The 138,873-nt window shown below is 52.0% G+C and overlaps 7 protein-coding genes, 1 long non-coding RNA gene, 1 other non-coding gene and 1 pseudogene across 15 annotated transcripts; 6 read left to right on the top strand and 4 right to left on the bottom strand.

The window, feature by feature from the left end:
* Window positions 1-2,244: 2,244 nt before the first annotated feature.
* LOC102998235 (ribose-5-phosphate isomerase-like) lies at window positions 2,245-3,872 on the bottom strand (annotated as a pseudogene).
* Window positions 3,873-4,346: 474 nt separating this feature from the next.
* Window positions 4,347-7,454, top strand: LRRC3C (leucine rich repeat containing 3C). Its single transcript, XM_007177633.2, has 2 exons — window positions 4,347-4,369; window positions 6,653-7,454. The coding sequence occupies exons 1-2, from the start codon at window positions 4,347-4,349 to the stop codon at window positions 7,452-7,454; spliced, it is 825 nt and encodes a 274-aa protein (XP_007177695.2).
* Window positions 7,455-25,361: 17,907 nt separating this feature from the next.
* Window positions 25,362-38,767, top strand: GSDMA (gasdermin A). The gene is given in 13 exon segments (XM_057535183.1): window positions 25,362-25,387; window positions 33,179-33,277; window positions 33,279-33,342; window positions 34,172-34,184; window positions 34,187-34,267; window positions 34,783-34,830; window positions 35,222-35,248; window positions 35,764-35,784; window positions 36,456-36,545; window positions 36,548-36,609; window positions 37,094-37,208; window positions 37,929-38,002; window positions 38,525-38,767. Coding segments are annotated over 13 exon segments (963 nt in total).
* A 2,860-nt stretch (window positions 38,768-41,627) lies between these two features.
* On the top strand, window positions 41,628-55,254 carry PSMD3 (proteasome 26S subunit, non-ATPase 3). The gene is made up of 12 exons (XM_057536657.1): window positions 41,628-42,020; window positions 44,403-44,593; window positions 46,249-46,386; window positions 47,617-47,753; window positions 48,658-48,848; window positions 49,022-49,125; window positions 52,513-52,627; window positions 52,732-52,851; window positions 52,994-53,097; window positions 53,377-53,532; window positions 54,550-54,600; window positions 54,797-55,254. The coding sequence occupies exons 1-12, from the start codon at window positions 41,801-41,803 to the stop codon at window positions 54,872-54,874; spliced, it is 1,605 nt and encodes a 534-aa protein (XP_057392640.1). The 5' UTR covers window positions 41,628-41,800; the 3' UTR covers window positions 54,875-55,254.
* A 6,796-nt stretch (window positions 55,255-62,050) lies between these two features.
* Window positions 62,051-64,412, top strand: CSF3 (colony stimulating factor 3). The gene is made up of 5 exons (XM_007177578.2): window positions 62,051-62,101; window positions 62,215-62,369; window positions 62,794-62,901; window positions 63,047-63,193; window positions 63,533-64,412. Exons 1-5 carry the CDS (start codon window positions 62,089-62,091, stop codon window positions 63,695-63,697), a joined length of 588 nt encoding a protein of 195 aa, XP_007177640.1. The 5' UTR covers window positions 62,051-62,088; the 3' UTR covers window positions 63,698-64,412.
* A 1,456-nt stretch (window positions 64,413-65,868) lies between these two features.
* MED24 (mediator complex subunit 24) lies at window positions 65,869-98,179 on the bottom strand. 6 transcript variants are annotated; one of them, XM_057537070.1, is made up of 26 exons: window positions 98,076-98,179; window positions 89,491-89,701; window positions 89,320-89,402; window positions 79,826-79,864; window positions 79,403-79,476; window positions 78,806-79,038; window positions 77,048-77,159; window positions 76,746-76,896; window positions 76,340-76,453; window positions 75,781-75,828; window positions 75,289-75,371; window positions 74,917-75,003; window positions 74,366-74,477; window positions 73,766-73,908; window positions 72,958-72,995; window positions 72,433-72,545; window positions 71,915-72,093; window positions 71,696-71,795; window positions 71,206-71,381; window positions 69,070-69,334; window positions 68,588-68,769; window positions 68,320-68,410; window positions 67,898-67,997; window positions 66,972-67,052; window positions 66,570-66,718; window positions 65,869-66,407 (listed from the first exon to the last, which is right to left on the bottom strand). In XM_057537070.1, exons 2-26 carry the CDS (start codon window positions 89,618-89,620, stop codon window positions 66,291-66,293), a joined length of 3,000 nt encoding a protein of 999 aa, XP_057393053.1. In that variant the 5' UTR covers window positions 89,621-89,701; window positions 98,076-98,179; the 3' UTR covers window positions 65,869-66,290. The 6 variants fall into 6 exon arrangements, with proteins under 6 accessions (XP_057393053.1, XP_057393050.1, XP_057393055.1 ...); XM_057537067.1 differs by lacking the exon at window positions 98,076-98,179 and adding an exon at window positions 90,108-90,176; XM_057537072.1 differs by lacking the exon at window positions 98,076-98,179 and adding an exon at window positions 90,108-90,176 and having other exon boundaries at window positions 72,433-72,515.
* LOC114237102 (small nucleolar RNA SNORD124) lies at window positions 72,594-72,697 on the bottom strand. Its single transcript, XR_003622878.1, has one exon. It is a non-coding gene; the product is annotated as a small nucleolar RNA SNORD124 (small nucleolar RNA).
* THRA (thyroid hormone receptor alpha) lies at window positions 97,681-121,116 on the top strand. Its single transcript, XM_057537073.1, has 9 exons — window positions 97,681-97,894; window positions 108,379-108,726; window positions 111,568-111,635; window positions 112,186-112,286; window positions 114,198-114,345; window positions 114,959-115,164; window positions 116,175-116,321; window positions 116,852-117,110; window positions 117,732-121,116. Exons 2-9 carry the CDS (start codon window positions 108,674-108,676, stop codon window positions 117,980-117,982), a joined length of 1,233 nt encoding a protein of 410 aa, XP_057393056.1. The 5' UTR covers window positions 97,681-97,894; window positions 108,379-108,673; the 3' UTR covers window positions 117,983-121,116.
* A 223-nt stretch (window positions 121,117-121,339) lies between these two features.
* NR1D1 (nuclear receptor subfamily 1 group D member 1) lies at window positions 121,340-128,951 on the bottom strand. The gene is made up of 8 exons (XM_007177580.3): window positions 128,341-128,951; window positions 125,293-125,631; window positions 124,905-124,993; window positions 124,663-124,807; window positions 123,673-124,316; window positions 123,196-123,381; window positions 122,472-122,682; window positions 121,340-121,833 (listed from the first exon to the last, which is right to left on the bottom strand). Exons 1-8 carry the CDS (start codon window positions 128,369-128,371, stop codon window positions 121,634-121,636), a joined length of 1,845 nt encoding a protein of 614 aa, XP_007177642.2. The 5' UTR covers window positions 128,372-128,951; the 3' UTR covers window positions 121,340-121,633.
* LOC114237098 (uncharacterized) lies at window positions 128,413-132,702 on the top strand. Of its 2 annotated transcripts, none has more exons than XR_009006455.1 (3): window positions 128,413-128,552; window positions 130,284-130,358; window positions 131,242-132,702. It is a non-coding gene; the product is annotated as an uncharacterized LOC114237098 (long non-coding RNA). The 2 variants fall into 2 exon arrangements; XR_003622873.2 differs by having other exon boundaries at window positions 128,421-128,552; window positions 130,309-130,358.
* The last annotated feature ends 6,171 nt before the right edge of the window (window positions 132,703-138,873 follow it).

The raw sequence follows: 138,873 nt of genomic DNA, 5'->3' as shown, positions 1-138,873 counted from the left end.
TAAGGATTATTTTGAGCAGATGCAAGAAGAGCATTCTAATCTCCCCTTTTCTTCCAGAAAACAGGAGACCAAACCCCCATGTGAAAGATGCCCTCCCTGTATGGGGAGAAAAGAAACATTCTTCAATGGAGAATCAAAGCCAAGAGAATTCTGTACAAACAGGCCTTGTTAAAATAGTTTTTCCCTTCCTTTAAGCTCCTCGTATATTTTAGTCACTTCACTACAATCACTGCTCTTTATTCAACCTAGTATAAAAGTATTAATGTTTTACCACTTCCCTAGGTCTTCATTTCCTTATGAGGGCTCCCGTGTCATTTATATAAATTTTAAAAAACAATTTTTTTTCATTGAAGTATAGTTGATTTTTTTTTTTTTTTTTTTTGGGCCGCACCACACACCTTGCAGGATCTTAGTTCCCCCACCAGGGATGGAACCCGGGCCCCCTGCAGTGGAAACGCGGAGTCCTAACTACTGGACCGCCAGGGAAGTCCCATTGAAGTCAAGCTGATTTACAATGTTTCAGGTGCACAGCAAAGTGAATCAGTTACACACACACACGTATTCTTTACAGTAGGACCTTGTTGCTTATCTTTTTTGTATATAGTAGTGTGTATCCGTTAATCCCAAATTCCCAATTTATCCCTCCCCCTCGAAGACATATAAATGTGTACACTTTTCTACTGTTAATCTGTTTTATGGTTCTTTAATTCCCAGGCCCACCTGAAAAGCCCTAATTGAGTAGAGGTAAAAATGTCACCCCCCCACCCCCACCCCGACAACACCAGCAGATTCTGCCACAGTGACTTAACCTCTCTCTGGGCTTCACAGCTCTGGGCTTCACACATTGGTTCTGGCAGACATCACATTAAAGGCACTGTGCAGACGTGTGTCCACATGTCCATGTCTCCCTCTAGACTGGCAGTTCTTTTTTTTTCTTTCTTTCAAAAGGGCACCATACTGTTTTATTTCAGCCCTCAAACAACATAAAGAGGTAACAACTTCTGATGCCATGCAACTAACAATAAAGGAACGAAAAAAATATTTTATTTTTTTATTGGAGTGTAATTGCTTTACAATGTTGTGTTAGTTTCTGCTGTAGAACAAAATGAATCAGCTATATATATATATATATATATATATATATATCCCCTCCCTCTTGGACCTCCCTCCTCCCATCCCACCCATCTAGGTCATCACAGAACATCGACCTGAGCTCCCTGTGCTATACAGCAGCTTCCCACTAGCTATCTATTTTACACATGGTAGTGTATATATATCAATGCTACTCTCTCAGTTAGTCTCAGTTCGTCTCATCTGCATCTCTTTTCCTGCCCTGCAAATAGGTTCATCGGTACCATTTTTCTAGAATCCATATATATGCATTAATATATGATATTTGTTTTTCTCTTTCTGACTTAGCGCACTCTGTATGACAGACTCTAGATTCATCCACATCACTACAAATGACCCAACTTCGTTCCTTTTTATGGTTGAGTAATAAGGGAACGAAAAAAATATTAACAACAAAAACACAGTCTTTGAAAGGTTGCTCACAGCAGTAGGTTGGCAACACTGGCAAGTATTTCTGGCCAATGGCTTCCAACAAGAGGGGTCTGAACGAACCCCCTCAACTCAGCAAAAGACCTCCCACATTTTCCCTTGATAGTTTACACACTCTGCGTCACGCGTGCCACACCACTACACTCACCAGACTTTTGTAATTCACATCTTAAAACATGTAACTACATGTTGTGCGTAATCGCAACAAAAACTGAAAACAAAACAGTGTGGCAGAAAAGTAAACGAACCCCAATGTTTCCAGTAAGGCATCAGGGAATCACTGCTGGCTGCACCCTTCATTTCACCAGTTTAAAGAAAAGTTTGATTTACATCTCTCAGCAAACCCAACATTCAGAAGCTTAACCAGCAGCCTCAAGTTAAAAGTTTAAAAGACAGTCCTCCTTTCTTTTGGTAAATGGTGTATATACAACATGAAATCAAGTTCTACTTTATTTAAAAAACTGAGTATTTTTAACAGCAAAAATATATATGTTTGTATTTCTCTTTTTAAAAAGACATTTAATAACAATAATTCAGAGGACAGGATTTAACCCTCAACCCCCCACCCTGCCAGGTATCCACCTGGCACAGATACATTAAGGCAAAGGCTCCTGGAGAGGCATGTCCGCCTGGGCGGTGGGCTGGGGACGTGAGAGGAACACATTCCTCTCCTGCAGGGCCAGTTTAGAAAGCCTTCTCCCTCATGTTCACCAAGCTGTCCTGCATCCCGAAGTAGACTCTCTCCGCCATGCTGATGAACAGGCCCGTGTCCACCACACCTGGGATCATTTTGATAGCTGTGTTCACTTCACTCCATTTGTGGACCCCGTCAAAATTCCAGTCCAGGATAAAATTCCCATTACAGTAAGTCCCCTATGTACGAACCTTCAAGTTACGAACTTTCAAAGATGCGAACTTGTGTTCACATGTCCAATCACGCAAGTTAGTTCATGTGTCCGGTGTACATTGTCACATGCGTGCATCCTCTGCAAGTTGTTGTGCTTTTGTGTACTTTACTGTACAGTACTGTTGCTGTGCAACATGAGGAGCTTACTAATGAAGACCTGGTGGAAATGGAGGCCCAGAGAAAGGCCAAAGAGAGACAAGAGGAAGAAGTAACTAAAGAACCGAAGAGATTCAGGATGCAAGAAATGGCAAGGGGATTTTCTTTATTTGAAGAGGCACTGTTAGTTTTTGAAGCACAGGACCCAAACCTAGAAAGGTTCACGAAGGTTGCAGCTGCCGTTCAGGATGCAATCCAGTGCTACCATGTCATCTATGATGAGAAAAAAAGAGCTAGTACCCAGACATCACTGGATAATTTTTTCAAGAGGGTAGATAGAATTGAATCCAGCAAGGAACCAGAACCTGTGCCATCGACATCAGGAATGAGTGAAATTTCACCTTGCCCTCCATCTCCTACTGCTGACGATCCTTCAGCTCTACCATCTCCCACCTCCTCTCCCTCCTCCAGTCAGTAACTATTCTTGCCTGTTCACTCGATGCAGCCCCTATATGCCAGCTGTTGTACTGTACTACTGTACTTTTCAAGGTACTGTACTGTAAGATTAAAAATGTTTTCTTTATTCTTTGTGTTTGTTTTTTATGTATTATTTGTATGAAAGTATTATAAACCTATTACAGCACAGTACTATATAGCCGATTGTGTTAATTGGTACCTAGGCTAACTTTGTTGGACTTATGAACAAATTGGACATATGAATGCGTTCTCAGAACGGAACTCATTTGTATGTAGGGGACTCACTGCTATCCATCACCAAGGGATCTGCCTTGTTGATGGCCATTCGAAGTTCAATCACGCCCCCAAACTTCTGGGTCACAGCTCAGCTCACTGGGACATAGGCCATCGGGATGACCTTGATGGGGGTTCCCCTTGTGCCACTGATTCCCCGAGGTTCTTTGAATCTTTCCTGAAATCGCTGATCACGATGAAGCAACTGGCATTGCCAGTCACAATTTTCTCCTGGGTCTCTACTGCCCTCGATGAGATTGAGATCAACATCTACCTCATCAGCACCATTGATGGTAAGGTCAGTCTCTGGGTGTCGGTCCAGGTCACCAAGAGTTCAGCCATACTGCAGGATGAGCTGACGGGCCTGGAAGGAAGTGGGAATACAGACGGGGTTCAGATTCTCTTGTTTCACTCTTTCAGCTATTCGCTGCACAGCGTGAACAACTGTAGAACCACTCCCAGTTCCCAGCACTTGGTTATTCCTCACGTGGTTCTCCACCGCTGCGCGGTCCACCAGCTTCTTGGCCTCCTCAGCCTTAGACATGATGGGGGGGGGGCCAGGCAGATGCTGTTAGCATCTCCGCCACCAGTACTTGTCTAGACCGGCAGTTCTTAACTCAGGCTGCACATTAGAAATACCTGGGGAGCTTTTAAAAATACACCAGCGCCAAGACCCCATCCACAGAGATTTTAACTAAATTGGTCCAGGTAAACCCAAGCATAACTAATTCTAGAAACTCCCCCAAGTGATTCTAATGTGCAAGCTGGGTGAACTACTGGGTTAACCACAGCCATCTGAGACCCTCAGAACAGGGGCTGAATCTTGAGCACAGTACTACTTATAACATGGGGCTCACAGGAAACCCTCACTGAATGAATGAATGAATGAATGAATGGCAGGGAAGAACTTCTGCTCCAACCTTGTCAACCCCCAGTCTGCACTGTGCACCGTCCTGAGTGTGGTTCCTCCCTCCTCTCTGTTCTCCCTTCTCTACTGAGCACTGCACTTAACCACCCTCAGTGGACCACGTCCATGAGCCAGCTGGACCCTCCTAGGTGAGCAGACTTCCCACTTCTCCAGCAGCTGCTGTGCTGGACACCCCAGTCCCACTCTTTCCTGGTAGCTGGCCTAGTCGGAGAAGGAGATAACTCACCTCTTGTGCCTTAGTTAAAGCCCCTGCCCAGTGTGACGGGAGAGCAGTGGGAGGGGTAGGCTTCCATGTGCTTCCTCTTCCGCATTCAGGCCCAATCCCGAAATGGACTCCCAAGTATTCAGTGGCAGAGCGCCTGGCCTAACTAACAAGCAACAACAGACAAAATGTTCACTTCTGCCCAGGTGTAAAAACTGTGTCTTATCTGATTCCTTGGACAAATGGGAGTCTGAGAAATGACCCTGTTGATGTCACCAGAATGAGTCAGTGGTAAATACATGCCCAGAGATAACATCATCCAGTATCCTACTCTCTGATTCTGGCTTCCATCACGCATCTGAAACTGCTCGTTCAAAGGTCACCTACAGGGCCAGCTTCAGGGGCCTGCGACCTGTGCCTCACGCCCTGCATTCAGGAGGGCCCTGCACCTGGTTTTATGATGTGCTGTTGTTGCCGTCTTGAAATTCTTAACAGTTTTGAACAAAGGAGCCCCACATTTTCATTTTGCACTGGGCCCTCACTTCTGTTGTCCGATCCTGGTCACCCATAGTCTCTTACAAAATCCAGCAAGGTTTTCCTTCTCAGAAAAGTCTCCACAGCGTATGACTCAGTCTCCTTTGTGCAAACCTCTGTGACACCCAGTCTTCTGTTCCCTTCCCTTACATTAAGAAAGGGTGGTGTGATAGGTTGGCATGGCTGCAAATGATGGTAGGGATCAAGAGGCCCTGGGGAATAAGTCGTACAAGCCCTCCTTGGCTCCCAGGCATGAAGGAGAGTTAACAGTACCAACTGGGGAGCTCAAGGCCCCAGCAAACTAAGAGAATCTGAGTCAGCTCCAATCCAGAACAGAAAATCAGTGTGAAAACTTGTAGATGACCGTATTGGACTTCAGAAACCTTGAAGAACCCCTTCCAACTCCTTGAGGGGCCATCTACCAACAGTGCAGAGAACTAACGCAGTGCCCCCTGCCAGGCAAGGAGGTCGGGCACCCTGCGAGGAACCAGGAGATGAGGTCCTCTGGAGAGAGAGAGACAAGTTTTCCAAGGAAAAGGCTGAGGAAAGTTTGTTCACCATGGAAGACGGTGCACGGTAGGAGGGCAGAAGGGAGGTATGGAGCTGAAGGGAGATGAGTTCAGGAGACAGTGGATGTGAGAGGGGGCCCACCCCAGTTCTGCCCCCCAGGCCTGCCAAGCAGGGACCTTTCTGCTCAGCCAGGCTCTGGGTAGAGGGCAGAGGTTCTAAGAGGCAGAGTCTCAGCCCCGGCTGGGAGAGGAAGGATGGAGGATAGCATGTCAAGGCCTTGGAAGGGGGAGCCTGAGGCAGGGAATGGAATTGGGGCCCAGTCTTCCCAAGGCAGAGTTCATCAGGGTCTGGGATCTGCCCTCTCTTGGCATCGCCTGGCCAGGCCATGGCTCAGGTATCTGACACCTGGGGCCTGGAGTCACATGCCAGGAAACCCAACACTCTTGGGCCCCAGCCCCCAACTTCCAGCAGCTACAAGCGAGCGAGCAAGGCTTTGGAGGAGGAAGCGGGCCTCCAGAGCCGAGCAGCAGGGAGGCTACTTCCGGGGAGAGGGCAACACAGGAGAAGGCTCTCCCACCAACAGGGGTGAGAGGCTGGGAGGAGGAGGGAGAGGACAGGGAGGAAGAGTGGGGCGGAGAGGACAAAGCCGGGATGGGCAGAGGGGCAGACGTTGCAGGAGAAAGGGTGAACGGGTACAGAAGCTGGGGCCTGAATCACCTAGCCTAGCTGGATGCTGCAAAGCCCTGTTGCTGATGGGGCCCTCTGGTGCCTACCTGGCCCACCTGGCAGCCATCCAGGTAGGCTGGCTGGAAAAGCCTGTATTCCTATGAAGGAAATCAATACATGAGCAGAAGCAGACACTGAGAAGCCCCCAGACCCAGAATGACCAGTAGGGCTTTGGACCAAGAGACTTCATAGATTAGCCTTCCAGAATCAAAGAGACCCTAGAAGAGTCTCAGGCCCAGGGGACCCTCTACCCAAAGGGCCTAATAAGGAGTCTTGGACCCCAAAGAAGCAAAAAAAGCCACCCAGGCCTGAGAGAGCCCCCAAAGGAGAGGCCCCGGCCCAAAAGGAATCCACAGGGGGACTTCAGGAAGAGAATGCTAGCCGTGGGAATGGAATTCTCTTGACTCATTCTTCATTTATGTGGCTTTTTCTTCCCCAGATCCTGCTCCACTCCAGGACTATGCCAATCTGTGGCCATGCTCCCACCAGCTGGTCACCTCCTGTCCCTGCTGCTGGTGATAGGCGCAGGGGGTACAGTGCCCAGCCCCCGGCTGGCTCCCCAGGGCTGCTACGTGGCAGAAGAAGCTGGGGAGCGGACGTTCCGCTGCAGCCGGGCAGGCCTGAGGGCTGTGCCCACCGGCATCCCTAACGACACCCGCAAGCTCTACCTGGATGCCAACCGGCTGGCGTCCGTGCCGGCTGGGGCCTTCCAGCACCTGCCTGTCCTGGAGGAGCTAGATCTATCCCATAATGTCCTTGCCCACCTCTCAGAGGCCGCCTTCCAGGGCCTGGCGGGCACGCTGCGCCACCTCGACCTCTCTGCCAACCGGCTGGCCTCGGTGCCCGTGGAGGCCTTTGTGGGGCTGCAGATCCAAGTGAACCTGTCTGCCAACCCGTGGCGCTGCGACTGTGCCCTCCAGGAGGTGCTCCGGCGGGTGAGGCTGGCACCGGGCACTGGGACGGGCATCGTCTGTGGCCCGGGAGCCCGATCAGACCTCGTGGGGCAGGAGTTCCTGCCGCGGGTCGGGGAGGAAGAGCTGTGCGGCACGGGGCGGGACGGGGCCCAGCACAGCACCGACGTGGCCCTGCTGGTCACCATGGGGGGCTGGCTGGTGCTGGTGGTGGCTTATCTGGCCCAGTACGTGTGGCAGAACCGGGATGAGACCCGACGTCCCCTCAAGTGGGCCCCCGCGCTGCCTGTGCACTCTGAGGACTCCTCTACCCTCAGCACGGTAGTCTGATGACCAGGGCTCCTCTTCCGGCCCTGCACCCCACACCCCTGCTCCTATGCCCTCTCCTCTCCTCCGACCCCCTCTGCCTCCTCTGCAGCCTCTTCCCATCCCCCAATTCCACCTCCTTCCTCCTCTGTCTCACCGAAACACCTGATCTCTCTCACTCCACCAACACCATCTTTGGTGCCTGGGAGTTTTGATGCCGACTCTGGGCCTGGATTGTTCTAGACTCAGAGACCCAGAGCTTCTGAGTCCACAGTGATGGGGGGACCACAGAACAGAGAATGATGGTAGATGGCCACGTATGCTAACTTGGAGGTAGGAGCAGGCAACTTGAGAGCATGGCAGAGGTGATCTCAAAGCCTGCGCTGTATGGATGTTTGAACTGACTCTGCAAGAATGAGGGGGGCTTTGGGCAGAAGAGGGAGGCCCCCAGCTGAAAGATGGTGGACCAAGACGAAGAAGATGTAAAACAACTTGGAATGTCTGGGCAGCGGGAAGACATATCTGGGGGTTGGAGAAGAGGGCGCATAGAGGGGCGAGGGGATGGTGGGACCAAGCTGGCAGTGAGGTCAGAAAGGACCCCGTGGGCTCCTCCTCTCTTCTCCCGCCGCCTCTGCCGAAAAGCTCCCCTCCCCGCCCCTTGCCCCGTGCTTCTTGCCTCTCTCATGGCCCCAGGCTCCTCTCCCTGTACCTTCTATTGTGAGCCCCTGGCTTAGGGTTCCCTGCTTCCTTTTCTGGAGATTCCCTATCTCTTTGTTCCCTCATTTTTACCCAGAAGGGCTTCCTGAACCCTTTCCCTTGGGGGAGAAGAAGTTTCTGCTCTGCCTGAGCTGGGGATGGGTCACTAGAGAGCTGCAAGGGAGGTGGGGAGGTTTCCCATCCCCAGAACATCACTGGACAATTCAATAAAGCCCCTTTATTGATGCCCCGATCTCTTTCTTATCATTCAGTTTGCTGAACACGTGTGGCCCCGCAGTGAGGCGTGGGAGGGTGTTGAGATCTTCTCCGCCACCTCCACCACCCCTTTGGTGCGGGTGCTCCCGCTGGGCTGGGTGCCAGCTCCTCTCTCCCATCCTACCTCCCAGCTCCTGACACCAGAGTCTGTCTGCCAGGCCTGCCAGGGCCTATGCATTAATGATGATGGAATGGAAGGATGGGGCATGGGAGGGGACACGGAGGGAGGACAACAAGGGAGGAGGGAAGGAGGCCAAAGCCCAGGCGTCAGTCTCCAGCCTGCTCGGGGTGCGCAGGAAGTAAAGGAAGAGGGAGCCGGTACTCTCTTAGCAGTCTGTCCCTTCTCTCAGCGGGAGTCTGGGCAGGGGGTAGGGAGAAACTGGATGTGCCCAAAGTTAGTAAAAGAATTCCTGGGCAGAGGGGGAGGGCAGAGACCAGGTTGGCTGAAGGAGGGGGACATATGAGACATCGCTATCACCAAATAGGCTTTTCAAGGTCCCTTGCCCCTGTGAGGGTGATTCATCATGTGGCTTCCATGGAGGAAACAGCCACTTTGGGAAAGCCCTCGGGAACCCTAGTAGAAACTGAAGATAAGAACCACTGAACCAGGGTTCCACCCAACTTATGGCAGAGCCTGGGGCAGACTAGGAGGCCACTCAAGGAGTGGCAAAGAGGAATCCGTCACCTCCCCTGGTCCCTCTGACCCATCCTGACTTCCCTGTCTCCTTTCCTGCCCTGCCCCCTCCTCTCACGATCCCGAGGCTCTTCCCACCACCCCAACGCTGAGCTTCCTCACCTCATCCAGGAAACCTCAACTTGACTCATCTCAGAAGAACATGGGACAGCCCCCCATCTTCTTTTCTCAGGAGACATGGGCCTCCCTCTTCATTTCCAGAGGTGCTCAGGGATGGAGGAAAAAACTTGGATGTGGGAAGTTTCAGGCTGTACCTTTGACCGTCCACCCAGCCACATCCTGGGCTGGGCCTTAGAATCCTGGCCCCATCCCTATCAAACCCTCCATCAGTCCCTCCCCTGCCACTCTCAGAATCTGTCCCACTCTGCTCACCCACCCCCTTCTGGAATCAGGCTGGGACTCATCTCCCTAGGTTCTGGGAAATAGATTGTGGAGACCCATGGGGGTGGGAGGGTGGGGGTCGGGTGGGGCCCCGTGTCCCTATCGTTGATGCCCATTCCTGGAGGCTCATTCAACTCCCTGTCATCCTGAGCAGCGGAGATAGCATCTTTAAGGTCTGCAGAGAGTGGGTTCCCCTACCGTCACCCCTAACCCCAATGATCAGAGGTAAGTTCAGGATGGGAAAGGATCCAGGGAGGGAAGCTTTGCTTGGAGCCCAGATCAGGAGGGGTCCTGGAGCCCTGGATAATAAACGTCCCACCAGTTATCATTATGGCTCCCCTCTGGCTCCAATTTCTTTCCCTCTCTGGAGCTAGGACAGGAGGGAAAGGAGAGGGAGGCCAAGTGGGGCAGAAGATGGGGGGGCAGGGTGGGGAGGTGGCAGGCAGGTGCTTCACTGGCTCTCCTCCCCAGGGAGAGACCCTTTCACCCGAGCCAGTTGGGGTCTCTGAGTCAGAACTTGGTGCGAGGCGGGTGTCCAACGCAGTAACTTCGGCTCAGCCGATCACAGGAGACTGGACAAAGTGGGGCCGCCACAGTCTCAGAGAAGCTGCTGCTAGGACAACAGTTACTGAACCCCTAAGCCCTACCATCAGCACCCTGGCCTCTGGGTTGTGCTTGTCCTCTGGGCAGGCAGGAAGGGGTGGCATAAGTGGTTTCAGCCCCATCCTTATCTCTGCCGGAGACCAGTGATCATAGGACCAGTGTTCCGAGACGCCACATGGGCCCTGGCAAGGCAGCTGGATGGCCTCGTTTTTGTTGCCTGCTTCTGGCTCTTCTGCCTGGTACAGAGGAAAGGGAGACATGCTATGTCAAGACCAACCTCTCCCACCGGGATGTGCTGGAGCCAGGAACAAAGCTGCTTCCCTGGTGGTGCAGTGGTTAAGAATCCGCCTGCCAATGCAGGAGACACAGGTTCGAGCCCTGGTCCGGGAAGATCCCACATGCCACAGAGCAACTAAGCCCGTGCGCCACAACTACTGAGCCTGTGCTCTAGATCCTGTGAGCCACAACTACTGAGCCAGTGTGCTACAACTACTGAAGCCTGTGCGCCTAGAGCCCGTGCTCCGCCACGAGAGAAGCCACTGCAATGAGAAGCCTGCGCACCACAAAGAGTAGCCCCTGCTCGCTGCAACTAGAGAAAGCCCACGCACAGCAAAGAAGACCCAACACAGCCAAAAAAAACGGCTGCCAGCTACCAAGAGAGCCCAGCCACATGCCTGGTCCGGCTCTGATGCAAGAACTCAGGAAGGCAGATCCCGGCTTGTCATCCATGGGCAGCACCCGGGAGACGGTGGTCTGTGGGTGGGGGTGGGAGGAGAGGAGAGTCCCTCACTCAGCCCTTCCACCACCAGCTTCTGGAGCAGCAGAGAAAGCAGATGCTGCCCTCAGGGAGCCCCAGTCTGAGGAGGAGAGCTATGACCCTATCTCTCAGGGAACCCCCAGACTAATGGAAGAAATAGGGTTCTTTCTCTTTGGGGAGCTCTGATGCTGGTGAGACCAAGACATCCCCCAGACACAGAGACTGAATCACCTAAAAGTCTAGTTATCTACTAAAGGAAGTGGAGAGAGAACAAACCGAGTACCAGGGAGCTGAGGGAGGCCGTTAAGAAGTAGTGCCCCACCTTTCCTGTCCTGGGCTCCTGTGCAGACATTCCAAGTGCAACCCTGAATGAGGGGTGTCAGTATCAAAACCAAGAGAACCCAGGCAGCTTCTTCCAAGTACCTCCCCCATTAGACTATGGGGAGTTCCAACCAGAAACAGTTTCCCCTCATTTCTCTGAGGCCCTGTTATCAGCAACCTCGGTTGCCTGTAAGGCATGATTTCCCAAACCAGGAAGGCAGAAAAGCAAGCAGACAGAGCAAGGCGTCTGAGCTGCCAAAGCGGATGCCACCACAAGTCCACTGGCTCGTTCAACAAACATTTATTGAGTTACTACTATATACCAGGCGCTGCAGATTCAAAGATGAGGAAATTGTGGTGCCCATCCTTGGAAGACCTGACAGTTAGTGATGACAGCCCGGGCGACAGAGGTGTGCGCAGGGGCCACGTGAGCCCAGAAGGGGCATCTAAAGCAAAGGTTCAGGTACTTTGTCCACAGGAGCACTCACTCAGAACCCATTTATTTTGCCTATTTTTTAAAATCTTATTTTACATAGAGTTCTAATAATTTTGGAACTATGGTTTCCTTGATACAACAGGTTAGAAGCAGTATATTTGAAGTAGGAAAAAAGTTCACTACAGATAGAATAACAGCAGGGAGTATCAACAGCCTGACAGCAGGGAGAGACATTACTAAAAGTATTTTTAAGAACTCAAAAAGTGGGCTTCCCTGGTGGCGCAGTGGTTGAGAGTCTGCCTGCCGGTGCAGGGGACACGGGTTCGAGCCCTGGTCTGGGAGGATCCCACATGCCGCGGAGCAACTGGGCCCGTGAGCCACAACTACTGAGCCTGCGCGTCTGGAGCCTGTGCTCCGCAACAAGAGAGGCCGCGACAGTGAGAGGCCCGCGCACCGCAATGAGGAGTGGCCCCCGCTTGCCGCAACTAGAGAAAGCCCTCACACAGAAATGAAGACCCAACACAGCCATAAATAAATAAATAAAGGAGTTCCTTTAAAAAAAAAATAAAAAAAGAAACTTGTAATACCATCTAGGTAGAGTATCTGCCTCTCTGCCTCCTTTGGGTTAAAGGATCCTGATTGATAATAAGGAGGTTCCAAAAAAAAAAAAAAAAAAGCAACGCAGTAGGGCCCTGTAATGTCTTCTTTTTTTAAATTTATTTTATTGAAGTATAGTTGACTTACAATGTTTTGATAGTTTCTGGTGTACAGCAAAGTGATTCAGTTATACATGTATATACATTCTTTTTTGTTTTTTAATATTTATTTATTTATTTTATTTATTTATTTGGCTGTGCCGGGTCTTAGTTGCGGCACACGGGATCTTTTTAGTTGCAGCATGCAGGATCTTTAGTTGTGGCATGCAAACTCCTAGTGCGGCATGTAGGATCTAGTTCTCTGACCAGGGATCAAAGCCGGGCCCCCTGCATTGGGAGCACGGAGTCCTAGCCACTGGACCACCAAGGAAGTACCTACATTGTTTTCCATATTCTTTGCCATTATGGTTTATCACAGGATATTGAATATAGTTTCCTGTGCTATACAGTAGGACCTTGTTGTTTATCTATTTTATATATAATAGTTTGTATCTGCTAATCCCAAACTCCCGATCCATCTCTCCCCCACCCCTCCTCCTCCTTGGCAACCACAAGTCTGTTCTCTATGTCTGTGAGTCTGTTTTTGTTTTGGAGATAAGTTAATTTGTGTCATATTTTAGATTCCACATATAAGTGATATCATATGATATTTGTCTTTCTCTTTCGGATTTAGTACGATAATCTCTAAGTCCATCCATGTTGCTGCAAATGGCATTATTTCATTTCATTCTTTTTTATGCCTGAGTAGTATTCCACTGTATATATGTACCACATCTTCTTTATCCATTCATCTATTGATGGACATTGAGGTTGTTTCCATGTCTTGGCTATTGTAAATAGTGCTGCAATAAACCCTGGGGTTCATATATCTCTTCAGATTACAGTTTTCTTCAGGTATATGCCCAGGAGTGGGATTGCTGGATCATATGGCAACTCTATTTTTAGTTTTTTTGAGGAACTCTGTACTGTTTTCCATAGTGGCTGCACCAATTTACATGTAGTGTCTTCTAAATGATCCTGTGTGGACAAATTATTCTCCCTGCCTCTAAAGGGCCTATGGATGTTGGCAAAATGCATAATATTAATCTCACTGACTTTGAGTTACCTGCAAAAAAGGTCAAATCTTGGAGTGTCCACTTTCAGGGACAGGGAGCCGGTGATGCATTTGAGAAAGTTTCCCTCCTATCAGGGCAGAAGTAAATAATGCAGAACGACTATTGGAAAAATGCTTGTTCTACCAGGGCTGCCTCCTTGTTCCTGCCTCCACGGGACCAAGATCTGCCCTGACGCTGTGCAGAGTAGCCCAGTCTCCCTGGAAACGACAGCCCTTTGGATGGGTGAAGATGGCTCTCCAGCACCTGATTCAGCACATCATGGTCCTTCTCTGTTCTTGTCTCTCTGTCCCTGATTAATGTCCCACAGTCACCACCACACCCACACACCTGCCTCAGGTCCCTGGAAAATCCAGTTTATCTCCTCCCAGTCACAATACTCATTTCTGCACTTATGACAATTACTCTCTTCCTCTTTTAGAATGTTTAAAAAAAAACAAAAAACCTCAAGTCCCCACACTAAAACTAATGTCTGAAGTCAGCACTCAATTTTCATTCATTTTAGGGGTCGGGGCAATTTATCATGCAGAGTCAAGCCATCAGGGAAGGTTCTCTCAAAGGATGTATGGGAACAAGCACAAGGGCATGGTGTCTGTCCTGGAGAACCAAGAAAAGACTCCAAGATCACCAAGACTGCAGTCGTAGGGCTCCTGGTGAATATCTCTGTCACAGTCAGCAGCAAATGTCAAAATTCCACGGACATCCAAAACCTCAGCATTGTGAATGATCTGGAAAACCTAAGAAGGGGTGAGCTGCCGAGTGAGGTGGGGAGGCAGGTTGAGGATTCAACCTCACCTTCATGCACCAAGGGGCATGCCCCCGCCCAGAGTGGTTCAGGCTAACAGAGCTGGCAAAGATCTTCACTTTACAAAAGGGCCCAGAGAGGGATGGTGAGTTGTCCAAGGTCACACAGGGAGTCAGGGAAGAAGCAAGACTAGAACCCACAGGTCCCCTGTCCCTCTGAGACACACACACACACACGCTTCCTTCCAAGGGAATGGGCTGAGGGAAGGGTAGACCTAGGGGTGCCACTGAGGGAGCTGGACATGGATCGGAAGAGAGCCCCACCCACTCCGAGCCAGCTCCACCCCCGCAGCACAAGAAGCTAGGAAGCTTCAGGAGCATGGGGAAAACCTGTCTGTACCTGGTGAGCGAGGCTGTGAGATGCTGAGGGAAGCCACCCTGGAGGAGGGGAGCAGGACTGGAGCGGCCATTCCATCCCCCTCCTCACTGCTGCTGGGTTCAGAGTTGGGAACCTCCAAGATGCTTTCCATGCCCCACCCCATCCATACACACGCTTGCCCCAACTCCTTCCCTCCCACAGCCCTTGAATCTCCCCTGCATCCTTGCCTATCATTAGGGCATCCTAATGTACCTCTCTCCCGTCCATACCTGCCTCTCATCCAGTTCCCCCTAATAATGGCATCTTCATCTTTTATAATACCGCTCTTCTCTTTTCTAAGGACTTTTCCATCTATTATTTCACATGAGATAGGTAGGCTACTTGTTATTGCAATCCCCGTCTCACATGTTTAGGAAACTACCTCGGAAAAGTCCAGTGGCTCACCAGCTACTCAGTGGGGAATCCGTGAGCAAAACCCAGGCTTTGAGACTCCAGCCGGTGCTTTCCCCTCACAGCTCCAGCCCCTTCTGGACTTCTCACCTCCCTCTGCCAAGTTCCCCTCTCTTCATTTCTCTTCCATCTTCCCCCACCACCACCTGCCCCTTGACAACCTGTCTTTCCCCAGGGCTCTCTCAGTCCCAACACCACCATCAGCCTATCCCAAGCAGTAGTCACTGGGTAGAGCAGGGGGTGCCCTGGGTGGAAGCCGGCTAAATGTGAAGGAGAGGAGGGGAGGCAGACAGCCCAGGGTTGGTGCCCCAGTCTCAGGGCTGAAATCTGGGAGGTGGGGGTCTTCCATTCCTCTTTAGGCTCTCCCCCCAAACCAACTGATGACCCCAGCTGCCACCTCAGGCCCTTCCCACCCTTTCTGTGCAGCTCCCTAAAGCATACACCTCTCACCACTCCTCCCCTCTCGGAGACCACACTATGTGGGTATGTGTGGTGAGGTGAGCCGGCCAGGAAAGGCAAGGAGTAGGGAGTCAGTGACAGCCAGTGCCCCATTTCTGAGCCCTCACAGACATCCTCCCATTCAAGGACCAGAACCTGAAGCTGTTCCCCTCTGAAGGTGAGAGAAGCTGAAGGACTCTTCTTCCCTCCACATCCCATAATGTGATGGGGGCTGGGGAAGGGTGGACAAAGTCTCAGAAGGTGAGACTGACACAAAGATCCCCCTTCTCCAGCGAAGGAAAGAAACCGGTCAAGTGAGGAGTTCAAGCCCAGAACCCTTTCTCAAAACCCTGGGGTGCTGGTGGGTGGGATGCAGAGGGGTCTCTCAGGATGCAGTGATGATGGGCATCCCAGCCATGGGTTTCCTGGGCCTTTAAGTGCATCCTGCCCCTGCCCCAGGCTCCACCAGGCTCTTCTAGGCAGGATGAGGCTGAACCCACCCAGGGCTGTACCACCGGTCAGGAGGACGCCTCTTCCTTGAGGGCTCTCAGTCCTCCTTCTTCGGTCACAGTCACCCGTGGTGTCCCTTTCCCCTCTGCAGGATCCTCAACGTCCATCAAAAAATACTGTAAGGAGCTGAGCTCCCCCGTCACCCCACACCAGACCCTGCCCTGATCCTCTTTTCCTGGGGAAGGGTACTTGAGGGAGACACAGGACACCAAGCCTCAGAAGGGGGCCTCTGTGCCCGGGGGTGGGGGGACCCTCTGGGTGAAGTTATGTGAAGGCAGACGGGGCGAGGTAGGGTCCTAGTCACCACTGTCCTGTACTCATAGCTCTGTCTGGGCATGAGCCGGTCCCCCGGGAGCCCACGAGGTTTCGGGAACTACAGGCTTAGGTGGAGGAGGAGCTGCTGGCGCTGAAGGGCCTGACCCGGAACAGCAGACGGCCGGGCTGAGGGAAGGACTGGCGCTGCTGGGCCAGGGGCGGAGGCTGCAGGAGCTGTGGGACACGGCGGGGGCGGGGCTGGGGCGCCTGGGGGCGGGGCCGGGACGGAGTGGGCGGGGCCGGGACGGAGTGGGCGGGATTGCGGGAGGCTGGGGGCGGGATGATGAGGGAGTTCCGGAGCACGCTGGAGTGGTAACTGCAGGACTGAGGGGACGAGAGGCGGGGCTTAAACGGCTGGCGGGGGTCTCTGGGGGGAGATGGGGGCGGGGCCAAACTGGTGATGGCTAGACTGTCTGCTGCGGGGGCGGGGCCGGATGGTGAAGGCGGGACTACGGGAGCGAGGGGAGGGGCTTAATATGGCTGGGGGCGGGAGTGGGCAGCCTGGGGCGGGGCTACGGGTTGCAGGGGCCAGATGCAGGTTGGATGGGGCGTGACTGGCCTACTCCAGGGAGATCTCAGCCAGCACGTCCACTCGAGGGAGGATTCTTTATGCTAAGGGAGAGCCTGGGCTCCTGCCCTGAGGGAATCCTCATTCTGAGTGGGTAGACCTGCTCCCCCTCCCTCGGCGAGCTCTCTGTCTCACTAACTGCAGGAATATCTAGCTGATCACTTCCCATCTCTCTGCCAGGTGGATGGGGCCCTGGATCTTAACAAGCCAGAGGTTCTGGGAGTCCGAGGGGCGGGCCCAGTTACTCAGTCCTCGAATGACTACAGGAGACTTCTAGCAAACTCAGTTCCATACTGGCTGGATACATCCTCTACGTGCTGGAGGTTCTGAGTGGTGAGGGTCAGTCTCTGATGTGACTGATGGGCCCACTGGGCTGGGCCCGATTGTACCAAGAAGGACCTGCAACATAATTTACAAGTCCCGCTGCAAAATGAAAAATACAGGGCTCCTTGTTAAAAATTTGTTAAGAAATATTCAAGGTGACAACAGCAGAGCGTTAAACCAAGCATGGGACCCAGTGCAACTACACAGGTTGCATGCCCATCAAGCCAGCTGTGGTACCAAGCTACAAAGCAGCGTGACTCAGCGTCCAAACCTAGGTGTCACCTCCGAGGAAAAGGCAAGAAGTGCAAGCCCTCCTACCCCACCCACCCACCCATTTTTCCTAAAAGAAAGGGGAATGTATCCTCTTAGGAATCTTCTCTTATCCTCTCCTGGAGGGGATTGAATTTGCTGCCCCCCAACACACACACACACACACACACACACACACACACACACACACACACCCCAACTACCAGAGCTGCCTTACAATCTGCTGCCCACCAGAGGGAGAGAGTGTGCCCCTGTCCCTCACGTGGTCTCCACTCCTTTACCCTCTGCAGAGCTGAGCAAGGAGAAACAGCAACTACTAGCCATGTCCATGGAGAAAGGGTTCCTTCCCCAACAGACAGAGCTGATGAGGATCTGAGGGTCGCAAGATGGGGGTCAGGGATGACAACTAGGGTAAAACTGAACACTAGAAACGATGTGGGAGCGCATCCAGCTCCACCCCCTCTCTCACTGATGAGCACTCTGGACCAGAGAGCAGAAGGTACTTCTCCAGGGCCACACGGCAGGCTCTTGGCAGAGCTCTCTACAGAACTCAGGTTTCCAAATTCTTAACCCATGCCTATTTTTCCTCTGCTCTAGCACTAATGGGCAGAAGGGGTCAAGGATGGGGGCAAGGGCTGAAATTTAAAATTTTACTGCAGGGACTTCCCTGGTGGTCCCGTGGGTAAGACTCCATGCTCCCAATGCAGGGCGCCTGTGTTCCATCCCTGGTTGGGGAACTAGATCCCACATGCACGCCACAACTAAGAAGCCCGCATGCAGCAACAAAGATCCCACATGCCGCAACTAAGACCTGGCACAGCCTAAATAAATAAATAAATAAATAATTTTAAAATAAAATAAAACTTTACTGCAGACCACCTCTGAAGTTGGTAGCTCCCCAAATGCAAAGCATCTTGTGATGTTTATTCTCTACTGTGCAGGTGGTGACCATCTTGGACCAAATTTTTCCAGGGGGATGCAGTGCTCTTCTGTCTTCACTTCAAGCTGCTCAGGGGCTTTTAGGGTGAGGAGCTGAAGGTCACCCAGCCCTGGTCGGACTCTGTAGCCTTGACATACAAGGGGATGGACACCTTTATACCCAGGACCCCAATGCCTTGTCACCATTCTGCGTTCTCCATGCCATTCTCGCCATATTTCAGGTGTGGCCAACAACACCTGGCTTTCCCCAACCAGAACTGGGGAAAACAGAGTGGGGCTTGGCGCAGGCCTGGGGGAGCTGGTGAAATGGAGAGGAGCTTCGACTCCAAGTTCTCCTGGAAGCAGAGCTTCAAAGGCTCCATCTGGGACCTAGTCTCTTCAACAAGGATCTGGGACCTCTGTCCCATCACGAGGGCCTAGCAGTCACAGCTGAGGAGGAAAGCTTCCCTTTCATCAGCTGTGAGTGGACAGGAGCTGCAGCACCTGGCGCAGCTGCATCTTCAGCCTGACTACGGGTAGGGGGCCTGGCAGCAGAGGGCTGGGGGCAGCGAGGGCTGGCACCTTGTAGTTTGACCTTGAGTTTGACGTACTTCTTCAGTGATTCAGCACAACTTTGAGAAGTGTCACAAGCCACTGACCAGTGTCTGCTCAGCCAGGATTTTGGAGATGTCTTAGGCTCCAAAGCGGATTTGAGAATTTGGGAAGAACATTTTTTTAGGGGATAAGAAAAGAGTCTGGGACTTCCCTGGTGGTACAGTGGTTAAGAATCCGCCTCCCAATGCAAGGGACACAGGTTCGAGCCCTGGTCCGGGAAGATCCCACATGCCGCGGAGCAACTAAGCCCGTGCGCCACAACTACTGAGCCTGCGCTCTAGAGCCCGCGAGCCACAACTACTGAGCCCGTGCCTACAGCCCGTGCTCCGCAACAAGAGGAGCCACCGCAGTGAGAAGCCCACGCCCAGCAACGAATACCCAACATAGCCAGAAACAAACAAATAAATAAATTTTTAAAAAGAAAAGAAGAGAAAAGAGAAGAGTCCAGGGGTTTTACTCCATTCAGAAAAGAAGTATAGTTAATTTATGGAAGTATAGCTCACAATCGGCAAACTGCACCCAAAAACTTCCTACCTCCCGTGAGAGATATAATTTTTTTTTTTTTTTTGGCCTCTCATGGGGGATCTTAGTTCCCCGACCAGGGATCAAACCCGCTCCCCCTGCTGTGGAAGCGCAGAATCTTAACCACTGGACCGCCAGGGAAGTCCCCCATGAGAAATATAAAACGCAACGCCCTCACGGCACATTCTTCCTGCTTCTCCACCACTCCAGCCTGTCTTCATCCCTAGCTAGTCCACCTCCTTTTACTCAGCAAAGGTCTGGGAGTATGTCTGTGCAGGGGGTCCCTTCCCCCAAGTGCTCCAGGCTTCCCACACCCTACAAATTGGCTCTGTCTGCTACAGGCACGTTCCTTAAGCTCCTTCCTGCCCTCATAACTCCCAGCATGTCAGCTTCTTCCCATTCTTGCCAGGATCAGTGCCTTCCACCCTCCTGAACTTCAGTAGCCTACCCCTCTCTCCTTCCTCTTTGGCCCCTTCCTGAGGAGAAAATTAAGAATAATAAAGAAGGGGGCTTCCCTGGTGGCGCAGTGGTTGAGAATCTGCCTGCTAATGCAGGGGGCACGGGTTCGAGCCCTGGTCTGGGAAGATCCCACATGCCGCGGAGCAACTGGGCCCGTGAGCCACAACTACTGAGCCTGCGCATCTGGAGCCTGTGCTCCGCAACAAGAGAGGCCGCGATAGTGAGAGGCCTGCGCACCGCGATGAAGAGTGGCCCCCGCTTGCCACAACTAGAGAAAGCCCTCGCACAGAAACGAAGACCCAACACAGCCAAAAATAAATTAATTAATTAATTAATAATAAAAAAAAAAGAATAATAAAGAAGGACTTCCCTGGCGGTCCATTGGTTAAGAGTCCACACTTCAAATGCAGGGGGCACAGGTTCGATCCCTGTTCGGGGAACTAGGATAACACATGCCACGCAGTGTGGCCAAAAAATAAAATAAAATAAAATCTACAACAGAAGGAAACCCCACCCCACCCCCAAAAGAAGAAAAAAACTGTAAAAAAAAAAAAAAAAAGAATAAAGAAGAAAATGGGGCGGTGGGGGGGAAACAGAAGAAGAAAATGGGTAAGTAAATAATGTCCCGTCCCAATGTCTGTGTCTGTCTTCAGAGTCTGCAGTGTACTCTGTGGGTCAGGGTCTTAGAGAACAGGTGGCTGGGGCTTCCTCCCCTAAGTCGATTCCCTTGCCTTATCCCCATCTCCTAGCAACCACACACAAATCACAAGATTGGAGCAAACCTCAGGGATGATTATCGCCCATTACCTCCCTTAACTGACCACCAGAGGGAGATACAGAGCAAAGCCTGTTGCCTGCATCAGCACCATGCCCTACCCAGGCTCCTGTTTCAATAAATCACTATTAATTGACCTAAAGAGTACTTACACATTAACCCAACTTAAATTTCCTCCAGCACAATTTGAATTGTGTCCCAGATTCCCCTGAACATAAACAAGGACTCTGGGCTTCCCTGGTGGCACAGCGGTTGAGAGTCTGCCTGCCAATGCAGGGCACACGGGTTCGAGCCCTGGTCCGGGAAGATCTCACATGCCGTGGAGCAACTAAGCCCGTGCACCACAGCTACTGAGCCTGTGCTCTAGAGCCCGCGAGCCACAACTAGTGAGCCCGCGTGCCACAACTCCTGAAGCCCGCGCACCTAGAGACCGTGCTCCACAATAAGAGAAGCCACTGCAATGAGAAGCCCGTGCACCATGATGAAGAGTAGCCCCCACTCACAGCAACTAGAGAAAGCCCGCGCACGCAGGAACAAAGACCCAACGCAACCCAAAATAAATAAATAAATTAATTTAAAAAAAAAAAGTTCTTTAAAAAAAAAAAAACACAAGGACTCTGAGAAAAAGAAGTCTCTTGGAGGTTTTCTTGAGGAGCTGGTGCTGAATGGGGTAGAGGGTGACAAAAAGACAGGATATTCTGGGTGGGAGGAACAGCACCGGCACAAGCCTGGCATGGATGTTTTTATTCCAAAAGCACAAGACCTTCCAACCTGAATGACCTCACAAGCCCTTATTTCTTCTCTGTGCCTTGAACCCTCAAAGGCTCCTGCTTGGAACACCATCAGGCAGTTGGGGGGACGGTGCGATGGGGTGAAGGTGGGGTGGGAGCAGGACAAGGAGAATAAGGACAGGCCTGGTAGAGTTCAGAGGGAATGAAGGAGGGCAAGAGAAATAAAGGAGCAAGGTTTCTAGGTCGGAGGAGAGAAAGCTGGCTTGATGGACTTTCTGGGTCCTCAGGAAGAGCAGAAACAGGTGTGACTTATTTTTTTTAATATTTATTTATTTATCCTTGGCTGTGTTGGGTCTTTTTTTAAAATAAATAAATTATTTATTTATTTATTTATTTTATTTTTTGGCTGCATTGGGTCTTTGTTGTTGCACGCGGGCTTTCTCTAATTTCAGCAAGCGGGGGCTACTCTTCGTTGCGGTGTACGGGCTTATCATGTTGTGGAGCACGGGTTCTGGGCACGTGGGCTCTAGAGCTCAGTCTCAGTAGTTGTGGCGCACGGGCTTAGTTGCTCCGCGGCATGTGGCATCTTCCCGGACCAGGGCTCGAACCCATGTCCGGGCAGACTCTTAACCACTGCGTCATCAGGGAAGCCCCTGTGTCGGGTCTTAGTTGCAGAACGCAGGATCTTTTTGTTGCGGCACTCGGGCTCTCTCGTTGAGGCGCGTGAACTCAGTAGTTGTGGCGCTCAGGCTTAGTTGCCCCGCGGCATGTGGGATCTTATGTCCCTGACCAGGGATGAAGCCCTCATCCCCTGTGATGGAAGGCGGATTCTTAACCAGTGGGCCACCAGGGAAGTCCCAGGTGTGACTTCTTGAAATCACTATTCTCCAAATCTTTGGAGGATGAGCTGAACTGGAAACCTTGGCTTGCAGTCAGTGGGAGGAAGATAGACACTAGGAAGAAACTCCCAAAAGTCTGGCTGAGGCAATGGTGGGCTGGGAAGAGGGTGGGGAGTGGAGCTGCCTTCTCTGGAGCTGATTAAAGAATGGGAGACTGCACAGCCCAGGACCACATGCTGGATTGCTGTTGTATCACATCAATGTGCTGAATAAGAGATACAGAGAGGAAGAGATGGAAATCCAGGAAGAACCAGGAAAAGAGAGATGGAAAGGATATTACACAGACACACATTTCTGCATACATGTGCAATTTTGACAGGAACCGCATGACTAATGGCAGCCTTCCCACACTCCCAAGCTCCCATCCCACCGCCTAAGGAGAAGGGATGTTTGTTTAAGGTAATGGTTAGAGCTGTCGAAGGAGGAGGTATTAGATAGCTGCACAAGACGAGCCTAGGGTGGATGGGAAGGGAAGTGAACCAAAAGATGGGGGCAGGCTTCCCTGGTGGCGCAGTGGTTGAGAATCTGCCTGCTAATGCAGGGCACACGGGTTCGAGCCCTGGTCTGGGAAGATCCCACATGCCGCGGAGCGGCTGGGCCCGTGAGCCACAATTACTGAGCCTGCGCGTCTGGAGCCTGTGCTCCGCAACAAGAGAGGCCGCGATAGTGAGAGGCCCGCGCACCGCGATGAAGAGTGGCCGCCACTTGCCGCAACTGGAGAGAGCCCTCGCACAGAAACGAGGACCCAACACAGCCATAAATAAATAAATAAAAATAATTTAAAAAAAAAAAAAAAAAAAAGATGGGGGCAGGGACCAGAGGCCCAGCAGGGGCAAAGTCTTCTTTTGTTTCAAGACAGGGGAGAGAGATTTGGGAGCAGCTGTCATATTGAATGAGACTTTGGGGACAGAGGAGGAACAGTCAAGTTTTTAGGACTTTTGCTGAGTGTTATGTGGTCTAATCTCCCCCCATTCACCACCAGCCCCTCAAGAAAACCTCCAGTAAAGACCTTGGGACTTCCCTGGCGGTCCAGTGGTTGAGTCCGCGCTTCCAATGCAGGGGGCGCAGTTTTGATCCCTGGTCGGGAACTAAGATCCCGCATGTTGCGCAGTGCAGCCAAAAAAAAAAAAAAAAGACCTAACTTGCTGTTCATAGCCTTCAAGGTCACATTTCATTGTTGATGGGTGATACTGAGGAGACCCTAAAGGTGAGTGTATGAAGGCTCAGTGGTATTCAGGTTATACATGTGGATGCGCAGACACATATCCCAACACCACAGGAGCCTTGCTTGTAAATGTCTTGGTTTGTCATCTAGAGATCTGCCATGTGTGTAAAGTCCCCTTTAAAATTCCTTCCAGGCAGGGATTTAAGATAAGAGCAAGACTTTGGTGGGGAGGGATAAATTATGAGTCATGGATTAGCAGATACAAACTACTATATATAAAATACATAAACAACAAGGTCTTACTGTATAGCACGGGGAACTATATTCAATATCCTGTAATAAACCATAATGGAAAAGAGTATGAAAAAGAATATGTACATATATGTATAACTGAATCACTTTGCTGTACACCTGAAACCAACACAACATTGTATTGGGTTGGCCAAAAAGATCATTTGGTTTTTTCCTGTAAGATGGCTCTAGTACTGCTTAGTTGTCTTTAACTTCATTCAAAACAACTTTGTTAGATTGTATTGTGACAGCTGTCATATCAGCGTGCATTTTTAAAAAAACATCAAAATTGGTGAATTTTTTTATTATGTATTTATTTATGGCTGCGTTGGGTCTTCATTGCTGCGCGCGGGCTTTCTCTAGTTGTGGCGAGTGGGGGCTTCTCTTGTTGTGGAGCACGGGCTCTAGGCACCCGGGCTTCAGTAGTTGTGGCACTCGGGCTCAGTAGTTGTGGCTCGCGGGCTCTAGAGCGCAGGTTCAGTAGTTGTGGTGCACGGGCTTAGTTGCTCCGCGGCATGTGGGATCTTCCCGGCACGGCTCGAACCTGTGTCCCCTGCATTGGCAGGCGGATTCTTAATCACTGCGCCATCAGGGAAGTCCAAAATTGGTGAATTTTTGTGTAGCCATTTTAATATTGAAGATGGAAGAAAAAAAGCAACATTTTCTGCATATTATGCTTTATTATTTCAAGAAAGGTAAAAAAGCAACTGAAATGCAAAAAAAGGTTTGTGCAGTGTATGGAGAAGGTGCTGTGACTGATCGAACGTGTCAAAAGTGGTTTGCGAAGTTTCGTGCTGGAAATTTCTTCTGGACAATGCTCCAAGGTCAGGCAGACCAGTTGAAGTTGATAACAATCAAATCGAAACATTAACTGAGAAAAGTCAACGTTATACCACGTGGGAGGTGGCCGACATACTCAAAATACCCAAATCAAGTGTTGAAAGTCATTTGCACCAGCCTGGTTATGTTAATCGCTTTGATGTTTGGGTTCCACATAAGTTAAGCGAAAAAACCTTCATGACTGTATTTCCTCATGTGATTCTCTACTTAAACGTAACGAAAACATTCAGTTTTTAAAACAAATTGTGACGGGAGATGAAAAGTGGATACTGTACAATAATATGGAATGGAAGAGATTGTGGGGCAGGCGATTTGAACCACCACCAACCACACCAAAGACCAGTCTTCATCCAAAGAAGGTGAATGTTGTGTATATATATGGTGGGATTGGAAGGTAGTCCTCTATTATGAGCTCCTTCCAGAAAACCAAACGATTAATTCCAACAAGTACTGCTCCCAATTAGACCAAATGAAAGCAGCACTCGACGAAAAGCGTCTGGAATTAGTCAACAAAAAATGCATAATCTTCCATCAGGATAACGCAAGACCTCATGTTTCTTTGATGACCAGGCAAAAACTGTTACAGCTTGCCTGGAAGTTCTGATTCATCCACGGTATGCACCAAACATTGCACCTTTGTATTTCCATTTCTTTCAGTCTTTACAAAATTCTCTTAAAGAGAAAAAATTTCAATTCCCTGGAAGACTGTAAAAGGCACCTGGAACAGTTCTTTACTCAAAAAGATAAAAAGTTTTGAAAAGATGGAATTATGAAGTTGCCTGAAAAATGGCAGAAGACAGTGGAACAAACCAGTGAGTACGTTGTTCAATAAAGTTCTTGGTGAAAATGAAAAATGTGTCTTTTATTTTTACTTTAAAAACGAAGGAACTTTTTGGTCAACCCAATAAATCAACTATACTTCAATAAAATTTTTTAAAAACTATACTTCAATTAAAAAAAAAAAATAAGAGAGCCCTGAACCAAGATGGTGGAGTAGAAGGACGTGCTCTCACTCTCTCTTGCGAGAACACCAGCATCACAACTAGCTGCTGGACAATCATCGACAGGAGGACACTGGAACTCACCAAAAAAGATACCCCACATCCAAAGACAAAGGAGAAGCCACAATGAGATGGTAGGAGGGGCACAATCACAGTAAAATCAAATCCCATAACTGCTGGGTGGGTGACTCACAGACTGGAGAACACTTATACCACAGAAGTCCACCCACTGGAGTGAAGGTTCTGAGCCCCACGTCAAGCTTCCCAACCTGGGGGGTCCAGCAACGGGAGGAGGAATGCCTAGAGAATCAGACTTTGAAGCCTAGTGGGATTTGATTGCAGGAATTCAACAGGACTGGGGGAAACAGAGACGCCACTCTTGGAGGGCACACACAAAGTAGTGTGCGCATTGGGACCTAGGGGAAGGAGCAGTGACCCCAGGGGAGACTGAACCAGACCTACCTGCTAGTGTTGGAGGGTCTCCTGCAGAGGCAGGAGGTGGCTGTGGCTCACCGTGGGGACAAGGACACTGGCAGCAGAAGTTCTGGGAAGTACTCCTTGGCGTGAGCCCTCCCAGAGTCCACCATTAGCCCCACCAAAGAGCCCAGGTAGGCTCCAGTGTTGGGTTGCCTTGGGCCAAACAACCAACAGGGAGGGAACCCAGCCCCACCCATGAGCAGTCAAGCAGATTAAAATTTTACTGAGCTCTGCCCACCAGAGCAAAAGCCAGCTCTACCCACCACCAGTCCCTTCCATCAGGAAGCTTGCACAAGCCTCTTAGATAGCCACATCCACCAGAGGGCAGACAGCAGAAGCAAGAAGAACTACAATCCTGCAGCCTGTGGAACAAAAACCACACTCACAGAAAGATAGACAAGATGAAAAGGCAGAGGGCTATGTACCAGATGAAGGAACAAGATAAAACCCCAGAAAAACAACTAAATGAAGTGGAGATAGGCAACCTTCCAGAAAAAGAATTCAGAATAATGATAGTGAAGATGATCCAGGACCTCGGAAAAACAATGGAGGCAAAGATCGAGAAGATGCAAGAAATGTTTAACAAAGACCTAGAAGAATTAAAGAACAAACAAACAGAAATGAACAATACAAAACCTGAAATGAAAACTACACTAGAAGGAATCAATAGCAGAATAATTGAGGCAGAAGAACGGATAAGTGACCTGGAAGTCAGAATGTGGGAATTCACTGCTGCAGAACAGAATAAAGAAAAAAGAATGAAAAGAAATGAAGACAGCCTAAGAGACCTCTGGGACAACATTAAACGCAACAACATTCACATTATAGGCGTCCCAGAAGGAGAAGAGAGAGAGAAAAGACCAGAGAAAATATCTGAAGAGATTATAGTCAAAAACTTCCCTAACATGGGAAAGGAAATAGCCACCCAAGTCCAGGAAGCGCAGCGAGTCCCATACAGGATAAACCTAAGGGGAAACACGCTGAGAAACATAGTAATCAAATTGGCAAAAATTAAAGACAAAGAAAAATTATTGAAAGCAACAAGGGAAAAACGACAAATAACATACAAGGGAACTCCCATAAGGTTAACAGCTGATTTCTCAGCAGAAACTCTACGAGCCAGAAGGGAGTGGCATGATATACTTAAAGTGATGAAAGGGAGGAACCTACAACCAAGATTACTCTACCTGGCAAGTATCTCATTCAGATTCGATGGAGAAATCCAAAGCTTTACAGACAAGTAAAAGCTAAGAGAATTCAGCACTACCAAACCCACTCTACAACAAATGCTAAAGGAACTTCTCTAAGTGGGAAACACAAGAGAAGAAAAGGACCTACAGAAACAAACCCAAAACAATTAAGAAAACGGTCATAGGAACATACATATCGATAATTACCTTAAACGTGAATGGATTAAATGCTCCAACCAAAAAGGCACAGCCTCACTGAATGGATACAAAAACAAGACCCATATATATGCTGTCTACAAGAGACCCACTTCAGACCTAGGGTCACATACAGACTGAAAGTGAGGGGATGGAAAAAGATATCCATGCAAACGGAAATCAAAAGAAAGCTGGAGTAGCAATACTCATATCAGATAAAATAGATTTTAAAATAAAGAATGTTACAAGAGACAAGGCAGGACACTACATAATGATCAAGGGATCAATCCAAGAAGAAGTTATAACAATTGTAAATATTTATGCACCCAACATAGGAGCACCTCAATATATAAGGCAACTTCTAACAGCTGTAAAAGAGGAAATCAACAGTAACACAATAATAGTGGGGGACTTTAACACCTCACTTATACCAATGGATAGATCATCCAAAATGAAAATAAATAAGGAAACAGAAGCTTTAAATGACACAATAGACCAGATAGATTTAATTGATATTTATAGGACATTCCATCCAAAAAGAGCAGATTACACTTTCTTCTCAAGTGCACACGGAACATTCTCCAGGATAGATCACATCTTGGGTCACAAATCAAGTCTCAGTAAATCTAAGAAAATTGAAATCACATCAAGCATCTCTTCTGACCACAATGCTATGAGATTAGAAATGAATTACAGGGAAAAAACCATAAAAAACACAAAACACATGGAGGCTAAACAATAAGTTACTAAATAACGAAGAGATCACTGAAGAAATCAAAACGGAAATCAAAAAATACCTAGAGACAAATGACAATGAAAACACGACGATCCAAAACCTACGGGATGCAGCAAAAGCAGTTCTAAGAGGGAAGTTTATAGCTATACAAGCCTACCTCAAGAAACAAGAAAAATCTCAAATAAACAATCTAACCTTACACCTAAAGGAACTAGAGAAAGAAGAACAAACAAAACCCAAAGTTAGCAGAAGGAAAGAAATCATAAAGATCAGAGCAGAAATAAATGAAATAGAAACAAAGAAAACAATAGCAAAGATCAATAAAACTAAAAGCTGGTTCTTTGAGAAGATAAACAAAATTGATAAACCATTAGCCAGACTCATCAAGAAAAAAAGGGAGAGGACTCAAATCAATAAGATTAGAAATGAAAAAGGAGAAGTTACAACAGACACCACAGAAATACAAAGCATCCTAAGAGACTACTACAAGCAACTCTATGCCAATAAAATTGACAACCTGGAAGAAATGGACAAATTCTTAGAAAGATATAACCTTCCAAGACTGAACCAGGAAGAAATAGAAAATATGAACAGACCAATCACAAGTAATGAAATTGAAACTGTGATTAAAAATCTTCCAACAAACAAAAGTCCAGAACCAGATGGCTTTACAGGTGGATTCTATCAAACATTTAGAGAAGAGCTAACACCCATCCTTCTCAAACTCTTCCCAAAAATTGCAGAGGAAGGAACACTCCCAAACTCATTCTATGAGGCCCCCATCACCCTGATACCAAAACCAGACAAAGATACACAAAAAAAGAAAATTACAGACCAATATCACTGATGAATATAGATGCAAAAATCCTCAACTAAATACTAGCCAACAGAATCCAACAACACATTAAAAGGATCATGAACCATAATCAGTGGGATTTATCCCAGGGATGCAAGGATTCTTCAATATATGCAAATCAATCAATGTGATACACCATTTTAACAAATTGAAGAATAAAAACCATATGATCATCTCAATAAATGCAGAAAAAGCTTTTGACAAAATTCAACACCCATTTATGATAAAAAAAAAACTCTTCAGAAAGTGGGCATAGAGGGAAGCTACATCACCATAATAAAGGCCATATACGACAAACCCACATCAAACATCATTCTCAATGGTGAAAAACTGAAAGCATTTCCTCTAAGATCAGGAACAAGACAAGGATGTCCACTCTCACCACTATTGTTCAACATAGTTTTGTAAGTCCTAGCCACGGCAATCAAAGAAGAAAAAGAAATAAAAGGAATACAAATTGGAAAAGAAGAAGTAAAACTGTCACTGTTTGCAGATGACATGATACTATACATAGAGAATCCTAAAGATGCCACCAGAAAACTACTAGAGCTAATCAAGGAATTCGGTAAAGTTGCAGGATACCAAATTAATACACAGAAATCTCTTGCATTCCTATACACTAATGATGAAAAATCTGAAAGAGAAATTAAGGAAACACTCCCATTTACCATTGCAACAAAAAGAATAAAATACCTAGGAATAAATCTACCTAGGGAGACAGAAGACCTGTACGCAGAAAACTATAAGACACTGATGAAAGAAATTAAAGATGATACCAACAGATGGAGAGAAATACCATGTTCTTGGATTGGAAGAATCAATATTGTGAAAATGACTATACTACCCAAAGCAATCTACAGATTCAGGGCAATCCCTATCAAATTACCAATGGCATTTTTTACAGAACTAGAACAAAAAATCTTAAACTTTGTATGGAGAGGCAAAAGACCCCGAATAGCCAAAGCAGTCTTGAGGGGAAAAAAAACGGAGCTGGAGGAATCAGACTCCCTGACTTCAGACTATACTACAAAGCTACAGTAATCAAGACAATATGGTACTGGCACAAAAACAGAAACATAGATCAATGGAACAAGATAGAAAGCCCAAAGGTAAACCCACACACCTATGGTCAACTAATCTATGACAAAGGAGGCAAGGATATACAATGGAGAAAAGACAGTCTCTTCAATAAGTGGTGCTGGGAAACCTGGACAGCTACATGTAAAAGAATGAAATTAGAACACTCTCTAACACCATACACAAAAATAAACTCAAAATGGATTAGAACCCTACATGTAAGACCGGACACTATAAAACTCTTAGAGGAAAATATAGGAAGAACACTCTTTGACATAAATCACAGCAAGATCTTTTTTGATCCACCTCCTAGAGTAATGGAAATAAAAACAAAAATAAACAAATGGGACCTAATGAAACTTAAAAGCTTTTGCACAGCAAAGGAAACCATAAACAAGACGAAAAGACAACCCTCGGAATGGGAGAAAATATTTGCAAACGAATCAATGGACAAAGGATTAATCTCCAAAATATATAAGCAGCTCATGCAGCTCAATATTAAAGAAACAAACAACCCAATCCAAAAATGGGCAGAAGACTTAAATAGACATTTCTCCAAAGAAGACATACAGATGGCCAAGAAGCACATGAAAAGCTGCTCAACATCACTAATTACTAGAGAAATGCAAATCAAAACTACAATGAGGTATCACCTCACACCAGTTAGAATGGGCGTCATCAGAAAATCTACAAACAACAAATGCTGGAGAGGGTGTGGAGAAAAGGGAACCCTCTTGCACTGTTGGTGGGAATGTAAATTGATACAGTCACTATGGAGAACAGTACGGAGGTTCCTTAAAAAACTAAAAATAGAATTACCATATGGTCCAGCAATCCCACTACTGGGCATATACCCTGAGAAAACCATCATTCAAAAAGACACATGCACCCCAATGTTCATTGCAGCACTATTAACAATAGCCAGGTTGTGGAAGCAACCTAAATGCCCATCGACAGACGAATGGATAAAGAAGATGTGGCACATATATACAATGGAATATTACTCAGCCATAAAAAGGAACGAAATTGGGTCATTTGTTGAGACGTGGATGGATCTAGAGACTGTCATACAGAGTGAAGTACGTCAGAAAGAGAAAAACAAATATCGTATATTAACGCATGTATGTGGAACCTAGAAAAATGGTGCAGATGAACCAGTTTGCAGGGCAGAAGTTGAGTCACAGATGTAGAGAGCAAACGTATGGACACCAAGGGGAGAAAGCCGTGGGGGGGTGGGGTTGGTGGTGTGATGAATTGGGCGATTGGGATTGACATGTATACACTGATGTGTATAAAATTGATGACTAATAAGAATCTGCTGTATAAAAAAAAAAAAGAAAAAAAAAAGCACCAAGTCCTAACCACTGGACCACCAGGGAATTCCCAATCATTTTTCCATATATACATATATCAAATCATTACAGTGTAGCTTTGGCGGTCCAGTGGTTAAGACTTTGTGCTTCCAATGCAGGGTGCACAGGTTCAATACGTGGCCAAAAAAAAAAAAAAAAGAAAGAAAGAAAAATCATTATGCTGTATACCTAAAAGTAGTGCACTATTATATGTCAATTATATCTCAATTTTTAACAATGTTAAAAGTAGTTGGAAATGAGGACCTGGCGCTCAGGAGAGGAGTCAAGGTGAAGATACGTATGTGGTGGTCAGCAATTTAAAGATTAAAACTATAGGAATGGGGCAGGGGGAGCTGTTGGAGGGAGTTCAGAGAGCTGAGAAGAGAATCTTAGAGACCACAAAATTATAGGGAACCAAAGAAAATGAGAAACCTAGAAAATGAGTCACAGACAGAATGGATAGGATTTGGAGCCAGAAAGACAGGAGCGGAACCCCAGACAGCAAAGTGTGATCAGGAGAAGGCAGCATCGTACAGAGGGCTTGGACATCAGGGTCCAGTGTCAAGTCAGGGAAGGTCATTGAGTTTGGTGGGCAGGCAGTCATTGTGATTTCAGTTGAGGAGTGGAAATAGAAGCCAACTTGTAAAGAATTTTGGAGTGGTCAGTGAGGAAGTAGAGACAGTGGGTATGGGCCTATCTTGTGAGATATTTGCCACTGAAGTGAAGGAAAGAAACAGAATGATAAGTTGAGGAAGCAGCAAGGTCAAAGAACGTGTTTATATATGTAAGCAAGTGGAAAGAAGGAACTGGTGTAAATAACAAGAGAGAGGATAAGAGATGGAGAGAGGGAGTTCCCTGGCGGTCCTGTGATTAGGACCTGGCGCTTTCACTGCCGAGGGCACAGGTTCCATCACTGGTTGGGGAACTAAGATCCTGCAAGCCACACAGCACAGGCAGGTGGGGAGGTGGTGGGGGGAAATGGAGAGCAAGGACCCCGGGAGATATACACAGGGCTAAGAACAGGGAGGAAAAGGAGGGGAATCCAAGGGAAAAAGAAGCAGCCATGAGGCCCCATTCTGGACCAGATGCTGTGCCTGAGGGTTACCCAGTCTCTCTCTCAACAACCCTGGAGGTAGATATCATTATCCTCATTTTATAGATGAGGCAACCCAGACTCAGAGAAGCTGCCCTGCCAGGAAGTGAAGAGCTGGGTTTCAACCTACCCACTGCAGAGTCCTCACACTTCCCCTGATACCACCAGGCCTCACTCCTGGGAATGACAGAAGAAAAGAGGGACTTCCCTGGTGGTGCAGTGGTTAAGAATCCGCCTGCCAATGAAAGGGACACGGGTTCGATCCCTGGTCCGGAAAGATCCCACATGCCGCGGAGCAACTAAGCCCGTGCGCCACAACTACTGAGCCTGCGCTCCAGAGCCCGCAAGCCACAACTGCTGAAGCCCGCAAGCCACAACTGCTGAAGCCCACGTGCCACAACTACTGAAGCCCACACGCCTAGAGCCCGCATTCCGCAACAAGAGAAGCCACCACAATGAGAAGCCCACTCGCCTCAACTAGAGAAAGCCTGCACGCAGCAATGAAGATCCAACGCAGCCAAAAATATAAATAAATAAATAAATAAATTTATTTTAAAAAAAGAAGAAGGGGAGGACCCAGATGAGTAAAAGCTCCGGACGGTTCCCTGATGTTTCTCCTGCCACAGGAAGCTGGCAGCAGAGCACCCATTCCTGGAGGAGATGCGAGGGCGAGGAGAGAACCTGTACGTGGTGATGGAGGTGGTAGAGACTGCACAGGAGGTGACTGGCAAGAGTTGGCAAGGCTGACGGCTGCTTCTCCCTCCCATTCTTCGCCCCGCTGCGGCTACAGGTTAGGTACACACACACACACACACACACACACACACACACACACACTCAGTTTACCCTCAGAGGCTGCATTACTTAACCCGATCAGTGCCCCCTCAGGATACTGAAAAGGACCCACTTCCTCCCCCTGCTCTTCAACATCCAGACCCCAGTTGGCCAGAAACAAATCATCCCCATCGTCAATGGTGCCCAGCTGGGTAGAGTCCTGTGCCAGATGCCACAGGGAGCTACCAGGGAAGGGGACACTCTTAGTTGCGGATTTTCCCTCACGATGCTCCCAATCTACAGGAAAGGCATCCTTGCTGTCAGAAAGTTCTCCGTCTCATGCAGGAGACACAGAGGTTAAAGGCCAGAAAATTCAATGTAAACAAGTAGTGCTCTACATACCTATATCTACATCTATATCTATAGGGACATACCTATCCCTATATGAGTGGGAACCGGGAGTAGGGAGTAGTCATGGAAGGCTTCCCAAAGGAGGTGAGCATGGGACAGATGGCGAAGAGGAAGAAGGAACCAGGGCCTGGATGGAAGCTCTAAAGTGGGACAGGGATGCACAGGCAGGTGATGGAGCCCAGTTCCTTCATGTGTCTGAACCAGGAAGAGAGAAAGAGATCATTAAAGGGATGATCGGCGGAAATGAGCAGAATAGCTCTGAAGCTCACTCCACCAGGTGGAAAGGCGATCAGGGACACCGCTGAAGGGTTCCCAACTTCTGATCTCCCCAAAGGCTCTCGGGCCTGGCCCTCCACTTGTCCCCCACCCCTCACTCCCAATGTCTCATACTTAGGATCTCTGCAGATTCACAAATCCTCATTGTCTACGCCTAGGGATCCATAAACCACAGGAGGCTGTCACCATCCCCAAGGGCTGCATCCTGGCATTTCGAGTGAGACAGCTGATGGTCAAAGGCAAAGATGAGTGGGGTGAGCACGTTCTCCCCTCAAGACAAGAATTACCCGCACCACTCCTAAGGCATCCTGGTCCCCTCCTGTGGCAACGCCAGGGGAGGAGTAAAGGAGTGTATTGTATTGTGGTCCAACCGACAGAGACAGAACTGCAGAGGCTGCTATGGAGAGGGAGTGAGGAACACCTGGGTTCTGAGCATCTCCTGAGTGCTAGGCACTGTGTTAGATGGGGGAAGGGAGTACAGAGATGAATGAGCACAGTCTCTGCTCTCAAGAAGTCTGGGGCCCCTGGAGGAAACAGACACACAGACACCAGCACTAGAATGCAAGGTAGGAAAGAGTGGTATCATAGGAAAGGATTTACAGAGGAAGCAATGATTACTTCCAGCCATAGAGGTGGAGCAGGGGATTAGGTGAGGCATTCGAGGGCAGGGTCCTAGCCCTTAGCAGAGCCCATGGGCTTGAGACCAGAGAAGAAAATTTGGGACGGCTGTTAAGCGTCCTTCCGCCCTCCCCTCTCTTGCTCCTTACAGATATTCCACACATCTGCAATGATAACATGCAAACCTTCCCTCCCGGCGGTGAGTGAAATTGCTTCCTAGCTCCCCACATCTTCCTCCCTACCCCTGACATTATCTGCTGAAATCCTGCACCCTCTAATAGGATATACCATAATCCCCCAAGGAGCCCCCTGGTTTTGTTTCCCAAGGCCCGAAATATATCTATCCTCAACTTTAGGAAAGGCAGATAGAGGCACAGAAATTTGCCCAAGAGAGACAGAGAAGCAGAAAGAGACCGGAAGGCACCATCAGAAGCAGAAATACTGGAGACAGTTTGTGTGCTCAAATTGCGGGGGCGGGTGAGCTCTGTGTTTTTATAATAATCACTGATAAAGCTGCCTTGACAACTGCTCTAGATAAAAAGGCACAAAGAGGTTTTATGCTGACATATGTGTATTGTTTCTGTCTTCAGAAGAGCCAGAAGAGGAGAAGCTCACCTGTAAGCGTTTCCTGTCATTTCACTGCAACTTTCTTGACAGAATTTTAAAACTCCAATCTTTTTCTTCCCTTCTCTCTGGGACTGACAAGGAACATGGCAGAGCAGATCTCAGCAAACTATTGTCTCTGAAATGTGGCAGGAATTCCAACAGCTTAGGAAAAAGCAGTGGAAGGGGAAAGTCTTTGGACAAGATGCCCAGGTGGTCTGATGCCTCCGACTTCTGTCCTCAAGGCCTTAGTAACTATAACCTGTCATACGCCACCCAGCGCCCGGGGTGGGAGCTGCTGAGTCACAGTGATGCCAACTCAATCCAGGTGCCCCTTTTCACAATGCATTAGCTTCTGTGCTGCCCCAGTCCTGCCTTCCACGAATGGATCAAGAGCATCCTTAAGGTGGCTGGGATGTCCCAGGAGACAGGATATATTTCCTCATTCATGTCTCATCCCCTGGGTACGGCTACTGGTTTGGAGGATTGCATTCTAAATGGTTTTGTTTTGTTTTGTTTTTCCCCTCAGTTATCCAGGCATCTGATGTTGGTAAGGAAGTTTGTGTTTCTCCCTAGACTTTGGCAGGAAGGCAGTGGAAGTAACCTTGGGGTGAAGGGAGGGGAAGACAAGTGCTGAGTCCCAGTTGCTGGGGGTTGCAGGCACTTCCAGGAAGCCACCCTTTCCAAAGCAGGCCAGACATATTCCTAGGATGCCAGGCCGCTAGAGGGGCAGGCCAAGGTTCAAGCTATCTTTAATCCACCCACATCCCTGGGTTTAGACCCATTGCTCTTTGGAGCAGTCCCCTCCTGGTCTTTACTCAGTCACCAGAATTATTCTTCTTTGTCAACTAACTCTTGAGAAGGGAAAATAGACCTTCCTTATCAACTCTTAGCTGGGGTCTTAGAGAAAGGGTGGTCAATTGTCTACTGATCCGGGATGGGGCCTGGGATCTCAAGGAGAATGAACGCCTGTCTTGGATGATAATGTGGGTCCTGGCCCACCCCCTCCCACCACCCCACCCCCAACACCTCAAGTCAAGGCTGGGGGATGACTTCATAACTGTGTTCCTTGGTCAAGCAAAAAGAGAGGACAAGCTCCAGCAGAGAGCAAAGCCCGGGGGCATCAGAGCCTGGGGCCTGAGCAGGGCTGAGTGAAGGAAGCCTACAGGGAGAGCACTGATTGAACTGATGGGGAGTGTACCACATCTACTGTCCCCACAGGGGAGGTACACAAGGACTTCAGGACCCTAAAAGAAGAGTTTCAAAGGGAGACCCGGGAAGTGGAGAAGCTGAGCCCAGAAAGGAAGAGCTCCCGCTCAGCTCCCTCAGCAAACTCTTAGGGAAGGAAAAGGAGCTAGAAGACCTGGAGCTCACGGTGAGGACCCAAGGGAAGTGTAGGAGATGCAGAAGAAGGAAGGCTTTTGGTGGAGGTGTGTGTGGGCAGTGCAGCTGGTGGGGGATCTGACGGATCTGGCAGAAGGTGGGCAGTGGCTAGAGGAATAGACAGTGGATGCCTTCCCCAAGGCTGGTCAAGTGTTCCCCGGGCTGCCAGGGTCGCCACTGCTCCCTGTGTCCCTCTGGAGAAGGGCAAACAGTGCAGATTCCCCCAAAGCACATGCTCCCTCCTCATGGACAGAGGGTAGGCCCCCCCTCCATTGGAAGGGGGCTGGACCTTTCCTTTCCAGAGTCCAGGGCTCAGACACCAAGGAACCCAGGAGTCCAATACTTTTCAGGACTTGATACCTTGAAAAAGAAACGAGGAAATGGAGATAGTTAACACATCTCAAGGGAATGTTATGTGCCAGGCACTATGCCCTTTAACTGTGTTATTTTAAATAGTCACCCAACTTTCCCCACAGCTTGAAGGAGCTCTAGACAAAGGACATGAAGAAACCCTGGAGGCACTCCCAAAAGATATCCTACTCTCAAAGGAGGCTATGGGTGCCGTCCTCTAATTCCTTGGAGCTCTAACAGGTAAGTGGGGAGTGAGGTCTTCATTTATATACCTATTCAGTGGTAGGAATGAGTCACTAAATGAATGCCCAGATGAAAAAATGAATGAATGAGTAAATAAGTAAATGTCAGGCAAATTATACTACAGTTAAGTAGTTTATATCTACATTTTTAAAAATTGGTTTCATTCCCAAGGAGTCACTTGGTCATCATAGCCTAGTCTTGCTAACAGAGGTTGGGAAATAACCCCAGTTTTATCAGCCATGTACTTAAAACTTCTACATATAGCTAAGCTCATCACTTTTATATCGATATCTGTTAGCTTTAATTTGAGGATAACATCTTCTGATCTTGACCCTGAATTCTCTTCTTCCCTCTGCAAGAAACATTCCCCCACCTTGAAAAACTCTCTGGACCTTCACGTGTAAGCTGAGGTGTTTGTTCCTTCAAGAAGCCTGCCTTCAAACACCAAGACCAAAGTAGACCCTCAGCTATGGCTCCTGTCACAGCCTGATTATAATTGCATGTTACTTTGTCTTCTCCACTAGACTGCAAGTTCCTTGAGTGAAAAGAAGATGATTTTTACCTAACACATCCAGCAAAGATGCCTGGCCTAGAGCAGGCATTCAACCATGGATGAATGTAGGAATCAATGGATGCCGACATTCTGGAAATACACCCAGTGGGAGCCTGTAGTCCCCTTTGCACCCACACATCTCTTTCTCTGCTTTTCTTCTCCAGAGCTAAGTGAAGCCCAACAGAAGCTGCTGGTACAATCCATGGAGAAAAAGATCTTACCTTTGCAGCTAAAGCTGGTGAGAAAAAATGGCAGATGTCGGGGAGAGTTTGGGAAGGAGTCAGCTAGAACCAGTGGAAAGATACAATTTCGCCTAATGACAGAACCATCCTCCAGGGCCTCTGTCTTATCTCAGGAGCTCATGCCCACTTCTCATTTCTCTCCATGTTTCTTCCTGTTTGCTATTTCACAACTAGAGGGAGAAGAGCACACTTCTGGGCAACTATCTGGGTTTTTCAACCTGATCCTAGGAGAAGAGACAGAAAACTCTGACTTGGTTTATTCCTAGCCAAGGGATGTGAGCAAATCTTAATGTCTCTGAGTCTGCCTCAATTCACTCCTCTGTTAAATGGGGCTAAAAACAAATGTGCCACTCATCATTCAGGGTTATTTATTAAAAGGCCCAGACAGAGTTGTCATGCAATGTAACAAAAGGGGTTATAGTAAAAGAACGGTAGCCCTCTTCATGGTTTTTTTGAGTTAGGAAAAAGGAAGAGAGGTTTCTAGTTCTTTCTTTTCATACTACTTTGGTTCCTTCCAGATGGAGAGCACAATGGAACAGAATTTCCTCCAGGATAAAGAGGATGTTTTCCCCCTGCAACAGGAGCTGCTTTCCTCCCTTGGGGAAGAGGAACTGACCCTCACAGAGGCCCTAGTGGAGCTGAGTGGCCTGGAAGTGCAGAGATCGGGCCCCCAGTATACATGGGATGCAGTCACCCTTCCCTGCCTCTGTGCCCTTTACGCTGGCCTCTCCCTCCTGCAGCTACTGACCAAGGCTTCCTAACTTGCCTTTTCCATTGGCTTCCTGCTTCCCTAAGGCCTTCCCTACTTGATTGTGCCCTGTCCTGACACGCAAGGGCATTTCGGAGCCAGCAGGCTGAGGATGATGGAAACCTTAGCTGATTACCCAAGATAATCAATTTCCACTTGTCCAGCTCTGTATATCCCCCTGCCCCATGGCTCCACAACCCACCTGCTGATGCTTAAAGTGGAAACACTCGAACTTTTAAAACTATGAACCATTTCAGCAAAACCAAAATTAAATAGTTTCCTAGCCCAACCCCTACCCCTTTAGAACCCCCTATCTAATCAAATACCTGAAGTCCTCTTTTTCTTTATACATTTTAGGTGTTCATCCGTTTGTTTCACTGTTCCACTGTGCTAAATATTTAGCGATGATTATAATCTATGGAGTGTGGCTGTGGACGTTTTCCCCCCATATGATCCAAATCATAAGACTGAAAATGTTCTCTCAGCTCAGGAAATGGTTTATCCAGTTGTAGATCTTCCAGTACATCATCTGGGTAAAACCCCTACCGCTTATGATTCCAAAAATCAAGCTTTACTGGAATTGATGAAAAAAATATTATTTCACCTTGGGTGAAATGTCTTTTGGTGTTTTTCTTTGAAGAATCTATCCTAAGGAAATTCTTAATTTGTGCCAGAAAAAAAAAAAACATTATCATACTACGTATAGATTATATGTACATGAATACTATCATGTGGTCCTCAGATCACCTGGAAAATGCTCAGAGAAGAACTGTGAGGGTGTGGAATATGGAGTCTAGATTCTAAAGTCAGAAGATGGGACTTCCCTGGTGGTCCAGTGGGTAAGACTCCACGCTCCCAATGCAGGGGGCCCGGGTTCAATCTGAGACCCCGCAGGCTGTGCGGCACGGCCAAAAAAATAATAATAAAATTTCTTTTAAAATGCAGATAAGTAAAAATAAATAAATAAACGATACCCAAGAATTAGACTGATGCAAAACTTTAAAAAAGAAAGTGTGATATTATCTTCTCATTTCACCTTTCCTTCTTCTGCCCTCAATTAGGGTCGTTGTCATGTGGGTAGGCTTGGCACGTGGAAGAGCTAATGTAGACATTCAGTCTCGTAAAACTGCTGGGTTCATACCAGCCTCCTCTGCCTAAAGCTGGGTTTTAACATCTTTCACCAATCTCTTTTAAAATAATTTTATGGGTGGAATAATTTCTGCAAGGTTTTTGGCCCCAGGAGTCAGACTCTCCCCCTTCTTAGACACCCCCTACCCAGGCTGCTTCCCTCGCTCACCAAGAATTCATGACCCACTGACAAAAGCTTTGCGTTAATCCATCCTCCCCCATTCTGAGGCATCTTCCAAGGCCTCGCTATATTGCTCAAGGACATACTGGGTAGTTATCTGCTGACTTGATTGTTTTTCCCTTGTGATGTAAACTTAACAATGAAGTGAGCTAACACCCTAACTATCCAGAAGGGTAACCTCATAAAGATGAACAACAAAACCTGTCTGTTTTCTTCCTTTACCATTCTCACACGCACCTTCAGTTACAGATATGGTGTTACAAAGAAGAGGTTTTCATGCGTTTATTCCAGTGATGATTCAAAAGTCCGGTTATCCGTCTCCCAGTCCTAGGGGGCAGGGGGACAGTTAGGGAGGAATTGGTCAAGGCATTTTTCCCTAAAACTGGAGCACACACTTTTCCATTTAGCAAGTGGCTGTTTAGTGCAAGGAGCTATTCGCTGCAATAGTGTAAAAGGAGGAATACAAAGTATAACCTCTCTCTGTATAAATATACAGGAGAATATAGTCGAAACATGTTATCTGCCCTCTAGGACCTTACAACAGGGCTAGATTGTCTTGCAGGGTCTGACCTGGTCTAAAACTCAAAACTTCCATTTATGGAAGAGATAAAAAAGTTCCAAGATAGGAAGGGAGTTTTTGTTTTGTGTCTTAAGAAATTGGAACCTGTATCCTCCTCCTGCAGAATCGCTGGAGGATTCCTTTGAAAAATAAGTGGACAGGGTTTCAGGCCCAATTTCTTTCCCTTGGAGGATTCTTAGGTGCTCCTTAGGTGTACTATTATTCTGTCCCCCCATTTCACTACAGTGTCTGTCTGGATGCATAGAGGCGCCCCCAACGTACCCCCTGAAGCCTCTCTCTTTCCTCCGGCCTCACAATACACAGCAGCCCAGAGCAAAGCTTCCAGCAGACTACATCCTGGAGCTGTTTTTTACCACCCCTCCCCCTGAATGTGCTAGCCCTGGGCCTCACAGAGTGGACCCCTAAATTTTATTAAACTTAAGTAATCGAACACAAATGCACTCTGCCCCCATCCGCACTCCCAGGCTGCAGAGATTTTATGCCTTATTTTCAGCACGAGCTAAACTCGGACAAGGAAGTCTGAATCCCATAGGGTTCTTCCTTGTCTCCAGTTTGGTTTTATTTTAAGCGCAAAAACCTAGCTCCACATCCCTTCGGGCGGCGGTTGAGGACCAGCCTCGTGGATATCAAAAGTGACCCCTTGCCGGGCACAAACTGAGCGAGTTTAGGCACGAAACCCACCCAGCAACTCGTGGCGTCATCACGCCCTGCGTTCCGATAGGCCCTAACCACTCCACGCGGGGTGGGGTGCTCTTTGAGTCCGCGGTAACACAGTTGGAGCCTGAGGTGACCTCTTGTGGACATATACGGAAATGCACTCGAGAGGAGCAAGAAAAAAAATCAACACACTGGAGCACTCCAAAGCAAGCCCCGCACTCATGAAGGCTCCTCCCCGCTCCTTCTGCGAAAATCCGCCTCCATCCTGCATCTCGGCGGTTGACTTTTTTCCCCTTTGATGACTCGGCCGTCGGCCAGCCCGGCCTGGCGTTTCCCAGAAGGCCCAGCGCCGGGAAGGGGTTTGCAGCTGCTCCGTCATCGTGCGGCCCGACGCGAGTCCACGCTCGTGGGCAGGCCCGGCTCTGTTCCTGGTCTCCGGTGCGAGGGTTCACGCGAGGCCCCGGCCTCGGTCCCCGGACTAGGCCGTGACCCCGGGCGCCATGAAGCAGGAGGGCTCGGCGCGGCGCCGCGGCGCGGACAAGGCGAAGCCGCCGCCCGGCGGAGGGGAACAAGAACCACCGCCGCCCCCGGCGCCCCAGGATGTGGAGATGAAAGAGGAGGCGGCGGCGGGTGGCGGATCAACCGGCGAGACCGATGGCAAGGCGGCGGCTGCGGCGGCTGAGCACTCCCAGCGAGAGCTGGACACCGTCACCTTGGAGGGTATGAGAGCTCGGGCCGGGGACGTGCCATGATCACGGGTGACAGCGCCGCGGTGATCCACCCTCTCCTTGGGATCCCAGCGCAGCCTCCACCACCTTGACTTGGGGGTTCCTTGGGATCACCCCCAAGTGCCTGCCCCCACTACCCTGACACTCCCGACCCCAGCCGGATAACTGAACACTCTCTCTAGGCTCAGGACTCCTCCGTTCGCACACACCACCCCCACCGGGGATTGCATCTAGAAGTAGGTCTCACTGGGCCCATAGACTCTGTCTTCTAAGTTCTCTCCTCTGACCTTATTACTCCATTTACATCCCACCGGACTGATTCTAGTGACCCCAGTGCACGATTGATCTCTCCAAAAACCAGTGTCTGTATTTATGTTTGAAGGGGGTCAGAATGACGCAGAATACTGGCCCCTGCATTTTAAGAATGGTTTCTGTTGTCTTAACTACCTTTAGCAAACTCCTCTAAAAGAGCTCTTTCTACGTAGTATCTTGCTTCCTTGTTGCTGTAATTGAGGTGCCCAGACGATCCCATTGCTTTTTCTTTCCCTGCAAGCCCTTACTCCTACTCTGTTTCTAAAGAGTTTAAACACATTACACACTTCAACTTTTTAGGTGTCGGATGTTTGAGTTCCTAATGTTCACCTTCCACGTAAACTATATACCAGTCCCCCCATTTCTTTTCTCCTAGGTGCCTGTTCCCTGTTTCCTATCATCCTCTTGTTCCTCCAAGTTCATATTTCACTTTTCCTACTTAGAGCGTCCTGTCCACATTTGGAGTGGGTAGAGTGAGAGCTTCCCATTGTGACCCTGGTGCTCTTTTCTGGTTCTGGATCAAGTAGGACCAAACTATTTATTGGGTTTTCTCTCTACTTAACTGCACGAGAAACTAGCTCAAAAACATTGAAATAAGCAAAGTTAGGCTCCTGGGTGGTGTTTTGAGGATGTGATAGTGTGGACTGCATCAGCTTCTACTCTGAAGTTGGATAGCAGGCTCAGTATCTAATAAAGATCCTTTTACATAAAATAACGATAGTCAACCAGTGGCAAAGGTGCCATTCAGCATTACCTACTGGGTATATACATCTGTTTCTTATAAACATTTTAATATGAGAGGTCTAAAGTAGCAGGGGGGGAAGAAAAACAACAACTGTGGTTAACATTATTTCCTATGAATTTTTGAGCTGTTCTCCCATAATTGAGATCAAGTTTATACATACAGTTAGGAACAAGGCATAACTAAATACAGATTATTTTGTGTGCTTTCATGTAACATATCCATAAACAAAGCATTCAGTGTGTTCCAGAAACGTTTATTGAATAACTGATATGATGGCTAAGAATATACGCTCTGGACTTAGTTTCCTCATCTCTGTAAATGAAAGTAATAGTACCTACTTAATTGGGTTGTTGTGAAGTTTAAAATGTTTACCACTGTGCCTAATACGTGACGAAAACATAGTAAAACCCTCCATAAATACTAGCTGTTATGACTATTATATCATTAATGTGACCCCGGCAACCTATGCTAAAAATACAAAGGTAACTAAAACTACCAATTGATTGCATTCCCTTATTTCTGGATATTTAAGTTGTTTCTATTTTTCCTTGTTACAAATAGCTTTGCAACCATCATCTCTGTGCCCAAGTTTTTGATCTACCTCTATAATTATTTCTTCAATAGAGATCCCTGAATTGAAAGGGTTTGTTTTTAAGGTTTTTGGTAGATATTGTCCAGAAAAACTGTACTGATATACATTATATGAGCAGAAATGTCTTGCTCACCCTTGTACTCTATATGTTACCATTTTTTAAATACCACTAGAATGGTAATTGAAAAATGTTTTCGCTTGGGATTATTTGAATACTAGTGAAATATACTTTTCATGTCTGTTATTTGTCGTTCCTCTTTTTGTATTGTCCATTCATGTTCATTTTTATCTATTTTAATCCTTAATACAAGCTCCTTGTAGAAAAAGAATATGAATCTCTGGTCACATGTGTTGCAGATATTTTTCTTTTGTTTACAGTTCTCAGAAGAATTTTAGAAGTCTTTTCCTATTTGAAGATATGCTAAATCTCCACGTGTTTTTGTTTTTCATTGTTTTAATCACCATGTGTTTTTGTTTTTCATTGTTTTTTTCTTTTTTCTGTCACCCTCTATTCCTTCCCCCACCCCAGCTTTATTTTTCTTCATCTCTTGGTTATGTCTTAAAATCAATGTATGGCATCCATAACTATTGCTCTTAGGGCAAAAGCGGTGATTGGCCACATCCTGCCATTTGTAAGAGGCTCCCTAGGACTGCTTGGCTGGAGTGGCGGGGGGTGGGGGGAGTAGGAGTTGGAATTAACATTTTTCTCCCCTTGTCCTCCACAGACATCAAGGAGCACGTGAAACAGCTGGAGAAGGCAGTCTCGGGCAAGGAGCCTCGGTTCGTGCTGCGGGCCCTGCGGATGCTGCCTTCCACATCACGCCGCCTCAACCACTACGTTCTGTACAAGGCTGTGCATGGCTTTTTCACCTCCAACAATGCCACTCGAGACTTCTTGCTACCCTTCCTGGAAGAGGTAAGTGAGTCAGGCCAGCGTGAAGTGTGCAGGCTTGGCTTGACACACACATTCCACCCTGTGTAACTGTTTCCTATCCTGGAGACCTGTCTTGTTACCTGCCATAGCAGAGTCATCAAGCAAGACAGCCCCTCTTAATACTCATTTGCCCTCTAACAAGGCGACCGTCCTTCTGCCCTGTGGAGTCGTTCTTCTGAGTCAGGAAGAGGAGCCAGGAGTCAGGACCCTTCCAGCCACACTCATTTCCCACCACCCCCAACAGGGGGCCTAGGAGAATGTTCCACCGCATTTTTGCCTCCGAAGCTTCACCATGAAGGATGTATAGAACAGTGGTTAAGGGACTTCCTTGGCAGTCCAGTGGTTAAGATTCCTCGCTTCCATCCCTGGTTGGGGAACTAAGATCCCACAGATCCCGCATGCCGCGTGGTGCGGCCAAAAAAAAAAAAAAGCAACAAAAAAAGGAACAAAAGAACAGTGGTTAAGAGCACAGGTTTTGGAGGGGGTGTTGAATTTGAATCCAAACTCTATCATTTGGTATCTGTGGGACTTGGGCAAATGACCTAACCTCCTTGTGCCTCATTTTCTTCATTTGGTAAATGTGATGAACAGATTTGGGGGGGCGAGGAGGAAGGGGAAAGCTCTTAGCACAGTGGGTGGCACAGAGTGCACGTTGATGAAGTTAGTTGGCTGGTGGTAGTGGTCTCTATGCCAGGAGAAACCTCTCCTTTTCCTTTCTGGCTGTAAAACTCCCCTTATCATCCGGGATACAGTTCGGGTCCTGCCCCTTCTCAAACCTCACTGGCCCTTCAGCCACCTTCATCTCCCTAAAATCCTGTATGCTTACAGTCTGTCGCATAGATGTAAAAACTCAGAAAATCCTTGAGGTATACAGTGAAAGCTTTACTGTCTGGGAAGAAGGAAAACACCCTCTCCCAACCCCACCTGGAATGTTTTTTAACCTTTACATCTCTAAAGTAACCCACCATGATCGTCTGTTGATCTGTTACACATTATTCCAGTTTTGGTGACTAGATCTGAAGATAAGTCGTATGTATATGTCAATTTCCCCCAAAATTCCTTTGTTCCCACCAAAAAAAAAAATGTATTTTGTTTCATTATCCTTTTTTTTTTTTTTTTTTTTTTTTTTTAATTTTGGCCACGCCACACGACTTGCAGGACTCAGTTCCCCAACCAGGGACTGAACCCAGGCCACGGCAGTGAAAGCCCAGAATCCCAACCACTAGACCACCAGGGAACTCCCTGTCTCATTATTCTTGATCTCATCTCTAGAATTATATCCCTTTATTAACCCTGCCTGATAGAATTCACAGTGGTTCCAGGTATGGTGGTTTAATCTCTACTTAGATTGTAGGCTCTCTGAGGGGTCCTTACATCATCCTTTCTGTCCACATTATATTCTGTGAGGATGTTATACTCCTGTAACCCTTTTCTGTATTTATTGTATTGCCAGCCTCCTTGACTCCCTTCAGAAAGAGACTGTGTCATCTTTATTTCTGTATCCCCAGCACCTAGAAAAATCTTGGCATGTAGTAGGCACTTATTAAATATTTGTTGAAATACATAGTGAGTGCTTAATAAATTCTTGGTTGATTGATCTGACTGAGCTCTTCCACGGTAACTCATGTCCTCTCCAGCCCATGGACACAGAAGCCGATTTGCAGTTCCGTCCCCGAACAGGAAAAGCTGCGTCGGCTCCGCTCCTGCCCGAAGTGGAAGCCTACCTCCAGCTCCTCGTGGTCATCTTCCTGATGAACAGCAAGCGCTACAAAGAGGTAGCCAGGGCCGGTGCAAGTGACTGACGTGCCCCAGGCGGGGTGCAGGCTTAGTGGGGGAGAGTGCCTCTAGTGAAGAAATAGACAATCACTGGGTTATTAACTGTCCCCCAGACTCTTTCCCCCGTGTGGGAATGCGCCCAGCCCCACATCCGGGGAAGACCCCTCAACTCCTGCTCAGGCTCTGGGAAGGGGCTGGCAGTGGTCACTCTGTACCCATCTGTGGCGCGATCCCAGTACAGTGGATGCTTTTGAGAAGAGTAGATTTGGAGACAGAAATACCTGGGTTCAAATCCCGTTTGTACCTTAGGCAAATTAATTTCTCCCAGCTGTGTGTAAAATGAGACAAACTGCCCACCTTACAAGATTATTGTTAGTATTAAATAAAGTAATATACTTTAAAAATACTTAGCACAGTGATCTGCACGTAGTAAGCATTCACAACGTTTTAATAAATAGTAGCTATTATTATGAAATTGAAAGGCTCCATTTTGGATACCACTCTTCCACCACGCCTTCCAACCGGGGCCAGCTCCTTTGTCAGGCTTAGCTACTGTCCCAAGAGCACGCCCAAGAAATGACAGGTCTCCTCAGTCCTCTGTTTTGTTTTTTCCTTGCTCTGCCACTGGTTGGCTTTTGTTTGGTTGGTTTTTAGAAATAATTCACTCCCTTGAAACCAACTCAGTGGTTTTTGGTATATTCACAAGGTTGTGCAACCACCCTCACTATCTAATTCCAGACCAGTTTAATCACTGCCCCCACCAAAAAACCGCCATATCTATCTGTAGTCTCTCCTTGTTCTCCCCTCACCCCAGCCCAGTAATCTATTAATATTTTGTGTCCCATGGATTTTCCTATTCTGGGCATTTTATCTAAATGGAATTATATAACATGTGCCTTTTGTGTCTGGCTTTTTTCTGTAGCATGAAGTTTTCTAAGTTTATCCATGTTGTGGCATATATCTGTACTCTGTTCCTTTTTATGGATGAGTAAAATTCCATCATATGGATATGCCACATTTTGTTTATCCATTCATTGGGTGATAGGCACTTGGGTTGTTTCCACGTTTTGGTTATTGGGAATAATGCTGATATGAATGTTCGTGTGCAAGTTTTTATGTGAACGTATGTTTCCAGTTCTCTTGGACGTATGCCTAGGAGGGGAATTGCTGGCTCCGTGTTTAACTTTTTGAAGCACTGACGCTTGATTCTCTTTTGGCTGCCTCCCCAGGCACAGAAGATCTCTGATGACCTGATGCAGAAGATCAGCACTCAGAACCGCCGGGCCCTGGACCTTGTGGCTGCAAAGTGTTACTATTACCATGCTCGGGTCTATGAGTTCCTGGACAAGCTGGATGTGGTGCGCAGGTACTGTGGCCAGGGGTCTGGCTCGTGGCCCGTGGGGTCAGAGACATGGTCAGGCACTACCACAGAGCTGTGGCCTGGCAGGGGGCCATGGGCTGGGAGATGTAACGGGCCCAGCAGGAAGTGGGGGTAATGGTTAACACACCCTGAGCTGTGCGAGGGCTTGAGAGCGAGGCTGAGACTAGATGACGAAACGGAGACCACCACTGGCCTGTTAAGTCCTGTCTCCCAGGCTCTTCCCTTCACCACACGTCAGGGGAGGACTCATTAGTGGGTCAGAGGTGCAAGCAAGTTCAGGCTGGAAAACCTTTCACTCCTCTACTTGAAACCTGCAGTGGCTCCCCGTTTCCCTCAGGGAAAAGCCAGAGCCCTCATGACGTAAAAGCTTATAAGGCCCCACGGGGTCTGGCCCCCGTTACTGCCTCCTTGACTTTATTTCCACTGCTCCCCCGATGCTGGCCACCCCGCTCTCTCGCGGGCACTCTTCCCTCGGCCAAGAATGCTCTCCTCCCTGCCTCCTTCAAGCCTCTGCTTAACTGTTACCTTCTCAGTGAGCCCTGCGCTGACTGGGCTATTTAAAGCCGCAGCCCCATCCTCCTCTCCTTCTGCGGTTCCCGTCGCACTTAGCCTGATTTCGACGTCACCCCACCACCTTTTGTGGAGCTGCATGGTACGCTTGTTCATCATGATGGCTGTCTGTCTCCCCCACTAGAATGCAGGTTCCCTGAGCAGAGTTCTGGCCTTCTGTGCACCTGGACTAGTGCTTCATTTGTTGAGTATTCGGTGAATAACCAGAAAAGCAGTTTGCATCACTTTTTTAGGAATTGAGAGAGAATGGAGAGGTCAGAGGCAGCTTGAAGAGTTGTTATGTGAAGGCTTTAACCTCCCGTTTCTTTCCTTCTTGAAGCTTCTTGCACGCTCGGCTCCGGACCGCCACCCTGCGGCACGACGCGGACGGGCAGGCCACACTGCTGAACCTCCTGCTGCGGAACTACCTACACTACAGCTTGTACGACCAGGCCGAGAAGCTGGTGTCCAAGTCTGTGTTCCCCGAGCAGGCCAACAACAATGAGTGGGCAAGGTACCTCTACTATACAGGTGAGCAGGGCCCGCCCCCCAGCCGGAAGGTGTCTCGGGCTCCCTCGGTGCAAATTTGCTAAGAAAGTGGTGCCCTTGGTGCATAAGAGTGCCCATTCGGCACTCTGGTTTGCGGGGGGCGGGCTTTGGGTCACACCATCCTCTTGACCAGCTCTCTTCTTCTCCACACCCAGGGCGCATCAAAGCCATCCAGCTGGAGTACTCAGAGGCCCGGAGGACAATGACCAACGCCCTCCGCAAGGCCCCTCAGCACACAGCTGTCGGCTTCAAACAGACGGTGAGCAGCAGTTCTCACTCCTTTGACCCCCTTACTTGTCTGATACCATGTTAGTACCGTTTCCTTATCTGAGGAGCCCAGAAGGTCCTTAATCTTCTTACCCTAAAAGTGGCATCACATGTCTATTTGCACGTGACATTGTTCAGGGCACATTAGGCAGACACCGCCTGCACCTCTGGCAGTTTATGTTCCCAGTATTCTCCCTGTTATGTAGGTTTAGAATATTCCTGATTCCCCAGAACCCCCTATAGTCATTCCAGGTGAGGGCCTGGATTGTGTTGATAAACCCCAGGCTCTTACCTGGTCCCTCACATGCCCCTTCGGGAGCAGTGTTGTCTGTGGCCAGGGAACCCAGAGCTCTCCCTAAGGCTGGCTGACTCAGGTGGAGGTAAACCTTGGCCGTGGCAAAGCTGTCAGTCACCAGGTAGTTTTTTGAGTGCTGACCTTGACATTGGGCACTGTGAGGGGTAGAAAAGAAGGATAAGAAATGGTATTTGCCCTCGAAGAGATAGATAAAGAACATTGACTCAGAAAGGCTTGAGGGCCTGTGTAAAGGCACAGAGCCTGGTAGCCAGAATTAGGACCCAGCTTTCCCAGCTACAAACCTCTGCTCTCACATTAACACATCCACCTCCTAGTGCCCTTGAAAGAGAGCAGGATGAGAACGTACAGTGATTAGCTCAGTGTGGTAGGAGCTTTGCTTTGTTTCAGTTCAGAAGTTCAGAGAACGGCAGATTGAGTTGTGGTCAAACAATTAAAGTAGTCTTAAATAGTTAAATTTGATCTGGGTTTTGAAAGATGGGTAGAGTTTTCATAGAAAGGAATGGCTTTTCAGACACATGGGGTGCATTGCACAATGTGAGATTGCTTTTACAACATAGGACGCACACTAAGCCTTCTTCGAAAATTCACTAAAAATACAGGTACTTAACATATAGGCTGTGTTGTGCACCAGGGAGAGGTCTCGTGGGGTAAAGCAGTGTTTTCAAACCCGATTTTGCTATGGATGGATAAGGTTTCACAGTTTTCTGTGGTGGAGCCAGGTTGCCGGAAGAAGGAGCAGAGGGGGCTGGAGTGAGGTCTTTGGCCTGTGGACTGTTGGCCAGGGAGCCAGGAAAGAGGTGGGAGGGTTGCCTGAGAGGGGAAGGGGCAGAGTTGGGGGAACTTTCCACCCAGAGAGACTTAAGTAAATAGGCGATGGGCCAAGGTCTTGAACAAGGTAGGAGGAATGGGATAGAGAGCCCACATGGAGAAGCCAGCTTTAAGTAAAAACAGGGAGAGTGAGAATGGGTAAAGAGAGACATCGAATTTAACATGGAGTCCAAAACAGAGCACGTTGAAAGTGTATCCATCCGTAGAAAATCCACATTCTCGCCTTGGATGATCTCATTTGCCTCCGTGGCTCAGCTGTGACCTCCATGATGCTTCACCAAAGTCCATTGTGAACTGTCTTAGTCTACTCGGGTTGCTATTACGAGACTGGGTGGCTTAAACAATAGGAATTTATTTCATCACAGTTTTGGAGGCAAGAAGTCCAAGATCAGGATGTCAGCGTGGCCGGGTTCTTTCGAGGGCTTCTCTTTTGCTTATAGTTGGCCATCTTCTGACGTCTTCAAATGGTCTCCCCTCTGTGCACGTCTGTATCCTAATCCTTCTTATAAGAACCCCAGTCATAGTGAATTAGGGCCCACTCATATGACCTCATTTTACCTTAATTACCTCTTTAATAGCTCTATCTCCAAATCCAGTCACATTCTGAGGTACTAGGGGGTTAGGGCTTCAGCATATGAATTTGGGGGTTCACAGTTCAGCCCATGATACAAGTTCTGACCCCTTTCATGAAGCCAGACCTGCAAATCCGACTTCCCACCACACATCTCTGTAGAGGTACTGCCCGGCTCCTCACACTCAGCTTGTCCAGACAGACCCTTCTGGGCACCCTTGCCAGTCCTTCCTCCTGCTCTCCTGATCCAGATGGGCGCCTCCGGGTCATCTTGGACTCCTCCTCCCCCCCTTCACCATCACTGAGTCGTCTGTTGATTTGCCTCCATGGCTTTGGTATTCGTCTCCTCTCTGATGTTACCAGTGCCCTTGTTCAAGCCACTGACCCTGCCGGTCGCCATCCTCCTCTCCACCAGCCCAGCTTCCGCACAGCCGCCTAACTGAGCGGAGCTCCAGGCCCGTCTGCCTGGCCCGGGAAGCTCGCATTTCTCCCCATTGCCTGCCCGGTAGAGTATTGTAAGTCTTGTAGGCGAGCCAGGTATTATTGTTGTTGTTATGCCCATTTTAGGGAGGTGGAAACCAAAGACTCAGTTGTTCGGCGTTTCCTAGCTAGCAAGTACAGGCTAGCTAGTTCTGTCTCCAAACTCAGAACTCAGCCTGGCATTCAAAACCGCATGTCCCCAGATGGGCCCCGATCACCTCTCCAGGTGGCCCCACACACAGCCCCTCCAGTATGCCGGCCTCTTCTCCAGCCTGTTCCCTTGGCTGAAACGTCCTCCCTCCTTTTCTGCTTCATCAGAATCCTTAAGGCATATGTTAACTTCTGCCATTGGCACGGCTTTCCCCTCACTCATGGGGTACGCCGAGGGCCGAGGGCCAGGGCAGCCTTGTGGGTGTGTGTGGAGGAGCGAAGGGTCCTTGCCCAGGGGTGGGCACCATCAGCCACCACCCATTTTAACCCCTTACCTCCCTCGTGACACTTGCTGTCACGTGGCTTAGCTGTCTGTGCTGCTGTCCCTCCTGCTTGGTGGGAGGCTCCTTAACTGCTGGGCATCGTCCCCTCCACCGTCCCCTCCACCGTAGTCGTCCTTGCACGGTGCTGAATCCACGGGAGGCGCCGTTCAGAATTAGCACACAGTGGTATTTGGAGGAGGTCTTGTGGAGGAGGAGGGGCCTGATTTTCCAGCCAACCGGCTCACTCAGTGAGGTTCTGCAGGCCCTTTCCTGAGCTTCTACCTCTACCCAGATAACTAATTTTACACATAGTTCACCTCCCTACCAGCATCTTTGGCTGACTCGCATTCCATTGCCTAGGCCTCTTGGCCCTGCTTCCTCACCATTTCTGAGCCATAGAACCTACCCATCTGCCTGTACTTTAGAGCTTTGCCATTTCAGGGCGCTGTGCACCGATTGGCCAGATGAAATGAAGCTGAGGGCCTGGTGTGGTCAAAGGGTCAGAAGCCTACAAGGCCTGTCTCCCAAGGCAGAGCTTCAATTCCACGCCCAGCACAGCTTGAGGATTTGTTTCCTCTCTCTGTGGGCCTGGTCCCAGTGCCACCTTCCCTCTTTCCCCGTGTGTCTGACTGCATCGAAGCCCCATTTCGTTCTCTTCTCCCACCCGGTGGGGCTCCCTGCCCACTGTGTTCCTGTGTCACACTCTGCCAGGTGCACAAGCTTCTGATTGTGGTGGAGCTGTTGCTGGGGGAGATCCCGGACCGGCTGCAGTTCCGTCAACCGTCCCTCAAGCGCTCGCTCATGCCTTACTTCCTTCTGACCCAGGGTAAGGGCTGGTCCCCTCCCAGAGCTTGCCGGACCCCTGGCACTGTGGCCCCTTTTTTGTGTGCACCCTGTGCAGCATTTGATCCACTCCTCTCCCCACTGCAGCTGTCAGGACGGGAAACCTGGCCAAGTTCAACCAGGTCCTGGATCAGTTTGGGGAGAAGTTTCAAGCAGATGGGACCTACACCCTCATCATCCGACTACGACACAACGTCATCAAGACAGGTGTGGAGCAGGGTCTGAGGGGCCCCTGGCAGAGCAGGACCCGGACTAGGCTTCTCCAGGGGCAGGGACAACCCTGTGTGCGCCTGGGCGGGTGAAGGGTCTGTGCCCGCCCCAGCCTCCCCACCGCTCCTTCCTCGCCCAGGGGTGCGCATGATCAGCCTCTCCTATTCCCGAATCTCCCTGGCGGACATCGCCCAGAAGCTGCAGCTTGATAGCCCGGAGGATGCAGAGTTCATTGTTGCCAAGGTGGGCCTGGCTCAGGGACCGCGGTTGTCACCTTCCTACCTTATTTCAGGGATGGGGGTGGGAGGAGGTTGACCAAGGAGGGGAATGGCTAAAGCAGTGGCATAGTCTTCAGGGAGTGCCCGTCTTGCAGTGAAGCCAGGAAGTTGCCACAGAGAGAGAGAGAGTGTGTGTACGCAGTGAGTGTGTGAGAGATCAAGGAGGACAAAGAGATGGGACAAGATGTTCTAGGACTTAGAAGATGGACTTTCTGGTGACTCTTCCTCCCTTTGCGGCCTGCAGGCCATCCGGGATGGCGTCATTGAGGCCAGCATCAACCACGAGAAGGGCTACGTCCAGTCCAAGGAGATGATTGACATCTATTCCACCCGTGAGCCCCAGCTAGCCTTCCACCAGCGCATCTCCTTCTGCCTGGATATTCACAACATGTCCGTCAAGGTGCGGAGCCCTGGGCTGCAGAGGCGATGCTTGGCAGCAACATGCCCCGCTCCACACCCACGGGTTCCTCAGGGACGACTGGCTTGGTTTGGGGCGCAGTTCCCAGACCATCTCTGTAAAATCACTGGGGGTCCAGAAGGGGCAAAGGACTTTGCTTGTGGGACCACAACACCTTCCCTTCGCTCTTCAGGGGTCTGGTTGCCAGGGAGGATCAGGCAGGGATTCAGAGTGCAGTGTTCTGGATTTGGTTCCAAGTTTGAGTCATTTACCTTCTCTGAGCCTGTTTCTCCTTCTGTGAAGCTGATAACGAGGTATTACCTGCCCTGCCTGGCAGGCTTGACGGGATTAAATGAAATCACGTCTTGGGGCACTTAGCGAAGTCTGAATTGTGTAAAAGGTAGGGCTGCCATCTCGTTCCACAAAAGGCTCTTAAGCTCTTACCCTGTGTCAGGCGCTGGGTTAGGTGCTGGTACTGTTGGGCTGCCGATTTTTTTCCTGCTCTCTTCCCCCAGGAAACCAGGGATATAGCTTCACTTAAAACCAGGCAAATGCTGTGCTCTGCTAGACAGGAAAGGCCCTTCGTGATCTGGCCCCCTGCGTCACTGGCCTCCCTCCCCAGGACCGCTCCGCCGACCCCTCCCCTCCACCCCAGTTGGCCCCACTGAACTCAGGCCGGCCTTGTCACAGCCTGAACCCTCTACCTGGAACGCCCTTCCTCTACTCCCACAGCCCGTCCGTTCTTCCTCCTCTTCCATCTCAGTGCCAGTCCCTCTCCCAGCCCGATCAGGAGGGTTAATCATTTATACCTCCGGCTTCTTCTAATTCTCCGTCTTTAGCACTTATCCCGCGGCGTCGTAGTAATGAATTAGTCTCCATGCCTGGCTCCCCCACGGCACTGGACTAGGGAGTGATCACCGGTCGCGCGCACATCCTGGCGCCTGGCACGCGGGAGCACCATGAGTGTGTGTTACGTTGATGCCTCCTCTTCACCTTGTTCCTCTCTCCGTTGTGCTTCAGGCCATGAGGTTTCCTCCCAAATCGTACAACAAGGACTTGGAGTCTGCAGAGGTAAGCTGCCTTCTGCTTTGGGTAAGACTGAAAGATCAAACTTCCCTACAGAAAGGGGAGAGGGGAGGTTTCTGGAAGGGCTGGGGCACCTCTGAAGCCTGGGCCGTCTCTGGCCCTGGGTGGGTCGGGCTGGGTGTAGACGAGTGAGAGAGCCCGACCTGTCCTCAGCAGCCCGGCCCCGCCCCTCTTTCCGCAGGAGCGGCGCGAGCGGGAGCAGCAGGACTTGGAGTTTGCCAAGGAGATGGCAGAGGACGATGACGACAGCTTTCCTTGAGCTGGGGGGCTGGGGAGGGGTGGGTCGAGTGGGGCTGGCTCTTTATCTTCCCCCCTTGGGGCCCCTGCCCAGGGAACCGGCCCCTTTTCCCACGCTGCACACAGACTGCGCATGTGCAGGGGGGAGGAGTGCAGGGAGCCAGGCACCCGCACCTCATCCCAGGGCCCCTCCCCAGCCGGTGACTTAGCACGCGTGGGCAGGAGGGCGAGCAGGCAGCCTCCCCAGGGCAGGGTCCTGGCTAGCCGTGTGGGCAGCAAGATGGGAGGGACTAGCCCTGTGCTCTCCTCCAGGGCGTAGGGCACTGAATTGGGACATGTGTTAGGTTGTATGTTTTTTGAAGCTTCAGTTGTGATTTTTAAACAATAAAAAGTTCTCCGGGACTCTTTGTGCATCAGTTAACTACTCTTATTTCACTCTCACATGTGCAATGTTAACAGGCCCAGATTTTTTTCTGGCCTGGGAATGCTGGCCCCAGGCATGACCCGAGGACCCGAAGCAGCTGTAGAGGAGGAGGAGGCCGAGGGCTGGGTGGAGAGACTCTGATCTGGGATCAGAGGGCCTGGGTTTACTCTTTCACATCCAACTGGCTCTCAAATAACTGGCAGCTCTCCGAACTTCTCAGGCCCCTTTCCCGTATCTGCCAAATAAATGATTAGACTCGGTGACCTCCTGGCTCTAAAACTGGGAATCTAGGCTTCCAGTGGACGAAACACAAGGTGCGAGTCTGACCCTCAGGTGAGGTTCGCAGAGGAGAGAAGGGTCTCCAGCAAGGCTGCGGCGGGCTGAGAGCAGGGTTCTGCCCAGTGGCCCTTATGGAGTGGGGGATAGGCTCCTCCCTGAGAGCAGGGCGGGGGTTGGGCGAGAGGGGGCTCCCTGTGGACCCCCAGCCCACCTCCTCCAGCTGCATGTGGTGGGAAAATGCACCTGCCAGGGTCTCTCTAAGTCTCCCAGCCGCTGCCAGCGGTGCTCCCCACGTTGGGTCCTTCGCATCATTGACGTTCTCTGGTTGGCACCTGGGGCATTGCCATACATGTGCCCTTCGTTCCTGCTGAGCCAGCTCTGCTATCAGAACGATGCCTCGTGGGTTTCTGCCTCTCCTCAACTGCATTCCCTCTCCTGTGCAGCTCTCGCTCTGCACCTTGCTGATTGCTACACATCTTCCAGGCATCCTGCCTCACAGTGACTCAACTCCCTGGCTTCTGAACCACTCACTTGATAATCAGATTCTCTTAGGAGGTTGTCACTGTGAAAGCCTTATCCTCCCAACTAGATTGTAACTTCTTAAAGAGCATGAGGCACTTCTGTCCCCCCAGGGCCTTGCTCAGTACCTGGCACACCGAGCTGGATAATGTCTTGTTTGTTAGGAAAGGTACACCATGTGTTCATCACCAGCTGCAGGTTTTCATACCCTGATAGCCCTAACTTGCATCAAAGGCATGTTTTAGACAGGCCTTGCTTTGGTTCCTGATCCCACCCCAGTCTCGGTCACAGTGATTTGGTATTGCCCACTTCCTTTAAGTTTCTGCCACCTCCCCAGGTAGTGAAACTTTTTTTTTTTGGCTGCATTGGGTCTTTGTTGCGGCACAGGCTTTCTCTAGTAGCGGTGAGCGGCGGCTACTCTTCGTTGTGGTGCACGGGCTTCTCATTGCAGTGGCTTCTCTTGTTGCGGAGCACGGGCTCTAGGTGCGCGGGCTTCAGTAGCTGTGGCACAGGGGCTCAGTAGTTGTGGCTCGTGGGCTCTAGAGCGCAGGCTCAGTAGTTGTGGCGCACGGGCTTAGTTGCTCCGCGGCATGTGGGATCTTCCCGGACCAGGGCTCGAACCCGTGTCCCCTGCATTGGCAGGTGGATTCTAAACCATTGCACCACCAGGGAAGTACCTAGTGAAACTTTTTAAAGTTTGCTTTGTGAAACGGCACTTTTTTTCCCAAACTTCCCCCTTGATCTTTGTGGAAGATGTTATTATTCCAGCATCCAAACTTTCCATTATTTTTTTTTTAAAGGATTCAATCTTTTCCCCATTTTACAGGCCAATTCAAAAATCTAATAGGAGATCTTTAATTCCCTTCCAGGAAGGATGGGGACTAACGGTGAGCACCCCTCCGTGCCCTTCCAGGGTGTGAGGACAGGCTTAGGTGGGACGTGAACACTGGCCTACATGCTACCAAGTTCAGGTCGCGTTTTGTAGGCTGTGCAACCTTCTCCCAGCCTCAAGTCTGTGGCTCTGTTATTTGGTTGGTTAGTTTGTTGGTTGGTTTTTGTCCCTACATGGCTGTCCTTCTGACCCATGACCACTTTACCTGACCTCTAAAATGACTTTCTTTTTGAGTGTGTGATCATTAGTTGTAATTATTATTATTCCCAATGACAAATCTTAAAGTCAGCACCCAGCCCAAAGTGCCCCATACCCTTTCCTGGTTGGTAATGGATTGGAGAGTCTATCATCCTGTTACACAGAGTTGGGGTCATTGGTCATGATTTCCTGGTTCTTACCCACCTTGAGTCTATAGACCATTTTTCTGTCTGCTCACGGTCTGGAAGTTTCTTGTAATTCATCGCCACTGGCTTAGCTTTCTTTTCCTGGAGAAGTTCAGTGTTATTTTTATGCTTGGAGAGTTCACTGCGTTCTCTACCTTCCAGTTTTGTTTTTTAATTAGAAAACTACAGAGAAGTACAAAGAATAACATAAGAAATACCCATGTACTTTCCACCCAATTTTAATAAATATCAACCTTTTGTTATCGTGTCAAGTTTTTTCATGCAAGATAAAACGTGACAGATAAGTTAAAAGCCCATCTTCCTTTCCCAGGCCTCCTCCCTCCTTCCCTAAAGGCAGCCACTCTGATGAATTCAGTGGGTATCCTTCCAGTTTATGTTTTTATACTTTTACTACAAAATATAGTATTGTCTTGAGTTTTTTTTTTTTTTAAGTATTTATTTATTTATTTATGGCTGTGCTGGGTCTTCGTTTCTGTGCGAGGGCTTTCTCTAGTTGCGGCAAGCGGGGGCCACTCTTCATCGCGGTGCGCGGGCCTCTCACTATCACGGCCTCTCTTGTTGCAGAGCACAGGCTCCAGACGCGCAGGCTCAGTAATTGTGGCTCACGGGCCCAGCTGCTCTGCGGCATGTGGGATCCTCCCAGACCAGGGCTCGAACCTCGTGTCCCCTGCATTGGCAGGCAGACTCCCAACCACTGCGCCACCAGGGAAGCCCTGTCTTGAGTTTTTAAATCTTTGTAAATGATGTGTCACATGAAAGTAAGTTCCTTTCACTCAGTATGGGTTTTGAGATCTAATCATGTTTAAACCCGTGCCCAGCACTGTTCTAGGGACTAAGAATACAACTGAATAAAACAAACTGCTTTCCTCATGGATTTTCTATTGTGGAAGGGTGGAGAGGCACCTGTGGTATGAATGGGCCACAATTTATTTGTTTATTAATTTATTGGTGGCCATTGGTTTACTGTTACAAACAACATTGCAGAGGACATTTCTGTATGTCCCCTTGTACATATGTCCTGTGTACTAGTTTGCGAACTTTTCTTAAAGGGCCAGATGGTATGTTTTTTAGGCTTGCGAGCCATATGCTCTTGTCACAACTACTCACTTCTGCCCTTCTTGAAAGGGGCCTTACATAAACAATATGTAAATAAATTATTTATGAACACTGGCTTTTCATGATTTTTACCTGTGATAAAATATTCTTTTGGGACTTCCCTGGCAGTCCAGTGGTTAAGACTCCGTGCTTGGGGCTTCCCTGGTGGCGCAGTGGTTGAGAATCTGCCTGCCAATGCAGGGGACACGGGTTCGAGCCCTGGTCTGGGAAGATCCCACATGCTGCGGAGCAACTCGGCCCGTGAGCCACAACTACTGAGCCTGTGCGTCTGGAGCCTGTGCTCCGCAACAAGAGAGGCCGCGATAGTGAGAGGCCCGCGCACCGCGATGAAGAGTGGTCCCCACTTGCCACAACTAGAGAAAGCCCTCGCACAGAAACGAAGACCCAACACAGCCAAAAATAAATAAATTAATTAATTAATTAATTTTAAAAAATAGATTGTTAAAAAAAAAAAAAAGACTCCGTGCTTCCACCGCAGGGGGCGAGGTCCCTGGTCAGGGAACTGAGATCTCGCATGCTGCGCAATGCAGCCAAAGAAAAAAAATCTGATTTTTTTCCAACCACTTAAAACATGTAAAACCGATTCTTAACTCAGGGTTTACGTATCTTGGCCCACAGGCCAAGCCTGCAACAAAGGCATTACGCCGGAGCCTTTAAAAGGACACTCCAAGCCCAGTTCCAGATGAAAACAGGAAGTGTGAGTGGAAGCTGCTCACCCCCTCTGGCCATTGAGAAATAAGTGGGAAAGACTTTAGGAAGCTGGAAGGATGAATAACAGCTAGGTGGGGTCTCTGGAGCCAGGGCCTTTGCCAGATCATTTCAGTCTGGCTCAGCCCGCATGTGTCAGGACTGGTAACCGGGCTTTCTCTCTGCCTGGTCTTTATTTTCTCATGGGTGGGGATGAAGTCTGGATTGAGCCATCATCCAAGAAGTACATACAGCTCTCTGAACAGGAAGATAGTGTAATAGGAATGATGGGGGCTTGGGAAGGCTGATCACAAATCCTGCCTTGCTCTGCCCCCGACTTGTTCTGTGATCTTGGGCCTTTCGGTTCTCTGAGGCTGTCCCTTGTCTATAATGGGAATAATCCACACTTGGTTGATAGGAGGAAAGACACAAGTGTAATGGAATGTGCCTGGCATATAAGAGGTGTCCGGTAGCTGCCAGCCAACATTCGGATTTTCTCTCTATGGAATAGAGGCCAGAACACCTCCCTGGTCAGGCAGTTCACTTCCTCTGGAAGTAGCCCACCCCATCCTCCAGCACCTCTGGCGGTTAGAAAGCTCTTTCCTTGAGCTGAAAGCTGGGTAGCTGGGCTTCCACTCCCTGTCCCACTTCTAGCCCTTGAGACCACGCAACAACCCTCTCCTCTTGACCAGACAAAATGGCCTGTTTTCTTCAAATCATGATCTCAAGTCCTTTCACCATTCTGGCCACCCCTGTTAGAAGTAGCATTTTCTGAGCCAAACCTCTGACACACTTGGACTGTAAGTGAAAATTAAAGTTTGGGTCTAGAGCTGGCCTGGTTATGGGTAAGGAAGGCCAAACATTGGTCAAGAGATTCAATGGTGGGCACTTCCCTGGTGGTCCAGTGGTTAAGAATCCGCCTTCCAATGCAGGGGATGGGGGTTTGATCCCTGGTCAGGGAACTAAGATCCTACATGCTGTGGGGCAACTAAGCCCTCGCCCTCTAGAGCCTGCACACTGCACCGAAATACCCTGTGTGCCACAAGGAAGATCCCGCGTGCCACAACTAAGACCTGACGCAGCCAAATAAATAAATACATTTTAAATAAATAAATAATGAATGAATGAAAGAGATTCAATGGTTAAGAGTTTAAGACTCTGGCACAGGGCAGACCTTGGCTCTGCTATTTTTGGGCAAGTCAAACTCTTCAAGGTCAGATTCATCTTCCGTAAAAGGGGAAATGGTTCTGGTACCTTCCTCATAGGCTTATTGAAAGCAATGCATTTGCCAATGTACAGGGCATGCTCTGCACAACATCTGGGGCAGGCTGGGTCCTCTGGAGGTTCTTAGGGGGAAGGAGAGGAGGCATGTTTGTGAGAACCTCTGCCATCCCCCCACAGTTCTGCTAAACCCACCCCTCTCCTCCCAAAGAGGTGGGCACAGAACTGGGCTTAATAGGGGCATGGTGGCCAGTTGCCTGGCCTAAGGTGGAGTTGGGGGCCAGGGCTGCCCCGCAGGACCAGGGACCAGAGGCAGGACGTGAATTGATTAGCAGGTGAAGGCCCTGCCAGCTGTGGCCACCAGGGGGCACCCCCGCCCCAGAGATGGCCTGACCCAGTCAGACACACCCACTCCTCATCCGAAGAGACTCTGTTCTGGTCCGTCGTGGGGTAGAACAACGTTCTGTTGGGACAGAACATGACAGTCTTGGATGCGGTTGGTCAGACTTCCCCAGGCAGGCCCCATGGCCTGTGGAAAACTCTCAGGCCCAAGGCAGAGGTCTGGATTATAACTCTGACTCTGCTACCCATGACCTTGGGCAAGCCTCTTCCCTCACTGGCCCGGTTCACAGGGTTGGAACGGACTCCAAAGTCCCTTCCAGCGCTAACAGTACGTGGTTCTCGGGTTTGAAGCCGGGTGGTTTCTTCTTTCTCACCCTAGCCCTTCTCCACTCAGGGCAGCACACACATGCCCGCTGGCAGTGAACCTGGCCAGGGAAGCCACCTGTCCCAGACCCTCAACTCCAAAGCACTGCGACACTAGGGGGGAGGGGCAGTGTGGGCGGGAGGAGGAGGAAGGGCAAGGTCAGGTGAACCTGAACCGAGAGCCTCAAAGGGTCTTGCTTCATTCGGGACAGACATCCGGTTTCCTCTGGTCTCTGCCAGGATTCCGGGGGCTTAAAGGAATGAGTCATGGGGGGGATTGGGGAGTTCCCAGCTAACCAGTTCGGCACAGGAACCAGGATGATGCCGCTCAACATGTGGGGTGGGGACAGGAGGCAAGACCCCAATGTTCCTATCTCAGGCCCCTGGCCCCTCAAGAGGGCACTCAGAGAGGCAGCCTCTGGGAATTGGGGGGATAGAAATAGGGCAACTAGTTTCTTCCTTCTCAGAATTGGGGGCCTAGGGAGCAGGTGGCTTGAGAATCCCAAGGGAGAGTGGCAAATGGGGCTGACCCAGGAGATGTACCAGGGGAGGGCGGGAGGGAGGGCCCCGAGGCCTAGGCCTGCCTCTTCCCTGGGGTCGACCAGACTCCAGCCTCCCTGGCTTTTATCATTGGCTCAGCTTTTGTTCAGCGGTTCAGTTCAAACACTCTGGGGCAATTCAGACCTGGGTGGGGCTGAGGGGAGGAAGGGAGTTTAAGGGGGGCAAGACGTCAAAGAAGAATCAGAGATTCCACAATTTCACAAAACTTTCGCAAACACTTTTTGCGTCCCAACCCCCCTGCATTGTCCTGGACACCAAATTTGCATAAATCTTGGGAAGTTATTACTAAGCCTTAGTCGCAGCACCAGGTAATTTCCTCCCAGGCCTCCATGGGCTTGTGTATAAAGGCCCCTGGACCTGGCCCCTGACAGAACCCAGAACCTACAGACCCATCCAGACCCCCGGCTGAACCTGCTGCCCAGAGCCCCATGAAGCTGATGGGTGAGTGTCCGGGCCCCAGGAGGGGAGAGCTGCGGGGGCCGTAGCGGCCGAGGGCAGGGTCCCTGGGCTCCCAGAAAGGTCTGCACGTCTCCTGAGCCCCTGTCTGCTCCCAGCCCTGCAGCTGCTGCTCTGGCACAGTGCACTCTGGATGGTGCAAGAAGCCACCCACCTCGGCCCTGCCAGCTCCCTGCCCCAGAGCTTCCTGCTTAAGTGCTTAGAGCAAGTGAGGAAAATCCAGGCTGATGGCACTGAGCTGCAGGAGAGGCTGGTGAGTGAGGGCAACCTGCGGAGGGGCGGGGAGGGGATAGAGATGCTGCAGCAGGGGGCAGGGAGGAAAGAAGTTGCGCAGGGCAGAGCTGAGGGGAGAGAGAGAAGCAGAGGGAAGCAAAGGGAACCGTGGGGAAGACGGCAACAGGAAGGGACATGGGATGGGAGAGGAGAGACTCAGGGGAAATGGGAGAAAATTAAGAGAGGCAGAGCCCTGGGCGGCTGGTGGGGAAGTGGGGGAAGAACCCCTACGGGACAGTGCTGGGAGGGGCTGGCTGGGGGCTTGGACGGAGGAACGGGGCTGAGAAGCCTGTCAGGACGTGGAGGGAAGGAAAGATGTGGATGTGGAGAGATGGGGGCACTCGGGAAGGAGGAGCCGCCCGGCTCTGCCAGTGCCCCTCACTCAGCATCCTTCCCATCCCCAGTGCACCACCCACAAGCTGTGCCACCCTGAGGAGCTGGTGCTGCTTGGGCACTCTCTGGGCATCCCCCAGGCTTCCCTGAGTAGCTGCTCCAGCCAGGCCCTGCAGCTGGTGAGTGTCCGGAGGGGAGAAGGGAGATGAGGGGACGGGCGGGAAAGGATGACCTGGAAGGCTCCCCAGTCCTCCAGGCTCCACGCTGGGGCCCTGAGGGGAGCAGCCCAGGAGCGTCCCCTGACTCTCCTATCCCATCTCCCAGACAGGCTGCCTGAGCCAGCTGCACGGTGGCCTCTTCCTCTACCAGGGCCTCCTGCAGGCCTTGGCGGGGATCTCCCCAGAGTTGGCCCCCACCTTGGACATACTGCAGCTGGACGTCACCGACTTTGCCACCAACATCTGGCTGCAGGTGAGTCTCTTCGGGAGCAGCAAGCGTTAGGGGCCCGGACCGAGCCGGTCCTCAAACGTGGTGCTGCCAGCCTGGGGACCCCGGAGTTCTCTAGGGCTGGGGCAGGAACATTCTCGGTGGGCTGGATGTAGGGAGCTACCACCTCATCCCAGGACCCTCCCCCATCCCCCCTAGTTGAGGGCATGAGGCGGGGTCACTGGACCTTAAAGAGACCTGGGTTCGGTCCTGGCTTCACCATGAACCCTGGATCGTCTACAGCCCATCAGCCCTTCGCCTTTCCTCCCTGTGCTAACTACCCACTCAGCAGGGCCTGATTGCTGACCTCATCTTCCCCCACAGATGGAAGACCTGGGGGTGGCCCCTGCCGTGCAGCCCACCCAGGGCCCCATGCCGACCTTCACCTCGGCCTTCCAGCGCCGGGCAGGAGGGGTCCTGGTTGCTTCCAAGCTGCAGAGCTTCCTGGAGCTCGCATACCGTGTCCTGCGCTACCTGGCCGAGCCCTGAGCAAAGCCCTCCCCCTCCAGTGTATTTATCTCTATTTAATATTTATGCTTATTTAAACCTAGTATTTAAAGACGGGGAAGACAGAAAGGAGCCCCAGACTCCTGGGTCCTTCCCTGCACCTCCAAGTTTCATTCTCCCGCCTGTAGCAGGGAGAAAAACTCCCGTCTTCCCGTCCCCTGGACTGGGAGGGAGTTGGTAAATACCAAGTATTACTTCCTGTGACTGCTCCCTGCCTGGCTCTGTGGTGGGCTCTGGGGAGAGCCACAGCGAACCCCTACCCTGAGGGTGCCTACCTCGGGGCCCTTGGAATCATCGGGAAGTCTCCCACGTGGGAGATGAGACAGCCCTGTTTAATATTTAAACAGCAGTGTTCCCCAACTGGGTCCTTGCACCCCTGGCTCTGGCCTGACTTGGCTGCTTCCCTTGAGTCCCCTTTGCCTCGGGCACGAAGCCCATCAGAGGCAGCCGGAGCCGGGACGCTTGACCCTGGGGTCCCGCAAATTTGCTGGGGAATCGTTTTAAGATTTTTGGGGGGCACGTTTTGACTCCTTGTGTGGGGAGCCCAGGCATCAGCGACGCCTCTTGTTTTTCTGGATGCGCTACAGACACCATCAGGCTAGTGGCGCCTGCCCCACCCCGCCGGGGTCAGGGTCGGGATTCTGACTCCTTTTCAGGCTGGGCAGTCGTGTCTCTGCCTTGCTGGGTGGGACTGGGAATGTGGGAGGGAAAAGATGAGGGGGCTCGTGTGACGGGGTGTGAGAGGGACGCTCGACTGTTCACCTTCCCCCTCAGCCCCCACTTTCTCATTGTAGCCAAACTTCACGATAATAAAGTGTTTGTCTCCAGTAAATGTCCTTCCTCCTTCTTGAGTCCAGCTGGTGCCTGGCCAGGGGTCGCGGGTGGGGAGTTGAATGGAGGGCGAGGCCCGAAGGAGGGGAAGAGGAGGTGCACCCACTGGGTGCAGACACTGGGCCGGGTGCTAGGACACGGCAGTGAACAAGGCAGGCGTGGTCCCTGCCCTCGTGAAGCCACTGCCTAGCAGGGAGGACGGAAGGTAGATGGGTCACCCGTACCGGGAGAGGAGAGGGTAGGGGTGGGAGAGGGGGACGGGGGGGCTCAACAGTCCAGACACAGATGGACACGGGCCTGAAGTGAGGGAGGATTTAACATGGGCACAGGGCTTCAGTTTACCATCTTCCATAAACCTTCACCCATCCATGCTCACAGCTGCCCACAAAGATAGAATTATGAAGGGCCTTTTACAGATTAGGAAGCTGAGGTCAAGGTGACAGCTTGGGTTGGACCCCAAATTCCAGGCTCTGCACTTGTCCATCAAGCACTGCCTCTGATCTGGCAGGGAGCCCGCAGCCTTCCTACCTGTCTCGGGCCTCATGGGCTGAAGAGGCCTGAGCTCACACCTGGTGAGACCGGAGGGGCCGCTTCACAGCACAGGTTCAAGACAAACCTCTCTTTGCTCTCAGCTGAAGACGCACACGTATGCTTCCAGGCTGCCACCACCAGACCAAGGACGTCCAGATGGCCAACCAGTCCCCAGGTCCCCTCCCAAGACTTCCCCATCCTCAGCTCCTAAGTCACTTCCCACTTCCCTTCCCCATCTGGTTCCTTAGAAGCAGGGTCGGGCTGAGTGGGGCTAGAACCCCCAGCTGCACGGCTCAGGGTCACCCCCTCTCTAGTTGGTCCTGAAGAAACGGGGCTTGGAGACGAGCAGGCAAAGAAGGGTTAAACAGAGTTCCTGCCTTCATCCCCCCTCATCCCTCAGCCCCTCACCCCTCATACCCCCAGTCCTCTTCTGGAGAGGAAAGATCCAGCTCCGGGCCAGTCAGACGCTGGGTGGGGCTTGGCCGGGCTGGGGAACATCAGAACAGGACACCCTACCCCAGCACCAGCGGGGCCTTTAGCCAAAACCTCTCCCTTTTCAGAGTAAGTCTGACTTTGCGAGGTGGGGGGAAGTGGCAGGCAGGTATGAGGAAGGGAAGCTGCTCCCGAGGCCCTGCCCCGCCCCTACTGAGTGCACAAACAAGGGAGCCTGAGCCCAGCCCTCCTCTGGGCACCCTCCTGCTCCCTCCACCACGGACTGCGCGGGTCCAAGGCGCGGAGACAGCGTTCCCCACCCCCATTGCACACAGGCACCCACAGCACCAACAGGCACAGAGGGATCCACGAGGTCTTTATTTACAAGCCAGCCGAGGTGAACACACCACGTGTAAAAAGAGATAATACATATATACACATATACCCTGCACCTATCAAGTTCCCCGGAGGTAAACCCACCCTTGGAAGCGGGAGGCGCGCACAGGGCTCGGGCGGGAGGGCTGCAGTGAGACCGCCCTGAGTCAAGGAACCAGGCTGCTCACACGCATCAGGTACTGGCAGTGGGGAAGGAAATTATGAAAGAAACTGGGAGCCGTCTTAGAGGTCAGAAGTCAGGAGCAAGGGAAAGATCTGGAAACCGACCGAGGGCGGTTACATCATGTGGATATGAGCAATGATGTCTCATCTTTCCACACGTCCTTTTCTGAGGCGCCCGGGGCTGGGACCCTCCCTGCCAGCCCCTGCGGTCGCTCCAAGCCCCTCAGAGGGCGGCAATGGCTTTGGCAGCCACCTGGCGGCCCAGGGGCAGGCTGAGGTCCGTGATGGCCAGAACCACCTTGGGGCTGGACATGGCTGACACCTTCACCAGTTCCGATACCTGTCAGACAGACAGACAGCTGCTCAGCAAGGTAATGGTGGGTGCGATGCCCAGGAGGAAGGAGCCCTCCCTACTGGCCGCCAGACCCCAAGCTCTCCTGAGACTTGCTGACCCGCTCTGAGCTGGAGGGTGGGCCGGCGGGCCCGGGGGCGCGGCACTCACGGTGGTAAAGGGCATGAACTGCAGGATGCTGCCTCGGCCGCCCTGCTCCAGGCAGCCCACGCAGTCCTCCATGAACCACTGCACGAACTGCGTGTGGGGACCGGCGGTCCGAGACCCCAGGATGGAGGAAATGAGCAGGAACAGGTTGGCTGTGAGGCAAGGGTGGCGGGGGAAGAAGAATTCCATGAGAAGGGTTTGCGAAGAGGTCAGATTCTGGGAGAAGAAAGAAGTGCTAAGGGTGTCCCCCCAAATGCTGACGTCAAAGAGAGAAAGTACAAAGGAAAGCTGGGGGCGAGCCAGAGAGGGACGAGGTGGGGGCCCGGGGGAGACAGGAGAGCTGGCAATCAGGGGAGATGGAGGGCCGAGGGGAGGAGGGTCAGGAGCAGGGGTGGGAGGACTCACCCAGGACTCGGTTCAGCGGGTCCCTCATGTTAACCGTGTGGAGCTGGGAGGCCGACAGGGAGCTGCTCATGGACCGGTCCGCTGTGGGGCAAGTGAGGGAGCACTGAGGAAACGGCCTCCTGCGTTCCAAACCGCCGCCCACGGGAGCCCTCACCTGTCGGGGGTGGAGGGCCCGGCCGGAGAAGATGCTTGGGTCCAGTCACACGGGCCCCAAATACAGACTTCCCCACAAGCAGGTAAGAGAGAAGAACTACCATCTGGTCAGCACCGCCAGGTGCCAATCTGCGGGCTGCATATGGCTGAAACCGCCAATCCTCACGTCTCCATTTTATAGACAAAGAAGCTGAGACTAAGATTTGCTAAGTAACTAGCCAAAGGTCATAGCATCTTTCCTCTGTTCAAGTGCACAATTGGTCCCCTAGTCCCTAAAAGACCTCAGAGAAACTTCTAGGCTCAGGAGAAATCTCTGGAAACAGGAAAACTTAAATGCCACGGAAGAGCCCTTAGCAGGGAGAGGCGATGACACCTAGGGAAGCAGGTGGGGTCAGGGTGCTCTCCAGGCAGGAGGAGTGGGAAGCAGTCCCAAGTACCAGCCCAGGCCTGCTCCAGGTCTCGGGGCCTGTTTCAGGGGAAGGAAGGCCAGAGCTGTGAGTCAGTGGCACAGACTGTGCCCAAGGCACTGAACTCATCGCCGTGAGGAGTGGGGAAGGGTCAACTATGCGCCCCGGGCTGGGATGGGATCTGGGCAGAAGAGCTTCAGCCCTTTGGTCGCTCGAGGATAGGAGACAGAGCAGCTGTAGGGGACAGAATGGGGCAGACTCCTACCACAGCCTCTCTGACCAGCCAGCGAGATGCAGAGCAGCTCTCAGAAGGAGTGAGTTCCCGGGAAAGGAAACAGCCCGCCCGGCCCCTGTCCACACACTCACTGGGACTCGAAAGGATATTTGCATCTTCCTCATTGGAGCTCAGCAGTCGCATCAGCTTCGAGGGCTGCATGTCATCCAAGGGGAAGAGGCTGATGTAATCCTGGGGGGCAGGAGAGCCACTGTTACCCACAGCTGCATCCCTAAATCTTCCAGGACTGGGAAGAGGGCTGGAGCTCAGGTCGGAGTCAAGCCCCCATAGGCCGCAGGCAGCATCTCCAGGGGGTCAGCTTCCCTCTCCTCGCCCCTCCCACTACCTTAGGGAGAGACCCTCCCACACAGTCACCCCTGACACAGTGGCCCAGAGGCAGGGACCATGCCTGGCTGCCTGTGGCCGGGAAGGCGCCTCTTACCAGAAGAGGCTCAGTGAACATCTGCTGAACAAGCACAAGGGCAATGAACGGGGGAAGGGGCCCCTATCCTACCTCGATGTCTTCACGCTGTCTCTTCTTTTGGCGGGAGGACGCCTGCCCCTTGTGGGAAGAGTAGGAACTCAGGGCACACCAGACGGCCAGCCTGGCAAAGGGGTCCAGGAAAAGGGGGTAAAATCAAAGAGGCCCCAACGCGGTTTCTGTGCCCATGCTGATCAGGCCCCACCCGACAGGGCTTCCCCACAGCCCAGCTTCCTGGGTGGCCCAGGCAGGGTGCCCCACTCCGGGCTGGGGGGACTTAAGGCTCTCCACAAAATCCTACTTGGCGAGAGCGGTGCCAGGGGGGTCCATGAGGCTGTGCCACTTGGAGGAGTCGGTGAGCAGGCCAGGCAGGATGTGGCCCAGCAGGACCAGGGTCACTTGCTGCATGTCCAGACAGAAGATGGAGTACAGCAGCTCCACCGCCCGCAGCGTGTGCTCCTTGCGCGTCTCCTTCAACAGCTCCTGGATGGACGGGGCAGAGGAGGACCGAGGAGCTGAGGGCCCTCAACGTGGCCAATGACGTCCTGCAACTCCCTTCAGACCCCAGGAGCTCCCGAGGCGAGGACCGGCCTCTGGAGTCCAAGGAATCTTCTCTGCATTCAGTGGGCCTCGCAGAGAAGCCCGGCCGACTGGGCTGGGGGTTGGGAAACCAGAGGACCAGACCACGCTTGGTCCTGTCAGGCGTCTTCTCAGCTGTCTCCGGCAGTCTGAGGACGCCTGCTCCCCTCAGCCCACCCCCACCCCCACCCCCGACCCCAGTACCTTAATCAGGTTGTTGCAGAACCAGTAGACGCCTCCCATGTGCAGCAGGGTGTCAAAGATGTGGATGGAGCGACTGTCCACCCATCCCTTCTCCAGCACCTTGGCAAATATGTCCGTCAGCACCTCCTTGATGGGTCGCTTGGGGGGCAGCAGGTTCCAGTAGGGCATGGTGTCCATGCCCGTGGACGGGAACTTGATCTGTGTGGCCGTCTGCTGCAGCACGTCCGCACACATATGCTCCAGGATGGAGCTCATGATCACCACCCTGATGGGAGGAGGGAGGTGGAAGGGCCTGTGGTTCAGGCAGCAGCAGGTTCAATAGCTGGGGTGGGGGCAGGAACATGCAGGCCCGACTCTTCCCAGCACTCGGATTACCGAATTAACCCCATTCTATGCTGAGGGAGGAGACAAGGGGAAGTTGCAAACCCCTAGGAGACCTGACCCCACGAGTCCTGCTCCGGCGCCAGCCTACGGGGCGCGGGGGCACTTGCCTCCCCCAGGCCATTCTAGCAATATATTCATACTTTCTCTCACTCTCTCTCTCCAACTTCCTCCATCCCCCAGGCCTGGGCCCTGACAATCCTCTGGCATAAATAAATACAATCACTTCCCTCTAGGCTGAGTGCCTGTGGGGGTTCCCCACCCAGCCTTGGCCTCCTCCCAAAGTAACTGTTACTTCCAGGACAGGGGCCCAAGGGCTGCCCCACAAGACTTTTCCCGGCCGTTGGTAGCTGGGCAAATGTAAGTGTATGTCCAGGAATTTTCTCATGAAGCGTCTTCGACAGTGAATGCCGGCCCGGGCCGGAGCGCTAACCGTCCGGGGAGCGCTGGGTGGCTCTGGGAAAGTCACCATGACTTTCCCGGCCACTATTTCCACCTGCGTGAGGGAGCCACAGATCTCCCAGATAGGAGTCGGGGTGCTCGGAATGGATTACGTCATAGGAAACCGTCCACTACTTCTGCGGGGAGGATGATGAGGGAGGGGAGGAATAAAGAGGAGGCGAGGGAAAAAAGAGGAGATGTCATTTCACAGATCCTCCCAACCTCATTTCAGCTCAGTGTTTCCACTTCTCTTAAAAGACATCCTGATGGCTACCTTGTGGGTCATCACTCATAACTCACTGCTTGGTGCATGCCCACGTTCATAGCAGCACTATTCACAAAAGCCAAGAAGTGAAAGAAACCCACGTGTCCATCAACCAAGGGATGGATAAGCAAAATGTAGTATATACATACAATCCAGCCTTAAAAAGGAAGGAAATTCTGACACAGGCAATGACATGGTTGAACCTCGGGGACATTACACAAAGTGAGATATGCCCGCCACAAAAAGACAAACACTATATGATTCCACTTACATGGGGTACCTAAAGAAGTCAAATTCATAGAAACAGAAAGTAGGACGGTGGTTGCCAGGGGCTGGGGGAAGGACAGGAAGGGGTGTTGTTTAACGGGTCCAGGTTCAGATTTACAAGATGAAAAAGTTCTGGATATCTGTTTCACAACAGTGTGAATATACTTAACACACTACTGAACTGTACCCTTAAAAACGGTTAAGGTGGTAAACTTTATGTTATGTAGTTTTTACCATATTGTTTTAAAAAAGCTTATCGGATGGGCAAATGAACCAACACCACTGAACTCAACACAGCTGAAGTCGCTAGGGAGGTCCTCGAAGTCCCTGAAAAGCCCAGGCAGGAAAATGGCACAGAAGATAGCTGGGCCTGGAGGGGCAGGGCAGGGAGGCGGTGGACAGGCCCAAGGCCTATAAAATCTACAGATGGGCTCACAGTTCCTTAAGAGTGACAGAGCTAAGATAACCATTCCGTTCTGGCAAGCCAGTTCCCCAGGACTCGAGCTCTTTGAGGGCAGGAATCATCGCCACGTGGGGTCTGTAGTTCTGGCGCACACACAGCAGTGCTGGATAATAACACTCCCGGCACAGAGACACACACTAAGTGTTGCTCAGTCAGTCAGTGAAGACGTGACTGAGAACGTGAGTGAGTGAGGAAGACAGTGCACAGGCGAGCAGCACGTTTGGGAAGGTAAGAGAAGAGGAAGAGAGTGGTTTCTGGAGGCGCTGCCTTCTCAGGACAGACCTGCAGAGTTCCAGAAGGGAGGGGATGGGCCACTGACCTCTCGTTGTAGAACTGCAGGGTGTTCTCGCTGTACAGCGGCCCTGCCAGCTGGCGGATCATCTGCAGCGACTTCTCACGCTCGTCCAGCCCCAGCATCCGCACGTGGGCCACAAGCCAGGCCACAGCACACACTGCCAGGCTGCACACCTTCCCCTTGATGTTATCGGTGATTTTCTGGGGGAGGGGAAAAGGGTGATGGGGCCACCCTCTCCCCTTCCCTGGCCACCACTTGCCCCGGCCTCCGTGGGCAGCTCAGCGCGGCAGTGGGATCCAGGGCCACGTTCCACGCCTCTTTTCACCACAAGTTTGATTTTCCCCAAGTTCCCTGTGGGGGAGGGAGCAGCTAAGACTATGACTACAGAAAGATCAAGAGCCACACACAGGCTCCTGGATTAAGGGCCTTTTCGTTGTTACGAAATCTAACAAGCTATCGAAGACTGCCTCTGAGTCTCAGGGAAGAGAGAAGGCTGCTGGAAAGGTGGGGCTACCTGGATGGACTCAAAGGCCAGCACCCCATTCTCCCAGGCATTGAGGATTTCCAAGATGGCCGCTGAAATGTTGAGACAGGCTTCATGCCACTTCATCTGCCTACAAGAGGGTGGGAATGGCAGAAAAATCACCACTGGGGGGGCATGGGATGGGCTGAGGGAGAGGGTCTGGGCCCTACCCGCACTACCACCCTTGGAGTGGGCGCCCAGGACACTGACACCAGCTTTATCTCCGAGGAATTGTTGAGCAGAGCCACCAGGGACTCCACTTTGGTGGAGTCGGGCCGGAAGCAGGGGTGGTCAGGGTTCAGGATTTTTCCCTCCTCGGGCATGCAAGTCTGCATCCAGGTCTCAAAGAAGAACACCTCTCCTCCCGTGTTTGACTCGGACAGGATCACCTGAGAAAGGAGGGGGTTGGGAGGTGCAGCACCCTGCACCTGGTTTCCTGCCCAGTGGCTTCCCAGCTCCCAGCCTGAAGAACTGGGGACAAACTGATCTGAGGGAGAAAGACAGGGGCTATGCTGCCACCTAGTGGTGGGTGTGGAACTGAAGGATTCAGGACGTGACAAGGGGGCATCTATTGACTTGGGGCGGGGGCATCTGATTTCTGCAGCCAGGAGAACTGGCTTGGGACACTGACAGGGGGTGGGGTAGGGGTGTGAGGTGGAGAGAGTTACTGGTTGTTACCTTCCCCTTTGTCCCAAGTGCCCCAATCCTGACTGCTCCCCGTCACTCACCTCTGAGCCATAGGTCTGGGCCACGTGGCACAGCATGAGAAAGGAGATGTCAAAGAGCAAGGCTCGAACTGAGGCCGCCTTGGCTGTGAAGGATGAAAAGGCTGACCCCCAGCCTAGGGCAGGGGCCCAAAGGCCTTGTCTGGGTCGGGAGGGGCTCAGGATCTGCCTCGAGGAAGGTCAGGGACCGAGTGGCTCCTTCAAAGCTCTGAGGCTCAGAATCCTTTTCTTGAGTCTCAGTTGGAACATCATCCCTTCCTTGGAACCAGAAACTCCTGAACCCTCCTTTCCCCCAACACCTGACCAAATCGTAACAGGGGATGGAGAGAGACAAAGGGTGGTTTGGGAAGAATGCTCTTCCCAGCATGACCCTCTTTCAAGGCTCCCCAAAAGCTTCAGTCAGCCATCCCTAGGGGAGAACACAGCCTCCCCGGGATGAGCAAAAGCGCTCGCTTCCCTCCCCTGTTCTCTCCCTCCACACCCCTCCTTCAGCACCACTGGGTCTCGGGGCGTGTGGAGCTGACTTACTGCTTTCTTCACTGCGGTGTGTTGTGAATTCGTTCAAACTGCAGAAGGAATGGAGACAGGTCGCATCAACCAGGGCAAGGGCTGGGCAGCGGCTGGGGTCAGGGGCTCCGCCCACTAGAGTCTGAATTATGGGTTCAACTTAAAAGGAACACCATTGCTACAGAAACAAGAACTCTATTTTTAAAAGATTTCCAAGGCCTAGAGAATGGCTCACTGAATGGAACAACCTTCTATACATCAAATTCCAGGTCAATCCACAAAGTCAGCAGAATTTGAGAGTCCCTTATTAATAAGTGGGTATGAACACAATCCCTCCACATCTGCTGTTCAACACCTCGTCACCTTGCCAAACACCTCCACTCCATCCTCAGCTGAAGAGAAAACAGCACTTCATGTCCAGAGAATGGGCCCTTCCCCCAGGTCTCCAGCTGGGATGCTCTGCCTTGGCATCTCTGGGGAGACTCAGACCCCAGTGCCTCGCCCTTATTCTGCCACCTCCTCCTTTGTTTTTTGCTTTCTTCCTTTTTAATATTTATTTATTTATATTTGGCTGTGCCGGGTCTTAGTTGCGGCACACGGGATCTTCATTGCAGCATGCGGGATCTTTCAGTTGCGGCATGTGAACTCTTAGTTGTAGCATGTGAACTCCTAGTTGCGGCATGTGGGGTCTAGTTCTCTGACAAGGGATCGAACCCGGGCCCCCTGCATCGGGAGCACAGAGTCCTAGCCACTGGGCCACCAGGGAAGTCCCCACCTCCTCCTTCACACATGCCTCCCACACCCTGGTCAGGGGCTCAGGCTTCCTTACTTGATGAATTTCCGGGCAAAGGACTTAAGCTTCCCAGTGGCCGCAGCAGCAGCCAGCAGCAAGTCCAGGCTCTTCCCAGACAGCATGTGGCCCAGGACCCCTAGCAGCCCCTCCGGGGACTTGGAGTGGTCTGCATCCATTGTCTGGGGACAAGACAGGACATCAAGTCCTGAAGGACACTGAAGATCCCCCAGATACAGCCTAGCCACAGTTTCTCTCTCTGCATGTCTCCATTAAACGGGATACCAGGACCTGCCATTTAATCGACATCTGACTCCAATCTGGAAATCTGTTCCTTAAATTCTTTGCTCTCCGATCCATTCCTCTCAACTAAACTGGGACGATGGCGCTGGAGTCAGGATGGGCGAGGTCTCTGCTGTGTGATTCAGCGTTGTTTCCGCACCCACCACAGCGCCTGGCTGACCAGTGAAGCTCAACAAACACTTGTTTCCAGGGGCGCTTCCCTCAACTTCCCCCTTTCTCTATTTCCAAAGTAACCAGAAGAGAGAGAGGTCCGTGGCCTATTTACTTATCTGGAAGAAGAGGGAAACTGGAAAGAGGGAAGGCATGCCCCTGGTGGCAAGGGAACAGCGCACTCACTTTGAGGATGTTGGTGACGGTGGGCTCCGCGCGGAGGATCAGCCCGGGGTTGGGCTGGATGTTGGCATTTTCATCTGATTTCAGCTGGGGTGCGTGCTCCCGGTCTGCTTTGCTGTGGCCACAAGAGAAGGTAAGGGAACAGAGATGAATTCCTGACACGCTCCTTAGTCCAGGCCCAGAAGCAGAGGCACAGAGAAGGCGCGAAGCACATAAGCACCGCTGGGCTCAGTGATGCTTATGAAAGTGCATCCAGTATCGCAATGGCTTCAAACCATCTCTAGTCCTTACATCTATTTTGAAAGTTCATTTAAGACTGAAGGAAGTTTTACAATTTCTACTTCGATCACAAAGGAAGGTGAGAGTTAAAGCCCTAACAGTGCAAAACCCTGGTCTGCAGAAATCAGCGTCTCCTGTCCCTGGTAACCCTAGGTGTGGTTCCCGTCACCCTCACTCAAACCCTCAACAGGAGGGAAAAGGCACCCAGCAGCCCAGTCTGGACATGAGGCGGGTGGTCAAGGGGCCCTTGGGCCAGCCCGGGAGCTCATACTTACCGCTTGGCCATGAGGTTGTTCGTACTGGCTTCAGACAGAAGCCCCTGCTTGCTACATTCTTGGAGTAGGAAATTTGTACAGTCACAGCTGTGAGGGAAAAAGATGATGGGGGGCCTAGGCATACTGCAGGGATTATTAATGGGGAGACGTGAGGCCCTGCCCAACAGCCTCCCTCCTTTAGGGTGAAGAACATTTTGAGGGCCTGAGGGAAGGGAGAGGTGCTCGGGCGCTCGGCAACCACAGGGCTACTGCCTCCTGCCCCTGCCGAGAGGAGGAGCAAGGAGCCGGTCCCCTGGTGTTGATCTGGCACAAAGAGCAGGGGAAGAGCCAGAACTCCTTCCAGTACAGCAAGGTGAGCAGGGGACCTCATACTTGCAGCGCTGGTCAGCTTTGTCCAGCAAGGGTGTGAGCTTCAGCAGGAACTCAAAAGCAGAATTGACATCCTCGGTAAAGTCCTGCAAAGAGACAGAAACTGCCATCTGGCTTCCAGGTCCTCCGCTCCACCCATGGCCCGTGATGCGGGCTCACGAAGACACCCTGCTGGGTACAGCAGCCTACAGGCCGGCCGTGCCCACTGCTGGCTTCCAGCGACTGGACGAGGACAGCATGGGGCATCGCTGCCCCCTGCCACCTCGGCCCTGGTCCTCTCGGGCACTCGCGCCTCCGGAGCAGCCTGGCTGCCTTCTGTGTGTGGATGCCCGCAGATGCTCAGGGGATGCCCCCGCTTCCAGCCTTCCCCAGCACAAGAACGCACTACTGCCCAGGTAGGGCCAAATGACCCTTCCCTTGCCCTTGTTTCTCCAGAGCTGTAACAAGGATTCACCCGTTTCCATGCCAACTCCCCAGCTCACTTCTTTAACTTACCTTGTCCCCATGGGAGTATTTCTTCAACTTCACCAAAACCTGTGGAATCTAGAGGGTGAGGCAGGGGGAAAAACAGGAAGCTCAATTTCTTCTCTCTTTCACCCAGAACGAAAGGCATCCCTTCCATCCCCCTGCTCTGGGTTGAGACAGGAACACTCCTGCCCTGGAAGTGAAAGCACTCAAAGAGCCAAATGAGAAAGCTGACGTCTACCCAAGCGCCTGCTGCCCTCAGCCTGCAGGGCCCAGGAACCCCTCACTTCCGTGGCTCAACAAGGAAATGCTCTAAGTGAAAGTGGGCTCCCGGAGCTGCCCCGTGCCAACATGGCTGATGACCAAGCTCCCAGCACCTGTGGGCCAAGACATGGCAGAGGCCTGCCAAGCAGGCTGAACGGCCCTGGGACCTTCAGGGAAAATCACCAAGGGCAACTTGTGCTGGGGGACCTGGGAAGCTGGGCATGAAGTCAGCGGGGAGAAATGCGGGGCAAAGGTCCAGGGTGTCTCCGCTCTTCCTGAGAACCATCCTGAGACTGGCTCTCCGTGGCTCCCACGTCCCCGGTACCTTCAGGAAAGTGAAAGCTGTCCACTTGAGCTCCCCCGTGCCCTCAGGAGACTCGATGAGGCCCACGAAGCAGGCTTTCCAGATCTCCAGGACAAAGAGCGGGGTGGGGATATGCTGTGGGAAGACCCAAGGGAGAGCATAAGAGGGCGCCCCCCCACCCTCCCGTCTCCTGACCCCCCGGGGTCAGTGGGTCACAGGCGGGCAGCACAGGCACCTCCCCAACTCTTGTGCAAGAACCAGGGACAGCAGGTGACATGGCAGAACCATTCCACCTGACAGAACCATGCACGTTCCACCACGAATTAGGAGAAACCCTATTTCTCCCTTGAAAGACCAGAAGATCCTCCCTCCCGCCCCCGCACAGCCGGCCCGCCCTGGGGACAGAGAAGCAGCCCTGGCCTCCCACCTGCATGCGTTTCACCATCATCAGCTGTTCCACCAGGGGCTGCGTCTCGCCCGTCAGGTTCATGGTGCCCTCAAGCAGGACCACCGCGTGGACGGTGGGGAAGCCAGTCTTGTGCAGCTGCTCAGAGTGCACGGACAGCATGCTGGGGATGCTGAGGGGACACGCAGTGGACAGCGTGCGGGGGGTGAGGAAGAGTCAGAGAGGAGGTGAGAGCAGAGGGGTCAGGGCCAGAGGCCACATCTTCCCACCCATACCCGGGCCTTTGCTCTCTCCCTTCACCGGGTCACCCCGGGAGCAGGTACCTCCTAATGAGCGTGCCACACTGCTCAGCCTGGCTCCGGAGCTGGGGGTTGCTGAGACTGGCCAGGATCTCCCCAAGCTTCAAGAGACAATGCTCGATGGCAGTCCAGGAGGCTGGCAGAGAAAAGAAAATGCAGAGAATGATGGGGAGCAGAGGAGAGAGAGAGACTGGCCCCAAACTCCTTGACTTGGCCCCCCCTGGGCCCACTAAAACCACGCAGGGAGGCTTCCCCCGAGGATGGCATGGAGCCTAGGGGCCTGAGGGCAGCATGCACTGTTTCCAGAAGGGGGGTGAGCACCAATGATGAAGCCGCTAGAAACAATTCCCAGAAGCCCGATTCCTTAGGGGTCGCCCACAGCTGACTTCAGAGACTAGGTACGGCAGAAGACAGGCAGTGACAGAGAGAGGCCCAGGGGGCTTGCAGTCCAGTGGCCAGAACAGGGAGGTGACCACAAATCATTTCGAGAGTGGGCCAGCCTTGCCAGCGGCCACCGCTCTCCACCCCAGTCAAGCCGGATTCCTAAACAGCCTTCTGTGTTCACCTGCTCCCTGGCTGGGCCTTTGCTCTCGCTGTTCTCCCCTCTGAAAAGCCCCTCCTACTCACCTTCTCCCCTCACACTCTCACTATCCTGCGAGTCTATGCTCAAGCCCCAGCTCCTTTCACAACTTACCCAACTGGTCCAACCCACTGATCTCTTACTCCTAAATGCCTGAACTCATGGTCTATACCACATAGTTTGGCACTTATAAGTCACTTATCCTAGTTACACTTCCAGAGGGTCAAATGATGAATAATAGCACCAACTAGCCCATTAACCTCCATGTAGCATAGGGGAAAAAAAACAAAAAGATAAGACCTGAGATCCAATAAAATTAAGTTAAAATTTCATTCATTTTTCAGCCAATAAACATTTGTCAAGCGCTCTAAATAGATAAACTGTCAACATAGCCCATTTTTACATGGTGATCATCTTTCTGGACTTTTCATAGCCAATAACCATATTTTGAGAAGTAATAAATATACTAATCCTATAACAAGTCCTTCAACCAGGTCCTAAAGACCTGGGTGTAACCCATTCCAGCATTCTCGTTACTGGAGAGCAAGAGATCCTTAGGTAGTCCCAAGCCTCATCAGCAAGACCGTGGCCTTCAGGTCCCATGTCCAGAAATACCCGTGTTCCCTCCCACCAGGTGATCTGTCTGATCCCGGGCTCTGGAGGGTTCCAACATTTAATATCTGCACTTGAGTCGAGAGGTGTATGGCTCAACAGGCCTGGCAGCAGGCAGGTACTGCATTTAAAGGGATGTTTTAGGCAGCACTCAAACACAAAAAAGTTATTTGCTTTCAGATGAGTAACATGGAGACAAACACAGCGATGGATGGTGTGCCTGTCTTGTCCTCTCGTTTTTTCCATGTATGTTATGTACTAGCCTTGCTCCGCACTAGCATGTACACTTGTTGAGGGCAGGGACCCTGCCACATGCCCCTTCGGTAGCCCCCCGCCCCCACCCCCAGCACCTGGCACAGTGCTGGGCATACGATAATGCTCAGTAAATACCTGTTGGTTGATTGGCTCGGGTGCCACCCTGCCCAAGTCCCTGGGATGTATGCAATGCTTATGGGGAGAAAAAAAAGGAAGTGGGATGATTTCAGATCCTCCTGGAAAAAAGTGGGATGGCATCCTGCCTCTCCCCTCTCAGTTAAAGAACCGGCTACGGGAGCAGTGACAGGTGGGGCTCAGGGAACCAGGGGACATACAGGCCTCCTCTAGTTTGGCGATGTGGAGCAGGGCCCGGTTCTTGGTGCTGCTGAGGGTCTTCTCCAGGCGCTGCAGGCACATGGCAAGCTGCTTCTCACCAGCCGCTGGGGTGCCGGCCTCCAGCCCCTCCCGGAGCCGCTCTGCAGAGGCTGCGGTGCAGCGCAGCAGCCAGTGGAGGGCGCTGAGAAGGGCCCGGCACAGCCCGATGCACTCCTCCGCTTTGCCGTGACAGCTACCGGGAAAGGATGCAAAATCTGTCTTTGATCCAAAGGCTGAAATCCGACCCACACCCATGTTCCCCAGAGTGCCTGGCACTCCCTTACTAGGGAAGAAAGTTGGGAAGCTTGCAAAGTCCTGGGGAAGACTGCCCTGTTGGCTTTCACTGGATAAGATTTCAAGTGAGCTACTCCAAATAGAGAAGACGCACTTTAGTCCTAAGGGAGTAAGTAGAAAAAGATGTGGATGGGTGGGTGCAGACGAGCAGGTGGGAAGAAGTGTGGGAACCAACAGAGGTGGTCTGAGCCTATATGCCGGGAGCTTCTCCTTTACACTAAGATAGTGCTGGAAGGTTGTGAGCTCCTCATCCCTGCCATTACCTCAGTCGGTCACAAAACATGTCCATGATATCCAGCAAAGCCTGGACACACAGGTCCCGGGAAAAGTCATCAAACTGTGGAGAGAACAGTGGCGATGCGACGGAGTGTCCCGGTCACCCCCCGGTCTCACACGTGAGGCAGCTGGCACATTCAGGAGTCCTGCTCATCTTTCCTCCAACCCCAGGTTTCAGACTCGGCAGCCTTTCAACATTGGAAATTGGCTCCTAATTGCCAGTGCCCACTTCCCAGGATCCCCCTCCCTCTAATGGAAGGCAGCCATGCCAGCCAGAGGCATGCTGTGCTGCCTGCCCAGCCACAGAGGTCACTCGATCAGAGCAGTCAAGGAGGGGGGGCCCCATCTGTCACTACCATATCTCTGTCCCCCTCATCCCCCATCTAGCTTGTGAGTGGCTATGGTCATACCTTGCTGATTGCTGTGAGGACGGAGGAGTAGGACACCATCTGGAAGGAAAGAAGAAAGATAAAGTTCAGACAACTGGTGTCTGAGAGGAACAACACAGTTGAGAGGAACAAAACACAGACACTTAAAGTTGCTCCTAAAATCTCAACCCCTTCAAGAGGTCTTCCACAAGCCCAGAGGCAATAACACCAGGCACTGTGCCCCCTGCTTCCATCAAACTCACTAAGACTGACAGCACCAGCATAAACCCACTAAGAAGATGATATGGGGGTATTCAAAGGGCCATGTTTCATGTTCACCTGCCACACACTGTCCACCGTATAGTACAAGGTTTGACTGCTGGTGGGCAGAAGAATGGACACGAGTGAGGTCATGTTACTCTACTCCTGCAACTCCTACCAAGGGTGATTTTATCTGGACAAGAATGGAGACATACGAACTGTTCCTGCAATGAATAGGTAGTAACTCCACTTTGAAATAGGAAGTGAATTTCAATACCCATACTCATTCTCTAGGATACCTCCAGGACACCACCCAAAGCTGAAATCCTTTCTCGGTGCTCCAAGTAATCCCCTTAGACCCATCATTACACAGTGGGTACCTGCTGCCCCCACCAAACTAGGAGCTCCTTGAAGACAAGGGTGCTTAGGGAGGGTGGGAGGGAGACGCAAGAGAGAGGAGATATGGGGATATATGTATACATATAGCTGATTCACTTTGTTATACGGCAGAAACTAACACAACGTTGTAAAGCAATTATACTCCAATAAAGATGTTAAAAAAAAAAAAGACAAGGGTGCTTTTACTCAGTGACCACCATCAACTTGTTAATGTTTGTAGAATGAATAAGTAAAACACACCCTTAGATCAATATTTCTCAAAGTAGCTTCCAAAGCTGCAATGTCCAATAGGGAAGCCACTAGCCACATATGGCTCTTTAAATTAAAGTTAAATAACATTAAAAATTCAGTTCCTTAGTCATAGTAACCACATTTCAGGTGCTCAACAGCCACATGGGGCTAGTGGCTGCTGTATTGGACAGCGCAGATATAAAACATTTTTATCACTGTAGAAAGTTCTATTGGGTGATGCTGTTCCAAAGGGTCCTCAAGATGTTAAAAACTTTTACACATGCACACACATGCACAGAGCTTCTGTGTGATATGAATTTGAGAAACCCTGAAATAAACATATACAAAGAGCTTTCTTTAAAGGGTTCTTTTAGTAAAGAGCTTTCTTTACTGTAGGACTGCTCTTACCCATAATAATATACTTGTATACAATGAGACTCTCTAAGAGCACTGGAGACGAAGCAAGCAATATTTTTCCAATTTATTTGACCAAGGTATCTCATTTAACTAGTATCTGCAAAACACATTTTGCAAAATGCCATCTGAACAGCAAGATCCCTGAGAACAGAAATAGTGTTAAATTTATATGTTTCCCTAGAACCTAGTCTGGGGCCTACCACACAGTAGGACTGCTTTGGTTTGATGAATTCTAGTAACTAGCATTCTGAAAAAATTTTACCTTAACACAAATTTCTATTAGTAAAACCTATTATCACCATTATAAGATTGGAGATGTAGTTCAAAAGAAATAATCTGTCCTGAATGAAATCAAACCTTACAGAGAGCTTTTAAGTTGTCATATTTTTAAAAAATAATTATAGCATGCTGATCAAATATGAATAATACTATAGAAAACAGTTACAATTCTATACTCAAAATCAGTGGCAAAATATACCAAAATAAAAAGCAGAATACAATGCCAGAAACTGTCAGGATAATCACCTGCCTCACAGGTTGTCTTCACTAGAGGAAAAGAAATTTCCAAAGATTTAAGAAGAAAGCTAGGGCTTCCCTGGTGGCGCAGTGGTTAAGAATCAGCCTGCCAAGGCAGGGGACACGGGTTCGAGCCCTGGTCCAGGAAGATCTCACATGCCGCGGAGCAACTAAGCCCGTGCATCACAACTACTGAGCCTACGCTCTAGAGCCCGCGAGCCAGAACTACTGAAGCCCACTCGCCGCAACTACTGAAGCCTGTGCACCTAGAGCCCGTGCTCCGCAGCAAGAGAAGCCACTGCAATGAGAAGCCCGTGCACCATAAGGAAGAGTAGCCCCCGCTCGCCGCAACTAGAGAAAGCCCGCGTGCAGCAAAGAAGACCCAACGTAGCCAAAAATAACAAATAAATTTAAAAAAAAAAAAGAAGAAAGCTAAGTCACCCTCAATGACTCAGTATGGCAAATTTTACATGCTTGGCAATGCCTTCCATGTATAATTTCTCCCTCACATGAACAGGCTGCTCTCTGTTCAGACATTTTTTAACCAGTATTCTTGGATAAAGAGGAGCAAAACACACAGAGGATTTAAATACACAATTAGTGTTTAGTGCCACTCTCAGCGGGTCATGCTGTGAAGCACTAGCTGGTGTCTGACAGGGACCAGAAAGTTGGGAGCCTGCCTGGCAGGATGACCATAACGTTCCAGGCGAGTGTTTGTTTATTTATAACTGATGTCCCCATAGCAAGAGCTTGGCAGTGAACTGAACCTTGCTGGATACCAACCTGAAGGGGGAGCTGGATGTTTCCACTAGAAGCTGACCCCAAACTACCACAAGAGAAAGCCCCAATTCTGTACGTTCTCAGGGATGTTGTTAGTTACTATGAATTTATCGTCTCCAAATTCAGAATTGTGTTCAGTGAATTTCTGCTAACAGTATCAATAAAGCCCTCTACTCTAAAGACCTAAAAATACTTTCCACATGGTGAACTGTTTTTCACAGCAGGACTTATAACTTATCTCAGTCCTACTATATCTATCAACGGAGAAGCTCTAAACTACCACCAGCCCCCGAGGCTGGAGCCCATTGACACGGCCCAGTGCACACCTGGCCAGCCCAGAGAGACTCTGCAGCTGCTCTCTAATCCCCCTTCTCTTCTTCATATTCGACGCCTTCAACTACTCCTAAGTGCCCTCTACACGCACAGCACTGGATCAAAGAGCCTCTTGACGCCGAGGGAAGAATAAATTACTAATTTTGCATAGCACTTTACAAGTCAGGGAGGTCTTGCATATATATTTATTTCTCACTCACTGGTACTTCAGGCTCTTCCTATCTCTTGCCTTTGCCACCAGTTTACACATCTCAAGATTCTTCTCTTTTTAAAAGAAACTCCCGCAGACCCTATACTTCCAATTAACCACCACGCTCTCTTCACAGTCATAGGAGTTCTCTACACTCTACCTCCCCACCTTCCATTCACAATGCGACCCACTCCAATCACTTCTGTCCTTCCCACCACATGAAATCTCTCATTAAGCTCATCAACAAACTTGTTAAACCCCATGGATACTTCTCAGTTATGATCTCACTGACCTCTCAGCAGCATCTCACACCAGGAAACACCTCCTCATCCTTTGGTCCTCTCCTCCCTGGGCTTTTCTTTTTTGGCCACGCCTTGAGGCATGCTGAATCTTAGTTCCCCAACCAGGGATCGAACCCCCGCCCCCTGCATTGGAAGCACGGAGTCTTAACCACTGGACTGCCAGGGAAGTCCCCCCTGGGCTTTTCTTGATACCACACTCCCTTGTTTTCCTTCTCTCCTCACTGGTCCCTTCTTTTCAGTCTCCTATGAGGAATTCTTTTCCTATGTGTGTTCCTTAAATGTGACTGGTTCCTTAGAAATATGGCTTGGGTCACTTCTTTGCTCTCTCTGGGTAAATCTCATCCATGCCCCTAGCTTCAATTAACCACCTGCGGCTGACAACTCCTAAACCGTAGCTCCAGCCCTGACCTCTCCTCCTGAGTCCCAGACATCGATGTTCTACTGCCTACTGAGTGTCTTCTCTTTGACAGCCCACACAGGCGCTTTCCACGAAACAAAGCCAGAATCAAACAAGGCATCTCCACCCCTCATCTGCAACGCAAACAACAGTCCTGCTCTTCTCCCACCATCTCCTTACGATCCCATCAGCCATCCAGATGTCCAAACCAGAAACCTAGACACTAGCCTTGACTTCTTCCTCTCCCTCACACCTTTCATCCAGTTAATCACAAAGTCCTCGCAATGCCACTTCCTAATTTGTTCTTGAATTCATCTTTTTTTTTCTGCTGCCACTTCTCAAGTTTATGCTAGTATCATCTCTTACCTGAATCACTGCAACAGCCGAAATCAGGGGCTGGAAAACAACAGCTCGCAAGCTAAATCTGGCTCATCACCTTTTTTGTAAATAAAGCTGCATCAGGACACAGCCATGTCCACTTACTTCTATATCGCCTACACGTTATAGGCCTGCTAACAGAGACCATACAGCCTGCTAAGCTGAAAGTATTTACTATCTGGTCCTTTACAGAAAAATTGTCTCCCTACTTTCTGTCTTACCTCCCTCCAACTCATTCTTCAAATTGCAATCAGAGTGATGTTTCTAAAATTGATCCACAAATCCCCCAAATCCACAAAGTCAAGGAAACCCCAATCAAAATGCAAAAGGCCTTTTTAAGGAACTTAAGTTGAGTCTAAAATCTGTCTGGAAAAGAAAATGCCTGAAAACAGCCAAGAAATTTTTGAAAAATAAAACAACTAAGGGAACACTTCCCTAACAAGATATCAAACATACTATAAAGGTATAGTAATTAAAACAGTGAAGTACTGGTACAAGAAAATACAAATATGTCAATGAAATATACTAGAATGTCAAGAAATAGACCCTAGTCTGTAAGAGAATTTAAGATATGACAAAGAATGGCCTATTCAATAAAGGCAATTGAGCCAATTGTCCATCTATTTGGAAAAATAAATAAATTTGGATCTCTTCCTCACACCAGAATAAGTTTTAAATGGATTAAACAAAGTGAAGTGTTGGCAGAAATTAAGGACTATATTTTGATCCTTGGAGCAGGGAAGCCCTTATGCAAGACAAAAGCCATACAGAGGAAAAAGTGGTTAAATCTGACAACAAATACATATTTAAAATTCTGGGGAGGGACCTCCCTGGTGGTCCAATGGTCAAGAATCCACCTTCCAATGCAGGGGACGCGGGTTCGATCCCTGGTTGGGGAACTAAGATCCCACATACCGTGGGGCAACTAAGGCCGTGCGCTCTAGAGCCCGTGAGCCAGAACTAGAGAGAAGTCCGCGCCCACAACGAAGATCCTGTGTGCCGCAACTAAGACCCGATGCAGCCAAATAAATAAATATTTTTAAAATTAATAATAAAATAAAATTCTGGGGAATTCCCTGGTAGTCCAGTGGTTAGGACTCCACGCTTTCACTGCCGAGGGCCTGGGTTCAATGCCTGCTTGGGTAACTAAGATCCTGCAAGGCACACGGTGCAGCCAAAATAAATAAATAAATAAATAAAATTCTGCATGCTAAAAAAAATAAAATGATAAAGTTAAAAAGTGATAGAAAATTTAAAACATAAAAAACAGACAATGATTACAAGATAGAATATACTAAAAGACTTAACATCAGTAAGAATTCTTAGAGTGATGAAAATGTTCTAAATTGACTGTGGTGATGTTTGCACCATTCTAAATATACTAAAAACCAGTGAATTGTACACCTTAAATGGGTAAACTGTATGGTATGTGATTTATATCTCAAATAAAGCTGTTACTAAAAAATTTAAGAAAACAAACTAATGACAGAAAAATGGGCAAATGATATTCACAAGTAATTCATAGAATATACACACAGAGCCAATAAACATATGAAAAAATATGCTCAATATCACAATCATGGAAATACATCTTATAACATGTTGTAATTTTTTGCCTCTCTAGAAAATAATCTTAAAAGATTCAACCTTGGCAAAGGTGTGGGGAAATACTATCAAGCACTATGGGGCAGGTGTAAACTGATACAATCCTTTTTTTGAGGGCAATCTGCAGGATCTACTATAATTTAATATGTGTGCACTCTTCAAATCAGCAATTCCATTTCTAGGTATCTATCCTAGGGAAACAGTCCCAGATATGCAGAGAGGCAAGTACAAGAACGTTCAGTGAAATATTGACTATAACAGTAAAAAATTTAAAACAACTTAAATTACACTACATATGGAACATTAGGCAGCAGTTAAAAAGAAAAAAGTAGGGACTTCCCTGGTAGCGCAGGGGTTAAGAATCTGCCTGCCAATGCAGGGGACACTGGTTTGATCCCTGGTCCAGGAAGATTCCACATGCCGCAGAGCAACTAAGCCCACGCACCACAACTACTGAAGCCCGTGCACCTAGAGCCCGTGCTCCACAACGAGAAGCCACCACAGTTGAGAAGCCTGTGCACCGCAACAAAGAGTAGCCTCCACTCGCCACAACTAGAGAAAGCCCGCACACAGCAATGAAGACCCAACGCAGCCAAAAATAAATAAATAAAAAATAGATAAATTTATTAAAAAAAAGAACAAGGTAGATGAATATGTGCCAACACAGAAAGCAGACTTGATGCCAAGAGGAAAAAGGAAGCATAAGAACCATGAGCCAGCTGAGGAATACTACTCAGCAATTTTTTTTTTTAAGATTTATTATTTATTTATTTATTTATATTTATTTTTGGCTGCGTCGGGTTGTAGTTGCGGCACATGCGATCCCTGTTGAGGCATGCAGGATCTTTTGTTGCGGCTGCGCGGGCTTCTCTCTAGTTGCGGCGTGCGGGTTTTCTCTTTAGTTGTGGCACACAGGCTCCAGGGCGCATGGGCTCCGTAGTTGTGGCATGCGGGTTCGAGCGCGTGGACTCTGTAGTTTGCAGCACACAGGCTCTCTAGTTGAGGCGTGCGAGCTCAGTAGTTGTGGCATGCGGGCTTAGTTGCCCCGCAGCTTGTGGGATCTTAGTTCCCTGACCAGGGATCAAACCCATGTCCCTTGCATTGTAAGGTGGATTCTTTACCGCCGGACCACCAAGGAAGTCCCTACTCAGCAATTTAAAAAAAGAATGAAGGGCTTCCCTGGTGGCGCAGTGGTTAAGAATCCGCCTGCCAATGCAAGATCCCACATGCCACGGAGCAACTAAGCCCGTGCGCCACAACTACTGAGACTGTGCTCTAGAGCCCACAAGCCGCAACTACTGAGCCCACGTGCCACAACTACTGAAGCCCGTGCACCTAGAGCCCATGTTCCGCAACAAGAGAAGCCACCGCACCACAACCAAGAGTAGCTCCCACTCGCCCCAACTAAAGCCCACGCGCAGCAACGAAGACCCAATGCAGCCAAAAATAAATAAATAAATGTATTTAAAAAAAGAATGAACTACTGACATACACAACAACATAAAGCTCAATAACATTTATGTTAAATAAAAAAAGACAGCATTAAGAGTTTATACTATATGAGTCCATTTCTATGAAATCCAAATATAGGCAATAGTAATCTACGGTGATAGAAAACATTTAGTGGACTAGAAAAGGAAGATGGACTAGAAAAGGGTACAAGGAAACTTTCTGGGAGAATGGAAACATTCTGTATCTTATTTTGGAAGTTAGTGACATGGGTATACACAATAACTAAAACTCAATGAATTAATCTTAAGAGTTATATGTTTTATTGCACGTTAAATATATATATATATATATATAAATCCTATCACACTGTTCCTCCACTTAAAACCCTTTAAATGATTATTCGTCACCCTAAGATAAAGTCCAAACTCCTTAGTATCATCCACAGGTCACTTATGACCTAACCTCTGTCTTTCTCTCTAAACCATTCTCCTCCTTGAAGTGCTAACCCAGCAGTTATCAAAATATGGTCCAGGAGCCCCTGGGGATCTGTGAGGTCAAAACTGTTTTTAAAATACTAAGATGTCATTTGCCTTTTTTACTTTTTTTTTTTTTTTAAAGCAATGGGATGCTTTGTGTATGCGTTTTTATATAAATTTATTTATTTATTTATTTTTGGCTGCACTGGGTCTTCGTAGCTGTGCTCAGGCTTTCTCTAGTTGCAGCGAGTGGGGGTTACTCTTCATTGTGGTGCGCAGGCTTCTCATTGCGGTGGCTTCTCTTGTGGCGGAGCACGGGCTCTAGGCGCGCGAGCTTCAGTAGTTGTGGCACACGGGCTCAGTAGTTGTGGCTCATGGGCTCTAGAGCACAGGCTCAGTAGTTGTGGCTCACGGGCTTAGCTGCTCCACGGCATGTGGGATCTTCCTGGACCAGGGGTTGAACCCGTGTCCTCTGCACTGGCAGGCAGATTCTTAACCACTGTACCACCAGGGAAGCCCCCCTTTTTTACTCTTATTCTCTCACAATTGTACAGTGGAATGTCCCAGAGGCTCCATGACATGTGATGACATTATGTAATTAAATGTGTCAACAATTAGAATATCTATATAACTTAGTAATGGATATTTACCAAATGACCAATTCACAATTTATAAAATCAGGCATGGGTAAAAGATCTATTCAAAGCGCAAGAGACAGACCAATGGATTTTAATGTAACAGAGTATTAAAAGTTCATTGATGGGATTTCACATCACCTATTGAACTTTAGCGTAATGTCAAAGAATATCCACATTTATCTGAAAGGCTTATTAAAATGTTCTTCCATTTTCAAACTAAATACCTGATGTGTGAGGCCAGATTTCCTTCATATACTTCAGCTGAAACAGCCTACTGCAACGACTGAATGCAGAAGCAGCTATGAGAATTCAGCTGTATTCTATTAAGCCAAAATTACAGAGATTTGCAAAACTGTAAAACAATGCCACTTTCCTCACTAATTTTTTTTTGTTTGTTTTGGAAAATATGGTTATTTTTCATTAAAATCTTACTTATATTAACATATAATGGGTTTACTTTTTATTACTTTTAAATACATAGTTTTTACATTTCTCAGCTTTCATTTTTAAAGTGGTAAACATGAATAGATATAATACATCTAAACAAAAGCTCTGTAGGAGACTCAATTTTTAAGAATACAAAATGTCCTGAAACCAAAACTGCTACTCTAGCCATACCACATTATGTTCAGTTCCTAAACATCATGTGATGTTTGTCTCCCAGCCGTTGCCTATGCTTTTCTCTCTGCTTTGTACACGCTCATCAATCTGCCTGGCTAACTCCCACTCAACACTCACGTCTTGGTTTAAACATCACTCCCTACCTGGTTGCTCAGACTGGATTAGGTATCCCTCCTATGTACTCCCATAGTACTCTGTCCGAGCCTGTATCATAATCCCATCCTGTGACTGACTGCTTATTTACATGCCTGTATTACCCACTATATTCCTTGTGTGCTTGGATTAGACCTTGTTCACAGCTAAACCCCCAGAGCCTATGGCACCGTCTGGCACATACAAGCATCTGTGAATATTTATTGATAGAATCAGTTAATGTAACAGTCATCATAACCAATGAAGTGTTATTATTTTCACAAGAAAACTGAGGCTCAGAGAAATGATGTGTTCAAACAAATTCACCTAGAAAGTGTGAGCTGACAACTGTATTCCAAGTCTTTTACCTTCAAACCCTCATTCTCTGGCATAGGTGGAAGAGTTTACCTGGGAACTAATGGCATACTTCAGGTAGGACAGGATGAGAGGATTGGGGGAAGGTCCAATCATGGCCTGCTCCAGTAGTGCTTCTGCAAGGGGAATAACAAAGGAAGACTGAGTGGTTACAACATTTCTGGGTTTAACCCTCCCACCCTTCCTTCCTACTTCACTTGAGACCTGCTAGGTTGAGAATGTCCCAGGTGGCTCCTTTGGGAAAGAATTTCTTCATGTTGATTGCCCACTGGTAGTCACTCCATCGCTCCTTCCAAGCTTGCAAAATGGCTTGCTTCAGGTTCACCACCTTCATGATTTTACTCTGAGGAGGCGGGGCCGGTGGCGGTCAGCCTTGAGGTGGGAGAAGTCGAGCTAGAGAAGGGGCGAGGGGATTCTGAGGAAAAGAACGGGGGGCGGGGGGGGGGGGAGCAGCACAGAGTTAAATGGAATGGAGAAGATACAGGAAGATTTAAGGGAGGCAGAACTAGAATGGGAAAAAGGAGAAAGGGGCAAAGTAGGGATCCTGTCAGGTTTTTCCCTCCTGAATCAACTTTCTCTAAACTGGAGCACTAAGAAGAGGGTGTCAAAGCGGCTTAATACGAAGAATAAATGCGTAGCAAGGGGTTAAGCCAGTTCCGGTTGCCTAAATACTCCCTTAGCTCTGGCTGCGTCCCTCAGCCACTACCACCCCAAATCCAGATTACCCCACCACCACCACCCATTCCCTCCACCTTCCCCAACCCTGAAACTATAATTCCCTCTTTCCTTTTCATCCACCACCTCACCAAATTTAAGCCTACCGGACAATCTAGTTCTAGATCCTAGGTACCGCCATTTTGGCACTTATCAAAGAGCTAATTTTCTATTGGCTGGGAGTAACAAATATGAACCAATAGAAATGCAGCAAGAGATCGCTCATGCCACGATGTCTTCTGGGAATTGTAGTTCCTTGGACTCCGCTAGCGAGGACGCTAAGCGAGGAACCCAAGAGACGAAGCTGGTCAGCTCGCATTGTTTCTCTCCTTTAGGGAAAGACTACTAGGGGCTGGGGCATCGCAAAGACTCGGGGGGCTTAGGGAGAAAGGCTCTCGAAAGGTCTCCCGCTATCAGGCATCGTCCAGTGACGTCACTATCGACCGAGCATTTAAATCACTTTCCGACACCCTTTCATTACCCGTAGTTAGTAGGCACACCAAAGGTGTGGCATACGTTCAGCAATAGGTTTTCTCTTTCCTGGCCTCTTTTTGTTCTCCTAAACCCCTGGGTCTACCTGAGTTCTTCTCATTTCCACACCTGTATTCCAGAAGTGACATTGAGTCTCTGTCAGTTGTACACACCTCACCCACTACTTCACCCCCAAATCTGCAAGTCCTCTCAGAATCTCTTGGCCCAGAATACTGCTTGACTACAGGGAGACGTAAGGAGGAAACTGAGGTTTAGGATATAGAAAATAAGGAAAGTTTGAGAAACTGTTACAGTCAAGAGGGCCTAAGGAGACACGATGACTAAATGTAACTTGGTATCCTGGATGTGATCCTGAAACAGAAGAACATTAGGTGAAAACTAAGCAATCTGAATAAAGCATGGACTTTCGTTAATAAAAATGTATCAATATTGGTTCATTAATTGTAACATGTACCATACTAATGTAAGAGGTTAAAGGCAGGGGGTTGGGTGTGGGGTACATAAGGACCCTCTACTATCTTCAAATGTTTTCCTATAAATCTAAAACTATTCTTTAAAGAAACGTTTATTAAAAACAATATGATGGGGCTTCCCGGGTGGCGCAGTGGTTGAGAATCTGCCTGCCAATGCAGGGGACACGGGTTCGAGCCCTGGTCTGGGAAGATCCCACATGCCACGGAGCAACTGGGCCCGTGAGCCACAACTACTGAGCCTGCGCATCTGGAGCCTGTGCTCCGCAACAAGAGAGGCCGCGATAGTGAGAGGCCCGCGCACCGCGATGAAGAGTGGCCCCCACTTGCCGCAACTAGAGAAAGCCCTCGCACAGAAACGAAGACCCAACACAGCCATAAATAAATAAATAAATAAAATAAAATAAAAAAAAAAAAAAAACAATATGATGTCTCGCTTTATCCTATGGAACCATACTGTAGATAATTATGTCCAGTGTTTGGGGTATTAGCCCTTCTTCCTCCCTTCCCCGCAGTGAGAAGCCAAAAGCAAATGCTACCCACCTCTGACTCCAACATCTGGGCCTCATCTGAGCTTCCCTATACACAGCCCTCATCCCTGTCCTGTCCTGTGGACAGGTCATCGCTAACATTTACAATCAGAACACGGAAGCCTCCAGCCAGTGTCCTGCCACCCCTATTTTCAGCCCTCCATCCCATACCGTGAGGAGCCTCATATCCCCATCCATGAGTCCAAGCTCCATCCATATTTCCCAATAACCATTCTTTGGTCATACTTTCAGTGGCAAAATCAGTTCTCAGAGGGATGACTCTGGAAGAGCAGTCCACTAAGGCCCTGGAAGCAAACATGAGGCCCTCAGGGCAGAGAATAACAGGATCCTGGGTATCTGGAGCATAGTCTAAACAGGGAGACAAGAACTCCTGTTCTGAAGAGGAGAGTGCACCTGGAGGAGAGCCAGATCACATCCCTCTAAGGTCATGACTGCCTATGGCCTTCCTCCATCCCCATAACCCACCCACAACCCCTTCCATTCTGCTCCCTTTAGTGCCTGCCCAAGCGACACCACGGGGAAATAATGTTTATACAAAACAGCTGCCAAATATGTGTAGCCAAAGCTTCCAAAGCAGGAAGGAGGGAGAATCCAGACTCCTCACACTTAACCTCCAAAATCCCCCCAGACACACACACACACACACACACACACACACACACACACACTGGAGACAGCCACAGACCCTTTTTCTCAGCAGTCCCTCACATATCTGGCTTCCCTTCTTCTCCCAGGCCCCTCACTCTACCTTTGCCTGCTTCCCTCCTCTCATCTCTTTGCTGTTACTGCAGCTTAGGGCTCCCCACCTTGACCCATCCCTGGATCCTGCAGCTCCTTTCCCATCCCTCAGAGCCCAAACTGCCCTCTTGGAGAAAAACTGTCAACTTTGTTACTCCTCCTGACTTAGTAGGTATTTGGTCCAATACACATGGGAGTGGAGAATGTTTGGGCCCTGAGGATAGTGAGAGTCTGAACTCAAATCATCCCCTTCTGTCAGGAAGCTGGCAGATCTCCAGGGGGGCACCTCCTCCCCACTTTACAGTGGCAGGGAGGTGGCTTCTATAGTGAGACCGTCTGCCTTCCCTATCCCCCACCTGTCACCAGCAGCCCTTTCTCTAGGCTTGGCAGGGTTTCCCCAAGGACTGGACTCCTAAGGGTGTAAAAGGACTCCCTTATTATTATTATTATTATTATTATTATTATTATTATTATTATTATTTTGGCCATGCCGCAGGGCTTGTGGGATCTTAGTTCCCCAACCAGGGATTGAACCTGGGCCCTTGGCAGTGAAAGCGTGGAGTCCTAACCACTGGACCACCAGGGAATTCCCTAAAAGGGCTTCCTTAGTTCTGGGCAAGGGCTATTTCCAATTTCTCTACTTTGTCCTGACTCTCCAGTCTGTCAATTTCAGAGACAGCCTTTCTGTACACCACCGCTTCCCTTCAGACCAGAATAGCTTCCTAGGACCCACAAGCTCTTGGCTTGCCCTCCACAAGGACAGGACTCCATGATAACACTCCTGTGGGTGGGAGAAGAGATGCCAACATCCCCTTTGGGTGTAGAAGGAAACCTGCCCCACACACAGCCCCTCTCACATATCCCTCTTACTTATTCCACTTTCCTTGGCTGTCCTTTTCTTCTCCCCCAGCACTGATACAGACTGGGCTCCCACTTCTGCTCTCTTAGCCCTGAGCCCCAAGCTCTTCATCTTGTTGGCTGGTCTGGCTGGGGAAGGGGTCTGGCTGGAGAAGAGGGGCAGATAGAAGCCAGCCAGGCAGAGTGATATGGCGACACTGGAGCAGTAACAGAAAAGGAACTAGGTCAGAGTGAGGACTTGGGGTGGGGTAAGAGGCTGTGAGGAATTGGGGTTTTGGTAACCGAGGACATGGAATCATTCCTCACCTAGGCTGGAAAGAAGTATAAGGAAAAGTGGCAAGTCTAGACCCAGAAACACTGAAATACTTGGTAAGCATACAACGCACAAAGGGTTTCATCTTCCCTTCTCTCTATAGGGTAACTGACTCGTTTCCCTCCTCTAACTGGAACATTTTCCTTTGGATGCTTGCCTGGGTCCCCCCACTACGGGGAGTTAATTGGCAGCAGGTGGGTGGGAAAGAAAGAGAGTTGTTCCCACACACTCATACACAGCTGGCTCCAAACCAGTTCCCTCCCCCCACCAGTCTCCACCTCAGAATCCCTGCTCTCTGTCTATCTGGGGAAGAGGAGGATGGGGGAGAAGCCTACAAGGTGGTTCCAGGGACACCTCCTGGATGCCCACAGTTCCATCTCTGTCTTCCCACTGCCCCCAGGAAAGGTCCAGAAAGAGACCAGCCAGGACAGTGAAAGGCAGAATTTGAACCAATCCTTGGAGTTGTTTCCTCTCTAACACCCTGAAGGATGCCTTCCCTCCCCGCACCCTCCAGCGCAGAGGAAAGAATGCTGTGATCCTGAATCCTGGACAGGCCAGCTGCTCCTTCCTCCGGGCCCTGAAAGCCACTCTGTCCTCTTGGCCTCCACATCAACCTGTCCCATCTTTCCTTTAACTGAAGGGGGAGGGCTGCAGTGTGGTAGGTAAAGGAGACTGCCCCCTCCCCCTCCCCTCCTCTCTCCTCCTGGCAAAGCAGGACTAAGGGGTTCCACATGGCAGAGGAACCAGAAGCTGGGCAAGTTCAGGGGATCCAATACCTGGCATGTATTAAATGTTCAAAACAAAGTGTCAAATGAATGAATAAAAGTAGGAGAAACTCTGAAAGACAACCTGGAGAAGGTGTCAGCTTCTTTTTCCACTTCTATCCTCAGATACCAAAAGCAAGGCTCAGCCAGGCCCGAGTCCCTTCGCTGATTCTTTTTTTGTGACCCATAACCAGGGCACGTGATGGGACAAATGTGGTCGATAGGGGGGCATTAAGTGGCCACTTTACTCTTAGCAGGACAATTGTTTGCTAATTTCCCAGTCTCTCATCTCTGCCAGACACTTGATCCCCAATTCCCATAAACTGACCCCCCTTTCTTTCCTCCATTTCCACCACCTTTTCTTGATTAAAAAATTGGTAAGAGGGAGAAATACCTGGGTTTTAAGTTCTCTTAGTTGGTGATACCCCAGTTTCCTCTGCTTTCCAGAGTCTTTCCAGAACTCCCCAATAAGTGGGGCTGTGTCTGCAGAGTCAAGGGGTATCTGCTGGACACCTCATCACTTGCTGACATCATCCAGAGCCCAGGAGGTCAAGATGAGATGGGGAGAGGAATTACTGAGGCCCAGGCCACTGAGCTAGTTCCAGGGCAGGCTGGCAGAGGGCTTGTCCCCTGTTCCCCCAAACTGTTTGGGGCTTCTTGGCAGGGGTGGAGAATGCTGTGTGGGGTCTTGGCTTCCAGGCTTTTGGGGAAGCTATTCAGAAAGCAATCTGGATCCCCTGGTTTCTAGGGGTGGGACCCTTGAGAAATCTTGGGGTGCTTCCTAGCAACAGTCTGGGAGGGAGAGAAGGAAAGGGAAGGAAGAGAGGGAGGGGCCTGGGCATAGCTGTTCCAATGGGAGCCCAGAGAACAGGCTGTTCTTGCTGCCTCCTTGGCAACCAAAATCTAAGAGGGAGGGGGCCGTCAGATGTATCCCCTTGCGGGGTCTCTATCCATCCTCAGTCATGCCCCACCATTCTATTCTCCCCTTGGACTCAGCACTGAAGCAGGGGTGGCGGGGATGGGAGGAGCAGCCCGGTAGAGGTTTCATGGCAAGGAGGGAACATGAGTTGGGGATGAAATGACTATGAGGCGAGTTATAAGCTTCAAGAAATGGGGGTAGGCAGGGTGAGTGCGGTGGGAAGGGGAGTGATGCAACACAGGGCCAGGGGCTATAAGCACAGACTTGGGCTGGATCCTGGCATCTGGCAAGATGCCTGCTTTGGAGGCAGTATGCCCTTCACTTTGCCCTTGCCCAGGTCTGTTACCAGCCCACATCTGGAGGCAAGGAAAGGGAGAGAGGTAAGGAGAAGATAAGAATGGTGAACTTTCATCTTTGAGTTCAAGGTGCTCACTCTGGCCCTGGGGAAAAAAGATGCATCAGGAGGCACTTCATTTTCTATGGCTCCGGGTCTAGGATTTCAAAAAGTCTCCCTCATCCAATAACTTTAGGGCCTTTCATCAAAGAGATGTGGTGGGGAAGCCAGAATGGAGGGGAGACAAAAACCATAGCACTTTCACCTTCTTGCTCTGGACTCCATCCCCCTGCCCTACCTAATCCAGATTGCTGCTAGACCTCTCCACTGCCTCCTGGTTCTGGCTGATAGATGCAGAGGATACATGCACCTCATCTCATAAATGTATCTTATGCACTGAGATTCTCTCCTAACTCCTTGGGCAGCCCAATCCCAAGGGACAATTTCCATACATGGTACAGCCTGCACCCTAAGCACTGCACACCGCAGCCCTGCCCCACGCCCCCCCCCCCCCCCGCCAATCAGCCAAACCCGATCACTGAGGAGGTGGCATTGATTGGCAGACAGCCACCATCACTGCACCTCCCCCTGCATGCTGCCCTGACCCTGCGTGATCAGCTTCCTGCCCCACACTGCAGCTATTGCATGTCCACCGTGAGCCCAGGCTGGACCCACAGGTTCATTTACTGCATGCTGACACTGCACGCTGCAGCCCCAATTCCCCACTGCAGGCTCCCTTCCCCCACTGCAAACCCCTCATCACCACCACTCCACTCTGCATCCCATGCATTTCATCCCAACTGCCTTTGTCATCCCCTTGATTCCAGGGGGTCCCAAGAGAGTCACCCTCCCCTCCCCCATGCATTGCAAACCCCAATACCCCCTAAAAGAAGTGGCTCCAACAGAGCTGAGGATGCAGGTGGCTGAGACTAACAAGAGCGAGGGCAGCCCAGTTCAGATAGGCTGTTGGTCAGAACCCCACATTTGACAAGTGATTCAGTACAAACTGGGCGACTGGTAGAACAGCTCCCCTTAACACACACACACACACACACACACACACACACACACACACACACACACACACACACACACACCTCTCTCCAAGAGCAGACCATGGAGACAGGGCCCCGCCCTGGGAGCCGTCGGAAGGCTATGGCCCCCGCTGGTAAAAACTGAGCTAAGGACAGCAGGTGAACCGGCGGGGTCAGGGGGGGTGCTGGGGTAATGAGGGCTCTGCCTGGCGCTGGGAGATCCTGAAATGAAAGGATCTGGCGTCACTGGGTTGGTTTTATGTCCATGAATGCACGTGTGTGTGTGTGTGTGTGTGTGCATGAGGGGTGGGGCTGGCATGATGGAGACCTCTCCTTTGGGGAAGGGGATCCATTTTTACACAGCCCACCCTCCTCCTTAGACTGGCCCTGTACATTTGGATTGGGTTGGGGGGGGCAAACATGGGAGGAAAACCCACCTCTGTGAAGCTGAGAGTTGACGGGGTAGGGCAAGCCTTACCCCCTCCCCAGCTCAGCAAGAGGACCAGATTGTTGAGGAAATGACTGGTGACAGTGAATAGAAAAAGCCTATACTGGAGGAGGGTGACATTTGAAAGAGGAGGCAGTGGATCAGGTAATGATGTTGGAAATGAGCCTGCAAGGGAGGTAATGGGGAAGCATACCTCCAAAAGGGTTAAAAACATAGGATGATTGAAGTTAAAAGGACCTCAGGGGTAACCGTGCACAATCCTCGAATTTTAAGGTTGAGGAAGCTCTGCCACCTAGAGCGGTGGTGATTTGTTCAAGGTCACACAGTGAGTTACTGGCAGAGAAGGGACCCGAACTCAAAACAAACTCTAAACCTCCTGGGGTTTGGTATTTAGACTTTCCCCCCGACTTCTAAGGTGCAGGCGGCTCGCCGATAAGCCCTTCTCCATCCCCGTGGTGCATCTCCCCCAACCCTGCAATTCTTCCAGCAAGGGAAGGCTATTTTCTAAATGATATCTCTTCCAAAATATGTCACCAAGTACCACTCCCGCCGGAGACGCCTGGAGTGGGGCGGGCAAGTGCGGGCGGGGCGGGGGCAGAGGCGGCCGAGGGGCGGCCGGGCGGCTGGCCGGGGTCCCGGGGCGCGGCGGGGGGCGGGGGGCGGGAGGCGGGGGCCGGCGGCGGCGGCGGCTAGGCGGCCTGCAGGGAGCAGCCGAGAGCCGGCCGGGCGCGCAGAGCCCGAGCCCCAGCCAGAGCGGGGCGGGGGAGGGAGGAGCCAAGAGCGGCCGCCGCCTCTGCCGGAGGAGCCGCGGGGCCGCCACACTCGCCCCCCGCCCCCCCGCGCTCACTCGCACTCACACCCGGGCGCAGGAGGCGGGCGGCCCGGGCCCCACCGGCCCCCCATGGACGCCCCCGGCACGGGGCGCTGAGACCCCCGCGTTGTTGCCCAGCCCGGTCCAGCGCGCCACGCCGAGGTAAGGGGGAGGGAGCGAGGGGGCATTAATATGCAAATGCCTCGCGATTGATTATGCAAAGCCGCGGGGCTCTCTGGCCAGCTCCCAGGCGGGCTGGGGCGCCCGAGGGGTACCCGCTGCCAGCCTCAGCTTTCCCGGACGCCCCGGTGACCCTGTCACTGGCCGGGAGCTTGCAACTTACGCCCTGGGGAAGAGAGGCGTTGCTGGGAGGTCGGTGGGCCTCGGGGTTCGCCGGCGGAGATGGCGTCCGGGCCTCCCCCTCGAGGGCCCGCCCGGCCTCTGTCCGGCCCGTCCGCTGCGCATTCCCGGGCCCGGCCCCGCTGCCGGCCGCCGGAGCTCCCCCGCCCGCCGCGCCGCGGTTTGTTTACGGTGCGCCGGAGGCCTGCCCCCCCAGCTCCCACCCCTAGCCTCCCAGGCCGAGGCCGAGTGGCCTTTGCAAAGCTGCCTCCAGCTGCGGAGGGCGGTAGGAGTGGGGTGGGGGGTGGGCTTGCACTGGCCCCGGGAGGAGGAAGTCCCCCCCCACTTCACCCGCCTCCCCAATTGAACATGGCTCTCTGGTTGCAACACTCTTAATTGCAAAAACGCGGCTGGTGGGGGGGGGGGCGTGTGTGTGCGGGGCAGGGGGTGTATCTGAGGGTTCCTAGGTGATTAGGGGAGTTGCAAGCTAGGGTGGTTAGGGAAGAGAGGGAGGAATGGACCCGTGTTGTGTGTGCCACCCGTTTCCCTCCCCTTGCAACGTGTCTCTGGTGCCCCTTCTCTGCCTGGGGCCCTCCCTAGTCCAGTGTGAAGGAAAAGCCTGCGGGGTGGGGGATGATAGGGGCAGTGGAGAGAACCACGCGTTTCCAGGGGTGGAGGTCGCAGAAGGAAAGTCAGTGAGATGGGAGCCCACCTCTCAGTGCTGGCTCTGGCCCCAGGAGGGGGAAGGGATGAAGGGGGCTGTTGTCCAAGATGAGGGGGGACGCAAACGTGACATGCAGACACACAGATATGCTCACATAGACAGCCACATGCACACCCAGGGACACCCAGGCGGATTCAAGGACAGGAGCTGCTGGACACACCCACATGGGGACAAGGGAAGAGGCTGGCTGCCGCTGCACAGAGGAGCTCAGAGGGGTGGGACACACCCACGGGAGACCAAGAGTAGGGAGACCAACCCATGCACATACCCATGCACAGGGTCACACGGAGATGCTGTCACACACAACAAGGAGGAGTCGCTGTCACCCACACAGAAAAAGTCACTATCGCACGCTTGCATGAACACAGAGCAATTGCACACAGCCGCACATTACAAAAGACCCTGTCACTCACAGGCACACACGTGCTCGCATGAGCCCAGTCACACAGGCATCATCTCCTTGCCGTAACAGTCGCTGTCACTCAGTCAAACGCAAATGCAGTTACACATCAACACACGGATACACTGCTTAGCAACAAGTATTTTCCTGGACTCTTACTGTGGCTCTCTGAGGTTCTGTATACCACAAAACCCCTGCTCCCATAATGGTGTAAGGCATGCATTCACGATAACATTTTCCGTCTCTTTCGCTTGTCGTCCCCCCCCCCTCCCCCAGATGGTGAGCTCCTTGAGACCTGGGAGAATCTCTGGAATTGCTCTGGATCCCACCCAGAGCCTAGCATAGGAAGTGCTCTGTAAATATTTGTTAATTGATTGACTGTGGGAACTCCGGACACAGGTACACTCATTTGCACACAGTCCCAGGGACTCAGGTGCAGAAGGCATTTACAAGGCTCAGGACCACACAGTCACAGGTCTACAACTCTGGATGCACACAGTGTAGTTGTGCAGTCAGGCACACCCCTAGATGCACATACAGTCATAGACTTTTCCCCTCAAGCTTCCTCCTGTCTTCTTTTTTGAGGGACAGAGAAATTAGAGCAAAGAGAGTAGTGGGTAGGGGAGTTCTAGAGGGCCAAGTCATGGACCTGAAGCAGTGTTCAGTGACTTCAGGAGCTGGGATGATCCTGGCTGCTGGGGGGAGGGGGGTCTTGGGGAGACCTGGCTCCTAGGAAGCAGCCTCTATCCCTACCCCAAAAGCAAATAAGGAACCTAGCTGCCCCTGCTGGGGTTGTTTGTCTGAGCCATTACTGGGGATGCTCACGGGCCCCCAGCTGAGTTCCTGCCTCCCACCGTGAGTCTGGCCCCTTTTCCCACCTCTGCCCTCCTGTCTAAACTTGGAAGTCTCCCGTAGGAGGCAGTATGCTGGTGAGTGTCTGGGTGAGTGATGTGTATTTTTGACTTGGAATTTCGCTCCAATGCTCTGTCTCCGCTGTGTCTCCTCCCTCCTCGTTTCTCTGCTAGTCTGTAACTCTCACCTGTCCCTGCCCCCGTCGACCCCTGTTCTGGTCTCCGTTTCTGCCACAGCCTCCTTTCTCAGAGCTGGGAACTGGTGGTGATGTTCTTCATTCTTCTCCAGTTGTTAATACTCAAACCCCGCCCCTCGGCCCGCCTGCCCTGCCTCTGGGGTCAGCGGGAGGTTGGGGTGGGGGGCAGGGGGCTCAGCTGGCTGCTCAGGACATCCTGCGCTTCCTCAGTACTGCAGCTGCGGCCAGCGAGTTTGGGGGGCTGGGAGTAGGGGGGGAGAAGGAAAGGGGGTCGGCCACTGCCCATGCTGACCTCTCAGGCTGGCAGGCTCAGCCAGGGGACAGCAGCTGGGTGGAAGGCCTGGGTGTGCAGGCCATGGCTAGCTAGCTCCCAAGCAGGCCGGTGAGGGGGCTCCCTCCACGCTGACCCGCTGGAAAATAATCGCCCCCCAGGGGCAGTGGCAGGAGCTGGCAGGACCTGGCTGAGCTGGGTCTTTGGCAGGACTCACAATGGCCTTTCTCCACACCCCTGGCAGCTGAGACCCACCTCAGAGATGCCCAACAGCTGTGTCTGCTTTGTCCAGCCTCAGAGCCTGGTTCTGAGGGTACAGCTGCCCAGACTTTGTGTGGGGCTGTGTGAGGCCCTCTCCCATGGGCTGGCCCTCCAGCCCAGAGTGGCAGAATGGGCAAGTCTTCCAGAGAGGGAGTTTGAGCAGGGGGCATCTACCATTTCTGGCCATGCTCCCCTCTAGCTGTGGCCTAGACCATGGATGAGGAGGCACTGGTAGGGATTCTACCATAGAGAATCCATGGCTGCTACTGAAAGGGAAACTGAGGCTGTGTCACAGGGAACACATAGCTGGATGAAAGAACAAGATGTTGTTCCTCTAGCAGGTGATATGCTGTAATGGTTAAAAGCAGGGATATATAGATATAGATACAGATATAGATATAGATATAGATATAGATATAGATTTTTTTTTTTGGAGCTGGATTGCCTGGATTTGAATCCCAGCTCTGCCACTTGTGGATTGTATAATCCTGGGCAAGCGATTTAACCTCTCCCTTGCCTTGTCTGTGAATTGAGGATGATAATACCTACCTCATTCAGCTTTTTGAGGATTAGAGGAGTCAGAATATATAAAATGCTTTAAAAAGTGCCTGGTGCATAACAAGCACTGTATGTGTTAGCTGTTACAACGAGGAAGTCTGTAGGTCACTTCTTGGAGAAGCTTGGTGGAGAATTGGATCTCCTAGACATCACAGGGATGGGATGGGGATGGGGGGGTGGTAGGGATAGTGGGTCCCTAATCTCCAGCCTCCTCATCCTCCATGTCCCCTCTCTCTCCCCCGTGAGTTTATGCAGCCTGGAGCCCCTCTGCCTTGCCCTCCTCTGATCCTCACCTTTTAGCTGCTTCTTAAAAGGAGCTCTTGACATCTCAGCCTGGGACACGCCTCCCCAGTTAGGGGCAAATGCATGAATATTTGGGCATCACTGCATCTCTGGTTAGGACAAGTCTGAGAGCACTGGGAATGGGGGAGAGAAAAAACAAGGAAAGCAGGCTCTCTCCACAACCCCGCTCCTTTCTTATGAGTAGAGTAAGGCACCCTTCCTCTCTCCTGGGGACCCAGCATCTCAGCTACCTACCATTGATCAATCAACCAGGACCCAGCCCTGGCTGACAGATTCCCCACCCCTGCATGGAGGGGGCATTAGTGTGGAGGCTGGTGGCAGTGAATAAGGAGGGTGTTAGGCGTGGCACCTCGAGATCCAGGGTCTGTCCTGGGTTGCCACCTTTCCTCTGTGCATCTGGTGATAAGACTCCTCTCTCCCCCAAATCCCTTTTATGCAGCTCCCCCAGGACAGTGGTGGGGATATGCCTTGTGGTGGGCCAGTGGGGAGCCTCTGGGGTAGGGGGCTAATCTCAGCCCTGGTTCTCATGGCTGTAAAGGTGCTTGGGGGACTTTTGTGCCTCTTGGGGAGGGAGGCAAGCGTAACCATGGTGGGAAGAGCACTGGCTGGGGAGTTGGAGGCTGGGTTTTCACCATTAGCCAGTTGCTGACTCTGGGCCTAGGTTTTCATAATCTGGAGGCAATGGTGCCCACCTCACTCAGAGTGAGGGTGAATAACATAATGTGGGGTGACACCTGTGGTCAGTCGGTATTGCATGCTGGCATGGCAAGCAACGCCTGTGGATTCTCCTCTCTTCCCAAGGCCTGGAACGCTCCAGGGTGCGGATACACGCGCTGCTTGGAACCAGAGACAGTTCTCAGTCTCTCACAGAGGCATCTGGGGCTGGTGGAGGGAGGGGAGCATGTGGTTTTTCAGGCATATGGTGTTGCCTGCCTTCCTCCCTGGCAGGCCAAGGCTGGGGCACCAAAGGGGACCTCCCGCTTGCATGCCATTGTGTGAGGTGGTCCAGAGGGAGGGGTCAGAAGTTCTCTGGGTAGACAAGGGGAGCAAGATGGAACTTACTGGTGCCCAGAAAATGCTATCGTTGGTCCCCTGCTTTGGAGGTGGGCACCCAGCACTGGGGACTGGGGTTAAAGGTTAGGGCCAAAGGCACAGCCACACCTCCAGCAGTGGCAAAGAGCAGTGGGATTGGACCCAGCCCCCAGCCCTCTTCTTCCTCCTCTCTTCCTCTTGTAAGGAAGAGATGAGCTCTTGGCTCCTAGAGCCTTAGCTGCCTGTTTCATTTTCTCTTTTACCCAGGCGCGTGGGGCGTGGGCGAGGGAAGGGGACCGGGACCTGAGGCTTTGGTGGCTATCAGCGTCTTTGTACACATCAGTGAGTGGGTGTGTTGTGCGCGCAATCCATGTCTGCGTGTTTTGTGCATGTGTGGGCTGGGGAGGGCTCTGAATATCTGCTGGAATGGGGTACCCGGAGCCCGAGGCTCTGCGCATGCGGGGTGAGTGTATGTGTCTGCACGTGTCCGTGTGTGTGCGGGAGACTCAGCTGCATTTACTTGCTCGCTCTCGCCTGCTCTCTCTCCCTTGCTCACTCGTATGCGCTCCTCTCTCTCCCTCCCTCTCTCCCTCTCTCCCTCTCTCCCTCTCTCTCACTCTCACTCTCTCTCTCTCTCTCTCTCTCTCTCACTCTCTCACTCACACACACACACACACACACACACACACACACACACAATTTTCAATCTCTCGCTCTCTCCCCCCCTCCTCCTCCCTCTCTCTCTCCCCATTCCCTCCCTCCCTCTCCCGGCTTCTCTCTCCCCCCTTCTCTCTTCGTCCCTCTCCCCCGCCTCCCCGCCTCGGCCAGTTCTGCTTGGGTGGGGGCTATCTGCCGCCTCTCTGGGGTGCCTGGGAGAACATCCCTGCTTTTCTTTTCCCCTCCACCATTCCCTTCCCTCCTGGGCGTGCTCCCCAGGGCTTGCAGACTCCTCTCTGCAGCCTCCTCCTGGGAAGAGGGGAGTGGGGAAGGGAGGACCCCAAGCCCTGTGCCCCTGATGCCATCTGCAGTGATCGCCTCGGCCCTGTGACATTCATGCCTCCAGCCTTCGGCTGCCCCACCTCCCAGCTCAGGTTACCCGCTGGCTGCTGGGGGGAGGGCAGGGAGAGTACGTCCAGCTTGGGGGTGCTCCTAACTCTGCCTTCTTGGCTATTCGGATCTCCCCCTCCATTTCTGGGGGGAAACTGGGGCAGGGGGCACGAAGTTCTGTGGGTTGACAGGGAAGGGGCTGAGCTCTTGAGCATGGATGTGGGCACAACCATCGTCAGTAGGCGTGGGGGGGATGGAGGTGAGCCCTAGACTTGGGTGCCCACCTTAATGCCTGACTGGAGCTGGCCTGGGGTGGGAGGAGGGACAGGAGAGCAGCAGGTGGGTGAGGTTATGGTGGGGTTGGGCGGGAAGCACAGTCTTTGATGTTAATACTGGGCATCTGGCCCAAGTCAAGGCTACTGTTTATGTCTTTCTGTCTGTGACCTGCAGGGGGGAATTTCCTGTTACATTCTTTTGGAGGAGAGGATCCTTTTGTTTAAGTAACCTATCTCCCCCTTATATTATATCCCCCAACCCCATCTCCCATTCTCTAGCCTCCAAGGCCCCACAGTGGCTAGGAGATCAGACTTAAGGGTCACTGCCCTTAAGCTCCAGAATCCCATCTCATGCGGGCCCCGCGAGAGCCCACCAAAGAGTGCTGCCTCGCCCCCTGCCCACCCACGCCCCGCCCCCCCACCCCACCCCGCCGCGCTTGCCAAGCTGGTGCCTGTGTCTGTGTACTCCTCTGGCATGTCACACCTGCCAAATAGTACCTCCCTTCCCGCCTTCACTCCTCCTCTCTCTCCTGGCACTAGGATAACAGGGAGTTGGGTGGGGCAGTCCCCTTCAGTCCATACCTGAGAATAGAACGGGGGTGGGGGGATCTGGGAGAGGAGGAAGAGGTCCCAGCCCTGAGAGGCATCTGCCCCTCAACCTGGGTGCCTGTGTTGCTGCCGCAGCCTCCACCATCTCCAGACTCCCGGGGCTGTTGGTGTTTGTGGCTGTCCATGGGAGCCCACGCTGGCACAGGCAGCAGTGTCTGCACACAGATGCCTGTGTTTGCCTGTGCATGCCCGCGCGCGCGAGTGTGTGTGTGTGTGTGTGTGTGTGTGTGTGTGTTTGGGCTACAGTGGCCACCTGGCCACCCTTCTTGGCCCCCATGGTGTGGAGTCAGGGCATCAGTGCCAGATAATTGGGAGTGGGGGAGAAATACCTCCCCCCACCCTAGCAGCAGGCAAAGGGGAAGGGGAGAGGGAGGTGTGAATCTCCCCACAGCACTATTAATAGCCCACATGCCAGGCCACCAAGAACCAGCTGTCACCGTGGAAACCATTTCTCTTCTCCCCTCCCCCCAGCCTCCATGAGGTGGGACTTCGGCGGGGCATGAAGCACCCCCCCACCCATCTTTCTTTGTTACCTTTCTGCCTTTGTCTCTCCTTCCCTCCTCTGTCCTCCTCTCTCCCTCACCCTTCTCTCTCCACTCCCATCTCCTTGCTGCCTTTCTTCCTCTCCCTTGACTTCATTGTCATCCCTGCCTCTACCCCCACCCCTGCCCATCTCTTTGTTCTTGCCCCTCCTCATCCTTCTTCCCCTCTTCCCCCATCGTCCCTTTCACCCCTCTGCTTCTTCTCTTTCTCCCATTTTCTCAGCCCCCCTCTCTATATGTGAGTCTTTCCCTCTGTGGTTGGCAAGGAGGAGGGCTGGGCTTTCCTTAGAGCATTAAGGACAAAGTTCACGGGCCCTGACAGGTGGGGCCAAAGCCAAGAGCAGACACTCAGGAGAGTGGTGGGCACAGAATTTGGGGCTGGATTCTGGGGCAGAGGGTCCCCTCTGGCAGCCCTAGGAGTCCTTCCGGGGAGTCCCTTGGGTCCACAGGACTGCGGAGTGGGACAGTCCAGCAGCGGGAACATGGCATGGTGCCCACGGATGCCGCATTGGCCTCTTGTCTCAGTCCCCCCATTGCAGAAGCACTTAAGCTTAATGAAATGCTTCCCCCTCCGCGGGCACCTTGCCCACACTGCCACCAGGCATCTCTTATCTGACAAAGAGGGAGTGGGTGGCCAGGCCAGCCAACAGGTGGGCCTTGCCTGCCGGCTGTCCAGCCTGGTCTCAGAGCCCCATAGCTCCAGCCCTCTGCCTCTTGGGGGGATACTGAGCCTCTTCCTCTGCAGGGGATGTACCAGGCAGGCGCCGGGGGAATTGAGCAGGACTCCAGGAGGAGGGGAGAGAGGCTGCCCTTCAGCATGGGTATCTGCCCCGCCCCCCTGCCCTACTGACTTTTTTCTGCCCACAGCTAACACAGGCTCATGTGCTATGTCCCTCCCCGCATGCTGGGCCCTCTGCCTGCTCTGTCGCCTCAGAGGCCCAGGTATGTCCCCAGAGAGATGACAAGGACTCCCCAGGGGTTCCAACCTCTTGCTAGGTGCCAGGCAAGGGTGCCCTAAGCAGTGAGGGCAGGACCTTGCTCCTCTGCCCACCACCAGGGGCTCAGTGGAGCCTGGGCGGCATCAGGCACCGTTCGGCTCAGCATAGAGGTGGGGCAGAGTGGGGGCCTCCTCCCTCCACCCCCCGCAGCAGGCACGTGCAAGCCCTTGGCAGTGCCCAGCCACATTTTGGAGTTAAGGCCAGTCTGGGTCGGGGGAAGGGAAAATAAACATGGTGGCTTAGGTTGGCACTGCCCCAGGTGTGCCCTGTAGCAACTGGCAGTGGCAGAAGTCGGGGGGAGGGGTCCTCCAGAGCTACGGCCTGGGGCAGGAGCTGCGCATGCCATGCGCTGCCGCCGGTGCTCCCTGCCTTGTCTGGCCCATAGCCGCGGATACCCATTCCCACACAGGCCGGTTCCCTTCACCTGCCTCCAGGGCCTGCTCGCAGGGCCGCCCCTCTCTCAGCGTGCCCACTCCTGTGCCTGCCTCCTCCCCTCCCCGGGGGCACTCGGGCCTCAGGCTGGCGAGTGGATTTTTCCAGCTTCTGTAAACAAGTGGTGGCAGTATGCCAGGTGGGCAGGAGACGGGCGGGGGCAGCACCGCAGCCAGGGTGTGCCAAGCACCGAGGCACAGTCTTGGGGGGAGGGGGAGACAGGGAGACACCCAGACCCAGAGAGAGAGAGAGACATTCAGATGCAGACAGACAGACCAAAGGAAGCTTCACTGGGCACAGATAGAAGTGGAAACAGAGGCGACAGAAAATAGCCCTCTATTGTCCAGCCCAAGGCCCACGCCTGCCTCGGCCCCCAGCCCCTCACTGCTCTGGCTGAGCTCAGCAGGCCCCTATGCCCAGGCCCTGGGCATCCCCACCCACTCCTTCTCCCCCCATCTCCACCCCTTAGGGCTGGCTACGCCATTATAAATTTATAACAGGAATTTCTCCGCAAGCCAAGAAAAACTTGACCTACTTTCTTGACGGCTCCCTGGGCTAAGGCTCCCTGCTCGCACCCCTCCACCCCATGTCTCCTGTCCAGCCCCCAGTGCCCAGTTCTGGTCTGCAGGGGCATCGAAAGCAGAGTAGGCCACCCTTCTGTACTACTGCCCTGCTCCCCAGGATGGGGACTTGCCTGAGTGCAGAGGCCGTGTCCCATGGTCCAGCCCTGTCCTACCCTGCCCAATGGCCTGACTTATCTCTCCTTTCCCCTCCCACCCTGGCTCCTTATCAGTTCCTGGGGGTGGGGCCGGGGGGCCCAGGGGCAAGGACTCTGGTGCAGCAGCCACTCGATGGAGGTTGTGTGCGGAGAGCTGCACCTTTTGTCCCCTCTCACGTGCCCACACCTGCCTTGTGTGTGCAGACACGGAGCCTCGGGTCTGCAGTCTGGGGTCAGCGGAGCAGCGTGGGGGGAATGGTTGGCCCAGGTTGGCACTGCCCTGGACCCCAGGTAGCAGGACAAGGCAATCATTGGAGGCAGGCTGCTTACTAGCTGTGCCAACTCGAGTGAATGGTCAAGCTTCCTGAGGCTTTGTTTCCTCACCTGTGAAGTTCTGATACCAGAGGGCCTATATTCTCTATTCCATTAACGCGGGTTAGTTTCCTTTCCCCTCCTCTTGCCATCCTGGTGGGTGGCAGCTCAGCTAAACCAACTGGGAAGTCTGGTCCTCAGACTGGGAAGTGTGATTTGGGACCTTGTATGGGAAGCTCCTTGGGGGGCCGGGACTGGGGAGTCATAAGTGCGCCAGCAGCCGGGGAGGTGGGCTCCCTACTATTTTCAATGTCCCTCTCCATGAAGGCACCCATGTCCCTGCATGCTGCCCCCACAAACCACACTTCCTTCACCAGTACCCCCCATGCCTGGGCTGAAGCTGCTCATCTCTGGTGGCCTCTTGCCCTGTGATACTGATGAGTTTTAGGGAAACTGGGGGGTGGTAACAACAGCTGATGTTTAATAGACGCATATTAAGGGCCAGGCACTTGATCGAATGTGAGGACTGAGACGAGGTACATGGATGACCTCATTCTTTCCCTCCATCCCTTTCCATGTCTGGGGATCAGGATGTGGATCTCCAGTCTTGCCTGCTGTCTGTTGGTCTGAAGGGTTGTCCTGGTCCTCTCCCTGTGCCTGCCCTCCATGACTACCACCATCTCGTTATGAGCCCCAAAATGTTGGCACCAAAGGAATCCTATTCACCTAGCCCCACCATGGCGCGGCCTTATCCCTGCCTCTTTCCTCTCTCTGCAGGGACCTCCGGACAGGACAAGATTCCGAAGCTACTCCCCCAGCCCAGGACCCCCCCACAGACCCGGCTTCCCCCCCAACCCCACTACCTGCCACTCCCTGGCCCCTCTCACCGCCCGCCCCCCTTGGGGCGCAGGGCATGGTGTGAAAGGCCAAGTGCTGAGACAGGCACCATGGGTGCTGGGCCCTAGGGCCTGGGTGGCGGGGGGTGGGCGGCCTGTGGGCGTGCCGGGGGGGCCAGTGTGCCCACCCCAGTCTCTTGGCGTGCTGGAGGGCATCCTGGATGGAATTAAAGTGAATGGAACAGAAGCCAAGCAAGGTGGAGTGTGGGTCAGACCCAGAGGAGAACAGGTAATGGGTCTGGCAACTAGGTCGTGCCAACTCCTAGGCAACAGGAAGGGTCACCTGGCTGGGCCCGAGAGAGTGGAGCTTGGGCCTTTTAAGCACCTCTGGGGGGATGGGCATGAGGCCAGCAAGCCTGCTGCCTACCTTTGCCCAGGAGATGAGGTCATGTTCCCATGCGGCAGGGAATTAGGCACCTCAATGGAAAGATGCCCATTTTGAAGGCGGGAGGTGATGCAGAGCAGAGTAATTACAGGCAGCAGACACGTGGCCCCTCCCTTGACAGTGCTGGGAGTCTCAAATGCCCCCCAGTGTCCCCTCAGCCACCCTCACCTGAGCATGTGGAATCCAAGCCTTGCCATTTCCCTCCTCTCCCTACCAGCTTGTTCACTTCTGACCACCAGCGTGTGGTCCAGAAGCCATGGTGCATGTGACATGACATTTCAGGGCACGTGCACCAGTAGCTATTGGTCACAGCTCACGCTTATATTTGGAACCTATTGGGAGCCTCACAAGCTCTTCCTTGTTCATGGGCAAGGGCGGGCATTGCCATGGGGCTCCTCCCAGGAAGTGAGAGTGAATGCCAGCTACGAAGGTTTTGCTCCACGTGGAGGAGGCGTCAGCCCTGCACACACAACGAGGGATGGGTTACCTATGATCTGCATTGTGCTTCAGGAGCCCAGAGGGTCTCTGCCTCTCCCATCGGTTCCAAGTGGCACAGAGCTCAGTCTCAGTTGGCGTGGTGCCCTGGGAGCTGGGTACAGCCTGTGCCTATGGCCAGGGAGAGGGTGGGGGAGGGGGTGCTCTGGGGAGTAGTGTGGCCGTTGCCTAGGAGACCAGATCCTGAGCCAGGAGGCCGGAGGCCTGGCCCAGCAAAGCCCTGGGGCCCAAGACTGGGTCCCTGGAGGGGTAGAGGAAGTGGATGGGGCTGGCAGCTGGGTAGGGCAATGGGGGTATTCCCCCCCCAACCCCGCAATCCCCACCCCAGGGGGCTCTGAAAAAGATTTAGCCTGTCATTGCGTAGCTCTCACTTACAGCCTCTGTACTTCCCTGCCCAGACTTCTGTGGGTCTGGGAAAGTCTGCTGCTAACTCTGAGAAAGGCGGGAATGCCAGTTCCTGGTCCCCCAGGACTGCAGCCCCTCCCCTGTCTGCCTCCCCTCCCCCATGTCCCTGCGCCACCTTGTGGCTGTCCCTGGGACTGCACCCAGAGGCTGTGAGTCTAGTTAATTGCTGAAGACTGCCAGCTCGACTGGGGCCTAGGTGGCCGGGGAGTTCCCCCCACACCCACCCCTCCAGAGGCAGGAGGGAGATCCGACCCTCGAACTGTTGTAGACATCAGACAGGGGTAATCCCCAGGGCGTGTGGAACACAGAGTTGTCTGTGGCTGTGACCCTGGCCAAGGTCACTGTGTCAGTGTGTTGGGAGCCGCATCAGGCCCCAGGCGGGTGGGGGTGGGGGGGGGAGGACCCTGCAACATGCCACGCACAGGGTGGGTGTGGGAGGTTATACAATCCGTGCATGCATGTAGAAAGCTTATGTAACCTGTGTGTGCCGAGGTTATGTAACATGTATGTGGAGAGGTTGGCAACATATGTGTGCAGTGGCTGAGGGTTGCTAATACCTTACTTGGAGGGGCCCAGGGTCCCTGTCCTGGCTCTGACTCCAGCCACAGTGTCACCAGGCACAAGTGGGGCCTAGGTTTGCTGCTCTGCTAAAGGGAGGTCATGGACTGGGCAGCTCTGGGAGTCCCATCCTTTTCTCATATTCTTGGGTCTAGGTTCTAGTGGTCCACTGTGGTTATTTATTTTTATTTTTATTTTTCAATTTTTGGCTGGTGTTGGGTCTTCTTTGCTGCGCGTGGGCTTTCTCTAGTTGTGGCGAGCGGGGGCTACTCTTCGTCGCGGTGCGTGGACTTCTCATTGCGGTGGCTTCTCTTGTTGCAGAGCACGGGCTCTAGGCGCGCGGGCTTCAGTAGTTGTAGCACGCGGGCTCAGTATTTGCAGTGTGCGGGCTTCAGTAGTTGCGGCACGTGGGCTCAGTAGCTGTGGCGGGCACGCGGGCTTCCGTAGTTGTGGCTCACGGGCTCTAGAGCGCAGGCTCAGTAGTTGTGGTGCACAGGCTTAGTTGCTCAACGGCATGTGGGATCTTCCCGGACCAGGGCTCGAACCCGTGTCCCCTGCGTTGGCAGGCAGACTCCTAACCACTGCGCCACCAGGAAAGTCCCACCGTGGTTATTTAGCATGTGTGCATGACCTGGAAATCAAGTCACATGTTCATTTGGGGGAGGGGCATGGTATTATTAGGTGCCCGTCTAGAGGGTTGTATAACATGTGGGCATATCCTAGAGGTCATATAACACATTTGAGAAAGCCTTGCAAGTTGCATAGATATAGATAGTAGAGCCTGCTGCTTATTTACCGTGCTTGGGTTTATACTGAAGGCAACATAGTTGTTCGTGTGTGCTGGGCTTATGTTGCACATATTTGTGTGTATTCTAAAGGTTGTATAGCTTTAAGCATGTCCTGGAGATTCTTTCTGCATACGTGTCATGTACTGAAGGCTTAAATATGTGGCTATCTTATAGATTATGAGCGTGCTTGTGTGTGTGTGTGTGTGTATGTTGGGGCCCTAGAATATGCTTGTGCCCCAGCCAAGCCCTTTATCTCTCGCCCCAAAGCTTCCAGATAGCTAGACCCTTCTCAGTTTTGTCAGTTGACCTGGGGGTGGGAGGTAGGATGAGGACACAAGAAGGAGGGAGTCAGGCCTGGGGGATGACTTCAGCCTATTGGATGAGAAGGGGGGCTGCCCAAGGACTGCTCTCTGATTCGGCCCACTTTGCCCCCATCCAGTGCCAGGTCACCAGATGGAAAGCGAAAAAGAAAGAACGGCCAATGTTCCCTGAAAACCAGCATGTCAGGTGAGCCTGGCTGCGTGTGCCCTTCCTTCCCACCCTCAACCCGACAGAACCAGGCCAGGGCACTTCCAGGGCCTGGGCCTATACCAGCAGTTCCTGTGTCGCATGGGGAGAGCCTCCTGGAGAGCGTGGGATGGACTTGTCTGGGGTGAGAGGGGTGATGTGGGGTACGCTCCAGCCTTTGAGGATGGATTAGGTCAGGAAGGGCCTCTTCCCTTCCCCCATAGCCCCCCTTGCCCGAGGTCCCCAAGATGAGCCGCTCTGACATTTGCTTCTCCTTCTCCCGTATCCCCTGCCCCTGGCATGCAGCAAGAGAAAAGCCCTGAATGGGGCAGTCAGAAGAACTGGATTCTCCATATTCTTAGGGAAGGGGATGGACAAAGTGACCTCTGATGTGTCTCCAGGATTATACCTGGAGACAGAGAACCCTTCAGGGAGGCTGGGCTAGGGGATGGGCCAGGAAGGAAAAGCTGGGGGATGGAGAAAGTGTAGGAGCCTCTCTGCTGGGGACCCAAGCCATGCCTGCCTGCCTGCCTCCCTTCCTCCCTCCCAGGGTATATCCCTAGTTACCTGGACAAAGACGAGCAGTGTGTCGTGTGTGGGGACAAGGCAACCGGTTATCACTACCGCTGCATCACTTGTGAGGGCTGCAAGGTATGGACCAGCCAGCTCCTGCCCCTCCCCCACCACCTGAACGCCACCCGCCCCCATCACATTCCCTTTAAGTCCCTCAGCACCTGGCACAACAGACAGCTCTATAAACATGTAACCTAAAGCCCACCTGTTACATCATCATTTCTCTTCTCTTATTCACTCATTCATTCATTCATTTGTTCATTCATAATCCCTGCTCTGCCACTCATAGGTAAGATGCCTAATCTCTCTGAGCCTCAGTTTCTTCATCTATAAAATGGGGATAAACATACTACCCACTTCATAGAGTTGCTAGAAGAATAAAATGAGATAATGCACATAGAGTACTTAAAACAGTGCCAAGTACAAAAGAAGCACTCAATAAATGTCTGCTTTCATCCATCCATTCAATGTATTAAGTGTGACATGTGCAGTATATGCCCTTCCCTCAAGTTGCTCACAGCCTACCAGAGAAAGACTGACATCAGTTAAAAGCAACATCAGTGTTTCTCAAAATGTAGTTCCTGGACCACCTGCAGTACTTGTTAAGTGCAGATCCCAAGGCCTCATCCCAACCCTACTCAATCAGAACCTTTTGTGGTGGAATCTGCCTTGGATTGCTTCCACTGCACCTGAAAGGGTGAGAACCAGTGCTGGGGGGCATGGCGGAGCCCAGAGAAGAGGATGGCAGAGTCTCCCTGGGCAGAGGGGGTCTATGACTTGGGGAGGCTTAATTAGATCTCACTTTGGACATTTCAGCCTACATGGTTTTTCCAGGATCATCACTTCCTGACAATGTAAGACCTTTCAAGAAACAAAGCTTTAAGAATATGTCAAGGCTTCAAGTTCCTCTCTTTCCTGGTGTCAATCAGACCAAGACCACCAGGGATATAGAGTCCCCTAGCATTGTTCCTGCAAGCAATGCCAGCAGTGTAATATAGAACAAGGAACCTCACCCTCAAGGACATCTGAGTCCCAGCGGGGCATCCCGAAAGGACAGAGATGCCTTCCCACTCCTAGAGAGCCTGATGTTGTAGGTCTAGCGTGAGGCCCAAGAGTCTGTATTTTTGATGGCTACCCAAGGTGATTTTAATTGCACCCCAAAATCTGAGAGCTCAGACCTTGTGTCGTATACCTCAGGTCCAGTTCTGAGTCTCTGCTGCCCATTTAGCCATATGACTTTGAGCAAAGTGCTTAATCTCTCCAAGCTGCAGTTTCTTAGTCAGCAAAATGGAGATAATAACAGTTCCTACCTCATGGGGTTGACATGAGCGTTAAATGTGATGCTACAGGAAAGAAAAGGCTTATAAGTGCCCGACACATAGTAAGTATGCAACAGACATTAGCTCTTCATATTATTACCGCCATCTTGAGTCTTGAGGTTTTTCCTTTAAAGCAAAGACTAAACTCTCTATATAAAATTGAAAATATTCTCTTCATGCTAGTAGAGTTCATACCCAATGCCTTTTCTTGACTTTTTGACCCCCCTCCCCCCATTTCATGAATTCTACCTGCATGGGCAACAGGCAGCATGTATGAGAATGGTTTTGGGGCCAGTGTTGTTTTTAGAGTCGTTTAACAAGATGGAAAATCAGGTATTCATTGGTGTCCAAAGCGGCTATTCCTTCAGGCCTCTTAGCACCTCACACCATCCCAGGCTCAAATCTCCTAACTGCGGTCACCATCCTTAACTCTGCCACCACCACTACCCATGTACCCCGGCCCCTAGGCAGCTGGGGGCGCTGAGGATGTGTATTTCTAAGTCCTGGCAGAGCCCAGTGATGCGGGGCTTGCTGTGTCGAGAGGATGCCAGGTTCCCTCACTAGTTCCCCAGCCCGCTCCCCCCCCACCCCAGAGAACTGCACGGTTGATTCAGGAAGGGAAGGTTGTGATCACAACATGCTCCGTCTCCCTGCCCTCCCCCAACTCCAGGGCTTCTTTCGCCGCACAATCCAGAAGAACCTCCACCCCACCTACTCGTGCAAATATGACAGCTGTTGTGTCATTGACAAGATCACCCGCAATCAGTGCCAGCTGTGCCGCTTCAAGAAGTGCATCGCTGTGGGCATGGCCATGGACTGTAAGGGGATGGGTGGGGGAAGCGGGCCAGGCAGCTGTGAGGGGGGGGGGTGCGTTCAGACATGGCAGCTCCCTTCCAGGTACCCACAGGGCAGAGAGACAGTCTGGGTCAGGCTGGTGGCAGAATGAATGTTCAGAATCTTGGTCCCTGCTGCCCTCATCCCTGAAGAAAAGGAAATAGGATCCCTCTCTGGGCTCTGGGCATGGGCCTCAGTGCCTACCTGGCCTTTCACCACTCCAGGGCCTTAGAGTGGTTGGGTCGAAATAAGTCCTGAGTACCCCCCCCCCCCATAGCACAGTGTCTCTGACTACTAGAGAAGGCACCCCACTTCTGGGTGAGAGAGGGCATTTTTCATTAGCTAGGGATTGGATGGCAGTCTTCTAGTAACTACTGTCACCATAACCCTTTAGATCAGAACGTGGTATTCCTCTGGGTCAGCCCAAATTGGAGTTGATGTGGTCCCAGTGATCATTCATGATCCAGGTTGTGCCACCCGACTGCCAGGTGATTTGGGAAGTCACTTAGCCTCTCTTGGCCTACTGGGAAGAGTAGTTTCTGAGTGGGTTACGGAGTGTGCCATGCGGAGGGCATCGTGTCTGTCTGTTGTTGACAGTGGTTCTAGACGATTCGAAGCGGGTGGCCAAACGCAAGCTGATTGAGCAGAACCGGGAGCGGCGGCGGAAGGAGGAGATGATCCGATCACTGCAGCAGCGACCAGAGCCCACTCCCGAAGAGTGGGACCTGATCCACGTTGCCACGGAGGCCCATCGCAGCACAAATGCCCAGGGCAGCCATTGGAAACAGAGGCGGAAATTCCTGGTAAGGAGAGAGGGGGGAGCCCGGGGGAGCGGCAGCCAGGTGGCCAGGAGAGGAGAGTGAACTCAGAGTCCTGCCTCCTCTAGAAAGCCTTCTTAGTTTAGTCTGACCCAAGGCTGATAGTCTCCGCAGCTTGACAGTGCTGATTCGTACACCTGTGTAAATGTCGCTGCTATCAGGGTCCTGCCTTTTCCATCTGACTGGGAGCTCCATGAGGGCAGGGCCTTGCCCTCCTCATCGAACTTCCAGTGAACGGAGGTGAGCTCTCCTCTTTTTCCTGCCCACAGTGACTGGGAGGAAGGGTGAGGACGCAGTCATGTAACAGTATTTTGGGGGACCTCTTGGGTGCTGGGCATTGTTTTAGGCCCCGGCAAAACTGAGTGCCAAGTAAATGGTCAGCTTGGGAGGAGATGGATAGTTGGTTGTGTATGGTGGGGAAGGCAGAAAACTCCTGGTGGAGTGTGTCAGCGGGTGGAACAGTACGCTCTTAGGAGCACTGGCTCTGATACCAAGCACGTGTGTGTGTAACCGTCGGGGATCAGACTGCCCGGGTTCCAATCCTGCTTCTACCACTTACTAGTCACATGACCTTGGGCTTATTACTTAGCTGCAGTCTGTCTCAGTTTCCTCATCTGTGAAATGATGATACGTATAACATCAACTAATGGTGATAAGTCGTGGTGAGGATTAAATGAGATAGTATGTGTAAAACACATGGCTTAATGCCTAGTTACATGTTAAATATTCAATAAATCTAGCTTCTATTGTTATGACATTACCTCTACTGCTATTATGATCCTTGTGATTATCAGCCAACTTGGAGCTCTGACGCTGGTGTATTCTCTGCCTCAAGATGGGAGAAGCCTTAGCCCTGGGTTGGGACACAGCTGCCCCCAGGTGCTAGTGGCCCCGCTTCGCCAAGCTGCCTTGGAGCTCCCCCTGGTGGGCAGGGAGCCTCGGTGAGAGGTTGAAAGGGGTCTGCAGCCCCAGCTGACCCCCATCTCTCCCTCTAGCCGGATGACATTGGCCAGTCACCCATCGTCTCCATGCCGGACGGAGACAAGGTGGACCTTGAGGCCTTCAGCGAGTTTACCAAGATCATCACCCCGGCCATCACCCGTGTGGTGGACTTTGCCAAAAAACTGCCCATGTTCTCTGAGGTGAGTGGCAGATGGGAGGAGAGACACGGTGCCACGCTGGAGGGAAACCTCGGGCTGCTCCCCAGGTCACCCTGTCCCAGCTCGTGCTCATCTGAAGCTGTCTGGATGGGGAGCAATTCCTGTAGGTCAGCACACCCAACACACACACACGCACGCACGCATGCACACGCACAGGGTGAGCTGATCCCTAAAGAACCAACAGGCTCCACGGGCCCAGCCTCCCCAGCCCTTCCCTTCCTGTCTCCCCCGAAGTCTACGCAGCCATCCTGACTCTGGAAGTTCTCCTTGGCCACGTGGCCTAACTCCCTATACCTCCCTTCGCTCATCTGCGGTGGGCATGGAGGCACTGACGGGACCTAACTCAGAGGCATAGTTGGGAGGCTTAATGAAACAGGGCAGATCCATCGCTCATTGCAAGGGAGCTGTTCAGAGCACACGTTCCTGGCCGGTGGTGGCCTTGCGGCTCCCAGGGGGCACCCGCGGGGGATGCTCATGCGGAGGGGCCTGCTGAGTGTCCCTGTGGTCTGCAGCTGCCTTGCGAAGACCAGATCATCCTCCTGAAGGGGTGCTGCATGGAGATCATGTCCCTGCGGGCGGCTGTCCGCTATGACCCCGAGAGCGACACCCTGACACTGAGCGGGGAGATGGCTGTCAAGCGGGAGCAGCTCAAGAATGGCGGCCTGGGTGTCGTCTCCGATGCCATCTTTGAACTGGGCAAGTCACTCTCTGCCTTTAACTTGGATGACACGGAAGTGGCTCTGCTGCAGGCTGTGCTGCTAATGTCAACAGGTACCGAGGCCTGGCTGGGAGGGCTCGGGAGCTTCCAGGGGCCCAGAGTTTGGCTGGGCCCTGGGCCTGTCATGCTCCTTCTTTAACCCCATGGTCTCTCTGCTCCACAAAGCTGCCTCTCTGTCCCCAGGCCCATCCTCTGTCCCCGGTCCCCTGCTGTGTCACCCATCCCCCCTCCGTTCTGATATCCAGGCCCATCTCTTACCTCCGAGTCCCTCCTCTACTCCTATCCTGGCTTCATTTGTTCTGTCTGCCCCCACCTGCTCTCTGTCTCCCCCAGACCCCTTTGTTCCCCATCCCCCACTCTGTTCCCATCCACCTTCTCTCCCCAATCCCTCCTCTGTTCTCAGTACCCCTTTCTTGCCCCTAATGCCCTCTGTATTGCTCTTCCCCCCTCCATCTCTCTGCCCATTAGTTCTGCCCTGTCTTCAGGTCTCCTCTCTTTCCAGGCCTACCTCTTGCCCTCTGTCCTCTTTACCTGCCCCTCCACCCCCTGGTCCCCTCCCTCTGCCCTGCGGTTGCCCCTACACTTGCCCAGAACGTGTTTTTCTTCCCTCTCCCCCAGCCTCTCCGCCTCTGCCCCCCTCCGCCCACTCACCCGCCTGCCCCTCCTTCCCCCAGACCGCTCGGGCCTGCTGTGTGTGGACAAGATCGAGAAGAGTCAGGAGGCGTACCTGCTGGCGTTCGAGCACTACGTCAACCACCGCAAACACAACATTCCGCACTTCTGGCCCAAGCTGCTGATGAAGGTGACTGACCTCCGCATGATCGGGGCCTGCCACGCCAGCCGCTTCCTCCACATGAAAGTCGAGTGCCCCACCGAACTCTTCCCCCCACTCTTCCTCGAGGTCTTTGAGGATCAGGAAGTCTAAAGCCTCAGGCGGCCAGAGGGTGTGCGGAGCTGGTGGGGAGGAGCCTGGAGAGAAGGGGCAGAGCTGGGGGCTGAGGGAGACCCCCACACCTCTTCTCTCCTCCCTCTCGTCCTCGGATAGATTCAGCTCCCCACACACCCCCCCGCATTGCCCCGTCCCTCCTCAGAACCTCCAGCCCTGGGGCAGGGCAAACAAATGAACTTGCTATGAAAAGGACAGTGTGGGAGGTGGGGGGGTCGGGGGGCGGGGGGGACCGTGTCCTGCAGTTCCCAGGACCCCGTCCTCCGAGAAGGTAGGAGAAGGGAGGGAGAGCTAAGAGGGGACAAGCCATCTTGACCGTAGGGGATGGAGGAATGTGGGATGGGGGAAGATGCCCTCAACTCACCCCCCCTACACACACGCAAGAGAGAGCCCCCCGCCCATTCTCTTGGCCTAGGTTCCCCCTCCAGGCTAAGGGCCTCTCTGCTTCCCCAGATGCCTGGGTGCAAAGAAAGGCTTGGCTTGGCTCCTCCCCTGGAGGTTAAAAATTACAGTCATTCTAACTGCACTTTGGAAACCAGGCACGGAGAGAAGATAAATGAAGAAGTACTAGACAGAGGAAAAAAAGAGAAAAAAGAGAGAGCGAGCGATTGATAGAGAGATGATATTAAGTTATTAACTGAGGCTGGCCAGAGGGGAGGACCCCCCCCCACCCCCAAGCACTTTGAGAGCTGCCCCTCCTCCCCCCAAATCAGAGAGAACTGCCCCCACACCAGGTCCCCAGGGGTAGGGCTGCCGATCAGAGCTGTGAGTTAATACAACAGGGTCCTGGCCACCCCCCCTTGCCTTGCCCCTCCCTCTGTGCCCCTTTGGCACCCCCCGCGCCAGTACTCCCTCTGCTCTCTGCCACTCGTGCCCGCTGAGTTCCATCTACCTCTCACGCTGGATGCCAACTGGCCCCTCACCAGCCTGCCCTGCTGCCCGCACAGCTCCCCTTTCAAGTGCCCAGCCCCAGGGGCCTCTCCCTGTGCCCCCCCCCACCAACTCCTTCCGCATCGTGGCACCCACACAGGAAAAACTGTGGCTCAAGGTCCCGCCCTCCTCACATCCTGCAGTATTAGCTACGATCCAGATGCTGCTGCCCTGGGGGGTGGGGGGGTGGGTGTGCGTGAGCTTCTCCCAGAGCCTCCACCCCCTTAGGCCCCTGTTTCCATCTGTCTGCTGGGCTCTCTCTAACCCCTGCCCTCCTCCTTTCCACTCCCACTCGATGCACTATCCCAGACTCTGGGCAGGCAGGCACCGGAATGGGGGTGCTTAGATAAATGGCACTTAGTCGAAGCCCTGGGGGAGGGGGCGGCTGGTGCGCCTCCTTTTTTCTTTGAAGCTCTTTAGGCCAGCCGCCCCTGTGCCCCTGGAGCCCCTTTCCCCTCTTCTCTTCTCTAATTCAGGGACTTTGGCTTGAGCCACCTCCCACCCTCCTGGTGAGGAGTGCTCTGTTGGTCTGCACTTGGGTGAGCTGCCCTCCTCCTCCTCCCTTTGGCTATCGCCCACTCCGCAGGGGAGAGAGGGAGGGAGGAGGTAGCCCTCTGAGGGTGGGGGGAAGGGAGGGTGGGAGAGGGACGGAGCAGACCAGAGGGCCCTGGGCTCAGGGCTGCATGTCGGCAGGGATGGATGGGTGGACACAGATGCCCCCGGAAGCCATGGGGAATGGGGCAGGGGGCGGGGGGAGGGGTGCCAGGGCTTCCTGCGCTTTGCACTATTGGGGCAAAAATGTCTTAAGCAGTGGGGAACCTGCCACCCCACCCTGACCCTCAGCCTGCCACAGCCCCCTTCACACACACACACACACACACACACACACACACACGGGAAGGCAATGCTATGCTGCCCATCAGGGCATGTCCTTCCCCCACTGTTCAGGTGTTCCGACAGGGCTGGAGGGCCTAGAAGAGCATCTGCTATCACCTGTGCATGTGCCTGCCCCGCCCCCCTTGGGCTCGTGGGCTGCCCGTGCTGTCCTTGTCCGTCTCTACCCTCTCTCTCTCCTGGGGTACTGATTCCTGTATTACTCCAGTCCCATGGATAAGCCCTCTTGTACCCTCCTCCCACCCCCTGGGGGCCCAGTGGAATTCCTGACCTGTCTGCCGTCTCCCCACCCCTCCATCCCCACCTCCACCCCTCCGTTCCCATTCTCAGCCATGCCCATGGTGGAGAAAAGGCCTTCAAGAGGCTTGGCCTCTTACAGGCACTTGGGATATCCCCCCTCCCCAATCATATGAGCTGTGATCCCCCACTCTTCCCCGTAACCCCCGACCCCTCCCCCCACTCTCAGTGACGTGGGGTGTATGTGTGCATTTCTCTGCGTGAATGTGTGAGCAAGTACACGTGGTGGGGGAGGAGCCGGGGGGACTCAGGAGCGCCACGCACCTGCTCTAGAGAGGCAGCTGTCCCAGTCCCTGCTTTGGAAGTGAGGGACAGGGCCCTCTCCTGGGGGCCATTGGTGCTAATGAGGGGGATGGCCTTGATGTGGGTGCTTAGCGTGCCTCCCCTAGTATTGGCCCGGGGCACTAGGGCAGGCAGAGCGGGGCAGCAGGTGCAGTGTTGGTGGGAGGAGGGGCTGCTGGGACTAGGAGGAGGGTGCCAGGCCAGGACAAGGGGGTGCCAGAGCCATGACCACTACCCCGCCCCCACCACCCGCCTCTCCATCTCAGTATTCCCCCTCCCATCACTCATAACACACATACCTCATCCAGCCTCCTCCCTGCTCAGACTTGGGGAGGGTGGGGGAGGAGGAGCCCCTACCCCTTCCCCTGGTGGCGGGTCTACAGGGCTGGGAGAGGGCAGGGCGTGTGACACAGACACCGTCCATAAGGGGGACAGTAATTCCTGCCCTGGGAACTCCTGGGTGGGAGGAGGGGGACACTTCCTTGCAGGCGCTACTGAATGTATGAGAAGCTGGTGCTGGGGTGGGGGGAGGGGGGCTGTGGCCAGAAACAGGGAAGGAGGTAGGTCCCTTCCCCAGGGAGGGGTGGGGCCAGTAGGGGTGACTTGGGGGGCTCCTACTCCTGCCCCACGTTGACAATCAGTATGTCTGTTATGTGCGATTTTTCACCCCGTTGTGTTTTGGGTCAGGATTTTAAAGAAAGATATTTTTATGGTAATTGTTGCTCGTCTATTTTACTATATATTTATGTAATAAATATATGATGAAAATAATCCCCTTGGGCACCCCCCCCTTAGACTTGTGTGCTGTTTCCCTGTATCCTCCCATCTGCTGGCCAGAGGACCCACCCCACAAACTGACCAGATGGAGAGGTGTGCCCCCAGCCTTGGCCACGTTTCTGCCCCACCCCCCAGAACGAGCACACACCACAGAAGCCAGCTCAGCTGTGAACTATTGGATTTGAGACAGGAATAGAACAAATCGGGGGGCTAGAGAGTAAGAGGGGGGAGAGAGTGGTTTAAATAGGGGAGGCCGGGGAGGTTCAGTGATGGGGGAGGGGAGGCAGGTATTTACAAGAAGGCTCGGGGGGCCAGAGGCTCATCTTGGAATATTTTATAACAATATAAATAAGATTCTGGTTTGCTTTTCCTTTTCGTCTCGTAAAGGAGAGAGAAGTGCAGAGTTCGATTCTGTACAAGGGGGCAGCGGCAGAAGGCCGGCCGGGCGGGTCACTGGGCGTCCACCCGGAAGGACAGCAGCTTCTCGGAATGCATGTTGTTCAGGGTCCGCAGGTCCGGCAGCTTGAGCAGCAGCTTGGTGAAGCGGGAAGTCTCCGAGGGCCGGTTCTTCAGCACCAGAGCCCGAAGAGCCCGCAGCAGCGTCTCCTGGAGCTGCTCCACCGAAGCGGAATTCTCCATGCCCGAGCGGTCTGTGGGGAAGACGACGGCAGTGAGGCAGGCTCCCTGAGCTCCTCTGACGAGGAGGACCCGGAGGCCTGCGAGGACGCGGCGGCGGCCATGCGGCCTCTCCCCGAAGCCCCCCAGCGGGCCGATGGGGAAGGAGGAGGAGGGGGAACATGACTTCCTCTCCAAGAGCAGGAGGTGCCTGCGATCTGGGAGCCCAGGCTCAGCAGGGCTGGCCCCCTCCCACCCCACCAGGCCGCTCTCCTTCCCTGAACAGGCCAAACACGCCCAGGCTCCCTTGCTTTTTGTTCTGTAGTTCCCTCTGCCTGGGATGCCCTTCCCCCTCTCTCTGCCTGGCAGTATCTTTACTTGTCCTTTGAGGCCCCACTCAAGTGTCACCTCCTTCCCCAGCTCCCCAGGCAGAAATAGTTGTGTGTGCTTCCAAAGCCCTTGGTTCATGCTTCTACTGTGACACTTATCTCACTGTTTTATAATTAGTCGGGCATGAGTCTGTCTCCTGAGCTAGACTGTGTCTGAATCATGTCTGTATCCCCAGTGCCCGGGTGCAGGGCCTGGCCTAGAGTAGGTACTCCATAAAAGGTGTGTTGAATCGAACTGCGTCCGCCTCCTCCCGGGGTCAGGCTCAGGTGAGAGCCTGACCTACCTGCAGAGACGAGCACCACCGCGGTGAAGAGGCCCAGCTCCTCCTCGGTAAGCGCCAGGGAGTTGAGCTTCTCGCTGAAATCGAACATGGCATTGAGCAGGTCTCCCATGCCCATAGCGCCGAGCTCCTGCAGGCTGTAGGTGGTGCGGCTCAGAAACATCACTGTCTGGTCCTTCACGTTGAACAGCGACGCAAAGCGTACCATCAGCACCTAAAGCGGGGACAGTCATCCTGGGTGGAGTGGGAGGAGCAATTGCCAAGTTGCCCCTAAAGTTTTGTGAAAGGGTTACTGGTGCTGCCTTAGATTTCCCAGTCAAGACTGGGTCTAGTTTCTGAGTGAGCAATGAGGCGGCGGGGGGTGGGGGGTGGGGTGCCAGGTGTTAGGATGGGGAACATTCCACTGGCTTTGGAATCCAACCTGAATCTGAGTCTCAACCTTGTCACTCCCTGTGACCTTGGGCAAGGCACTTCACCAAAGTTAATTTACTCATGCCTAGAACGGGAATAGCGCTGTACCCTAAAGTGTTATTTTAGGGTAGTAGGATGCAATTAGACCCCAGCTGAGATGACAGAAGTCCTAGCCATCCATAGGCAGGACTGGGGGGGATTCTGCCCCTTCCTTCATCCGTCACGAGTAAGGTTTCAGAGCCCCTGCCCACCCCAGACACCCTTTCTGCTGGATCCTTCCCAAGGTCAAGAGCAGGGAGCACAAAGGGTCACTCACCTCAAAGGTGCCAGCCTTAAGCAGGGTGACCTGGTCGTGCTGAGAAAGATCACGGAAGCCAGGGATGTGCTTGGCAAACTCTACCACCTCCCTCACAGCGGGCGTGAAGCTCATGGAGAAATCCTCCCAGATCTCCTGCACAGTTCGCCCACTGCGTCCATGCGGGTACATGTTCATGGGACATGCCTGGAAGAGGAAAGAATTTGGGGAGGGGAGTATCAGTCAGGCTGCCTCAGATAGGCTTCCCCAGCAGTGCTGGGCCCCAGATTCTGCTTGTGTTAGAGTTGTGGCCTTGGAGGATGGGTCTTTCAGGTAACGTAGCAATCGGGTGCCTGGTGGAGATCAGGGATTCCCAGGCAGAGCCCTTCCTACAGGGCTGAACATCCTCCCTGCACCTAGCCTTCAGGCACACCCAGCGGCCCTGTGCTAAATCCAGTCTCCCCAGTCCCCTGCCCACTTCACCCCCAATGCCCTCACCAGCAGAACGTTCTTGGAGTTGCCCTGCCGCAGACTGTTGGCAGGTGCTTCGCCTTCTGGGGCTGGGTACACGTGGGTGGGGCACAGATGGTGCCCATTGCTGTTTGGCTGGTGGCAGCTGTGATGGGCAGGGCCAGGGGGCCAGGTGGGAGGGTAAGAGGAGGGAGCCTGGCGTAAACTGTTCAGGGCCTCATTATGACGCTGGGCGGCCATGATGTTGTTGTCATTGGGGGCAGGCGGGCAGCCCTGACTTTCCCAGTGATGTGGGGTGGTGGCTGGAGGGTTGCCCGAGGCATGGTTGGCATTTAAGTTGCCAGGTGAGGTGCCCAGCTTGTCATGGGCGTAGGTGAAGATCTCTCGGTGGGCCCGGGCTACCTGGGATATCACATCCTCCACTGTGGGCTCAGGACTTGGGGATCGGGGAGGCGTCAGCTGTTGTGGGAACTGGGAGAAGCCCACCAAGGGTGAGGGGGCAGGGGCTGGGGGTGGTGAGGGGCCCATGGGGCTTGAGGTGGGGTGCTGGGTGGGTGGGGTCTCCAGCGGGCACTGGCTGCTTAGCTGGTTGTTGGCCAGGTTCATGGCACTCTGCATCTCAGCCAGCATCCGCTGCTTCTCTCGTTTGGGGATGCGCCCAAAACGCACAGCTGTGACAGGATGAGAGCAGTGTCAGGAAGTTCTCATACACACTCACACGCTTCTCTTCCTTCCTCCTGAATGGGCAAGCCCCTTAGGGCTTGGGGTTCCACATAAAACCCACAAGGCCACACCCATCGAGGGGGTTTTCCAAGTAGGAATTACGGTAAGAGGTGACCAGAGGGACTAATGGGAAAGATGTATGTGTTTACCTGAGACCCGATGAAATGTGGGCATCCCCTATGCAAATGAGATGCCTAGTATTGGGCCTTTTTAAGGGAGGGATTAATTCAGAAAATTCCGAGTGGAAGAAAGGGGGAGGGCGAGGGGAAGCTCGTGGGCACGGTGCTGCCTCACCATCTCGAGACATGCCCACGGAGAGACACTTCTTGAAGCGACACTGCTGGCAGCGGTTACGATTGATGCGGACGATGGAGCAGTTCTCATTTTTCAGACACCTTTTGTACTGGATGTTCTGCTGGATGCTCCGACGGAAAAAGCCCTGTGGAGCAGGGGCAGCTAGTGAGCACCTCCGTCTAGGCCAGGCCTATGTGTCCTGTGGGAGAGGGTCACCTGCCCTTACCCACACCTTGCCTCACCTTGCAGCCCTCACAGGCATGCACGCCATAGTGGAAGCCCGAGGCCACGTCCCCACACACCTTACACAGTAGCACCATGCCATTCAGCTCTGCGGGAAGAGAGGGGCAGTGGGTGAACAGGGCAGGTTTCTGAGTGGCCAGAGAGTTGGAGGTTTTCTGAGCTGGAGATTGGGCGGGGGGGCGGGGTGGGGGGGGGAACTGAGGAGGAGCTTCAGTATCTAGGGGGCACTCGAATGAGCAGACAGGGCTGACAGCAGCTGGTGCAACTCTAGGAGAAATCCCTGAGGCCAGCGTAGGTCCTGGGAATAACTGTGTCACATGAATGTCAACTCCCCACCTCAGCCGGGACACCTTCCCTTCCCCCCAAATCGGCTGGAAATTTACTCACTGGTGATGTTGCTGGTGCTCTTGCTGGGGGACACTCGGTTGCTGTCTTCCAGGGCCACTTGTAGACCCCTGGGGGGACTCCCGTTATAGAAGGAGGAGGATGATGACAACGAGGAAGATGAAGAAGAAGGGGAACCATCGTCACCCAAGCTGGGTGGAGTGCTCCCAAAGGAGCGAGCTGGGTCCTGGGTGAGGGAGCCAGTGGGTGATGGTGGGAAGTAGGTGGGACAGCCTTGGGTCAGGGACTGGAAGCTGCCATTCGAGCTGTCACTGTAGAGGGACTCGGGGCTGGTGCGGTTTGGGGAGGAGCCGCTGGAGCCGATGTAGGTGATGACGCCACCTGGCAGGAGAACCCAAGGGAAAGGCGTGTCAACCGCCATATATCTTTGGTCCTAGGTCACCACTCTGCCCATCCCTCACCTGCCTCCCAAAACACTGTTGGATACCCAGAAGTTAACCATGTGAAACACCTAATCTTGGAGTCCCCAGAAGAGCCACAATAAGCAACTCCCCAACACATACCAGACATGGCCAACCAACCACCGCAACTCTTGGCAGGTACATTCAGCTTCTGCCTGGCGTGTGAGGTACCTCTCTAGAGGCATGACCTCTGTGATGCTCTGTGAGTATTTCACATATGTACCAACCCCCCACCCCCGCCCTGGATGCCTTCCTTTAGAATATCAACCACAGCTAATGACTTAATTGTCAGCAGCTGACCTCGGGATGGGATGAGCAGCTGAAAACCATTCATAATGCCCAGGCTTCAAAAAAAAAAAAAAAACCAGCTGCTGATTTTCATACCAAGACCATTCCAGGGATGAGACCATGGAGAGGCAGCTAGCCAACATTGAGGAGAGTGGGGGTCTTACAAGAGTAAAACAATCACATTCCCTCAAAACTGGAAGACGTATTCTCCAAAGGTACTGTTCCCCTGGCCTCCAAGATCAAGAGTCAGAGTGGACTCTATCCCTGAATCCAGGAAGGGCTTAACAGTATGAGTTGCAGGAGTTGGAAGTGAAGGACAAACTGTCCAGCCTAAGGCTTTGGAATTCCCCCTTCTAGATCTCTCTGCCTGGTGACAATGACCTTGGCTCTCTGGCCATTCAGAGACTTTGGCCCTCTAGTTATATTGCCAACCAGGTGGCTGTGTTCCCATTGCATTAGCAAGAGAAGAAGGTGACCTGCCTGCCACACCTTTGCCAAGTACCTTGCATGGCCTGCCATGGATGGGGTGGGAGGAGGGAGGATCCCAGGACACGTGTGAGCCGACACAGGGCATGCCACCGTGTCTACAGAGGCACATGTCTTGCTCACCCACTGACACACACTAAGCTGGGCAGAGCAACCCTAAAATAGCTCAAGGTTGGTCAGGGTGAACCGAGTTCCCTGTAAAATAATTGCACAATAGATCAGCTCCTACAGTTTCAGGGCTGAGGTGGGGGAATGGGATATTTATTTGGTGGTAAATGAACCTGACCCAGTTCAGCCATCCCCCAAAGAGAAGTAAGACTCATCCGAAGAGACTTCCACCTGGAAGTGTGGGGCACACTCAAAAGAGTCTAGTTTTAGATCTGGATCTATCACCAGCAACTTGATTTGTGACCCAGAGGAAATCAACTCCCCTCTCTGGGTCCCAGTTTTCCTTTCTGTGAAAAAAAAAGATGAAAGAGACTTAATATCCTTTCAGCTATGTTTCTGGGATGTAGTTGTTTTGAGGGAAGTCCTTAGGAGACAAACTGCTTCTTGTGTGGTGGGAGTAGGCGTAAGACAGTGTTTGCAGGACTAAGAAACGAGATGCTTGGGGAACAGAAAGAATTTGTAATGGGGAGAAGCTGAATCTAAAGACAGTACGGTGAGGTAGGTGCAAAGAGAATAAAGAGGAAAAGAGTAAGGAGAAGGGTGGCTAGATGTGAGGTCCCCTTGAGGAGTGTAAACATGAGGCCACGAGAGGTCAGGGATGGCTCTGTCTTACTCTGCATCGGTTATGGGGAAGGAGGAGGGGGCCGGGCAGGCGGACAGGAAAAGGAGGCAGGCGGGGGCGGTGAGTCAGCCCAGCTTCACCCAGATCTCGGCGGGGCGGGGCGGGAGCCGGGCCCTCAGCCGGCCTCACGTCCCGGCTCCACGTGTGCCTCTTGCACGTGGCTCCCCAACGAGGAACCCCAGAACCCGAGGTTCCGCCCTCTCCGCTTCCCGTCAATTGGGAGCAGCAGCCCCGCCCCCCGTCCCGCCCCTCCTCGGCGTCCGGGGTCCCAGTCTAGGGCTGGGCCCCTCACGCCAGCTGGGTCAGGACTACTAAGGGGAGGAGAGAAGGGTACACGCGTTGCCGGGGCAACGGGGGGCGGAGCTCATTATGTAACGGGGACGGGAGGCAACCACCAATGGGGTGGCGGCCACGGCTTCTGCAGAATGAAAACAAACGCAGCACGTGGGCCCGGCTCCGCAGCCATGTGAGCGCTCCGGGCTGCCGGGGCGCTCTGGGTGTCCTTCCTGGGGCAGAGCACCACTCGTGGGGCTCCTCAAGTGCCGCTCCCTACTGAGGATTCACCAGTGAGATCCGACCCATTCCCCCAGCCCCTCCTGCCTGGAACCCAGATCGCCCCACTGCTTCTCGAGTTCCCTCGAGCCTGCAGGAACTAAGGGAAGAGGAAGATTGGAAGGAGGGGGTCCTCCTTCCGAGAAGTCCAGGCATGCCACAGCTGCAGGGGGTGGACAGATGGGGGCGTTTCGGGGCACTGCTCCAAAACTCCCAGTTCCTGTAAACTGTTCATCTCACCACACGTACCCGCTCTCCATTTCCTCCTTCCCCGCGATCCGAGTCCTTCAGGCTAAAGAGAGGGGCTCTGAGGGGTGATGGTGGGGCGCCTCCGGGCGCATTCCCAGGCCGAACAACACGCTCTGGAAATCCCAGCCTATGGCCCACATCACGCTAGCAAATCCCCAGGCCGAGGGAGTCTCCAGTCCCTTACAAAGTTCCTTACAAAGGCGTAGATGGAGGAGAGGAGACAGTGACAGAGAAAGAATGATGGTAGCAAAGGAATCTTAGTACCTGTGTTGTTGTTGGAGTCCAGGGTCGTCATGTCTTCACCAGCTGACAGCGGTCATTCAAACTGGACCTTGACACAAACTGGAGATTACAATTGCCGCTGTCGCCCCCTGGGAACTGACCGAGGACGGGGAGTGGACCCCGCGGCTCACGATAAGGATCCTAGGCACCCTGCAGCAAGGTCTTGGGGTGGCCGACTGCAGCCCTGCAGAAGGGTAGGACGCTGAGGCAACGGAGGTCTGCTTTGCATGGGAAAAGCAAGAGAGTGTGGGGGAAGGGGGCGGAGGGAATCAGCCTGCAGTAGTTCTGGCTAGAAGGTAGCAAGGAGGGTCGGGTCTCTGCAGTGCCCGGGGTGCCACTGCCTGAAGGCTCCGCAGCGCTGCAGGGTAGCGAATCTGGAGCTCCCGATGCAAAAGTCCCAGAGGGAGAGAGGTTGCAGTCAGGAAGTAAGTACGTGATGGGAGAAACGGGGCACCCAGGCGCAAAGAAGCGAGACGTGTGCCCTGCTACGTTCCCTCGGCAGCAGTATTTCACTCTGCCAATCTCAACGGCCTTTTGCCCCAGCCTTTTTCTCTGGGACAGAGGGCTCTGCGCAGGCGCCAGCAACCCAGGGTTCCCGGGCCGCACGCGGCACTGGAGCAGGTACCATGTGATCCCAGGGAGCGCCTCGTGCCCCAGTGACACACTTTTCCAGCAGCAGGCACGTTGAGTTCCGTGCGCCTGCGTAAAGCCAAGGCTGTCGGGATATGTAGTCCATTGGCAAAGTGGGCGGACTGCGTATATTTCCCCGTTTCTGCCTCGCAAAAGCTCTTGCTGGAACCGGGGAGGAGCTGAGAGCCTTGTGGGGTGGAGTGCGCTGAGAGTCAGGGTGGCGTGTTTGGAAAGCCTGTATGGCAGAGGCATGTGAATTCCTGGGGAGGGGCTGGCAAGCTTGGCCGCTCCCTGGGAGATCAAAGCTAACAGCCCCTTTCTGCAAACCTTGCAAACGTGAGGGCTTCACGTGATTGCAGGACTGACTTCGCCTTGAGGTTACTGGTGACACGAGAGAGATGACAAGTAGGAATATCCCCTCGGTCAGGAGCTTAAGCTGAACTTCTGCTGCAGAGCCAAGTCCTGAGATGGAAAGGAAATGTGGCCCCTGTTCCATTCTACTCCCCTAGGGAAGGGAGTTGCCATGGGGGGGGGGGCGTGGTGAGGATGTCCCTGGGGACTCCCTGTTTTTGTGTATGACACCACCCCACCCACTGAAGGTGACTTTGGGGTGAGTCATTTCCCTTTGTCTAGGAAATAAAAAGGACAAGCGAGGAGAACTTTGTGGTGAAAGTGCTTTGAAGTCCTAAAGGGGCCAGAGGTGAGGCAGGGCTTGGGGGCAGAGTGACACCCCCATCCCCACCCTCAGTGCTTCAGGGTAGCGTGGATTCCACTGAAGGGAACACAAAGACCATCTTAACCCTCCCTCCTTTACTGACGAGGAAAATGAGTCTTAGAAGAAGTGATTGGCCCAAGGTCAGACATCCATTGCTAGTTTCATTTGACCACCATCAAGGAGGTGGGCCGACATGGAAGTGAAATGCTGAACAGGGGTTAGAAACAGCCGGCATCTTCCTTCAGAGGAGCAACTCTGCCCCATCGGCGAAAGAGGGTCTCCAGTCGAGGTCTATCCTGTTGAGGGGGGGGGTTTGGTCTCGCTGTGCGGCTTGTGGGATTCCCCAACCAGGGACTGAACCTGGGCCTTCGGCAGTGAGAGCTGGGAGTCCTAACCACTGGGCTGCCAGGTATTTCCCGAGGTCTATCCTGTTTGAGGACTTGGGTTGCGGGGAGAGCTGCGAGCCTCTTCCTGAAGCAGCCAAGTGAACCTGGGCCACCTGCTTCTTCCTGCTAGTCCCTTCTCAGCCCCACAGCTCCTAGGGAGGGTTTTTTGTTGTCTTTTTTTTTTTTCCATACAGGAAGCCCTTCTCCACTTGTTCACAGATAGCTCCTGGGACAGCATTGATGGATGCCTGGAAACAGCTACCGAAAAGGTAAAGAAACGGAGGCGTGTGGACACCAAAGAAGGAGTAAGCTGGGTGGTGAGGAAGTAAGCAGAGAGGGCTGTGAGGGTGACTGAAGGGGAGGCGGTTGGGCAGCTGGCCTGACCACTCGCTGACCCTCTGACTCCCAGGGGAAGACAGATGGGCTCCCTAGAATGGCCTGGGCTTTAGCTTTGTTCCCTTGCCCCCAAGAACAGTGGGAGAGAGAGGGCAGTGGGCTCTTCCCTGGCCTGCCCTGGCCCCTTGGCCCAGAGCTGGGAAGCTGCAGCAGAGCGTGGGAGGACCTGGGAGGGGCTAGGACAAACAAGGAAAGAGGCTTTTCAGGAAAACTTGGTTCTGAACTCAGCCTCCACCCCCTCTCCCTCCTCCTGCTGGGCTCTGGAGGGAAAACTGGGAGGTGAGCTGCCATGTCCGGCAATGCATGCTCTCTGCGCCCTTCCTGAGTCTCCATCAGAGCCAGGACCAGGGCCAGAGCCCAGGGACCTGCCAGGGCTAGACTCAAAATCAGGGACCTTGGTATGACCTCTAGCTCCCCACCAGCCCAGCAGCCCCGTCAGCACAGTCTCTTTAGTTGCCCTGTTTGGCAACTACGGTTCTGCTTGCTGCTGTGGTCACCCTGCCCACCCCTTGTTCTACTTGCTGGTGTTTATCCCTATTCGGGGAGGGCAGGGGTCAAGACTCCCTCCCTGAGTTTACAGCCAGTGAGAGGGAGGAGGAAGCAGAGGCAGCCAGAGCTGAAATGCAGTCAGCCTGACTCTTGGCAAGAAGCTGGGTTGTTTTGCAGTCTGTGTGAGGTATGAAGGCGGAGGCAGGGAGGGAGGAGGCAAAGGAGGGGGGTTACTTCTGGGCCCTCCTTCCTCTGCACTTCTTATAGGGCCCCTCCTTTGCTCCCTGACAAAGAAGTAACTTTGGGATCTTCCTTCTACAACTGGAGAGAAGGATACAGAAAAATGATGAGGCAGGACTCTCCCTTGGCTCCAGAAGCTTCTGTCTATCCATCCTGCTCGTCTCTCTGTCAACAGCTGCTGGGAGAAGGACAGAGACTATGGGACTCAGAGCCACCAAATGGAGGGAGAAAAGGCTGGGTCGTCTGGCCTTTGGGAACCTGGAATAGAATCTAGCTTTGGCCTCTCTATGACCTCAACCTTGACCTAAGACAACAGGTGTATCTCAACACGGCCTCCCACCCCTCCTGCCAGCTGGACATTCCAGTTCACTTCTATACACACACACTCTCTCTCTCTCACACACACACAGACACACACACACACACACACCTGTGCATGCTTACGCACCATATCTCCCATAGCGAAATTCAGCCCAAGAACAACATGGACCCTTAATAAACAGTGCCCAGATAGAACCATGGGGAACGGATCCATATCCAAGACCCAGCACAGCAAAGCACACCTGGCTCCATGTTGCCCACACTTCTGCTCAGATTCCTCAGAGTCTGGGATTCTAGACTGACCTCACCATTTAGGGGCCGGGTGGAATCCTGTGTGTGTGTATATGTTTCCAACTATGTCTTAAATTCTCTTGAATTTCTTTGGTCTGGGGAGGACAGCAGAAATAGGGTAGAGGAAGAGAAGAGAGTGAGAGCTCCAAGCTCTGGCCAGAGTGTGTGTGTGATCATAGGATTATGAACGAGAGACTGCACGTGTGAGTGTGTAAGTGTGAATGGCAAGAATGTGTGTGGATGTGTGTGTTTGATCCAAGACCTATTTTCCTCATCAGTAGGATGCTCTGGGTAACAAGGCAACACCCTGTGCAAATCCTGGGTGGCCTAAATCTTGGGCTGACTGCTGACTGACTGACTGACTGGCGTGGGTCCTTGCTGGAAACCAGGTCAGCCTTCAGTAGGTGCCTTCCTTCCCCGCTCCTTTCTCATGGAACGAACCACTGCCCCAGGAAAATAACCTGCCTGCCCAGGTGATGCAGACCCAGGACAGAAACGCTGGGAATGGCCCAGACCCAGGCAGCAAGCCCTATGCCTGGGAGAGACTCATTCCCGGCCCTCCTAGATCCTTTTTCTGTTCTCTGAAAGACCAGCCAGCTTTCCCTAACCCACCAAAAGCTTTGATGTCTTGGGGAGAATTTCAGGAGAATTAAGTAGGAGGGTTAAAGTCCGAATTAATGTTTTCTTTGGGGGTGATAGAAAAAGGGAGGGTGAGGTATGATCCAAGGCTGGGTTCCATGGATGTGTTTTGCCTCAGATTCTATCTTTACCTCACTACTCCTTTTTCCAAGGAAAGGAAATAATAAATATGTATTAAGTACCAACTGTATGCCAGGTACTGGGCTAAGTGTGTTACACACATTATTTCATTGAATGTCCACGACAGCCCTATGCTGTAGGTCTCATTCTTAGTTTATTTATTTTTAAAATTTATTTATTTAGTTTTGGCTGCGTTGGGTCTTTGTTGCTGCACGCAGGTTTTCTCTAATTGCGGCAACTGGGGGCTACTCTTCGTTGCGGTGCATGGGCTTCTCATGTGGTGGCTTCTCTTGTTGCAGAGCATTGGCTCTAGGCGCGCGGGCTTCAGTAGTTGTGGCTCGCGGGCTCTAGAGCACAGGCTCAGTAGTTGTGGCGCATGGGCTTAGTTGCTCCGCGGCATGTGGGATCTTCCTGGGCCAGGGATCGAACCCTTGTCCCCTGCATTGGCGGGCGGATTCTTAACCACTTGCGCCACCAGGGAAGTCCTCATTCTCCATTTAGAGATGGGGAATCTGAGACTTAGAAACATTTATTAACTTGCCCAGGACGCTCCAGAGACAAGGCAACTTGTCTTGAAGCTGTATTTGAAGTGAAGCGCTTAAGATTGAGAAGATGTCACGTTAAAGAATGGTGGAGTTGGGCTTCCCTGGTGGTGCAGTGGTTGAGAATCTGCCTGCCAATGCAGGGGACACGGGTTCCGGCCCTGGTCTGGGAAGATCCCACATGCCGCGGAGCAACTGGGCCCGTGAGCCACAATTACTGAGCCTGCACGTCTGGAGCCTGTGCTCCGCAACAAGAGAGGCCGCGATAGTGAGAGGCCCGCGCACCGCGATGAAGAGTGGCCCCTGCTTGCCACAACTAGAGAAAGCCCTCGCACAGAAACGAAGACCCAACGCAGCCAAAAATAAATAAATAAATTAATTAAAAAAAAAAAAAAAGAATGGTGGAGTTAATGGAGACTTATGGAGGAGCTCAAGCTCCCCCAGCTGTCTCTTGGAACTACCACTATCAATGGCGCAATGAAAATGGCAATGTTGGGAATTCAACCCCAGGCCTGAGGATAAAACTCTTTCCACTAGCAAGACTGCCCTTCCTTGAGAGAATGATTACTCTGGGTGGAATGTCTGAGCTGCAAGCTCATCCTGGTGTTTCCTAAGCAACGATGGTGCTGGAAATGAGGTGTGTCACCAAGAAGGGGAAGCCTGAAGTACCCCTTGCTCCTGTCTCCACAAGTACCTTAGTCTCCCAGAACCTCTAACTCCCCCCTCATTTCTTCTTCCCTTAAACTCCTCCCTCTCTCACTCCTACATCCCCCTCCTCTGGTTAGGTAGAAGGGGGCCAGATTAGGGTGCAAACAAACACACAAAAAACCAAACTTCCACATACATTGCTACAGAAGTGAGTAACTTAAGCAGGCATCCGAATTCTCTTCTCTGACCCCGTGACTCTGGGATATGTAGCTGGTGATGCAGGGAGAGGGACACATAGGTCTGGGCCCCTTAAAGAGCCATGGTGTATCAAGAATGGATTGGTTGGGGAAAAAAATGGGCATTCCCTGGCGGTCCAGTGGTTAGGACTTGGCGCTTTCACTGCCAGGGCCCTGGTCGGGGAACTAAGATCCCACAAGCTGCGTGGTGCAGCCAAAAAAAAAAAAAAAGGATTGGTTGGGTGGTGTGGTCTCCATCTTGCTGGAAGGCACCCTCGGTGGGGGCCACATGAATGGGGGCTGCAGGATGTCCCCCTCCCGTGGGAGCCTTGTGCATGCAGACCCTTTGGTGAGAACCATATCTACATGGACCCCTTGGTAGGAACCAATCAATACGGGTCCATTGCCAGTTAGGACCTGTTACATACTTGCTTACCTTTATAATTCATTTAGTCGATTGACTTTTCCAGTGAACCAAAGTTCTCCTTTCTTGTTAACACTTCAAATACAAGTTTCAATTAAAAAAATTAAAAATAAAAAAGAATGGGTTGGTTAAATGAGAGTACGGAAGACCACCAAGGACAGACACAAGTTGTATAAAAAGCCAAAAAGAGGGACTTCCCTGGTGGCGCAGTGGTTAAGAATCCGCCTGCCAATGCAGGGACACGGGTTCGAGCCCTGGTCCGGGAAGATCCCACATGCCACAGATCAACTAAACCCATGCGCCACAACTACTGAACCTGTGCTCTAGAGCCTGCGCGCCTAGAGCCCGTGCTCCGCAACAAGAGAAGCCACCGCAATGAGAAGCACGCGCACCGCAATGAAGAGTAGCCCCTGCTCTCTGCAACTAGAGAAAGCCAGCCTGCAGCAACGAAGACCCAATGCAACCAAAAATAAATAATAAAGTAAATTTATTTAAAAAAAAAAAGCCATAAGGAAACAACATCCTTCTTCCCCATTTACCTGCTTGAGAGATGAGCATTTCTGAAAACAGCCCTCTGAAAACCACCCACCATCCTGGGTCAGTGCTTCTTCAGCAGATGCTTTGGGGAATCCTCCTTTGGGTTCCCTTCTCTGAGTCCAGGATCCCAGCAAAATCACAGGATAAAGGAGGTGACATGGACTGTCCTTGGCAGCAGAAAACTAAGCCCCAGAGTGCCCTCTTTCTGGCACGGGGTTCCTCCTCCCGGATTGGGGGGCAGTGACATCCAGCACATGCTATGCCAAGGCCATCTTGTCCAACCTTTGCTGTGCTGCTGCTGGAGCCCACGGGTGGTGTCATCTTCCAGGTCCCTGCACCTGCCCCTTGGCTGTCCTTGAGCCTCTGTAGGACTAAGATGCAGGGGAATGTATGGGGAGTGGTGGGGCTGGGATACCTGTGTGCCTGCCCCCATCGCCATCCCTTACCCCAAGCTCCATCTCAAACCCCCTCCGTGTCCAGCATCTCCTCATTCCTTGGGCCTCTGCAGATCTCCATGCAGCTGCCTGGGGAGGCCGGAGGCTCATGACAGTCCTCGTGAGCAGGATGGACCTTGGAGGAGCTGCGGCCTGGGCAGGCATTAGGGGCTGTGTGTAGCTTCTGGGAGGCTTACATAAACACTGGCTGGGATGGGGAGGGAAAGAGGGATGCAACGGGTTGCCCAGGAAAAAAAAGCAACCCCGCCCCCCGCCAGCTCAGTCTGAGTGGAAAGAAGGAACAAGGCTGATTTTTCCCACCTCCCATCCCTCTCCCCTGGTCTGCAGCTGTTAGTTGGGCTGGAAAGACTGCAGTATGTTGGGGGAAGGGAGCAGGGGAAGGAGAGAGGGAGGATGCGACTTCACAAATTTGGGATCCCTCCCCTTTTTCTAAATTGGGGGTGGGGGTGGGGAGAAGCAATTTGCCAAAGAGATTTTCAATGCCGCGGGAAGGAGCTTTGGCTCATTAGAATGCGCAGTTTGCACCCTGAAAAAAAAAAATCTGTACTGGTTGCAAAAATGCAGACGCGTGTAGGGGCCCAGTGGAGAATTTAAAAAAAAAAAAAAAAAAAAAAAAAGCGCTAGCTCTGCAATGCAGGATCTGCGAAGTTTTGGTGCGGTGAGGAAATGTGGGTCGTGCTCCTTTCATTTGCTTGTTCCTGCTAACCTACTGTCCGCCTGACTCCAGCACAGTCTCACATCCCAGCGAGAGGCACTGCTGCTCAGAAACAGGGTCACAGGTGGGGGGCCCGGAGCAGAGGGCTGGGAGCGGGGGTCTGGGGTTAGAGTGCTGACAGAGGTCTCTAAGGGGCTGGGAGGGCCAGATGGATGAGAGGGGACACTTCCATGAGGGATGGAGGCTGAGCTTGTCTCTCGTGTCGCAAGGAAGAGTTTGTTCTCCAGCTGGACGGAGTTTGTGTTCTTCCAGGTCTCACCGCCCCGCATTCCCACCCCATCCCTCAGCTCTTCCCTATCCCCGGTTGGCAGAGGGATTTTGCCCTTCCTGCCCACTAACCCCACAGACCACTGCTGCAGAAAGAATCCTTGGTTCCAGTCCCTGACCCCACAAATCCCTGAACACTCCCGGTTCTGATCCTGGACAGGGCACTCACTGCATCTCTGTGCGGCATCCTCCTTCCTAGAAAGAGGGGACCAGGCGGCCAGATTTGGGGAGCCCAGGCTGCGGGGAAACCAAGTCTTGGCTCTGGGCTGCCATTAGCACATCAGTTGGAAGACTGGGGCTGGCATTCTGCGCTCTTGGCTTGGGGAGGCCCTTTGTTCACTTGGGGCCTAGGGCTCTGGGTAGTGTAAATGCCAAGGGGCTGCCTGGGAGGAGAATATGCCTGGGGAAACCATGTTCCTTTCCTGGGTGTTTCCTCCCCTGGTGGCTTGGGAGAGACAGAGGAGACAGAAGCAGGATAAAGAGCCAGGAGACAGGGGGAAGGGAGCCCAGTGCCCTTTCACTCCTTCCCCATCTTTCCTCCTTTTTCTCCAGCCGGTGGAGGACAGGGCCGAGTGTGTCTGTGCCGGCTCGAGGCTCACGCGGGCTGCTGGGGTCACATGGCCCGGGCATGTGCAGCCTGCTCCATTTCTACCACAACAACTCGCTCATAAACAGCCCGGCTGCTGCGGCGGTGGCGGCGCAGACATGTGCAAGCGAGGGGGTGGGGCACGTGGCCCTGCCCGAGCCAAGGGAAGGCGCTCGCTCAGCACGGCCTCTCCCCTCCCCATGCTGGCGCTGCCTCGCCACAGGAAATTCCTAGTGCTCCGTTGCTGCTGCAAAACATGTTTTGGGAAGTGACTTTCAATAAGGATGGAGTCGATGGACTATTTAAAAAGAGAACGTCTAATCAATCGGAGACCGACTTCTGCTCACCCTTGCCCTATCTGTCTGGGATCCCTGTAGGCGTTGGGGTGGAGGACTGAGCAGGAGTCACGTGTTCCCAATTCTCACCTGTTTCTTCCTCCTAAGCTATATGACATTGGAACGAACCAGCTCCCCATGGTGAGCACTGGGGTGAGGGGCTGTGGTTCCCTAAGACAGTGATTTTCAGGATCCACTGGTGGTCCCAGGATTAGTGGAGGGGTCAGCATCACCCAGGCACCTGTTAGAAATGCAAATTTTCAGGCTCCATCCCAGGCCCATTGAATGAGAAACTCTGGCGGTAGAGCCCAGCAATCTGAGTTTCACCCAGCTCTGCAGGCGATTCTGATGCAGGAGAACCACTGCTCTGGGTCTCTGTTCCCTAGCAATCAGTCCTGTAGGAGAATCTAGCCCGGGATCTGAAGAGGGTCCACCTTCTCCTTTTGTGCTTTTTCATCTCAAAGTTTAGCCAGAGAGCATAACCGGATTCAGTTTGACTCAGTGTAAAAAGCATTTATTGAGCGCCTACTGTGTGCAGGGATTCTGGGAATGAGAGCAAACGAGTAGTGAGAGGATAAGAGGATAAGTAGCTGAGCCGTGAAAGGGGAGGGTAAGGTTTGAGGGGAAGAATGAGGGGAAGAGAATGCTAAGACTGATTATTTATCCTTTCTCCATCTTCCCTACTTTTCTTCCTGTCCTGAGACTCCTACAGAACAATTGATTGTGGTTTAAATTGTTTTGAGTCTGGAGGTAGAAATTGGTCCCTTGTCTATTTTTCCTGGCCATGAGGACCCCAAGCTCGTTACAGCCATAGGTCCTTGACACCCCATGCAAAACCAAGACAGTATGAGTACCATGCATGCACACAAAAACACACACTCCTTGGGATCTTGGGGGATAAGGGTAGGGAGAGCCAAGAAAAGAAATGAGGTCCCAGAGGGTTGGAAGTACCCTGGGCAAAATGAGTTTAACAGATAACAAGCAGGAAGAGTCTTTCAATGGGGCGGGTGGGGACAACCCTGGCCTACTCTAGCTTCCTGAGACACAGAAACTGTGACCAGAGGAAGCAGAGGGTCTCTGAGGCAAGTCACAAAGGCTCCAGAAAATGAAATCTAAGCCTTGAAAGCAAGGCGACTGGAGAATGGGGGATGGACAGTAGATCAGAAGGGTTCCCTTACACAGGCAAACAGAGCAAGGGTGGGGCATGGGAGGGAAAGCCAGGGAGGGGGCCATGCTCAGCCCCTCTCCTCTCCCTTTCCCTCCTCCATCACATGCAGCCTCTTAGGAGCAGAGCGCCCATCGCTGTCTCAGGTGCGACCAGTTGACTCCTGGCCTCTCCATGCTTCATTTTTTGAGGAATGTTTTCCTCTGTTTCTCACAGAGCCCTTTCTCTCACTTCTCTGCAAGGTTTCCTCTCTGTGCCTGAAAGGCTCTGCGCTCAAGGAGCAGACAGCCCTGCAGGCTCAGCTGCAGTGACCTACATCGGCTCTCCTCTAGGCCCTGGGTGTGGGGGGCTGAGATTTCAAGATAGGAACTTGGGAAT

This window comes from Balaenoptera acutorostrata, chromosome 20 (assembly GCF_949987535.1).
Source record: "Balaenoptera acutorostrata chromosome 20, mBalAcu1.1, whole genome shotgun sequence".
NCBI classification, from domain to species: domain Eukaryota; kingdom Metazoa; phylum Chordata; class Mammalia; order Artiodactyla; family Balaenopteridae; genus Balaenoptera; species Balaenoptera acutorostrata.
Note: the sequence above shows the minus strand (reverse complement) of the source record. Positions and strands in the feature narration are given on the sequence as shown.

Coding starts and splice junctions, on each gene's coding strand:
- NR1D1 (XM_007177580.3), bottom strand. CDS start 128,371: ATGACGACCCTGGACTCCAACAACAACACAG. Junction 122,683..123,195: donor TTAAGGCTGGCACCTTTGAG/GTGAGTGACCCT, acceptor TCCCCGCTTTAG/GTGCTGATGGTACGCTTTGC. Junction 121,834..122,471: donor GGTGGTGCTCGTCTCTGCAG/GTAGGTCAGGCT, acceptor TCTTCCCCACAG/ACCGCTCGGGCATGGAGAAT.
- PSMD3 (XM_057536657.1), top strand. CDS start 41,801: ATGAAGCAGGAGGGCTCGGCGCGGCGCCGCGGCGCGGACAAGGCGAAG. Junction 44,594..46,248: donor TGCTACCCTTCCTGGAAGAG/GTAAGTGAGTCA, acceptor TGTCCTCTCCAG/CCCATGGACACAGAAGCCGA. Junction 53,533..54,549: donor TTCACAACATGTCCGTCAAG/GTGCGGAGCCCT, acceptor GTTGTGCTTCAG/GCCATGAGGTTTCCTCCCAA.
- LRRC3C (XM_007177633.2), top strand. CDS start 4,347: ATGAGCCAGCTGGACCCTCCTAG. Junction 4,370..6,652: donor AGCCAGCTGGACCCTCCTAG/GTGAGCAGACTT, acceptor TTTCTTCCCCAG/ATCCTGCTCCACTCCAGGAC.
- THRA (XM_057537073.1), top strand. CDS start 108,674: ATGGAACAGAAGCCAAGCAAGGTGGAGTGTGGGTCAGACCCAGAGGAG. Junction 111,636..112,185: donor CCTGAAAACCAGCATGTCAG/GTGAGCCTGGCT, acceptor CCTCCCTCCCAG/GGTATATCCCTAGTTACCTG. Junction 116,322..116,851: donor AACTGCCCATGTTCTCTGAG/GTGAGTGGCAGA, acceptor TGTGGTCTGCAG/CTGCCTTGCGAAGACCAGAT.
- MED24 (XM_057537070.1), bottom strand. CDS start 89,620: ATGAAGGTGGTGAACCTGAAGCAAGCCATTTTGCAAGCTTGGAAGGAG. Junction 73,909..74,365: donor CCGTCACCAACATCCTCAAA/GTGAGTGCGCTG, acceptor TCTTGTCCCCAG/ACAATGGATGCAGACCACTC. Junction 72,094..72,432: donor CCCAGACCTATGGCTCAGAG/GTGAGTGACGGG, acceptor CTCCTTTCTCAG/GTGATCCTGTCCGAGTCAAA.
- CSF3 (XM_007177578.2), top strand. Junction 62,370..62,793: donor CTGAGCTGCAGGAGAGGCTG/GTGAGTGAGGGC, acceptor TCCCATCCCCAG/TGCACCACCCACAAGCTGTG. Junction 63,194..63,532: donor CCACCAACATCTGGCTGCAG/GTGAGTCTCTTC, acceptor CTTCCCCCACAG/ATGGAAGACCTGGGGGTGGC.